Consider the following 144,179-nt stretch of genomic DNA (forward strand, 5'->3'; position numbering starts at 1 on the left):
AAGGAGAAATGCATCAGGGGCTTGAAGCTCCTGAAAAACTACTGTATTTCTCTAGCTGAGTGTTGAATGTAAAACTCAAAAGCTGTGTGGGTGTGTTTTGATCACATTTCTGACCACAGATCAAAAAAAGAACTGCCATCTGATTTGAAGCAACTCATGTTCTTTGTTCCTTTTTCCAAGAGAGCAACTTGTGACTAATAAGAAGAGCAAATAGAAAACTGCGAGTAGGGCCATCACTCAATATTATAAACTGAGAGAGTAAAATACTGTAGATTGTTAGGACTTATAGGCAGACAGTCACAGTTTATATACTCACATAATGATTATTTTAGCGTATGCTGATGCATGAAACCCTAAACAACCATTTCCTAGCTCAGCAAAATATTAAACTACATCAGAATTAAAAGGAATTATTCATTATTGTAGAAGACAATGCCTGGGCCGTCAAGATACACTACAGTAATTTGTAGACCAACAAAAGGTTCATTGTGACTGACCACATTTTCAGTTGCATGCAGTTAGTCATCTACTTGATAATAGGAAAACACTTCCTCATAAATATCTTGTTTAAAAAATGAGTTTACTCTAGCCCACTAGGCTACAACCCCCCCAAAAAACCCCCGGTACACCCTCATCTACATAAATCACAATACCTGCACCGCTCTACCACTGCAGTGTGTTTAGTGATCAAAAACATCACAGCACAAAAAATACACTAGGCCAACAGAAATTGTCATTGCTTTGTCTGCTTTACACCCGTGACCGAGAGACAGCTGTGTTGCATGTTTTCTCCAGCTGACTGGATGTGGCCTTTAAACCATATGCAACGGCTCCTCCAAGCTAATGACTGTAGAAGGAATGATGACCCTCAGAGCGCTTGCCTCTTGGTACCTCAGTTGACGAGTGCTTCATGAAGGCATGACGGACACTGAAGCTAGACTGTATGTATAATGCATGGTATAGTTTGGTAATATTGTGCCCTTCCTCATACATCACCATAATGGAAGACAAGACGGGGCCAAGGTGCACAGATTTCAGTTGTCAGGAAGAGGGGTGATGATAATCCACACTCACCTATCCCCAATCAGGAGATAAGAATTTGTAATGACAGGCCCCAATCAACTTGAACCTTGGTAGCTGGGGGGCTAATAGCATTTCATGTCCAATTAGCTTAGCTGACGCTGGTGCATCTCCCTGACAACCTCTTCTCATAATAGGCAGACCCAGACGGAGGGAGGGTAGAGGGATACCTATGACTGGCTTGACAGACTGGGTCAAAATCAGCTCTCCAGTGGGTTAAGTAATTCTGACACTGTGTCTGCCTTCCTTTGTAACTGAGCTGAGCCACAATATACAGTGCATGGATTCATAAAAAATTGAAAATGATATTTCGCTTTTGAAACAAAATAGTCGAGGCATCTCTTTCACCACTGGAGTCCATCTTAAAGCTTAAATGCCGAGGTGCATTTCAGACCAGGCTGAGAGTAGTCAGTAGGGGTGATGCCTCTGAAAATGCTTTGATAAAATGGGAGACTTGACCGGTGAGGCGTGTGATGCAAATTAAATTCCTCTAACAGAGAATCTGATTGAAGTCAGAGAGGAACTGACCAAGCTGAACACAGACCTCACAAGCTCATCATCCCAGCCTCCGGCTCCTTGGCTTGCAGCAAGATCTACCCCCCGTAGCAGAGAAAACACAGATGTGGCAGCCTCATTTAAATACCTTGCTCAGGGGGCTGAAATCTCGTCCATGTTTCCCCTGGCTCGCAACCATAATCTCCTGTGGAAGGCAAATTTCGGTCTTTAGAGAAATTGCCTATTGTTTCCAGTCACCGATTCAGATGGTTTCAAGTGTACATAAATATACTTGAATGAAAGCAAAGACGATGTTGATTTGTTTTTAGAGGTCTGGTTGAGGGAAGCGGTGTGCATGCAGGCTCAGCACAGACACCGCTTTGTTCGCAGGAGACCCCCTGTGATCCCCGACCTACATGGTATGGCTGCCCAATTCTCTGTCAAACAAACCTGAGTAAAAACAGTAAGGTATTAAAAATAAAGATCAGTCTGCCTCTGCCAGATGGAGCCCTGTTTGGTAGATAATGTCCATCGCCAAGCCCCTGAGGTACATTAGCAATGCTTATTTAAACAGCTGGGCTGAATATTGCCCTTTTAAATGGAATGAAATAGTCCCATTAGCAGGCCCTGCACTCTACTCCCTCCACTTATTGTTTCCCACTGCTATAAAACTCCCTCAACATTGAAGGGAAGTTGATTAACAGCAAGTGAGGGTAAATGGGTGGTGACGTGGCAGCAACAAAACAATATTGTTGGAAACTGGATCAAAAACAAAACAAAACAAAGTATACTGAAGGCATCTGTGTAACACATTACCTTGATTTTGTTAATATCACTCAGAGGCTCATGTTAGCCTTGTTGACTTGTATCATTCTACTGCACAACATGTCAGATACTGTACTACTCACATCTACTCACAAACATATGTTTTATTCAAAACGTATAGAGTGCAAGGATAATCTTTGTTTCATGGCTTCTGTGACACATTGTCATTTCTCTATGGCTTTTTTATTCTAAGAAACTGATTGACCACAGCAGTTGCTATTAAAATCTAAAGAATTCATTATTTGAGGTAAAGGGTCACACATTGTGTAATCTATTTCTTGATTATCGAGCAGGTCTGAGTGCTGTACTGTGAAAGTATCAAAGGGTCCAGTCCACACGGAAATAGACTATGCCTTAAAACAACCTGTTAAGACTTCTGTAACTTCATGATGTCACAAAATATAGCACCATCATCACCATCAGCTATGACCAAGCCCAGCCCACATGAGCCCAGCCATAGCCTCAAAAGATTACATTGAGTCCATATTGTTCATTGTAATTGACCACTGCTGTAACACCTTTATCCAGACCTAACCACTCCTAACCAGTTATTTCAACACAGGTGACTTGACTACACACCCTTGAAAAGCAAAGGAATGAAATTAGCAGATCTGCTAATTTCATTCATTCATATACATGTAGCCTATACGTTGTTCTATTTCCCAAAGGGAGGATAAAGAGTGTGGATCACTATGTTTAGGAGGGCACCACCTTGACATAACTTTACCCTAATATGGAATAGCACCAGTAAATAGATATACCTAGATAGAGTTTTTTTTTTTTTAAATAAAAGTGTTATGCAGTGCTTCGAGTGTGAAGCAGTGATGACCGGAATGCAGCACCTTTCCTCGACAGAGGCTGTCAGTCTGTCAAGTGAACTATGCTTTTTCCGGGTCTGATTAGGTGGACAGCTCTCTCTGTACCGAATGGACATTTCCAGGAACACCTGGCAGCATGGCTCCCTGCAGTGAACACTTTCATACATTCCCTGGTATTACTTTAAATTAATGGAGTGGTACTTGACAGGAAATTTAGCTACGGGCATTATGTGGAACATACGTACGTTGAGTTGGAGCCAGTATTTCTTCCCTACAATTAGATGTCAGGTTTGATAAAATTAAAAATGATCACAACTATGATTTGTGTATGTGTTATGTGCATGCTGCACTACAGATCGTGTGTGTGTGTGTGTGTGTGTGTGTGTGTGTGTGTGTGTGTGTGTGTGTGTGTGAGTGTGTGTGTGTGTGTGTGTGTGTGTGTGTGTGTGTGTGTGTGTGTGTGTGTGTGTGTGTGTGAGAGAGAGAGAGAGAGAGAGAGACATGGAAGAAGAGAGGGATGGAGGTTGGAGGAGGGAAACAGTGAGATAGATGGAGAGAGACAGCTGCATATTTTTTATTATTATGTTTAGCTCCATTTTTGAACAGTATTTCAACTCTTAAGTGTTAACAAAGCAGACTGATTTTGCTTTTTTCTCTGAGCTGTCTGAACCACACGAGAAGGAACAAAAGACCAGGGGACGGCTAAGTTCTGCTCAATTAAACACACTATTTCTATGCAGATTGATACATTTGACAGACATGCAGATGCACAGATAGATAGATAGATAGATAGATAGATAGATAGATAGATAGATAGATAGATAGATAGATAGATAGATAGATAGATAGATAGATAGATAGGTAGGTAGATAGATAGATAGATAGATAGATAGATAGATAGATAGATAGATAGATAGACAGACAGACAGACATAGGGAAGTGACGGACGAGTGAGAACTGCGAGCCATAAACAGCTGTTTCTACACACCTCCCCCTGCTGATTTTGAGTGATTGCTCTGAATGCTCTAATTATTAAATGCAAATCAAAGTGCTTTGTTTGTGATGGCAGTTTGGCTCAGTTTTAAAGGGATATTCCGGCGTAAGTTTAACCCATGGTCCAACCGACACCGAGTTAGACCCCCCCTCGAGAGATGAAGTCTGCTAACCGCTAGCTTCTCTAGCTGTAGCAACTTTAGCAAAGACCGCACCATAACAAACAGCGCAGTCTATCCACGCCACGCGCAACCGATCAAAAAGCCACTTATAATGCTCAGAACAGTGTGATACACCTTGAAAATCTACTTTCATATTCAAAAAAAAGTGTAACATTACTTTATTAAGGTCAGTAATAGCCAGCCAGCTGTTGAATAATATTTTCATATTTTATTGTGTATTAAAATGTCTTGTACGAGTAAAAAGGAAAGGCGGAACTAAAGTGCAGCCACCGTTGCACCGCGGTGTCTAGAGGTGCGGGACCCCTCCCTCTTCCCTCAGACAGAAATCTGGGAAAGAAATGGTGGTTCGCTCCTTCATCTACTCACCTACGTAATTCTGTTTTGCAGGTTGGTACACGGTAAAAGTTGCACAAGCAGATTACCCCTTGGGTGCACGGTGATGTATTATACGTAAAAGAAGTCCGTTGATGAGTTTTGATGTGTGTATCCGTGGTAACGAGCCGCGTTGGTGATCGCGGAAATACGAGTGTTGTAAACAATGGCGCTAGCGGCCATTTAGCATGTTAGCACAGTGATTGTGTATGTGGGATTCTGTGTGCTGGTGCTGTCGCTCCCTGATACATTTCATTTCGGCTCCTGGGGCATCCTGACATGTTAGTAAAATATATTTACGGTTAAATGAAAGCAAATGTACGGTTTTGAAGTTATTATAGTGTCCGGTCTGTGTTTAATGAGACCATAGGTTGAATGATTTTCCCTGTGTATGTGTGTTGTTTCATGTTTTGACTGTAAAGTCACTTGAATATTAATTTAAAAGCCACAAAGGTTTAAGGTTTACATTATTACATTAATATGAGGATGCATTTATTGAGTTAAAAACAAATATACGCTCATATAGATTAAAACATAATTTACATTTCTGATACAATTGCACTTATAAGGAAGTGATTTATTTTTGTAAAGACAGATTATTTTTGTGAATGTGTGTGAATGAGATGTTTGCGGAAATGTAAAGGGCAGATACAACATAATTAACGTGTTTAAAACTGAAACATAACTAATTACTCAGGGGAAAGTGTATTGTTTTATATTGTGCTTTGTGTAATAAATCAGACAGAAATCTGGGAAAGAAATGGTGGTTCGCTCCTTCATCTACTCACCTACGTAATTCTGTTTTTGCAGGATCCAGGTCCAGAGGGAAGGGCAGTGAACCCCAGTCAAATCATTTTGTTACCTCGGTTACATTATCTTTTTTGAAACCCGTAACAAACTGTGGGGGCTCGTCCGGGATCTCTCCTCATCACAACCATCGGAGGAGCAGGTCCAGAGATACTAGAACCAAGACGACAAGACGCTGCTGCCGGCCAGGAGTCAACCCGTGGGTGTCCAAGGAGGGAGACCAAGGAGACAAGGGATCCTCACCTCGCTTAGGAGCCGCACTGCTGATCCTGAGGCCAACGCACGCTAGTCACCGGTGAGCCACGTCTGACCCTGAGACCAGCGCACGCTACTTACCAGAGGGCTACGACGCTGATCCTGTGGTCATCGCACACCAGAGCCAGGGGATCTCACCTGTGATCGGGAGGTCAACACGCACACACACACACATCCTTTACCAAGTCACCACCCTACTGATTTACTGAACTAATAAACTTAAAGGTGACATCAGGACCACACACCATGTCAACGGTTCGCAAAGAATTAGTATGGAACATCAAAAAAAAACTATTCAGACTCTCAAGCAACGAAATCTATCAGGTTGCAAAAGACATTGCAACCGATAGTGAACACGAAAAAGAGCTGAGTCCAGAGAATGAAGAAGGCTGCATGGAGTACATCGTCTCCTACATGCACTCTGACACCCTACTAGGACTCGAGGATGAAGGTTTGAGTCAGTTGTTGGTTTTAAATGATCTGATATGTAAAGTGATGAATGTTGATGTTTCTATTAACTTTCCAGTTGGTGCATTGAGTGATGGTGACACACAGGTTACACCTAGCCACAGTCCATCCGCTACGATCCCAAACTCTGCATCACAACCTCATTCTCACACTAACAGCACAGTCATGCAACCACAACCTCATCCTCACACTCATACAACAATACAGTCAGTAGAAGAACTGAGACAAGTGTATGAAGAGCTGGGTGAGAAACTGCGACGATGTGAACCTACAGCGACCCCACCAACCACAACTTACCCCCTCCAAGGTGAGTCAGAGTCACACCGTATGCCACAGATGATCTCAGAGAGACCAGTAGTGTTGAAGGACCTCTCCTACCTGCAGCGCAGAGACTTCAAAGTACATGGTGGTCAGGTTGGAGATCAGAGCTCTGACTTAAATTACAACAACATCAGTAAACAAATCGACGAGGGAATGAAAGAGGGCTTCGCAGAGGCAGAGGTGGTCAGAGGGGTGTTGAGGATCATCAAACCAGGGGCCTTTAAGGATATGCTGGTAAATAAAGACTCAATTACAGTTACTGAGCTTAAAGGTTTCCTCAGGTCCCACCTCGGTGAGAAAGCAACGACTGAGATGTTCCAGGAATTAATGTGCGCCAGACAGTCAGACCAAGAATCACCTCAGCAGTTTCTGTACCGCATGATTGGGCTCAAGCAAAAACTCCTTTTTCAGTCCCGACAGACTAGTACAGACATTTCTTATGATCCTAAGACCATCCAAGAAGTCTTCCTCCACACTGTCTATCAGGGATTGGGAACAAAACATGCTGACCTCCGGCAGAGACTGAGACCTTTAGTTTCAAACAGCCTAGTCACAGATGAGGAAATACTCAGCCAGGTCATGAAAATAATAAGCGATGAGAATGAGCATCAGCGCAGACTTGGCCAATCCTCCAGACAAAAGACAACACAAGCGCACAGTGCTAAGGTTGAGACAGGAGACTGTAACAATAACGACAAGTCATGGGATAAAGCAACAGACAATAAAAATATCCAGACAATACAGCAGCTCAGTGCTCAGGTGGAAACCCTAACACACATGGTGGCTTCTTTGATGGATCATTGTACAACAAATGCTCAAGTGTCTTATCCTCTGTCCAGGCCAGCTCACATCCAGTCACACCCTCCTTCTCAGCCACCCCCCAGCAGACCTGCCCAACAACAGCTGAGACAACCTGCAGCCCAGGTGAGAGGGAGAACAGCTCGTTGTCCAAAATGCATTGAGCAGAACCTACAGGAGTGTAACCACTGCTTCGTGTGTGGAGAAGCAGGACACAGAGCAGTGGGATGTTTGAACCGCGTCAAGGTGCAGGGAAACGGACCTCGGTCTCTGTGGAGGGACACTCAGAGACCAGTGAACAGCTTCAGTCCCAAACAGTAAGCCCCTCCCCCAATCAAACAACGAGACACCTCAAGCAAAACAAACAACAAAAACCACACACACTTACCTGCCAGAGTAACCTCACCTACAAAGCGCCCCTAGTTGGAAAGAAAAGTCTGCTGAAATGTTTGATTGGCGGTTACCCAGCAACAGTCCTGTTTGATTCAGGTTCACAAGTGAGCATAATCGACCAACACTGGACTGATACTCACATCCCTAATTACACAGTGAGACCTCTCTCTGAGCTCTTAGAGGAAGAACTGGGCGTCTATGCAGTCACTGGCCACGTCGTCCCGTACAGTGGATGGGTTGAGCTCACTGTAAATCTGGCAGGGAATGATGACCCTAATCTCACCATACAGGCCCCGTTCCTAGTCAGCCAGCTGCCACTGCCCCAGCCACTCGTAGGAGCCAATGTACTGGAGGAGATCATCAGGAGGAAGGAGTCTTCTGGTGATGCAGTTGCAACAGTTATCAGCCTTCTCCGCAGTGCATTTGGAATAGAGGAAGAACAGGTGGAGGCCATAGTGAACTTCATCCAGGTGCCCCCTAGGACATACTGTGATCCAGTCACTATAAGAGTGGGCAAAGACCACGCCCTCATTCCTCCTGGTCGAACAGTTCATGTGTGGTGCAGGCTACCCCCAAACTTTGATGTATCTGACCCCCTTGTTTTATACGAACCAGCTGAGGAAAGCGCAGCCTTAGGACAGTTGAGTGTAGGAGGAGGCCTCTTGGAAGTCAATAACACCCGACGGCCTTATGTTAAGGTGCCCATCTCCAATCACTCAAAACATGAGGTAACCCTGCCAAAGAGAACCGCCCTGGGAACCATCCAACATGTCGTCAAGGTCCTCGAGACCGATGCACCAGAGTCACATCAGGCTAATTCTACATCAAGAAAGGTGACAACAGTTGAGGTTAATGGCATCACTTCTCCCAGCACTTCTCCACCTGAGTCCTGGCTTCCTCCTGTTGATGTCAGTCACCTGAGCCCTGAAGAGCAGCAGGCGGTGAAGGAAGTGCTCTACGAGGAATGTGGAGCATTCTCCCGCAATGGCGATGACATAGGATGCATCCCCTCCCTACAGATGGAGATCAGGACTAAGGATGATATCCCAGTTCAGAGGGCCTACGCGTCCATCCCAAAACCACTCTACAGGGAAGTTAAGGAGTACATCCAGGAGCTGTTGGTTAAAGGTTGGATCGTGAAGTCCCAGTCACCGTATTCAGCTCCTGTCATCTGTGTGAGAAAGAAAGATGGATCCTTACGTCTGTGTGTTGACTACCGGCTCCTCAACAACAAAACTGTGCCGGACCGCCACCCTCTCCCTAGGATCCAGGATCTCACCGACTCCCTGGGAGGATATACCTGGTTTTCGATCCTCGATCAGGGAAAAGCTTACCACCAAGGCTTTATCGCCGAAGGATCAAGGCACCTGACTGCATTCATAACGCCATGGGGGCTCTACGAGTGGGTACGAATACCCTTTGGGTTGTCGAACGCGCCAGCTGCTTTTCAAAGGAGCATGGAAGGGATGCTCGATACGCTGAGAGATGAGTGCTGCATCCCCTACCTCGACGACGTGCTGTGCTTCTCCAGGTCTTTTGATGAGCATGTGCAGGTGCTACGCCGAGTCCTCCAAGCCTTGCAACGCCACGGGGTAAAGCTGAAGCCGGAGAAATGCGAGCTCTTCCGCAAAGAGGTTCGATATGTCGGCCGGTTGGTATCAGCAGAAGGGGTAAAAATGGATCCCAAAGATCTTGAAGCAGTGCGGGCGCTGAAACACAAGACACCACAGACAGTTGGGGACGTCAGGCAGTTGCTTGGGTTTCTGAGCTATTATAGAACATACGTGCAGGACTTCTCACGAATAGCCAAGCCCCTGTACGACCTGCTCCAGTCGAAGCCTGACGCCTCTCAGCCCAAGCCGCCACGGGGAAAAATGAAAGGCCACCAGCCGTCCTCCCGAGCCCCGGTAGAGTGGACTGTACAACACCAACAGATCCTTGAACAGCTTGTGGACCGGCTGACCAAGCCCCCAGTGCTGGCATATCCCGATTTCAACATCCCCTTCACACTCCACACAGATGCCTCTCAAAAAGGTCTCGGTGCAGTTCTTTATCAGAACCAGGATGGGAAGATGAGGGTGGTTGGATACGGATCCCGCACACTAACACCAGCGGAACAGAATTATCACCTACACAGCGGAAAGCTGGAATTCCTCGCATTGAAGTGGGCGGTATGTGATAAGTTCCGGGACTACCTCTTCTACGCGCCACACTTCACAGTCTTTACGGACAATAATCCCCTCACATATATCCTGAGTACTGCCAAGCTCAACGCTGTGGGTCACCGGTGGGTGGGGCAGCTGGCCGATTTCCACTTTGACATCAAGTATCGGCCAGGCAAAGCCAACATCGATGCCGACACCTTGTCGCGCTTGCCCCTGGACATTAACACCTTAATGGCTGAGTGTTCTGAGGAGTTGTCGGAGGAGGCAGTATGTGCTGTATGGGAAGGGAGCCGGAGAGCACAACAAGGGGATGTGGCCTGGGTGGCAGCCCTCAACTTAACATCCCAAAGCCAACCTCACGTCGAGCCCCTGCAGGAAATCAGTCATGATGAGCTGGTGAGGGAACAAAGGGAAGACCCTGCTATTGGGAAAGTTATGGAGCTGAAGGAAAATGACACACCACTAACAGAGGATGATCGAGGGAGAGTTGACACACACACAAGGAGACTGTTAAGAGAGTGGAGCCGGTTACACATAGAGGATGACCTTCTCTTCAGGAAGAGTGCAGGTCGACAGCAGCTGGTCCTACCCGCCGCCTACAAACAAACAGTACTCAACCAGCTACATAACAACATGAGTCACGTCGGTGTTGAGAAAGTTCTGAGCCTAGCGAGGGAGCGATTCTACTGGCCTTTCATGAAAAGTGAGATAGAAGAATACGTGACCAGAAAGTGTTCCTGCATTAAACAGAAGAAGCCAGCCACACATGAAAGAGCACCAATGGGAAGTATTACATCAAATTCGCCCCTCGAGCTGGTGTGCATCGATTTCCTTCACCTGGAGACCTGTAGAGGTGGGTACGAGTATATCCTGGTAGTGGTTGACCACTTCACCAGATTCGCGCAAGCCTACCCCACCAGGAACAAGGCTGGTAAGACGGCTGCTGATCGGCTTTTCAACGATTTCATCCCCAGATTTGGATACCCGGCCAAACTCCACCATGACCAGGGTCGAGAGTTTGAGAATGAACTCTTCAGAGCTCTCAGACAGTTAGCTGGTGTTGCCCACTCGAGAACCTCGCCCTACCACCCCCAGGGTAATCCTGCAGAAAGACTCAATCGTACCCTACTGCAGATGCTCCGGACTCTGGGAGAGAAAGAGAAGGAGAATTGGAAGGATCACCTGCCCCATGTCCTCCATGCATACAATTGTACGAAGCACGAGGGCACAGGTTTCTCCCCGTACTATTTGTTGTATGGCCGACATCCTCGCCTCCCCGTTGACATCCTCTTCGGCCTCACCACGGAGGAGAGAACTGAAACCAATGGAGCAAGAGGATATGCTGAGAAATGGGCTGGAAAAATGATCGAGGCATATCGAATAGCAAACGCAAACAGCCGACAGTCCAGCTCAAAAGGAAAGACACACTACGATAAAAAGAGCAGAGGTGTGGTTCTCCAGCCTGGGGACAGAGTTCTCGTACGCAATCTCAGTGAACGAGGGGGCCCTGGAAAGCTTAGACCGTACTGGGAGCATCTTATCTACATCGTGAGAGAACAGGTTGGAGATAACCCGGTCTACAAAGTGAGTCCAGAGGCAGGAGGCCGACCGGTTCGTACTCTGCACAGGAACCTCCTGTTACAAGTCAACGACCTACCTGTAGAGCCACTCCAGAGCCCGACCACCACCACCACAACTGGGTCACAAAAGAGAACTAAGAGAACCCCACACACCCCAAAACCCACACATGTGACACAGACCCCAGATATAAGCGACTCTGAGGAAGAGGAAGGCGTGCCTCGTTACTGGTTGCGAATACCTGTGGAGAAACCTAGAGCAGAGAGTCACTTACCTGATCCACATGTTGCTTCTAACCATCAAAACAGATCTGAACAGGATGAGACCTACCTGGCGGAAACAGCTCGCGCAGAACCTGAACAGGAAACAGAGAGTGTCAGAGGTGAGGAGCAGGGGGCCTCCAGTGAGGATGAACACGACATGGAGCCGCCTCCACCTACAACTGTTCAAGAGGAGCTGCACACAGTCCAGCAGGAGGACAATGTTCCCATGCCACAACCTGAACATCAGATCCCTCTGAGACAGTCCACAAGAGAAAGACGGCCAGGCTATGTCTTCACTTACCCATCCTTGGGCCGACCAGCCTATCAGCCACGTCCCACTGTGAGTGCCCTAGGGATCCAGCCAGTACAGTGCTCTCACCAGTGTCTCTGTCCCCCATACTTCCATCCCTTCCAACCCCCATCCATCGCCCCATACCCATACCTACCTGTCATGTACCCAGCCCACTGTGGATGAAAGGCCATGAAAGACATTCCATGCCCACCTGAAGAGACTTTGAACACTACACACACCATACATTTCATACTTACCTGAATCATACACTCCATACTTACCTGTTGGGACACACATTGCATACTCACCTGATAAGGTCTGAAACACGCACACTATACACTTCACACTTTATGGGACTTAAAGGATACACTCACTGAGAGTTTGAATGTGTTTTGTTATGAAAAAAAAGGAAAAAAATGTGTATAAATATGTTCAGAGAAGAATCGTTTCAAGTATTTTGTGTCAGGAGCCACTTTTATTTGTTGGGGAGTGTGTGATACACCTTGAAAATCTACTTTCATATTCAAAAAAAAGTGTAACATTACTTTATTAAGGTCAGTAATAGCCAGCCAGCTGTTGAATAATATTTTCATATTTTATTGTGTATTAAAATGTCTTGTACGAGTAAAAAGGAAAGGCGGAACTAAAGTGCAGCCACCGTTGCACCGCGGTGTCTAGAGGTGCGGGACCCCTCCCTCTTCCCTCAGACAGAAATCTGGGAAAGAAATGGTGGTTCGCTCCTTCATCTACTCACCTACGTAATTCTGTTTTGCAGGTTGGTACACGGTAAAAGTTGCACAAGCAGATTACCCCTTGGGTGCACGGTGATGTATTATACGTAAAAGAAGTCCGTTGATGAGTTTTGATGTGTGTATCCGTGGTAACGAGCCGCGTTGGTGATCGCGGAAATACGAGTGTTGTAAACAATGGCGCTAGCGGCCATTTAGCATGTTAGCACAGTGATTGTGTATGTGGGATTCTGTGTGCTGGTGCTGTCGCTCCCTGATACATTTCATTTCGGCTCCTGGGGCATCCTGACATGTTAGTAAAATATATTTACGGTTAAATGAAAGCAAATGTACGGTTTTGAAGTTATTATAGTGTCCGGTCTGTGTTTAATGAGACCATAGGTTGAATGATTTTCCCTGTGTATGTGTGTTGTTTCATGTTTTGACTGTAAAGTCACTTGAATATTAATTTAAAAGCCACAAAGGTTTAAGGTTTACATTATTACATTAATATGAGGATGCATTTATTGAGTTAAAAACAAATATACGCTCATATAGATTAAAACATAATTTACATTTCTGATACAATTGCACTTATAAGGAAGTGATTTATTTTTGTAAAGACAGATTATTTTTGTGAATGTGTGTGAATGAGATGTTTGCGGAAATGTAAAGGGCAGATACAACATAATTAACGTGTTTAAAACTGAAACATAACTAATTACTCAGGGGAAAGTGTATTGTTTTATATTGTGCTTTGTGTAATAAATCAGACAGAAATCTGGGAAAGAAATGGTGGTTCGCTCCTTCATCTACTCACCTACGTAATTCTGTTTTTGCAGGATCCAGGTCCAGAGGGAAGGGCAGTGAACCCCAGTCAAATCATTTTGTTACCTCGGTTACATTATCTTTTTGAAACCCGTAACAACAGCACCAAATGTCATCAACAGTACAAACAGGGTCCCAGCACATAATACAAGGCATCAAACATCTGTTAACTTTGCCTGGTTTATTTTTAAAAGAGACCGAAACAACTCACCCACTCTCCTCCAGTTATTCGCTATGCAGCAACTTTCCACGTCCAGCAGAGTGTCCAGGCACTGACAACACACGTTGGGCTGTCCGACTTGCAGCACAAACATCTGGTTTCAGCGCCACTGGCAGGCAGTGACCACCAGACTGACCACTTGATTCCCCAGGTCCAGCACATAGACTCCACCGGGCAGCTGTCCCTCTTTCTTCTCCTTCATTTCCTTCAGCTTGTCTTCGGTGAACTCGGTCTCAAACTGATAGGGTCACCCATCGAAATGAAACCAGTCATTGTTGTTCTCAAACTCCATAAACTCAGCCGTGTTGTCCCTTCTGTTACAGGCAGTCTCTTCCGGCAACGCAACACACGTCGTCCTGATCTTGCGTGTGATGTTGCGTCTAATCTCGCGCTTGTTTACGTGATTCTCTCCCGCAAATATATAGGGGCTGTGTCCACCAGACGCATTTTCAGTGCTCTGGGCGTCTACTTTCCATTCAAACCCTATTGAGTTGGGCACTCACAGCGCTCAGCGCCCTCTGCGGAAAAAAACGCCCTCGGCGCTTGCTTCTCTTTGTCGCGGCGCTCAGAGCGCTTCGAGTTGAAATCTGTTCAACTTTTAGAACAGCGCCGCCCTCATCAATGTCACTTTTCCCCGCACTGACCAATCAGAATCAAGAAGGGGCGGGACATACGTTACCGACAGCAACACAACCGGAGACGTGGCTCGGTTTATATCATGACCCACACTTGTCTTGAAGGTAGGCCGACCTCAGGGTCCATGTCAAAAGCTGCCGCTAATGCTGTTGTATTTCTGACACTCGTTGTAGTGTTTACATTAAACAAGGCCGGAACACGGAAGTGTCAGAGGACTCGTTTTGTAACCTAGCAACAGCGGCATTCTGACGAGGGAGAGAGAGAGCGCTAAGCGCTGGGAAAGCAGCGCTGAGAGCGCTGTCAGCGCTGAAAGCGCGTCCGGTGGACACGGCCCCATAAAGTTAGAAATGCCCAATTCCGTTCATGTCCCTGTGAAAACTTGATAATAACTTTTATAAACTGATAGGCAAGATACCTCCTCGCATGAATCATTGACCTCTTAGATAAAAAATACCAGGCCCATTTGACCCCCTCCCAAACAATCCCGCCTTAATAGATGGATAGGAATTGAGGAAATTTTCTTATTTGGCCCCATTTGTGGAGGATGGCTATTTCCATGAATGACAGGGAAGTGGATGTGTCAGTGAAAAATTGAGTTCTCCCCACTCAAATATAAAACTTGGCTATTACATCAATAGCGATCTGCACTGATTGTGCACATTTGTCATTCCTTTTGACAGATCTTAAATAACATATAACCAGCTTTCAGACAGATTTTACTCAAAACCAAAACAGCCTGCACTTTTGTTGATATCGTTTTTTATATGTCAATATATGGGTTGATTGATTGAGGCAATAAACAACCCCAATCCTCCAAGGTTAACCACTCTACATCGATGCAAAGTTTCCTAAACTGCACTACTCTCTGTGTGATTTCAGCTACATCCCTCAGAGCTCTGTCAGTTTGTGTCTGGAGGTTTGGCAGAGAAAAAGCTGTCTCCAGACGGACAGGGGTGATATAGTCACTTCTCCTAGGCCCCCAGTACTCTAATCGGCTTTGAGAAGAGAGACGGATAGAGGACATCATTGTCTGTTGCTTGGTGTTTCAGCCCTCAAGGCCTCAGCTCCTGTGTACCAAGGCCAAGCATCTCTCTGGCCTCACGCAATCCAGCTTGTGTGAGGCGCGATCTGATTTGTGCCCCAGGGAGCTAGCCACTGCTGGAGCTCACCAAAGTTTGTGAAGTCATCCCAGACTCGCTTCTTTCATGTCTAGATGTGTCAGCGTCTCTGCAAGATCCCAGTATAGCCATCTGTGGAGGGGAACCCTTCTCAAGGCTGTAGTCTTTGTTCATCACAAAGGTTAGCATTTATTGTCCCTCTCATTTCCACTTGTCTCTGAGAAATGAAGCCATTGTATCAATGCACAGCTCTCCTACAGTAAAGTCTGTGCCTTTTATTGAATCTTCTAGACTGCCCACATGGCTCAAATTAAGTATCTCATAAAGCCTCCACTTACATTGTCCTCTAAAGCGTATATACAAAGGTATTGTAGATTCTGCCATTAAAATCTGTACCAACAATTCCCCTGGCTTTTAAAATTTGCAATGGCTTTTAGAAATGCCCAATCCCACTATAATGAGGAAGCAAATATTATAAAGTCGAGTACCACCACAAACAAAAGTCTCCATCCATTATTAATTTGTGATTTTACTGCATTTTGCCCACATATTGTCTAATATGTCACCTTGTATTTAGCATCACTAGCTACTAAATTGGACCAATGTAAGCTTTTCACTCATCCTCAGATGCTTAAATCTAATCTCTGCTATTTTTTTGTAAATAATGCATCTCCAAGCACCAGGCCTCAATGTAAGGAAGGTTCATACCCTAGATTAACTGCCAGTGAAGGACTTATAGCACTGTCTCATTATGAGTAAGATGTAGTTTCATTAGTTTCACTTTTACACCTGGGAAACTCACCTCATGTTTTGCCTTAAAGTAATGGGAGGGATGTTTTTGATCAATAATGCATCAACAAGATAAATGCAGCACTCCTATTGTTTTTTCAGTACAAACGCTTGCACTTTTAAGGGCACTTCGATTGCCATATTATGTTTAACAAAATTAAGACTGCATATCCCAACACATTTCACCAATGGAGTCAGGCGTTCTTAGGGATATAGAAAAGACGGATAGCCCTTATTAGGAACACTAAAATAAAATAAATGGACACATTATCCCTGAAATACACAGATGCTTGGTGTTAAGTTCAACATTTCAGAGGTAAAATGAGGACCGACCATCCAGTGAAAATCACTACTCATTGTAATTGTCAAGTCCTCATTATCCTTTGTGACTGAGAGTGTCCCCACTTGTGAGTGGTTGACCCAGCAGTGTCAGTGTTTGCAGTTGTGAACTTAATAAAGTGGCTATTCCTATGTGTTCTCGGCCACCAAACGTGGGCTCGTGCCAGCAACCGGTCATTTGAAAAGGGGTTCGACAAGAGGTCATCATGTGACCTCTGAACAGTTCAACGCCTTCAGAGCAGATTAGAGGCTTCAGTGGGTCGCTGTAGGCCGGCCGGGCCTTGCTGGTTAGCATGCCCATTAGTCAGTAGTGGAAAATAGATGATGGAAGCAAGTTAATGTTAATGTTGGAGTTTGTTTTCACCAGAGTGGACAGCTCTTGGCAAGAAAAGGAATGAAGTTTGATGCTGTTGTGAGATACAAAAAGCTCTTAAAAAGAAACCATTTTTTGTGTGTCCTCAATTAGTGTTAGGCAGCAGAGTAATGTAATTACTGTTAATGAGTAACATACAATGAGTAAACAACACTTTTCAAATTACTTACCAAACACTGTCTTTAAAGAATAAATTTAACATTACAAACAGACACTTTAAGTGAAAATGCAGATGCAGTTCTTGCTGATACAATCATTTACAAAAGAAATTAACACTGACATCAAATTTACAACATGAGATGCCTGTGCAAGTGTTTCTGTGTGTAGATTGACATGTACTGTACAGTATGCATGTCTGTCTGTGGAAAATTTATGTCTGGCTGTTTTTAGAGCATGTGCATGTGTGTGTGTGTGTGTGTGAGCGTGGGGGCTTCTACTTTGCATGGTGACTCAATTCGCGGGCTGTGGCTGAGCACAGGGCTGTCTTTGGCTGTCACTTCTCATCATTTGCCGGTCAGCGAAACAGCTGAGCAGAGAGCAGCGTATGAGCAGCGAGGAGACAGAGGGAGCCCTAGTGTTGAGTGACAGACCCTGGCGTTCAGCGCCTGCGCGCTGTTACGACCCTTCTTGTCTTTATGGCGAGCCTGGAGCTCAAGTGGTATACAGGCACGCGGGAAGATGTTTTAAGTAGGGGGGGCTGCCAACTGAATGAATGAATGAGTGACGTCATCGTATTTTTTCTGCTACTGTACCCTAGCGCATCGCACACTAGGCCTACTAGGCTGCTTACTGGCTCCCAAAAGCTACACGCAAATAAAACATACATAAATTCTTAGATGAAATGCAAATTTTATTAAATGTTTGTCTATATGCAAAGTACAGTAATCAACTCATGACATGACAGACACAAAATTAGTTTTAACGCAGTGACACTGCGACTGTCCGTGGTGCTGAACCGAACCTCACAAAAGGCCTCAACAAAATTAGATACATTGAAACGCTATAAGCGCTGTCCTTGGTGCTCAGGCTGAGCATGAAAAAACAATGGCCCTAAAATAACATCAGCAGAAAAAGGAAGCGGCCAGCAGAAAAAACATTAAAAAAAAAAAAAAAAAAAAAAACAGCCAGCGGCAAGTGGTAACCAGAAAAACAGCGGCGATCACCATGGCCAAGCAACTTCGCATATCTGAAATTAAGAAATAAAAACAAGACAGCTGTTAGCAACTAACGTTGTTGCTGCTGCAGCTATTACTGTTATCCAAACTAAATTAATTAGCAAATATTGTTTAACCTATGATTACGCATTATGTTGCCTTCTTTCCACAGCAAATACATAATTTCCCCTAATCATGATTATTTCATGATCATTTTAGTTATGAAACTTTAGTAACCTCACATGATTTTCAAGGTGTGCGTACACACAAGCAGGATTTCACACATATAAAATGTGACTGGAATTAATAAACAAGCCGTAAATGCACAGTGAGAGTGTTATGAATAAAATCAGGTCTTACCTTGATTTACATGGCACCAAACGTGGCCTTGCGTTCTGGTGTGTTCCTGATGAAGCTCCTAACGAGAGAGGGCACATCCACTCTGTCCAGGATGTGGCTGTGTATGTGCATCACAGCCAGATGTGTCAACCTCTTTTGGCTCATGGTACTTCGCATCCAGGTCTTCAGTCGTCTGAGGGAGGAGAACGATCTCTCAGATGGAGCAGCTGACACAGGCAGACACAGGCAAAGTTCAATAAAGGCCTCGACCTCGTTAAACAGCCCCCTGGTCTGTGGATGCAGCGCTGAAATAAATTCAGCAACATCTGGGACAGATCTGAAAATGTTGTCCTTGCTCATGTCACTCAGTAAGGTCAGCTGCATCTGTAAGCTTGATCTGTTGAATGTTTTGGGGAGGTGAACTTCTTCCAGTCCAGCCAGGTTTTGGTTTAAAGCATTAATGAGAGTGGTTTCTCTATGGGCAGCCACCTTCATTCCAGCTTGGTCAAATCGTCGACTAAGCTCTGCTTCAACTATGTCCACGGCTTCAATGAACTGACGCCTCCACTGCGCTTCTCCGGAGTCAGGCACCACGGCTTCAGGCTGTATGGTGCTGCGGATGCGAGCCGGGGTTTTGCTCGTCCTGGAGGGAGGGGGCATCTCAAGATTATTGTGGTCTGCACAAGTCTTTACGTTGTCAACGAGCTGCTTTAAAAAATTGTCCTCCCGAAGTGTCTCCCTCATGTGCTGCTGAAGAACGCTGACGCACTCCAGCGCTGCGCGAGCAGTGAGGGTTTTGCTCTGCAGACTTCGTGCCACTGCCTCAGAGGGCCTGAAAAGCGCCTCGCTGCACACCAAGCCAAAATATGTCTTCGCTTTTTTTGCTTGCTTGTACAAGCCGGAGATCTTGGCCCGCGTCTCACCCCTCATTGTCTTGTCTTGCTCCAATGTTTTAAGTGTCTCCAGGAGTGTAGTGTATACAGCCATAACTCGGGAGATGGCTGTGGTGCGGATGCACCATCGAGTCGGACATAGCCCCAGGACGTTGCAGACCACATCTTCAGAGCCGAAAAGAGACTGGAACAATTGTTTGCGTTTGGAGGACTCCCTGAGAACAACGGAAACTCCCTGAACAAAGTTCAGCGTGTCTGCAATGAGTCTCACGTCCCTCGCTACCTCCTGCAGAACGAGGTCTAGTGCGTGGTTACTGCAGTGGACGTAGAGGGAGTCTGGACACTGCGCTTTAAGTTTCGCCTGAACACCATTTACGCGCCCGGACATATTAGAGGCACCATCAAAACAGTATCCATGCAGGCGTTCCAGGGGGAAGTTCAAACGGAGAAAAATGTCCTTGATGCATGTAAACAGTGTTTCTGCTGAAGAGTCGGGTGCACTGTAGAATCCAAGAAACACGTTCTGTGCTTTTAAATCTGTATCCACAAACTGCAAGCAGCAGGAGAATTGTTCACATGCACTGATGTCTGTAGTTCCATCCGCTGTGAGTCCAAAGAAGGAACAGTGGCGAGTCTCAGAGATGATTTCTCGCTGTATGGCGTGAGCAAACATCTCAATTATTTCGTTTTGGATGGTATCCGACATCCAGTTGTCTCTGCGTAAAAGCCATTCTCTGGCTCTTGGTAGTGAGTGCGTCCTCTCCAGCATAAGCTGCCATAGGACGCCGTCGCGATGACTATGCCCTCTGAGCGGCATCCCCTCCCGGCCCAGGAATTTAATGGATCTGAATAAAAGTTCCAACACGGTCCTGGCCGTCTTTTGATCCCGAGCTGCTAAATCAGAAAGCATAGCACTGATAGGAGTTGCTTTCAGTGTAGCTAGTGCCCGCAATGAATCAGAATGCAGGTCTGACAGCTCGTGTTGGGCAAACTTTTCTCTCGCCTTTTTCCAGTTGCAAAAGCCGCCCCTAGCAAATGAGCTGTCACTACGTGAGTGCAGCAGTAATCCCTTCGCCACTGCTTGATTGCAGGTAAAGCACAACACACTGTCTGTTTCTGAGACATAATGCAACCATCGCCATTTTTCAAACCATCTTCGTTGGAATGATCTCTCAAAACTTTCAGAGCCGAATCTCCTTCCTGGAAAGTTGAGATTTGGTTGAAACGGCGCCTCGCCCCCGGCACCGGGGGCCCTGGTCATACCGGAACGTGCAGAGTTGGAGCCGGGCTGTTGTTTCTCGCAGCCCCCGCTGCCGCCGTCTCCTGGCGGGAGCTGCGGGGCTGGTGCTGAGCTGCTAATGCTAGCTGGGATCTCTTCTGTAGTAGGAGGATGCATGTTGCTGTTTTCATCTTCTTTGTCGTCCTCCTCCTCGGTGATAGTCGTTTTTGTTTTTTTTGAAATAGGCACAGTAACATTACTTGTGAAAAAATCCAATATTCCTTTCTGTTTTACTCCACGTCCACGGTTGTCACACGCCATTGTTGTTCAACTATTCGTTTGAATATGCTGAAGCGGCTTCCTGGTGAGAGAGTCTCCTCCACAATTTTTTTTTTTAATTTATTTTCCCACACATTCCCACAACTCTATTTACACCCCATATAATTTACAGATATTATATATATATATATACTTAAAAATAAATATATATATATATATAGTTATTCATTTATTTCAAACATTTAGGTTTACAGTGATGTTACACCCTGCACCACCAGGGGGGGCTGCAGCCCCGGCAGCACCCCCCTTCCCGCGCTACTGGTGGTATATTAACCATGAGGAATAATGCAGCGCATCTCCAGTTCATATCCACATGCGACCCACACTTCCACAGACACATGCTGATGGACATAGCAGCAGATGCAGAGGTATTAGAATACATACATGTAAATTGGTTTGCATTCATGCAGTGACTTACACAACCGTGCAAGCAGGCAGAGACGGAAATGAATGCACCGTATTCACTATGCAATCAACCCTGCAAAGCTACACACATACCTCCACACACGCTGACAAACAATCACTCTGTTGTCTCCCTGCTATTGATATTCCTCACAGCTGTGGCCTTCAAGCACTTACAAGTCATCATAGGCTGCCTTCTTTCCGCTTTTTTCTCTCTCAGGAAACAATGCGAATGCATTCAGTGCTTAATTTAGAATGCATACATGCACCTGTGAATTCAGTGATATGGCATCATATGTTCAATAATGCAACACACAGAAACACACATCAAAAAACATGTGCATTTAGCATCTCAGCAACAACATAAACTGCTTTTAAACTGCAAATACCTTGAGACAGAGGTCTGCGATTAATGCAAAGCACATACTGTACCGTATGAAATTCAGACAGCACGATAATAAATGGTTCCTACATTTATTAGACACAAGAAAAACTGGATTCACCCTGTGTGTCAGCAAGGTTTCCTTATAGCCTAATCTCCCTCTACAGAAAAACCATCGGCATCATCATTGAGCACGCTGTAAGACACAGAGGAACAGTGAACAGGAAAGGCAGCGGTGCCTGTCAGAGATTCAGCTGTTAGTTTAGAAAACTGACAGCAACAGTGAGAACGTTCAAGCCTTCACGATCATGCTGTGATCTGGTTTCAGATAATCCTCTAGCACCGCTCTTAAAATTTAATGATGGCAGATAGGTAGGCAGTTCTGTGAGAGAGAAGTTCAGTGAGACAATTCCTGATGTGGGAAAAACAGGTCAGTGGATATTGTAAAAAGGGATATTCACATACTGCTCCTGGTTTTGCAGGAATCTCTAAAAAATGGAAAAAAGTTCAGTGCAACCTAGATGGTGCCCTCAGGAAGGCAGGGTAAAACTGCAAGGCCTTCGTGTAGTAAAGTATTAGGCCAGTGCAAGATTTAATTGTTCTTCTCCCTCTCTATAAAAATACACCAGTACACATCAGTACGAAAAGTAACTCAAAGCTGTGACAATGTTGGGTGAAACCATCTTAATAAGTCATTTAATTTTGTATTCTGCCTTGAAATTTTATTAAGCGCAGTGGCAGTGGTTTGAAGTAATGTCACCTTTTCCAATGCCACCTTAGTTGCCTTGAGAGCTTTCATGAAAATCTGCCTTTGAAAATAAACACAGTCTACGAGATTAATTTTAAGCAGAACGCTGATAAGAGGAGTTTCATGAGTGTTTTATTCTGCTGTCATTGTGCAAGTGGTGCTAAAGTTTTTTTTTGTGTGTGTGGCTGAAATATTTCTCCACTTCCTATATTTCTCTAACCCCTATCCCTAGATCTTCCCTGACAATCTCGACTGTGGGCAGAAATTAATTGCCATGTATTTTACTCAGGCAAAGAGAACTTACTTAAGTAATTACCTTCGCTCAGGATATGGCAGTAAAGCACCAGCCTTGAAAGTTACTTGATTTGAAAAACTCTGTTTTACCAATATATCGGAATAATACTCTTCCGAACAGGAAACCCAGAAATCTCCTGCTCCGACATGGTCATTGCAAGAGACTTGATAACAGCCATGGCCTTGGCAGTGGTTCCATGTTAGCTTATTATCAATTGAGGTACACTTCTCTGTGAAATTTGGGAGATAAAACCCAAAGTGGTTGCTTTGACTGCAAATTCAGAAGCTAGTTAAAAACTCATTACTCACATGTCTAGAATAAGGAAAATGACACCCATTTATCAACAGTACGGCTCAGCAGCCTCACTGCAGCCAACCCCCTCCTTGTCCTTTGCTCCTTATCACCGTCAATGTTATTCACGCTCTCATTAGCACCGTGGATGGAGGCATTAATGTCTGCTCCATGCATTTAGGTATTATACATCTCAAATCTCAAAAGACAACACGCAGTGGGTACTAATCATTTTGTCACTTTTCACTCTGGTTCCCCACTGAGACGCTGTGTGTGAGCTTTGTATGTGTGACAGGGAGACAGAGAATGTGTATGAGAGAAACTGGGTAGCATATAGCGTGAGAGCACTTTGTTTTCCAAAACTGACAGCTGTGAGTTTGCTACTGTAAGTGTGCCCTGAGCAAAGATGCAGTTGAGATGATTAAGCTTATGCTGAGTTCGGTAAAATTTCAGGTGTGAGTTACGGCCTCATTGCGCCTTTAACAAACTTTGTAATAAAGTTAATAAACCAAGATGTTTGAGAGAAAAGAAACCAGACCTGTACTAGTTCACCACACTGCGATGTGGACTTTTGGTATTGTACATCAATAATTCTTGGGTCATACTGTTGCCCTGTGGTTAAGTTGTTTGAAGACATTTTTGTTCTTCAGCCCTTCAGCCCTTTTGTTTACAGTCATAACCCTGGTCTCCTTTGTAAAGCAACCTTTTAAATTTTCTCACCTGTTTTTCTTTTTTTTTTGTTGCTTTTTTTCTGCTTTTGTGTGGAGAAAACTTTGCAGTCACAGCCACAAGTCTGAGAGAGTCTTGTGTCAACAACGGTATATAATATTAAAAGACTTTCAAACAACTCCTAACTTGGCCAGGTTGAGAGGAGATTCAGGTGGATTCAGATGTTTAAAGAATAAAAAAAAGAATACAACATATTGTTTGTTTAGATAAATGAAAATATTCTGTACATGTAGTATACGTCCTTAAACAGGTTTGTCTGTGGCCACAGTCATCCATCTGTTCTCCTTCGAGCTTGTGTGTGTTTGTTCTTCTATATTAAAGAAGCCCAACATCATGTCAGCATGTGGCTTAGGATGACAAATCTCCTCTCACTATCTACAGCCATGCAGCTCTCCACTGCGTGGCCGGGGCCATGTTTCCCAGCCTTTCTGACACTCAGGCAGAAGCGGCCTGCCTGCTAGACTACCCTTGCTCCGCAAATGGAGTTCTCATTTTCAAGGGGAACGGCTGCATGGCATAATGCACTTTGTCTTCGGAATTACTTTTTCTCTGCCTGTGTGGTTCTCTGGGATGGACATGGCTGGCTGGCTCTAGGGGAGACAGATGGAGGCTGCTGGCTAGCCTGACACATGTTGAGAGGCTGTGATGAGTCAGTGACGAGGGGTGGGCGGGATAGGGGGCACAGCACTCTGTCTATGTGATGTGTTGATGAGAGCGCAGAGAATCTGAGGGCGGAGGCCCCGCTTGGCCTGAAATCTGCCGTATTGAGACTGGAGACTCGCTGCTGCACTAACCTGTACAGTGAATGTGATCTGGATAGGAATAAGCACTAGTTTCATTACTACTGAGGAGTTCAACAGGCACTGAGGCCCAGCAGTGCTTTGAGCTGAATGTTAACATCTTGGTTAAGCATTATAACACATTAACATTTTCTACTTAGTACTCAGAGCACTACAGCTAAGGCTGAGGGAAATGTCATGAGTTTGATAGATTATTTGGTGATAAACCACAGTATTGTACAATTGAAATTTAGATCCAATGACGACGATAAAGTTGAATAAAAGTCATTCAAATTCATCCAGTTGGGAACACAGGTGCCAAATGTTAAAGCTCTATGCCTAATACTTTAGTTATATGAATCTAATAGAGGAACAACAGGAAGAGTCAAAGATGTCTAAAGTAATTAAGATCATCATCTAGGGGCAATGAATGTCTTTGATGTCAATCAATGAAATAGTAGCTGGTGAGATATTCCAGACCAATGTGGGCAGAGCAACTGATGGACCAACCGGCAACATTGTCATACGTATGCTAGCTGATTAAAATTATGGTTTGACTATCAGCATTAATTGATCAATATTAGCTTTACACTTAAATTAACATTATCCAGAGATATTTTGGTGAGTTCAAGCTCCTTTTGAATGTTTCTAATTAAATCAAAGGAGGGTAAACTGAGAGATCTGGCTTTATGTGCACACATGCACACATAGACACACACACACACACACACACACACAAAGAAAACAAAACATGCAGACATGCAACTTTAGAGATTAGTTGAGATCAAAATGACAGAAGTAATTACCAATGGTACTAAAGTACTACTAACTACACTAACTACAACTACTAATGAGTAAGAACATCAACATGGTGATGGGTGTGATGGCTGCTGTTTTCCTACTGCATAATGGTCTAGTTTTTAATCCTAAATAAGGCTGCATCTTCTTCTGACTAAGTTTCTTTAAGGTCCTGTTTTCTTAAATCAAAACTTGTCATTTAACTGCATGCAACGGGATGTATGCAGCATTTAATTTGCTGTAGCCATGAAACTACATACATTTCCACAGATGGTGAGTGGGATATGTTTGTATTGCAGACCAGTGATTAATTATTCAGGAGTTGATCATCTTCACTTGTTTCAAAAACAAGCCATGAATTTGAATATCTTATCAACGCCCTTTACAAAAACAGATCTTACCATGTACAACAGCTAAGCAGGCCGTTTACTTTGATGAGGTGTTGGAGATCATAACACATCGCTCCATTGGTTACTTTAATTTGTTGCTGCCCGCATCCTCACACCAGATCTTGACTGCTACTGTACAAATGCTAAGGATAGCAGTCTTCCTCGGGTGTCTCCTGCTAGATTCCAGACCAAGGCATTGAGAGAGGAAGCTTGGGCTGCCTTAGGCAAAGAAACAAGAGTGGCAGTAGGCATCAGGGCCAAGCTGAATAATTCAGCCCCTGGATCACAGTACATTTTCATATTCATATTTTCACTTGCACATTTATCTGAGCAATCCTCCCATCCTCTGCCTGAACGCATCTTCTTCTTCAGACCCCATAAATATCTGAATAAACTAATGATTCCTCTTGAGGAATTAAAAAGGCATCATTAGCCAGCACCTGAAGGTTGGGCCTGATGTACTGTGAGGACTTTGTTGATGCTGATTAGGAAAACAGTCTCAAGGGTTGATCTGTATCACAGCAAAGTCGTATGTAATGAGAATACCAGGCGTCCATTTAATGTACAGCATTTCTCTTTTCAACTCTTGACACACCAACTTCAGATTAATTATATCTTTCTTATAAGGAAGCGGTGGAAATGTATGTTGGCATAAAATTCAATAGTTGACGCAAGCAGTGTGGTGTCAGGACAAACAAGGGGAGCAGCATCAGTCTGAATGACCCTAAGTGTAAGTGAAGACATGTTTGTAAGTGCATTTGTAAAACTACTACCCATGGTCTCTGGATGCCAGCTTGACTAGCTTCCAAAGACCTTTGTGTCTATTGTTTAGATCAGTGGTTCCCAACCTTTTTTCCTTGAAGGGTGATTGTGTCCATAGACCCAGGTTGGGAAAGCATTGATTTACATGATTGCATGTTGCTTGTCAAGCAGAGGCATTTTTTGGGATGTTTGCTGGCCACTTAGATGACTTGCCCCAATGAAATTGCACAAATTATTATACACATGCACAGATGCCTTTGCAAACTGTGCCTGTTTGACTGTTACTCAAACAGTCTTTCATTAAGAGGCAGAAATAGCAACTAAACAAGCCAATTACACTGTGGTTTATTATCACACATGAGTACAAGTTTCAGATATATTTGTTAAACTTACATGTTTACAATTAACCCTATGTTGTGCTCTGGCACAACTATAAGATCAGTTATTAAAGGGATAGTTTACCCTAGAATGATATTTCGCTCATTATCTACTCACCCTCATGTTGACTAAGGGCTGGAAGAATTTTCAGAGTCCACCGTCCCTTCTCTGAGTTACAGGGGGTCTTGGCGTAGCAGTGCATTTCAATGCAACGGTTGCAAAGGGACACCAGAGCTGTTCGTAAAAAAACACACACAAAAAAACATCCAAATACCTCCATGATGCTCGTATGTAATGTCCGTCTTGTGCTGAAGCCCCAAATTGCGTAATTGTCCCGAAAAAAACTTAAATAAGTCCACATTCCAAGCATGTTTGTAGCATTAGCTCCTAGTGTCTGTCCGGTCTTCCGCTGCCAGCGCGCATGCGCAAGGTTCGCACTGAGACCGACTCGAGTCTCAGTCGGTCTCAGTATCAGTGCGAACCTTGCAAATGCACTGCTACGCCAAGACCCCCTGTAACTCAGAGAAGGGACGGTGGACTCTGAAAATTCTTCCAGCCCTTAGTCAACATGAGGGTGAGTAGATAATGAGCGAAATATCATTCTAGGGTGAACTATCCCTTTAAGATTTATTAGATGCCTCACAACGGAAGCACCATTTATGTTGTGCTCTGGCACAAATATAAGAAAAGTGTTAAGAATTATTATGATGCCTCACAACGGAAGCACCATTTATGTTGGGGTTATCCCAACTATAAGTAAAGTTATTATTAAGAGGGTTATTGGCTATCAAATTAGTAAAATATTAATACCAAAATATCAATAATTACTATAAAATGTATGAATGGGATTTAATTTTATTAAATCCACCTCGGGGCACCAGACAGCCAATGTACCAAAGTCAGTCTCATAAGGGTGTGCTAACTATTAATATAGAACCTTGTTTAATGATTAAGTTAATAATTCTAAACAAAATAACATTATCAATAGCTGCAAAGTTGAAGGATTTAGAAGTTCTACTGCGTAGAGGTTGGCATGGCATACTCACTATTGTACAACATTAACAGACGAGTAAAGTTTCAAGGAAGTTTATTGGACACATCTAGAAAATGGATAACAAAACATGAAACTAAGACAAGCTACATACACTATGTACACGTGTGTGTGTGTGTGTGTGTGTGTGTGTGTGTGTGTGTGTGTGTGTGTGTGTGTGTGTGTGTGTGTGTGTGTGTGTGTGTGTGTGTGTGTGTGTGTGTGTGTGTGTTGGTGAGAGTGTATGGCTATGTGTCGGTAACCATGTGTCTGTGAGGTGTGAAGTGTGACCTCAGACAATGGAAAAGATGGAGGGTGGCCTTTTGTCCTGAGACAAAGCGAGTTACAACCAAATGGCCTCCAAGATGGCCTCTAAGGCCCCGTCCAGACGAATACACGGCTTCACCGAATCCGATCTTTTTCTTAATCGTTTTGAAAAAAATCTCCGTAAACACGGCATCGTTTTCAGAAATATCTGCGTCCACACGCATCACCTGAAAACGACCCAAAACGCTGTAGTAGCCTACCTACATACTGCAGGCGTGTGTGTGGAGCGTGTGTGGCGCTGCAGCGCTGCTTGCCACACATAAACACTTAAGACAGCTGAAGAAGACGGGAAGTCCCCGCTGTAATTCAATAGAAGAAGTTCTCCGCTGTATTCAAACTCAAACATGGGATTAAATGTTGACAGGGAGTCGTGTCAGAGTAAATATTACGATCAGTGATGATTAAACAGACGCGATTCAGCAGCAGCATCTGAGCGACCTGACGGTAGTCGGCCGCTGTTATTGTTACGTTAAGTCCATAGACTGTCAGTGTGCAGCTGCTGCTGCAGCGGTGTGTGTGTGTGTGTCTCAGGTTACAGGTAGAGCGGTGGGGGGCATGACATCATCGTTTCAGAAAAAATTCGTATTGGCCGTCTAGACAAAAACGCTGGGGCTGCGTTTTCAAATTTTCCCACTCTGGGACCCGTTTTCAAAAAATACCGTTTTCACCCCCCGAAAACGCCGGATTTGTGTGGACGCGAGGCCAATCCGATAAAGTATTTATCCGGATTCGAAAAAAACGGATTCGTCTGGACGGGGCCTAAGGCCATCCACATGTGATGTGGGGGAGGTGAGCAAAGGTGTCCCTTTGTTCAACGCTCAGGTCACAAACTAAACATGCAGCTTAAGTGAAGATCAGGCTCTAACTGACAACAACAACAACAACAACAAAGCTCAAGTATTTAAACTGATTTCAATCAATACATTGGTAAGGTTGAGGTATTCTATGCTTAGTCAAGGTGCAAGGTAATCCTAACTAGGCCCAGTTACGTTACCAAGTCCATGAAGGCGAGAAAAATCCCGGTGCTGGTGAGGATCCTGCGGTTGCAGGGTTGCCGGCCCTGTTGCGGTTTTTCAAGTCCAGTGATTGTGTCTTTGTCCAGTGAACTACAGCCGTCCTGGCTGTGTAGTTTGAGTTCCGTTGAGGAGAGTCCTTCTCCTTGCAGAGTTGGTTGGTTGTTCTGCTTGGCGTTGTGGCTCCGTTCCTTGTTGACTCAACTAGCAGACCTTGTGTCGTGCTAGTTGGTTCTGTTCTTTAATCCGTTGGTAGGCACTCGCGTCTCGGCCAAGGGATGCTCCAGTGTAGGCGTCTGCCTTGTGCAGGCCTCACAGAGGTTGGAGAGCTATAGCAGTAGCTCCAGGTGAGGAGCTGAGAGGAGCGGCAGCTCCTTCTGAAGAGCGGGCAAGAGAAGAGGGCGAAGAGAGAGGGAACTCAGAGGAGCGGCAGCTCCTTCTGAGAACCACTGAGAAGAGAGAGAGAGAAGAAGCGAACTTCTCCTTTTTATATGGCCTGTGACCTCACAGGTCCTGGGGCCATACCTGACCAATGGGGGGTCAGTAGTGGAGGTTTCACACCTAGGTGCGAAGAGGTGAAGGATTGAGTTCAATGGTTTTCCTTTGTCTGAGAGACAAAGAAGCCAATGCGGCCTTGTCCTCCATTTTGACTGGGCTGAGTCCCAACAGTTAGCCAAAACCTTTCAATTCGGTTCTCCTTATTAGGTTGGAGGATTAACATAGAGGTGAAAAGACAAGAATTAAAAAAATTAAGAGGGATTTGCTATGGTCATGATAATGTTTGTTTTTTAGTATGCATGGTCTGTTTTTGTATCTGTGAAGTAGTCAAATCAGCTTATCTGTAAAGGTTACTGCTCTATAGAAGATATAACATTTATAGATGTCTATGCCATTCTATAGCCAGCAAAGAACATATATATTTTAATGTCTTTTTATTGAGTGACAGCTTTCACACTGACCCACTTACAGAAGTCCATCAGCTGGCTTGTGACTAACATTTATATTACAGACTCTATACAGCAGCTTTTAAAGTATGAATAACCAGACTTCATCTTAAAGTCCATTATGCAAATGGCACATAAGACTTCTCAATAATTTACATGACATACAGAAGAGGTGTGTTTCTTTTTTTTCTCCATGTCACTTCATTTCTGCTTTCATGATGTTGTCATCATTGAGATAACAGGTTTGTCACAACAGCAGTGATCTGTTGCTGTATAACGCAAACGTCTAAACCCTCAGAGGAAACAGAAGATTTGGTGTGTTGCACAACACATCAAAGCAATTTGGCACAAGAAAAATGGCAGTGATTCTCAAAAGCTTTCGTTTAAATATTTCTCCTCCAAAATCTTCTTCTTTGGTGTGCCCTATTTAATTAAGATCTTGCCTGTACAGGTGACAAATCCATTAGTGACAAATTTACTCTCCCTGCGAGTGAGGTAGACTTGAAGTAGGAGACAAAATGTATCTACCACAATTGAGAGAAATAATGTTTGTCAAACAGGTGCAAAAAAAGTATGCTGAGGGAGGGAAAGGGGGGAGAAGGAGGGGAAACAAGGAAGATGCAGAGGCAGCAGAGATGACCCACATTGGTGCAACTTGTTATGAATTCACAATGATGCTGCTGGGCTTGTTAGCACACGGCTGGGGAGCCAGGGGTGATGGGAGATGCTCAATCGGCTATCTCGACTAACCCCTCAGCAATTCTATTACACTTGTTTATAGCTCTTGGCAAACAGCACACTAAAGATACTTTAGCTTCTGAGAGAAGGGCAGGGTTAAAGGGGGATGACTACTTAGCATTTCACAAGGAAACAGAGAGGGCATCCTGAGAAAAGTGAACATGCAGGGGAAGAGAGGAAAGAACTGAACTGAACTGAAAGATATAGATAGAAGTAAGGCAACTGTTCAAGTTGAGCTGATGCATGGTAATAGGACTGGACAGCGCTAAAACACTATGGGATTAAATGTTGTTATGGATTATGTTTTTGTTTTTTTCCCCTAATCTTTCTGTGAATTTTAACCTTTATGTCCTATCCCTTGCACCATTTGAAAGGATTTGATGAAAGAAAAAAAAAATCTCCCTGGTCTGCATGAATATTGAGAATATTTTTTGACTGACATTCACTCATCCAGTTTGAGAGATTCCAACTGTCACGGCTAATGTAAAAGCAGAGCTGTTATTCCACTTTTTGTTCAGCAGAGTGGGGATGAGTTGCACCTGCAAATTAGCAACTCTTGTCACACTCACACTCACACTCATACACAAAACCATAGGGAAAAATGTTTATATGTATATGTGTGTGTTTGAGAGATAGACAGATGATGTAACCCGAGTTTCTCTCAGCACTCTAACATGATTGGTTTGACTGCTTAAAAATGACAGGACCAATTCCTCTCCTTTTTTCCTCATTGTCAATGACCCACAGGTGAAACAGGTTTTACTTATTGTATAAATGATGGCACTTCATTTCATTTAAACTGTTAATTCGGAAAAACCATAAATGCAGGAAAGTGGAAAAACACACAGTTTAACTCAAAAATGGTGCTTACGTTAAATCAACAACAAAGCTTGCACAATATAATTTAACATTCAGCTGCTGAAAAATGTAGACACATATACCGGTAGGTTGAATAATCTTATATCGAAAAAATGTTGTTTGACCTGCAGCTCTGAATTCATCTGCTATCCTCTCGCCTTTTTTTTCACTGATCAAAGGCTGGGTTTTGCTTTGACATGTTGTACATCTGATGATGCACATTTTTCAACCACCTTTTACCACTGTGGACGATAAAGCCTTTTTCTACTCCTGCCATGAATTCCACATTTCTTAGCAGCTCATGCAGAACTGTAATCAGGCCAAATGAGCTATCAAACCTAATCCCCTAACCCCCTATGGGTAATGGTTTCTATTGTGGTGAGGGAAGGTATCTGTTTACTAAACCGGAGTTTTTACTTGACTGACAAAAGCCAGCACAAAATACATGTGCACAGTCTGCATAACTGATACATCATGATACACAATAAATACTTTAAAAAAAAAGCAATACATCAACCAGTGGCAGCTATTGATGGAATATTATTGATGGAATAATGCAGTCTGTTTTTTCTCTGCATGTGGTTATCCATCCCCCAGGCAGGGAAAGCATATATAAATGGAAGCTACAGCATGTCTCGACACACTCGGCTCATTTCTATTTCCACACTGATAACCACACTGACCCACAATAAACAGAGCGGACCGTGGCCGTCCCCATCATTGGCAGAGCTGTGTTGACGTCACAGTTAACAGGTTGGCTCAACATGTGTGTTTAAGCAGTTAGGATGGCATGGATGGAAGCTGATGGCAACTGACAGAGCAGCTAAGATAAAGAGTTGCTTTTTACAATTTGGCAGCGTGGTTTCAATTTCCCGGACATGTGACCACAAATGTATCAGACAAAGATTAACCTGTCATTCACTTGTAGCAGTAGCTGTATTAGTTTTCACTCTCTCTCTCGTGCGCGCACACACACACACACACACACACACACACACACACACACACACACACACACACACACACACACACACACACACACACACACACACACACACACACACACACACACACACACACACACACACACACACACACACACACACACACACACACACACACACTCTCTCTCTCTCTCTCTGCTCTCCAATCATGTCACACTCTAAATTACTGAGGTCCGCATTGATCCATAATAAGCAGACAGAGGACTGTTGAGTAATTTCAGCTCAAAAGCATGTCCTGAATATGATACAGGGCCACTTTTCAAAATGAGACCACAGGCCCCTCAAAGCAGGGGCCTCGGTGTAGCTGCATACACAGTCCATATTCCCACCACTGGTGAGGAAAGTAAATGAGAAATCAATCAAACACTTGAGATTCATTTCATTGTGTAAGAGCACTGATCCATCACAGGGTGTTATGGTCTGAGACAGCCTTTGCTCTTCTGCATGCTGCATAACTGCCAGTAAAAAAAAAAGAAGAAAGAAACACACACACACACACACACACACACACACACACACACACACACACACACACACACACACACACACACACTGAAATATCAAAAGGTCAGTAGACAGGCAAGGAGAGAGACTGGTGTCGTTGTACGACAGGCTGGGCCTCTGAGCTCTCTGTCCCTTTGTGTTTGTCTGTGTGAAATCAAGGGCACAACTGGAAATTGTAAACAGGGCATGATGTCTATGTTTGGCCATGCATGTTGTAGATGCCAGCTGTGCCTTCCAATTCTTTTGGTCCATAAATCATCCCACAGTCTCTCAGTCATAATAAAGCCCAAAATGCAACCAGAGAATTATGATGGCAGAGATTATGTGGAAAACTACTCCGTGTATTTTATCAGTGGGACTGATTTGACTATACATACTCTTAAATAAATGATATGCGACATGAACCGACAGCCAAGAATCTTTTAATTTATTGATGGATTATGTGTTGAATGTGCATTAAAAAGGGCCATTAAGCCCCCTCCCCACTTGACTCTGCACCATGTTATCATGTGAGTTCTTCACACCGAAGCCGTGTAATGTCACAGTAAATAATTCATCGCCTAAGTTGAACACCAAGAACATGCAACTTTTCCCTGTCTGTCCATCCACCATTTTAGTCCTCAGTCAGAGAGAGCTGAGGAAAAAGCAACACGTCACAACTAAGCCACAGTGCCACACAATGGCCAGGAAAGGAAAAACATAATGGATGCTGATTAATTAAAGGGATAATACCACAAACGGAGGCTCATCTGTTAACAGAGTAGGACGAGGTTTGTGTTTTGTCCCTCTTATTAAGGAATCCGATGATCAGAGGTGGGATATCTAGAATTATGTTCAAATGCTGGTGGGAAAGTCCAACATAGAGATTTTGGGAGCTAAACAATATCACACTGACTGAAATCCAGAAAACAAAGCACTGACATGCATTCGTTATTATGGTGGCGGCATATTTGAAAGTAAAAAAAGAAAATTGGAATATTTCATTTCAGTCAGAGAGTTAGTCAACTGTGCTATGCTGGGAGTGGGCAGTTACAGGTCAAAGAAGGACAGATTTATCAATTATGCACATGCTGGGGATGTGGGTCAGGCACATATGCAAATTAATTCTACCTAGGAGTTCAAAGATGAGTGCGGGAGCAATGCTAGGGAAGAGTATAACGGCAGTATTGAAGATTTACATGGTGGATGCAGGAGGCACTTGAGAACATGAGTCTGCTCAGAAACATGGTTTTGTTTAAAGCACATAAAAAAACGAAATCCTATATAGAAGACAAGGGGTTGTATACCCACACATATTAAGTGCAAATGCACCTGTTATACTGGTTTTATGCTAAGATAGGATAACCAGCTGTTGTAGATTTATAATGTTAGTTTATTTACCATCCAACTTTTGGCGAGAGAGTGAGTAACCGCATTTCTCAATATGTCAAACTTTACCTGAAAACATTTTTGAACTATTTTGAGCATTGAAACATTAACCTGAAAAATTCAATATAATGTTTAATGGATTAATTGATTTTTACTTCTATTGATTGCACCTCCGATCATGTAACATAAAGAACTTTGATGACTTCCTATAAGCTCTGTAAACACCTATATAGCTAATAATTTCAGGTGATTTTCTCTTGGATGAAACATGAATTTTTCTATTATATATTCAATTGACGCACGAGTGCACCTACAGTACTCATAAATAACCCGAAATGTTCCATGCTCCCTGTCCATGTGACCACACATGTGAATGCTGTATGGACACAGGGAGGATATAGAGTATCTGTATTGATCCCTGTTGCTTTCCTCTCGCTCCATTTTATTATAAAAAATAAATCCTGTGCACATCCTTCATCAGTGGCTATGAACCCAGAGACTGTGAGGAGGGTAGCCAAAAAAAGAATGGCAATAAAAAAAGACATCTGATCCTGGCTATATCAAATGAGTAGGAGTATGATAGCTTATTGGGAGGTAAACAATGCAAGTCAAATAAAATCTCTCCCTGGCTTTATTCTTACGGTACCAAATTACCAGTATAGTTTCCTCTGGATCGAAATGCACTGCTGGTGTTTATGTGTGTGTACTCAATGTGTCTTTCTGTGGGTCTGTGCCTGTGCGTGCCTTAGTGTATTAGTCTGTTTATGCATCTTTGTGCTTGTTTGTGAGGCTGTGCCCAACTAGAGAAAAAATTACGTTCTATAAAATGTCTCCATAAACAGCATGGCACAATAAATCCAAGGCAGAAATATTAAGTGGAACCAATATTTTGCTGGACCCTCTCCAGGTGCCTAGTAAAACTCACGAGTCGAGATGACCTTAGCATTAAAAAAATATATTTTACAGGGGGAAATAATCCAATTCCCTTCCAATGAAGGCATCAGTGACATGAAGCTATCTGTGCTGTGCACCTGGGCCTTTCCACTGAGAGGTCATTTAGTACATATTCTCTCTTTTAGGGACAGTTCCATTAAATACACCATGAATATCCAAGCAAAAAAGGTATTTTGCAGTGCCGAGAGGGGGGAAAAAAATGATGGGAGGAGAAAAAAGTACCACAAACTGTTGCTGTGTTGTCAGGAGGGAGCCTCCCATATGTGCAGAGAGACTACAGTGAAGCTACAAAGGGAACATGCTCAAGGACACCTGTTTCTTGCAGGGAGCAGTTTGTGAGAAGCATCTTGTCTGTGCAACGCTGCACCAGCCATGTGGAAATGCAGGGGAAAGACACAGGATCCCAATGCGGGCGTCAAAATCCTTAGAGAGCAATGCACATGTGACATATCAAACATGCGATGAAGTTCTGGGATAACGCAGCGAGACTGTGTACTTGATAACATCGAACGAGGCATTTCTTTATTATGTTTTTTAAAAGCCAAACTCAATCACTTATTAATCAAAGACAACATGCGAAAGATAATTTATTATACTGCGGAATATTCCCCCAATTAGCCTTACAGCATCAGCATAACGTCTGTGATCCTGGTAGTAGAAACCACAGAGGACCCCAGAACAAATTCATCTGCATGGAAAATCTACCTAACCTGAATCTACTCTGCATTTCTCTTTACAATTATGCTAAGAAATGCATTGAGCCGTTGGCTGTTCACTAGAGTTATCTGCCAAAACCCTCTGGTAACTGCCGTGCATTCCTCAAGAAGTTGTCCTCAAGAATTTGCTTTACGGTTACATTATCTCCTTTAGAAAACTAATTTCATATTAGGGTAATTGCCTCTGGCGGGGTTATGCAGGGCTGTGCGTTGTGGTGAAAAAAAAAACCTGATGAAGAGGACAAAGGAGAGGAAAAGTCATGCTGGTGCTCCCTCCCTATTTCTGTCTCTCTCAGTCAGATGAGGTCATCAAACACCAACCTGCTTTGTATATTAATGATGTAATAGCCCAGGATTTTTGGACACCTCGTCCCCAGAGACTGCTTGGCTGGTAGCAGAGGAAGACTTCATCTTGATTTAAAAGAGATATAACACCTTCGATAGAACTGTGACAAAGGCTAGATAGGCAGTGTGAGAGGAGATAGTGAGGCAGTGTAGACGCCAGCAGAGAGGAGAAGACAGGAGAGGAGCGAGGCAGAGGAGGGACTGTGCGATACTCTGTGCCTTTAAAGCACCAAGCCCCTCCTCCACAGAGCCGAGCAGAACAGTCGAGTGGTGCTGGCAGGAACCTGAGCCCCACGATAAACTCTGGCATCAGCTTCCTTTCATCCAGCAGTCAGCGAGGACACAGTGAGGGCGCAGGGGCAGAGAGACAGGGACGGAGAAGGAGAAAGAGTGACAGAGAGGGGGGAGAGAGAGAGAGAGAGAGAGACAGAAAGAGAGAGAGAGAGGGAGAGAGAGAGAGAAACACAGGCACATAGACAGAGAGGGAGAGGCTGTCATTGGAATCACACAGCTCCTTTTTCACAGCAGCAACTCAGCCGCTCTGTCTGCTGCCTCCCGATGCAGGCGAACGCTGACAGGGATGACGGGTGGCGTGTTTTTGGCAGCGCAGTTATCTGAGTGATGGTAGCGGCCGCGGCGGCATCACAATCCAAAGCAGGAGCTCTCCTCACCGCTCTGGCTCTTAGTCATCCTCAGCCTCCTCTCTCCCTTCTCAGAGTGCTATCAGGGCCATTCATCGTTCTCACCTCATGCCTCCTGCCTCCTACTCCTCCTCCTCCTCCACAGCTTCATCCTCCACTTCTACTCCTCCTCTGATGAGCCACAGCCTCAGAGTGAAATAACCCCGCTGATAGAAGCTTCTCCCTCTGTCAAGACAGTAAGTAGGGAAGGGAGGGACAGAACTGTGTGTGTGTGTGTGTCTGTGTGTGTGCGCGCACAAGAGAGAGAAAAAGAGAGGACAGCAAGGCGATGAGAGGAGAAGATGTTAGAGTGTGCGACAGAGGGACTGCTAAAGAAACAGCAGCTTGTGTGTAGATTGAATGATCCTGCTGTGCGTGGACAGTGAGCTCTGGGCGTAGCAACAGCAAAGTGATGCACAGGAAAGGTGAGTAGGTGTGTGTTCTGGCGTGTGTGAGTGTGAGTGTGTGGAGGTGAGACAAGTGCTGCTGCAGGAGCAAGAGATGCATTTTAACAGCAGCTAAAAATCGTCAACGCAGTTCATTCCAGTCCATCTCCGAGTCTCCCTCCACTCTATTGTTATTGCTTTTCATGCTACTATGAAATAGATAAGGAGGGGGATGGGGGGGGCGGGGGGTAGAAAGGAGAAGAGGATGAGACATGAGAGAATAAGTGATTGTTTTCCTTCCCGTCTGTCCAGGTGCCATGTGTGATTGGCCGGCGCTCCCCGTGGCAGTGGCATCGCCCTGGATTTGGCGAGAAGCTCTCCCCCCTGCTTGTTCTCTGGGGCTCCTTTGGGAAGCTTTCATGGGATTTATCTCGTCCTGCTGGATGGCACAGAGCTCTCTGCCTCTCTGAAAAGAGTCCAGAGAGAAAACATACACTACACGGATAAGAAGTAAAATAATTATCCAATCACAGCACAAGGAGGCAGACCGGGTTCCCTTAGCAACAACTGAGGGAGAGAAGAGAATCCTTTTCTCTCTCTGCTCCCTTGGTTTTTGGGCACACCCCTGTGGACTGCTGTGGGTCAGTGTTTTGTGAGAGGACTTGGAGAGTGCTGTTGCATAAGACAAGCTGCCACCCAAATTCCAGAGGAAGATGCTTGTCCACCCTCCAGCCCCCTTGTAACTGTGTCTCATCGACACCATGATTTTTTGTTATCCCTCCACAAATTCTCATCACGAGTCACGTTCCGCTGGCTTAGAAATCAATTCATTCTGATCCAACGCCACCTGGAATAAGCCCTGCTTTGGGAAGGGAGGAGGGGGGGAGAGATACTGGACGCTCTGTGCAAAAACCCACATCTACCTTTTGCTCGCTTTCATGGACGAGAAATGAAGGACAACATGATTAAGTCATCATCTGCAAAGAAAATGGATGTGAAGCAAAGTTTATTTTGATGATGCTTTTTTTTGTTTGGTTTTTTTTTTTTTAATGATTTGAATTTCTACTGAGAATCTTTTTATTTTTCCTGGGGGAGGAAACACCACACCGCACAGAGGAATATCCCCTTTTTTCCAACCAGGATCTGTCCTTTCTCTCTGTAAAGACAGCAGCCCTCACTGAGGGACTATATTTAGACGGCAAATCTCGTCCCCACTGGCCGCCAATGTAGAACGCGATAATTTTGAAAATTGAGCCACTGCTGGGAGTTCTATTTTTCTATCTCTGTTGGATAGCTTGTTCTGTAAAGGGGTTAATATGAATTCCTTTTCTGCTTTTACTTTTGTATGATAGCCTGCCAATATGTCACTGTGTTTCACAAGTAAAAAAGATTGTACAGGACATGTGGAAAAGGGAAGAAGAAGTCACAACCCTGTATAGACAGGCATTTTAAATAGCATCTCTTTGGGAACAATTTCAAACGTACACAATGACACATGAGATGAGTTGGCTCAATATGATTATGTAACAGTTTTCATACCAGCTTTAGCCCATGTATTTTGCCTCTTCCTTTTCCATGGATTTACTGCATTTGACTTTCCCCGTGCTCCTTTTCTCGTCATTTTTCGAAGCGTCTACCAGAAGACATGGATGTCAGAGTGTGACCCTGTGCCAAGTGTGCGGGCGAGGCAAGGTGTTTTGGCTGCCCAGGTGCTTTTAAGATGTTGAGGTCTCCCTGCGTGGCCGGGGCCCCTGTTCGGATCAGTAGCACTGAGGCTCCTTGTAGCCAAAGACATGGACCCCGACTCGGCTCCCCCACGCCCTCAGCCTGTTGGCCACTGGCCCCACGTCACCCTGTAAAGGATGTCCCTCAGCAGAGCTCCGGCCCGGGACACCTCTGAGACCCCCAGCCCGAGAGAACGTATCCGCAGCCACATGAAGATGGTGATCGACCAGCTGGAAGGCATTCTCAAAGAGCTCAAGGATGTGGCCAAGGAACTCCGGGAGGTGAGGTTCAAAATCCGCTTACATGTATCAGGCTTTTCGGGGGGGGGGGGGAGATGGGGGGGAGGAAGAGATGGAGGCAGGAGGAGAATGTGGGTGCCAGGTGGGTGTGCTTCCGAAGTAGGCTGCATTTAACTAAGTGTGAAATTCTTTCCCCAGCATGGAGATTTTGATTAAGATTTGAAAGTGATGAGATCTCACTTTTTTTTGGGGGGGGGGGGGGGGGGTTTGTAACAGGAGGATATTGTTGATTACGACCACAGCGAGGCTGTCCTCCTTTTCCGATCACACAATTGCTGATCGGCAATTACGAATGTCCTTCATGTGTTCAGTGGAGTATTGTCAGAGGTACAGTAGATATGAAAAGCAGCAAAGCCAGGCTGAAAGGAAACACAGAGGCATGCTTAGATAAGATACAAGACTTAACGCCGCAATAGTTATATAACCGTTTTTGTTAAGGATCAGCTGGATTCCTACTGTATTTTTGCAACTGCCATGGTAACACAGAGAGATTTGAGTGTGTGTGCGTACATCTACAGTACACAGTTTAAACACGGATCAACAAAGACAGATACTGAAGGTGTGATGTGCTCTGACATGCATCTTCAAGTACATAGACTACAAAATACCAGTGTGATGGCTGATAGAGAACGCTCTGTTCATGTATGTGACAGTACAAAATGGCCCTCATCATCTCTTTGGGATCTTCCCCCTGCAGTGCCTTCAAAGCTTTGAGCTCTTCTCGCAAAGCTCCTCCAGAAAACCTAATAAAGGCTTCCTTGCCTCCAATCAGAGATGCAGAGGAAGTGTGTGTGCGTGTGTGTTGCTAGATGCATAGAAAAGAAGAGAAACAGCAGATAGTAGTGCATGTAATGACCTGAAGGAGGAGGAAGTTTTTCCAACAGCCATGATGAAGCTGCCATAACTCACTCCATCACCACACAGGAACCTCTACCCTCCCCTCTCCCTGACTCCCAGCTCTGTCCCACGCTCTACTTTATGTACTTGCACAGTAGGAGGTGCAAGGCCACAGCTCACGGTGCACCTTCTCTCTGGTGAGCAGGAGAAGCCGGCCTGCGTGCGGGAGTGATTGATGATTATGGGACAACTGCAAGTGGAATAATGCTGGCCGGAGCTATTTATAAACAAAAACACGGCCTGTGCCTCTGCCAGCTCCAACGCATATTACCATTCTTATCCCAGACCCCATTAGAGAGGGCTCTGCACAGTGGCTCAAATGTCATTTTTTATTGGGAGAGCACAATCCCACATATTGAAATGGCTAAGAAATCATATTAGCTGCAGTGGCAGTCATAATGTTGGTATCAATATCCTGCAATTAACTGACCTGTAAGATTGCCGACTGTATCATTGGGAGATGAAGAAACAGGATCAGTGTGTGGCGCCATCAGATGTATGAAAGCCTAATGTTCCATAAAATCTCTCATTCTTGGCCACATGAAAGGCACAACATAATAGATAACAACTGTCACATAAATAAATGATGAATTGCCATGTGAACGTGGTGAAATAAATAACTGAGCGAAGGAGCAGTAATGACTGATTATCACCCACAAGGTCTATGGGGAACTGCAGTGCACTGAGGAGTTAAAAGCTGCCACTCCAGAGCCAAGAAATTAAGAAGTTACTGGTGTGTTACTATTCTTACTTCACAGAGCCGCTTTCATAGCTCCAGATCACAGACCTACAGTGTCATTACTCGGTGCACAGAGCCAGTCGAGTCAAAAGCTGGGAATCAAAAAAGAGAATAAAACGCCACATTTCAACCACTGCAATAAAATTTGCCTATCATTTTCAGATTCTCCACTACTGTGCGTACATCTTCTTTTAGACTATTCAGTCCAGGCCGCTGCGTGAATTGAAGTGAGAAGTTTTGTGACGTTTTGCAATTAAGTTTTACCTGTTTGGTTATCATGGCCTTATGCAGCAGCCATTAAAATGCATTTTCTACCCATTACAGTGTAAGCAATCATATGTCTATTACTAGTAGAGATGTGCTTCCTCTGCATTTTTGTATGAGGGTTAGCAAGGTTTTTTCTTTAACAATTTTTAATTCAGTCAAAGTTAAACAAAATTAAAAAATGACCTAGAGGAATCAGACGTTTGTAGTATCCTGAATAGTGCTCGATAATTGTTTGTTATTAACCTAATGATTAAACATTGGACACAACCAATATGATTGCAGAAAATAAGACAATTTAAAACTGTTCAAAAATGTCCTTCTACAAAGACCTTCACCTCCCCTGATTCTACCCCATAGTGACTTGCTATCCTCATAAAGGCAGTGTAGTCTTAAAAAAGGGGTCACCCATGGGTCTTACTTTCTTGCCTGCCAGAATTCATCATCCTCATTGCTAAACATCTCTTCCCCGGAGGACTGGCCCCAACTCACATCTTAAATGATGACAAAAAAAGGGTTCATGGTTTTTACCAGAGAGTTTGAATCACTGCAAGCAACACTTGGCGCGGTCTAATCGAACCCTGCGGTGAACCTAGCATTAAATTTTAATCACTGCCATGTAAATGGGAATTGTTTCCTGTGTGGCCTGTACACGGTATTAAGAAATATGGAGTAGTAAAAACATTGATGATAGCGGTGCAAAGTGAAGTGTATTTCTACAGATTTTTTTGTTCTTTTTTACCAAATGCTCATTATACAGTCAGCCATTTTGAGAGGACCTGAGAAATGAGCAGTAATTAACGTTAAATTAAAAAGCAATAGCAAGGAAAATGTCACTTAAGGATGTGAGGCCTCAGCTTTTTCAGTTGAATATTTACAAGGTGTTTTTTTTTTTTATCCATCCTAGTTTTTTTGTTCCTGAATATATTGTTACTTTTGGATTTCACCTTGTACAAAGGCAACTGCAATCAAATTCAGCCAATTACAGGATGTGTTATTCCATGATTGATTCTCAGTTGTTTGAAAGCCATTTTCATAATGTATTTGCTTATTGTTTGGTTGGTTGAAGGTGTGTTCCTCACTAAAGTCGGTTGTTTTTGTTGGCAGTTTAACAACACACATCAAGTGGTTACCTGCTTCCAAACTGACAGATAAAAAATATCTTTAAATTATAATCTTTCATGAAACAGGATTTTTGTAGAAGAAGCTTGTCAAGTAATACTGTTTTCCAGGCTGCAGCACAGTCTCAAGCAGTAAATCTCCTTTGTACACAAAGAAAAATGCAACATAGCGCACGCATAGTTTTTCAAAATTGCTCCCTTCAAAATCCTATTACAGTCAAATGCAGCCTGTCTTACTTGTGAATCCATTACAGGCTTCATGACAGGTAAAATGAGAAGGATCTAAAGGAAGGACATCGAAAGGTAATATACTGATAAACTACTCCATTTGCAATAATAACACTGACAGGAGTGCAACTCTAGAGGAAATAATTCATTTAGGTAACATGTCAACCTTGGACTTAGTAGTCTGAGGAAAAACAAGAGAAAACACATCAGCAAACAGATTGAAGAGACCAAGTGAAATGTTCCAACGTTGAATAGTTACTTTCGTTGAAACTACATTACACAAATGTAAGAGTGCACTCATGTTGGTTATTAGAGACATCCAGACTGGTAATTTGCAAGAATTTACGGAAGTGCTAAAGGAAAAAAGAAAAGGCAGGATCATGGACTGAAGGGGGGAAGGGTTGTCGGTGAGCTACATCTTAATACGGAAGCAAGCCGCAGTAATAGGCTCGATGTAGTTATTATGCAGAAGCATACAATGGCCAGACGATGACGTTTGCCTGTGTTGGTATCAAGACAACGCAGCCAGGCCTCTTAGAATTAAACCTCTAAATGAGACGAGTGAATATAAGATGGACAAAGAGCAATTATCAGTAGCAGAGTACAGCATGTGCAGGACACAGTCCTCTATCAGTTGGCCTTGTGGTAGTTGTCTGTACATCCTCATGCTCGGTGCCGGGGACTCGGCTTACTGCTTCTACTCAGTTACCAGCAGCCTGAAGACAGGGGAGAGGAGGCAGCAAGAAAACACTGGTGTCAGGTGAAAAAAACCCACGTCCTCCACATGTCAGCTTTTTAGGAATGAAGTACTGAGTAACAGCTCTATTAATGACACTGGCCATCCATGCAGTTTTAGAGTTATATAAAGGGGCTTTTGAAAGTGTGTCATGAATGCTTTTGATGCACAGAAAATCCCAGTCATCATGTTTTCACCTGTGAGCAGCAGCAAAACTATCATCCTTCCCTTTCAGGTTCTGCTTGTTTTTTGGAAGAGACAAGTTTGTGCTCGGCAAGCTTAGTCAGACACATGTGGCATGAATGTGGTGGTCTGTTCAGTCAGTTCCTATTCATCACCCGATACCAGACGAGTTATCCCATTGGCCCAGCCGTCAACTACTGTAAAGACATTTTTGTGCTAAAATGGAGTCAGGCAAAAAAAAAAAAAGAAGATATGTAGATGATCTGATCAGCAAGGCTATTGCACGTGGCTCTCTGTTATATCTGGGCCGTGCTTAAATGCTGCATTGTTCAAGCCCGGTGTGGACAGCGAGTTGTCCAAAATACTGGCCTCAGATCTGTCAGCCGAACCAAAATCCAGCCAGCCAGTGGTGGGGAGACCAAAACAAATTCAAAAGGCTATTTTTCTTCTGCAGGGCCCATATCCTCTCTTCACTCTGTGCCCCCCCCCCCCCCCCTTAACCCCCCTGCTGATGCTGCTGCTGAGCGGGGCAGGGAACAGAAAACTGCCAAGGTAGAACACTTCAAGATTTAACCATGAGTGGTGGGGAGTGGGGCGTATGGTGGAGAGGTGTAATCATAATCACCAGCACTTTCACTCAGGAAGCAGAACAATATAATGGACACTGGTCAACACACTCTCATTCCTTGAAACAGTTGATCCTGTTACTGAGGAATATTTAGGGGAACGTTGAAATGCATGGCAGTGATAATAGGAAAATGTGATGATTCCCGGAGAAAATGGGTCATTGCAATACAATGTTTGCAGTGTATTTACAAACTCCAGATTTTACCTATTTATAAAATGGGTCAGAATGAATTTTCACTACAAATTTAGACCTTGGAGATAGGGTTGGGCGGTAAAACGGTAATAAGGTATACCGCAGTATCTTAAAATAGCGGAATAACGGTATCAGTTTTATTACCGTCATTAGAAAAAAAAATACTTTACTGTATATTACCTACTAAATAATAGGGTTGGGAGAAAAAATAGATTCATGTAAGAATCGCAATTCTTATTCTTATCATAATTTTCAGATATTGATTTTTTTATTAACATTTCCTCCGTCTCTCTGCATGCCCTCACAGGCTTCCGTACACAGCGTTGCAGTAAGCCAAGAAACTAAGACGCTTATTAACCTTAAACTGATAAGATTAAAATGCTCTATTGAATCTCTGTGACTAGGCTCGTGCCCATCAGCAACGCGATCCTCTGTCGAAGATTGAGAGGATGATCGATGTTTTTTTCAAACGTTATAAAACACACACGCTGATCGTTGCTCAGATGAAGGTTAGATCTTCATATTTTGATATACAAAGTGCAGCCAAACACCAAGTTAAACAGAAAAGTGACAGCAGACCGTCTGTGGAGCTACAGGCAGTGGCGTAAATATCGACGGTGCAACCGGTGCGGCTGCACCGGGGCCCAGACGGAAGAGAGAAAAAAAAAAAAACAGCTGTCCAGAATTGCCACAGGCCCCTGTTTTGTGAATGGAATAGCTTGGGGCGGGTCGGTAAGGTAACACTGAGCGGCTAGTATGGGAGGAGGAAATGATAATTTGTCCAATCACCTTGATACCTGTCAGTCATGAGTTGCGGTTTGAGCTCAGATCAGGGCAGACTGTTAGATAAGTGTTGATAGGGAGCTGCTGTCCGTGGTGCTTAAACGCTGGTTTACAGGGTGAGAGAACTGATACCTAGTCAGTACCAAGTCGATCCTGACCTTTATACAGTCTATGATCCTGACACGTAAAAAATACGTCGGTATTATAAATACTGTCGGGACTGACACGGAAAGAATACTCACGCGAGTCTGAGCAGCGCGTGGTCTCCGTGCGACTGCAGTCGAGCTCGCGGCCGGACCTCGAGCCTCCAACTGCTCAGTGTGCGCCACAACATGACGACGTGCCGTGGGTCTTTCTCCCCTCGGTTGTCATGATGGAAACATGACGCTCTGACAGTGCTGCGTGTGGACCATAATAAATCCACAGTATGAACCAGAGAAAATACAAACGTATGTAAACGTAGGCGAAAACTATGAGCTGAAAAATGAAACAATGTGTCATTTTTGCACCAGTTTGTGTGTGTGTGTGTGTGTGTGTGTGTGTGTGTGTGTGTGTGCGTGCGTGCGTGCGTGCGTGCGTGCGTGCGTGCGTGCTTCTGTTTAGGGCGGCGGGTAGGGGCACAAAAAAAATATTTGCACCGGGGCCTATCACCATGATGTTACGCCTGTGGCTACAGGAACTGGCTGGAGGAGTGGAGTGCGTCTTTTTTTCTTTTTTTTCCAGCAGCGCCATTAGAGCAATTTACAGTTATTAACATGTGCATATGAGAATTAGAATCGAATCGAATCGAGGGACACCTAAAGATTCCCACCCCTACTAAATAATGAGTGTATGTTCAGCACCTACATGTGTGTGGTTGAGTTTTTAATTTGACTCCAATAGCATAATGTTTTTCATTCGGGAGATGTTTGATAAAGTTGATGGGAGAGCTCAGAGAAGAGAGAGAGAGGAAAAGCATATAGTGAGTTGGTCCTCAAGAAAAACACAACTTCTGCAAAAACCTTGGCTAGTATGTTGCCATAGTTATCATGTGTGTCTTGTAGGCTTGTGCTGATGTTTTTTTTTTTTCTTGCCGATGTTATAAAAACACACATAGACGCTGCTACAGCTGAGCAACGCCACATCCGTTGTGATCTGGCTCAGCTGATCGCACTCCGATGACGGTTAGATCTTCTAATGTTGAACTCATTTTAAAAATACAAAATGCTAAAGAGAGAGGAACAGCAGAGCTCCTCTGGCAGCGCCATCCATCCACATTTTGTTATAAGATATTTGTTGTTAATAAAAGTTGTTAATATTGGTAATGTACATATTTTGTTATTGTTATGTGGTGTTTGGTGGGCTATTCCCTTTCTGGACGACATTTTGGTGACTCCGTCTGAGCTGTACAACATGATTTTTAATTGGCCACGGTAATACCATATACCACGGTAAAATACGGAGGAGGTTTAACGGTATCAACATTTGGATAGCGCCAAGAGAAATACGGGTGGGGGGGCATTAGTATCATCAACTGTGTATGTGCAGACACACAAGTAATTACACATAAATAAAAATCTAACTATTAAAGCAGAAGTGAGTGATCCGGTCGTTTTCGCTAATGCTGCGTTCCAGGCAGGCTTTTGAAATCGTAAATTACAGCTTCAAGTCACAACTTACGACTTTGTAGCGTTCCAGGCAACCCACTCGTGTTTTTCCGACCTGTTTTACCGGTGAAAGTCACTATAACGGCCACTCGTAACTTCCGACCGGTGAACTCGTACCAGATCGAACTGGTACCACTTCACGGTCGGAAAAATACGAGTTTCCTTGAACGCACCATAACAGTCCTCGTCGCTACGTCACCACATTCACGGCGTTCCTTGGCTGCACACACAGCCCTGCATGCCGTTCTCTCTCCTCATCGGATAAAAACTGTAGGATACGATAAATGTTTTCTCTTCGGCTCAGAGCAGAGCAGAGGGACTGAGAGACCCGTGTTTCAGTCCAAACACTCTATGTAAGTGATTGCTGTCGGAAGATATAACTATTTAAGACTTATATTAACACAAATATATCACTCACTTCTGCTTTAACAGTGACTTCATACGGCTAGAAGGTGGATTGTGGTACTCTATTTTTGCCCAAATCAGAAATTACAAGCAGTCAGTCACAAAGCCTGGTCCTGGGGGATCCTTTCCCACAAAGCAACCATTTTGGCCACCACTGATGTGCATTTACTGCCCAGTTGACCACAGCCCAGTGATCTCAACTGGAGAATCCATTTACTTCAGATTAAGGCAGGGTTTTTGCTCAGTCTCCAGCCTGTGAACACGCACACCAGCTGTCCTTGCAGGCCAACAACCCTCAGTGGGCAACACTGAAAGCTTAAACACTCACAGAGGAAAGTACCCTTCAACAAGACATACCTGGGCCAAAGGGTTTCTTCTCATTAAAAGCCATTTGGATGAAATGACAAGTACTCACCTACTGTGTCTGTCAATTTGTTCCTCCTTGCCTGACCTCTTTTGTGTGTGGAAATTAAATTCCTAAATTAAACTTGGTGACATGCCTCTAGCGGAGTTCTCTTTGCTCAGGAAAACAACAAGAACAAGGCACCTCAAGCCTTATCTATTCTTCACTGAATACAAAACACCCTGCCATCTCCACACCTGTGTTGCTGCTTTGAGCCGAGCTCCACATATATTTGTCTGGACTTGGAATGAATCAGAGGCTCAATTATTCTCAGGACTGATGAAACACTGCTTCGGGATTTGAAGTAGAATGTCAGATCAACTTCTGGTCGAACTGAATTTAAATGGATTCCGACGTGGTCACAGCTTCGCTCATGTTTGCAATACAAATCCATCATGGTGACCCCACTGACTAATCTGATACAAATACAGCCCATCTCTGCTTTAATGAAAGGAGATAATATTAAACATCTTGCATGTTTAGCTGATGCTTTTACTGAGAGTAGCTCACAGTGGCGGTAAAATCTGAATAATCTTTAATTCCTCGATCCCGTACATGAAAAAGTAAGCAGTATTGAGAACTGAAAAGATGGCACCATCAAAGAAGGGAGAGAATGGTAGTAAACAACGGGTTAAGACTTTAGCGGTATCTAACCTTGAGAGCTGCGGAGAGAATAAAACTGCACCATGCAAAGCGTTCCCCTGAGCCTCTTTTACCTAGCTCTGCTGTGGAGCTCCAGCTTCTTTAGGATGCAGGCCTAGCATATTGACGAGCCCATCATGCCTGTAAGACCCACTGGATTAGCTGGCCCTTTGAGCTCTGCCTCCCCCTGCGAACCCTGCACTCAGCATAGACTGTAATGAGGGCTTTAGGTTAGACCTCTTCCGAGGTAAACACTCCAAAAATTGCCCTCGTCATTCTCATTGATTTTTATCAACTGACGCCTACTGCGGGTTAGTTACGAATGAAGCGGTGAAAAAATGTTCTTCATGCATGTTTCTGCTTTGTGATTCAGCCGCGAACCCTTTAGCTTGTCCCTCGGCAAGGATCGAGCTGAATAGGATAGGTTTTAAAGGCAGACCAAAGAAAGACAGAGAATGTGTGTAAGTGAGAATGAGATGGAGAGGGAGACATGAAGGGTGGATGGAGATAATAGTTTCTCCTGGTGCACAGAATTGCGACAGACTGGGTGGAACAGCTTAGATCAATTGTTGCAATTGTGCTCATTCGTGGGCGTGTTTAGGATTGTTTTGGCCTACTCTGTGATGTGAATAAAACCAGTAGGCTGTAGTTAATGGTGTGAAAAATGGCATCCATCGAAGTGCACAAGCAGCCTCCAAGAATAGCTACATCATTTCATTGTGTCAAAGCATACTGTACGCAGGGGGACGGCTTGTCCTCCATCAGCTCATCAGACGGACCATTCTTTTTTTGTGTGTGTGTTTGTGGATATTTATTTTCTAAATCACAAGGACAGATGCATGTATGGCACACCCTGATGTACAAACAGTGATCTGGTTTTGAAGAGATGCTATATTCTTACAGCCGGTGAAAGTGCTCAGAGTAGCGTGGGCCAACACACTCACCAGTGTAGCAGCTTAATCCAGCTACAATCTTTGGAACTGTGTTATACTGAGGGATCATCAGGAGGCTTTTTTTGCCCTTCCTTTTATTTTTAGCCGTAGTCTGTGATGCATCATAAATCAACCCAGTTTCGAACAAGATTGTTCAGTCTTAACCAGCAGAAACAAATGAACTGAGATGGCACACTCTAAGCAGCTGTATCATCCAGCCCTGAAAAAAGCAACATTTCTAAGATCTTTAAATGTCTTCATACGTCCGGTAGCATGTCCACAATGATGTGTAAAGAAAGTGCTCCAAGATAACCAAATAAATTATGTATATAAGAGTGATATACAGTATAAGAGTATTGCTTAAATGTGATGCATAACAATGCATCTGCCTAATAAGTGATCAACATTTTAGTTTCCTGTTATACCAAAGATCAGTTTGTAAAATTTTAGAGCATGTACCATTGGTCTAATGAATGTAATGAATGGATATAATAAAGTCCAAAATATGTCAGTAAAAGACATGATTAAGAAAGAAAGAAAGAACCCATTATGGGAGAAAGGCTCTAATGCTTGTAGTTTGACAACTTCAATCAACAGGTGTTTCTGACACATTAAAAGTCCGTCATTCATTACAATGTCTTTGAAGGAGGGACATTCAATGAACCATTTTACTTTTGTTGATGTGTTTTAGAAAACATGCCACAGGATTGTGAAGAATGATGTCCCCTGTTTACCTTGTTACAAAGTGCTTTTGTACTGAGTTCTGATCTTATTATCTCAAAACACAAAAGTCGAATGATTCTATAAGGAGGGTGTCAGAGTTATACATTAGAGTAGACTTTGGTCATTTATTACTAAGCACATTTCTCCAGGCATAATTTCTTTGCATAGTGGCAAAACAACACATGCAGACAGAGGACAAAATAAGGACAGACACACATTTTTTTAGGGTCCATAAATTTTGGCACAACATCTGCTGTCTTCATTTAGATGTGTTATATTAATTGTGTTAGAGTTCACATGCCAAACAGCTAATTAAAAATACATGGTACTTTTTTTAATGATCCCACCTGCACGCTCCTAAAGTGATGTAATCACATGTGTCAACAAGCTGTCTTTGGAGATTCTGGGTCCACTGATTAATTCAATTAAATTGACTAGATTTGGATAATTACATTTTCACATTTTTCACATTTTCTTTTCTTTTACTACACTTTCCTGGTAATAAAGAAGTTTGACTTTCACAAAATGACTTATATAGCACTACAACAATCCAGCACAAATAAAGAAAGCTGCCTGACTTGTTTTGTATCATGCATTTGGCCCTTGAAATCCATTCCAAGTCAACAATACTGTGCTGTTCTTGGAGGATAATTTTGCTCCATATTGAGCCAGTGCTTATTCTCAGCCTGCATAGTGTTTCCAACGAACCTCATGAATAAAATTGTGAATTTTAGGTTTTTGATTGTCTAACGTTAGAAATAGTTTGCCTAAATTCAAACTAGCACAGATTGGGAATAAGCACTGCCTTAGAACATGACCCAAATGTATTAAAGTATTTGCATGTAAGTCGGCCTGTTGAGATTAAAATTTAACTTTATTAGGCTCAGGCTCATGACAACATTCATAAAATTGCCTTGAGTTCTTATTGGGTTTTTTTTTCCATGATTTGTCCTCAATTTGGAAATATGTTCTGGCAAATAATGCAGGGATTGGGTGAATTTGCATGAATATCTCTCATTGCAGACTCCGGGGGGAAGTAATGGGCTAATATGGAGGTAACACACCTTGCCATGTGAGCAGCAGAACACTAGAAATGCCAAAACGTTAGATTGTCTTACTAGGATTTGTTTCTAATCCACCTAATTAATGCCAACTAGACAGAGATCCATTTAACATTTAAATGTCATTAATTACTTTTGCGAGGAGCCTGTCTGTCTGAATATCTAAGCAGGGTGTCTGAGCTTGGCCCAGGGTGTCATAACTAATCTGCATCATGAACCTGAGTGGGACCTGTCTTACTGAATGATTCTGTTATTTTGTTTTCACTAATTACACAAGTGAACATTTGAAAATCCCAGCAGTGGGAACTGTTAGACTACAGTGAATCTGCCAACAGTGTGCAGTTTTTTGGGTATGCTGCAGTAATATGGCCAACTGCGTATTGCAGAGCTAGTGTTACATGGGGGCTGTGGGGACAGTGAATCACAGACAGCTGTACTAAACCTATGAATCACAAAATTCAAATATTCACATGGAAAAAACGAAGCCAAGTAAAACAGAGTGACACACAGAGCTGCGTCAATGTGAGACACCTGTTCAGGAAGCTCTGGAAGAATACTTGCATGCTGGGAGGTGGGTGTCGAAACAGCGAACAAAAGATTGTGGCCAATTACTGTATGGGTTCCTACATGTCTATAGCTTTCTTTGCTTCGGAACCGTTTTGTTCAAGCAGACTATTTCTTGTTAAAACCACTTTGGTTCAGTGGCTGATTGTCAGGTTGTGGTGATGTTAGATTTAATTGTAAATGCCATTTATCCAGCATGGGTATTAAGGTGTGTGCCAGTGGCTGTTTGTGGAACATGCTGCAGGTGAAGAAGTTGGCAATATTCATGATTTGTACTTCAAGTCTGGATTCAGCTCATTTTATTATTTTATTTTTGCTCAACTGTTAAAAAGTGGCCTTTGTCATTATGATGCGTTTGTACATGTTTCACTGTTATTGTGATTATCTGCAAAGGACAGCATCTAAGCAGTCTTAGATGTAGTAAATAAAATAAAAATAAAATATATAAATATAAATAACACCCCTCCACCACTCTCCCTCTCCGTCTTGCACTGACAGCTCACACTCGGCCAGTGGCACACCATGGATGGCTGCCACCACTGTCACTGTCAATAGCATGACAACACGCCATCTAATGCAGGGCAAGGCAAGATGAAGAAGGCACAGCAGAGAGGACAGGCTAATTATTCAGACACACTGCTAAGAGCAGAAGGGGACAGGACATGTCAACAAACTGTTTGGGGTGATTAATATTTTTTGTCATCTGTGCGGTCACCTGTGCAGTTGGCAGTTTATGACCAAGATGATGAAGCCGGAGATTTCTGACTTTTATGCAAAGTAGATGATACAGCAAGGTCTACGAGGGTGAAAAATATAATTAGACTTTTTGGTGTGCTGTTATTCTCAAGGATATTAACTGGGGATGGGACTGCAGGTTGATGTGAACTGCCAAGGAGCGTGTGCTGCAGGTTCTGATTAGTGAGAAAAATCCTAATTATGATTATGCAAAAAGGTGATTGGAAAAAAATGAATTCACTGATGAATTTACTGATGAACATGCATTAGCAAATTCCCAAGGTTAATAACCTTCTGGCTCATTTTCTGTTTCTAACATTGTGCCGTGCCAATCATTTGCTTATACATTTTTCTGTTACACTGTCCTCCGTCATCATATGCAGCATCTAAATGATAATAGTTCATTTCAGTGCGAAATATTCAATATTTTCTGTGGGCTATTGTTTTGCAGCGTCACATGGACATACTGACACGTGGCTGCTTACCAGTGAAGGTCTTCACAGGGAGGAGGCCTGTGGGAAGATGTCAAATGGATGCATGATCATAAAGAGAATGACCTGATCAAGGGTCTCAAAATGTTAACGGCCCAGGAAGTACCATCAACGTCTTTGGCTAGTTTAATATCACCTCCTTTATGACAGAAACATAAATATATGCCAACATAACATAACACCAGTATTATGTGATCAGATATACTATGTAAACACAACATAAGATCACAGAAAGATGTGCTCGTGACAAGGACAAAAGTGGTGTTGTAAAGCAGGGAAGTGAAGACCTGACAAGATCATCTGCATTTATGGGTCTTTAATTTGGAGAAATGATGGCATATTATATGGCCACTTAATATGAACTGGGGGTATTAAAGAGCATAAAACGTAAGGCTGTTTTTAGCAGAGGAATTCATCAAGAGAAGCAGGAACTTTATAATATAATTTAGTATCTTAATTCAATACAGTGAGTAGCAGCAATTGTTCAATTTATAAATAAGTCAATCAACAGAAAATTATCTGTGACTATTTTAAGATCCAATCAATTGTTTAAATTATTTAGAGATAAAGTTTGCTTCAATCACCTCTAGACATTGTAATGAATAGAAGATGAATCTAGATGAATCAATAATACAAAATAAGTGTTGACTGCAACCTGAGATATAATTCAGCATTTTGTTTAGTTTGAGGCCCTCTAAGGAAAAAACAGTCCACAAGGATTTCCAGGTTGCATTAGGGCAAACAAAGCGTAATCCTGACAGCAATAATTCAACCTCTAATTGCAACAATACTACGAGGTCAATTGCATGATTAATTTCATTAATCTAAAGACAAACGTCAACACCACAAGCCGTTTCAGTGACATATCCAATTGATCTTAGTGGTGGACACCTTGACCCTGTCCAATAAAGCTTGTGACTGTGTGGTCATGCATTTCAAGACTGACTGAAATGAATAGTTTGATTGACTGACTTAATGTAACTAGTGCTTCCATTATTTTCATTGGCTTGCATCACACTAATAATATATTGAAAACACTCTGTCTAGTTAATCACCATAACCAAAGTCATTTCTACAGAATCCATTACACAAGACTTCCTCATGTCCATCCACACTGACTCATATGCACAGCTGCACGTAATACACTCGCATACAGTATATTCACTTCAGCACAGCAAAATCCATATTTGCATGCGTGTGTGGTTAGGAGAGTACGAAACAGCTGAAGAGTCTGACAACTAAAGCCTCTCCACTGTCCTCAATTCAACTATGACTCACAGTTTTGTGGCTCCCAGTGAGTGAGCACAGATTATTCAGTGGAAATTAGATGGTTGATAGAGATACTCAATATGACTTTTTGGACGGGATGAGATACAGACTGACTTTTTCAAATAAGTTTATCATGCACTTTGTAGCCATGCTGACAAATGAAGATGAACATGCCACGTCCTGAATAAATCCATTTTGTGCTTTTATCTATTATGTAAAATAATACATTTATGGTTTCAGTGTTAAATGAATTTTGTGTGATGATCAATACAATGTGTGGTCCAGTGTGACGAAACAAGTGCTGTGTGTGACCAAGGACTTAAGGTTAATCATGACTGCAGTGATCCCCACCTTGCTAAATTTTCTGGCACAACCACATAAATCATAGAGCCCAGGTCTGCAGCTTGAGGTTTATTACCAATTCTGTGTGCATCTGTGACTTGCCAAAAGGCAAACTACGTGACTAATTGACCTAATGTTTAGAGCCTGTCCTTGTTTGGCTTTTGAGCCACTGACATGGATTAGAAGCAGGAGGGAAGGAAAGACAAAGTGTAGTGAGGCTGCAATGGTGACCTCCACGCTGCCTTTCAAGGTCATAGCTGAAATTATAACTCCCAGAATCAGCTGTTCATGTTGGCGAAGAGGGCAGCGTGATGGAGTGGTTTGCCCACAGTCAGGACTTTCAGTCAGGTGAGGGTGAAGACACACAGGTCATCCATTGTTGGGTTTGAGTAGGGAGGCTTTTGTCAGCACAAAACAAATAGGACAAGGGTGTAGCACAGGAGGGCATCCGATGTCCATAGCAGTCTGTGTACGGAAGGTGTGTGTGTGTGGTGGGGTTAGAGACTGAGAATCAAGGAAAGATGAGGAGGAAGAATTGGAGGAAGTGTAAAAAAAGATGAGGAGAAAGGAGGAACCAGGGAGAGACAGAGAAGAAAAAAGAAAAGAGCGGCAGACAGAGGGGAGGCTTATCTCTTGGCCTGCAGACAACAGTTCTTTTTCAGAGCGGGAGCCGGATGCCCAGGGCTGGGAGGGGGAGTGTATTCCTCTTCGGGGGAGCATGAGCCAGAGGGTCAGCAGTTCATCCTATAATTCTATGGCTGGAAGTCAGTTGCAGACTCACGACCATAATAAAATAAATAAATTAAAAAAACTGGGTCTGGCTATTTAACACCTGTCATTCCTTCATCTGCACTGGGAGATGACTAGAAAGGCTGTTAGCCAAAGCGAATTTGCAAAGGTTCACAAAGAAGCATGAAAGGATTTGTCTTTATCCAAGTCTTTGCTTCTTTTTTTTTCAGAACTCACTTATTTTTAACTGATGCTGATATTTCACAAGTCCTTTGCCCTAAAGAAGAGTCACATCCATCTGTCTTGCATCACTATTGCTATGCAGAGTCATTTGTAAAAACCAAAATAGCTCTGGTCTACATTTAGTCAATGACATCTGCTGTGACATAAATGGAGGGAATATTAAATGGGCTGTAATTAGCTTAATTTGTTGTGGCACCCACTCTTAAAAAGGGATGTGTGTTTTCAGTACAGCTTTAGGTTTGAAGAAAAGGGAAAAAAAGGGTCATGCTGACAACAAAACACTAACAGACTAACAACAGCACCTCTTGCTCTCTTAAGTTGATGTCCTGTACTTTCAGTTTATACAGAATATTAAGGCAGGGCATTGTGTGGGGCTGCATCATTCCGAAATGTAATCTAATGTAATATCAGTTAGGAGGAGAAAGACGATTTTTATGCGATGGAGGTGCAGCACACAATGAAGACACAATTTTCCAGAGAGCACAAGAACTAAATTAGTATCCAAATTGGATTTTGATTTAAGACCAAAAGAACATTTTTAAAAGAACACTTTTAGAGGGCATTTATTTCAATGTAAATGTTTTTACATGGAAAATTAGCTTACAAAATGGAAAAACAATTTCTCATCTTGCTGTGACTTTAAGGCATTTTCCAAGGCACTGCAAGAAGTGCTGAATTAAGTGCATCCACTCAGATTTGGGTTAAAATCAGTGAAAGCAAACACACAGGTCCTGTTTTATTTTGATAGTCTTGCATGTCAATAGATGTTTATGTGTCTTTAAAAATGGCTCCACAAATGTGTATAGTATTTCCTACCCTTCAATAGGAATATGAGACAAAATTTGATCAGATAGGCAATTGGCAAGGTAAGGCAATTTTATTTGTATCACCCATTTTTACAGTCAGACTATTGTCGGCTAAGGTGGCAATTTCTTTTAAAGCCTCTGGAAACCCAAATCCACCAAAGCCTCCTAACCATGTATTTTAGGGTCTTATGTACATATTATTAAACATGTAAAAATAATTAGAAAAAAATTTCCATCCAAATTGAAAATATTTGTCTTTTAAGGTTTTGTACAGTAGGTTTGAATTGGGCGGAGTTATCTCTGGGATTTATCACGCAATAAATCCTACCACTCATAAATCGCCACGTCAGCTCTCTCACCCAGCCCCCCAGTGGCAGCGAACAAAACCGTTCTGCTAACGGTCGCTCCACCACTCCTCTCAAGTCCTCACAACCAGAGCCATGTCAACCGGGGATGTGTGTGTGTGGCGATTAGCTTTTAGCATTTATTAGCTTTCCAGCGCGACCTGCCCTGTCTGTCTGTCTGTCTGTCTGTCTGTCTGTCAGTGCCCACAACTCCTCTCTACATGCAGCCGATACAGCCGTTTCTTTTGTGGGGGGGAGGAGGGGGGGGCGGGCGGTTTAAATCCGCGATCAGCATCTAGCATTTATTAGCTTTCCAGCGCGACCTACCTTGTCTGTGTTTCAGTCTGTCTGTCTGTCTGTGTGTGTGTGTGCCCACAACTCCTCTCTACATGCAGCCGATACAGCCGGTTTTTGGGGGGGGTGAGGGGAGGGAGGGAGGGTGTGTGTAAATTGGCGATTAGCTTTTAGCATTTATTAGCTTTCCAGTGCGACCTGCCTTGTCTCTGTGTGTGTGTCAGTCAGCCCCTCCTGGCGCTCACACAGACCTGAGTGACGGTTAAAAGCTTCTTTTTTTTCTGTGAGACTACGACCAAAGACGGTTATGACGCTCCAAAACGAAGCTGGTAGACTAGTTAGCTGCTAAATAGCATCAATCAATCGATGCACGTCCTCCGGTGAGGACTTTTTTTTTTTTTTTAACGGTCGCCATTGACGTGTTGCTATGACAATGGAGCTGTCAATCATAGCGTTATCTGCCACGCCCACACTGTCCTGACCAGTGGCCTCAATAGTGCCTCAATAGCAAAATGAGCTGTTTTTAAACAAGGTTTTCTAATAGTTATGAATAGTTATTGTCACTCAGACTTTTGTGGATGCTTAATGAGGCACTTGACTTTGATATAATATAAGCATTTTTACTATATATAGTCAGGTTTCCAAAGGCTTTAACAACTATTAAGACGTAATGATTAGGGGTGTAATGGTACACACAAGTCACGGTTCGGTCACACCTCGGTTTGGGGGTCACGGTTCGGTGCAAACGGACACTAATTGAATGTGAAACTAAAAACCACCTTCTGTTATAAAAGTAAAATTGGAGATGTTTTTCGTCCTGTCTGTGTTCATGTCAAGAGGCTTAAAAGCAGTGGGGATAAATTGTTGCACACAACTTATTTTCCTTGCACCAGTGATTGACATATCGGGGTGATGCCGTCTTATATGCGTTAACGCGTTTCTAGTGACGCACCATGCATTTGTGAAATATCGCCCACGGCCTTTTTCCGGTCGACCAGTCGCAAGCCGTTGCTGTTGTGTTTCACTGAGTAGCCACGCGGTGACATAAATGAGGCAGGCGGCTCCTCTACTTCACACTCTCATCACTTCTCTTCTTCATCTATTATGACAGTTGCTGGCAGCTTTTAGGCTCATTACCGCCACCTAGATTGGAGTGAGGACTCGACTTTTTTATATATACTATATATATATTTTTAGGGGCTTTTTCGCCTTTAATTGACAGGATAGTTCAGAGAGACACAGGAAATGGGAGGCAAAGAGGGGGGGAATGACATGCAGGATAGGGCCGCTCGGCTTGGGATTCGAACCGGAGTCACCTGCAGTGAGGACTATAGCCGGGTGCTCTACCAACTGAGCTAAACTCAGTGGCACGAGACTCCCAAAGCCTGTCTGCAAACAGTGCTGTATGAATGTGTGTGTGAAAGGGTAAATGCGACAAGAACAGTGTAAGGCGCTTTGAGTGGTCCGAGTGACTAGAAAAGCGCCAGTGCAAGCCCATTTACCAAGTCCATTTAATACTGTACTGTAATTTAAAAAAAAAAAGTATGATACATAAAAAAATCCATGTATTCAATAAAACTATTTCCCTATAGAGAGAGAACAATGATCTGAAGCTGCTTTCAGTGAAAAGCTGAAATAGTTTTTAAATGTTAGTAGACAAAAACAACTACATCTAAATAGCAAATTTAAAATATTACTGAGTTGAGTGTTCTTGTTTTCGTGGATTAAGACTGTAAAGGTGGAGTCTGTAGTATTTTCCTAAAAAACAAAATATAGACTTGTACAAAAGTAGTCCTCCCCAATCATCACATATGGGCTTCTACTTGTGTGGTAGTGACTGTGTTTGCAGGGACCCTCTGCCTATGTTTTGATTTTTTGGTGTATTCGGGATGTTTCTGGGAGCGCAGTTTACCGTACAGAGCTGTGGGCTAGTATAAAAACTACCTCCAACTACCAACCCTTTTCCACTTTGGCTTTCAAAATTCTCAATTGAATACGGTATTTGAGTATTTTTTTTAAGTATATATTATTTGGGGCTTTTTCGCCTTTAATGGACAGGAGAGTTGAGAGAGAGATAGGAAATGGGAGGCAGTGGGGGAATATTTGAGATAGTTACAGTGAGATAGTGGCTGGATCCAGTCAAGCCGGGAGAAATAGCGCTGGAGCGTCAGGCCAATACCCAGCTGTCACACGTAACAGGAGCCTCGAGGGCTATGCCGCGATGAGTAGGAGGGCGGTGGTGGGCTGTCCTTGACCAAAGATTTTCTTGGTCGACCAATAGTCGTCATTTGGGGTCATTTAGTCGACTAACCTTTTCCACCCAAACCAGCGATCCTGACCATCACCCGCCACAGCCAACAACATCATCCACTCTGTCCCTGAAAGCTCCAAGCAATACACACCCATTACAAGCCCCAGATTTCTCCAAAACGGGGTTCCAGTCATGCGTTTATGATGTTTGTGGCGCCCCCTATGGGCCAAGCTCAAAATGTTTTGGTAAAAATAGGGACCTGCCGGTGTCATGTAAAAAAAAAAAAAATGACAGTGAGTGAGTGTCACGACTTCCTGTATTTAGCCTTTCAAATTAAAAGCCCTATAGCCTTTCATATACAGTTCAGTCATAATGATTTTGACTTAATTTTGACAAGACATGGCTCCAAATGTTTGTTTTTTTTCCTGCGACCAATTGACCAATGAAATTTTGGTCGACTAATGACTTCTTGGCCAACTAATGCTTGGTCGAATATTTGGGGGCAGCCCTAGTGGCCCACTGTGCTTCCATGCTTACCGTGGCAGCCCTCCTACTCAGCCCAGTTTGAATGTTGTGTTTACAAACAAACAAACTACAACAAAGAAACCTACAGACTCTACCTTTAAGAATGAAAACACAATTTATAGGAAAAAAAAGTATGCACTGAGACAATGGCATTCCTAAAAAAAAAAGTTAAGGGAACAGTTGGAAGTGAGTGATAGCCATATCTCTTCACATTGCGTATGTAAATGAAAACCTAATTTTCCTACTCATTACTCTAATTTGCTCAGATCAGTGTACCCTCTCTTTCTGCAAGAAACTCCCATAATGCTTTTTAAACCACTGCTAAGTTGCCATTATGATGCTCCACTTTTTTGAAAAGGGATCTTATCCTGCAGACCTTAATTTCTTAGTTAATTATCTTACTGATTGGTTAAGAACTTGAAACTAAGTGTTGAATGGAAACTGAATAAGTCCTACAATAAACCTCTTTTGAAACCTGGCACTACTCGTTTGTCATTCAAGTCCAGGTAAAAAGCGTGCTCATCAGGGGAGTTGTTTGCCTCTAGAGGAATAAAATAAAACAGTGAGAGACATGCAAGGAGTGCAAGTTTCCAAACTTTTTCTTCACACTCCAGTTTGACACAAGCAGGACACACTATGATGACCTTTGCACATAACATAGCTGTGAATGTAAATCTCACACAAAGCTCTCCCACTCCACTAATTGGTGCCTGCAGCAAAAATGACAAAAAAAAAAGTCTCTTTGACGGTCACATATATGAAAACCTAGTGGCACTCCTTGGGTGAGTGCACCTCTGAGAATTTGCACTCTGTCAACGCCCTCTCCTCTGCTTGCCCATCCGGACACCTGGAGGAGAGTGACCCCATTACCTCTCCCTTGGTCTAATTACATGGACATAACATTAGCAGTTGGGGAAGCTGCTCTGAAGCCAAATTCTGTAGGAGAGGTAGCAGGGGCTTGATGCTCTGAAACTCAGTCTGACAGTACGTGGCTGATTGACAGATTGATAAAGGTTGACTGTGGTCTCTATTCGCCACAGGTGTATCGGCTGTTTGCCCTGCCTCCACAGGGCCCCGGGGAGGTTGGCTTTGGGGTTGGGAAGTGGAACAGCTCAGGAAACATTTAGTGCTGAATTTGAATCTGCCTATAACTGTTGGTGGTCAGGCAATTAGATAAACACAGTGCAAAACACAGCCTCATGCTGTTCTCAACCCACTCCTGCCCGTCTGCCTCAGCACTATACATATGTATGAGCGTAACCTCGGGAAGAAGGAAAGAGCAGGAAAACTATCCATAAGCTATAACAATTTGATTTCTACATACTGGCTGTCTTAGCTGGTTGTTAAGTACAGCTAGTGTTTCCTGACACCGGCATGCTTTGACTGATGGCTAAACCCATATCTGTCATATTGATAGATATTAAAGTCTTACAAGCTCAACCCTCTGCTCTCCTTTCCATTTGTTTGTGCATACAAACTTAAAGCCCCAAACTCACCTGACCTACCATGCTAATGTTGCTAAAGTAATGGATTTAAACCAGCTTTTATGTTCTTTAACATAGAAATGGGGTTAACAAAGATCAATAAATGCTACTTCACAAATATGTTGTTGTTGTTTTGTTTTTTTTAATCAGTGAGCCTAGTGGAGGCAGAGGATACATTATTGATCTCTGACTCTGGGACACAAGTGAATATCCTTGAGGAATAACAAACTTAGTTGCAAAGCCAGAAGTTAGAGAACTTAACTTTGGCGAACATCTTGCGTATTGAAAACACTGTTGTATCTGGGGCTTTTATGCACCAATGGTGCAACCCAGTCTTACATTCTGCAGCAAACAAATAAATAATGTTTGAACACTTCAATGTCAGTACTTTAGCAATGAGGTGTGCATGAATGTCTGCAGGCCAGCATATTGTCTTAGAATAACTGGCCTCAAATACACTGCATACTAAAACATCTGATCTAAGATGCTTCGGTTGGCTTTTATTTTCTGCTCAAACACATACACATGTACTCTCAGTATACATGTCCTTTATCTTGGATTTACAAATAAAATAGGAAAGAGATCATTTCAGACTGATCATCTTTGAAGAAAAAATAAGGAAAAGAAAGAAAGAGAAAACAAACAATTGGAGGTTGCCTCGGGTATCATCTCTTTGAGGGGCATTGAGCCATTAAAGGCAAAAACAAGCTTCAAGGAAGAAAAGGAAAAAAGAGCGCTGGCACCGCTAACAACATCGTCACTCAGCCCACCCACCCACTTCTTATCCTCCTTTCACACCACATTGTCAAAATAACTGTCAGAAGTGTCTCATGCCTCTGAACTGCTGCAGAGAATGTTGGACTTTGTGGGAGGTGCTGGGCGCTCACAGTATTGAGGACAATAAAGAAAGCATAGCAGTTCAATTCAGAAATATAATTTATTTGATGAAAGGTGCACCATGGCAAGCCGAAGCAACTCTTAACAGTGAGACTTCATTTTGGAGCAGGGGAGAATTTTACCGACGACAAACACGATGTAAACTTTTGTGACAGCCAGTGGCTGTATTTTCCATCAGTTTTATACTTTATTGGATTTCTTTCCTTTTTTCTGCTATTGCTGTATTTAGTGTTGATGATTTCCAATGAGAGAGGGAAAATAGGCCATCGGATTCTCTTAATTCACCGCACACACTCTGCCCCTGTCATTTAATTGATAGATGCGCTCTCTGTCTTTTTTCACTCTCTCCCGGTCCCCACAAAGCTGTCCATTTATTGCCACTTTCATTACTAGGAGCAGAACGGTGAGTTTTTGACATCAGTGCTGGGTATCTGGAGGCTAATGAATTGGGTGGACTGCACTGATTGCAGGAGCATCTGCCTTCACTATCTGAGGACACTTAGTGGCATGTTCAGAGTGACAATGCAGAGATGAGGGACTAAAAGCCGCTGCTACATTGACATACGTATCTGCCACATTAATCTTTTTTTTCTTTCCCATTTATTCCTTCATTACTGGTCAGCTGTTAATTGCAAAGCTACAGATGGAGCCATCTTAATACATTATCAACTCTGCATACGAGAGCTCTTCAGATACATGTTTGTTTCCATGTTTATTGATACCAGTGATTAAAGTGCCTCCATAATGCCCTGCAACTTGGAGAGACTAAGCATTCATTGATGTTTCATCCCTGAGCTGGATCCCGGCAATACAGTAGCAGTGCTGGTGTAAGTGTGGGCCTAAAGCACCCTGCCAGCAGCACTGAGGCATGTCATTAGAAGCACCCAATCATGGTCAGACACAGGACTGTTGCTCAAGTGCCAGAATTGTGGCCAGAGGCGAAAGAAAACAACAACACATATACATACACACACACACACACACACACACGCACGCACACACACGCAGGTTCTGCAGAGCATTTGAGGTCTGCTCAGCCCTCTTCTCACCAAGTTGGAAGGGTGAGTCCAATTCCTTATTTTTTATTTGTTAAATTTAGACCAGTGTCCTCCACTGCAGACAGACTACTAATCAGGCCAATGCGAAGCCAAAGACAGAACTGCGAGAAACTCCACTCCTGTATTCCTCCTCCTGTTTCTACTGCATTACAGCTTTCAGGCTGTAAGGACACCGTACTACTCAAGTATCCCCAACCATAAGTTTAACTGTAGCCCAGAGATATATTGACTACTTCTCATACAATTATGAGCCGCATTTGAAACACCCAAAGCATTTTAGGGACACATTAAAGTCTTTTAATGGGGGCGCTTATTTTCACCACTGGACTATCCAAATAAAGTGTGACCCATTAAATAAATATTTCATTATGCATTTTGATCCACCAGAGTCTATGCAAACATTACCTATTATGTACTGCTCTGCTCACATCCTTTGATTTCTCTCCATTTCCCTCTGATTTCCTCCATTAGAGGCAGAGCAAATACTTTTCTGGCCAAATCAGTCATTTGTTTGACTCTATAAATTATTGAGTAGGTACAGTATATTCACATACATAATTTAAAAGTTTGCATTGCAGATGGAAAATCAGCATTTTATGTTTCTCAGTCAATCATATTTCAGAATATAGGTTGTGCTACTCCAGTATTTATCAACATTGCTGATGCAGACAAACCTAAAAAAAAACAAAAACAAAAAAACAGACTTTACTTGTGATCTAATGGCGGCACCTTCATTGATTAACTATAGTCAATAAAACATAATGTGTTTTAATCTCAGATTTTTAATAACACGCAGTGCACATGCATAATGCATAACACCTTAAGTGCTTGCACTGGCTTTCCTGGCTACTTAAAAAGGCAATATATCCTACTGCTCGTTTCTGACCAACATTTCTGTTCAACATCAGTAACACGACTCTAGTCCAGAAAAAGCCAGAGTAACATTTGTGGCTGATGAGCAACCAACCACCATCTTGTTCTTTCTTCTCTTTTTTTTCTCTCAGGAAATGAGAGCAGATGCCAAATGAAACCACTAAGCAGAGCAGTACTGTAATAAGAAATAGCTGTAACCGGGACACACCGGGTGAATATTTAGAGCAATGTACATATTTTAGCATACCATTTCACGTCATTCCAGGTCAAAGCAGATCCTTGCTGCCCCTGTGCTGATTTTCCTCTACGTTTGAGGGCACATCGATGTGAAAGTACAGTAGGGGAATGCCAAGTAAGCACTGGTAACGGGTGTGTTTTGTTTTTTCAGAGACAGGGTGTGGGTTATCAAAGGGCATGGGCCCTGTCTCCTGCCGTCTCTTTCTCCCCATCTCTGTCTTTCTTTTTTTACCATGCTCTCTTAGTCCTTGAACTCCCTTGAGTCAATAAAGACACTCCACTCTGGGGTATAAAGTCAGGGGGCCAGGGAAATGGTACCCACATTGTCAGCACTACAACTTGCTTCGGCCTTGGAAAGAGAAAGAAGGGTTGTGAAGGTTAGAATTAGGGCGAGACAAGGGAGCTAAAGACGGAGAAGGAGGGAGATTCAGGGTACTTCATCATGTCCAGTGACAACTGCACACAGAGGGAAGCAAAGTACATGTCCACTTACAATCTGCGACCTTATCCAGCAGGCTGCCAGCTCGCGGTCACCTCGTAGACGTCTGGCCAAGCCCATCTATTAACCCAGAACAGCTGGCCACTTTCCAGCCCCAACGACTGTGCTTTTAATTGTGCTTGTGTTGTGAAGGTGGGGGACTGTGAGGGGGGGTTGCTACGATCACATTTACATTTTGATCATTACCAAAGAGTCTCGCCTCACAGGATCACTGCTCAAAAGACACAGCATGACAACTAGCCTCGCACAGAAATCCTGCAGACATTAAAATGTCATCCTTTTTTTGGTGGGAAAACTAAACACGCCGGTTTTAAAAACAACCTACAAACACGGATATTTACTTTTGGCCTTATTTTTTTTTTCAATTTTAATAACTGTGACCTACCACAGCATGCATATATACACACCTCAACTGCTGAATCCTGTCGATGCTGCAGAATGCACGGGCATCTACATAATAATACAACAAAACTAATTTACCTGTCTCCCGCTGTTCTTGAGTTCCGAGTATGAAAATATTCATTGCTGTTGTCCTGAGCACAGCATAATCATCTAGGATTTATGCTTCAAGCTTGTATCAAATTAATTGTGCATGGAGTGAGAAGGGTCGAGAGAATATCTTGGAGAATTGGATTTCACCATGTCATTACACAATTGCATAAAGTAAAACTACGTCCCCTTGCTACGTCCCTATACGTCCACACAGCTGCTGCCTCCACTAGAATACAGAATGCAGTGCAGAGATATGGTGTGGCATTACATACTGGCTAATTTCCAGTCTTGTCAGCATGGTGTGGGATGCTAGTCCATGTGCAGCATTTGCATTGAAATGGTTATGTGAGCCGCCACATGATGAGACTGCTGCTTCTGGATTATCCCTATAGGCTTTGATGTTTTCTGTTGGTGCAGTGGTTAGTTGTGGTTAAACACTTAAGTCACAAGGTGAAACTTGTCAGGAATTATCAATGGAGGCCTAACCCTTTTCAATGGAAAGTGAAAAGTCCACATTCTCGCTAACAGAATCACAGTTAAAGCCTTCGGTGAAACTTGGACATGGGCATCTGTGATGTTACTCACATTACTCATCATGAGGCACTTCCACAGTGGAGTCAACACTCTGCTATGATGCTGACTGATCGAGCACATTCTCTGAAACACACTCCACTCTCCTCACTCTTTGTGAGTTATTACTATCACTATATTTTGATGAATTGCGTCATTCATTTAGTTACACTCATTTATAGCTATATAATTAGAGCCCCGTGTCTTGAATGAAAGACTTAGGCTTGGTGTGATGGAGACCATAGTGATTTAGTGCATCTCTGAAGCACTTACGGCACTGAAGCTCACAATGAACTATGTTTTAAAGCAGTTCAAGAGCACAATGACAATAAGTTATTGCTTCTTTAAAAAAAAAAAAGTTTTTAAGGGAGAGACGGAGAGAGAGAGAGAGAGAGAGAGAGAGAGAGATGCAGCGAAGGGCCACAGCTCGAACCTGGGCTCTAGTGGCAAACTGTACCTTTCTGGTACGTATTGGCTGTACCAGATGAGCCGATGGGACGCCCCAGATAAGTTATTACTTTGACATAATAACAGCTTGTAACCTGAGCTGGAAAATATGTTATGTTGTCAAAAGCATGCATGACATTTACATCCAAGTCCTTCAAACTGAATCATAAAGTCACTGTCCTCCACAGTAACATAAATCAGCAATTTCTGCTGCCAACAGGATGACATCATTTGTCCAGTTACAATAATAACCATGATGTGGTTACCAAGGTTATGGCTGATCATGGTTAACAGAAATCCATGTTGACTTGTGGTAAAAGGCAGGAAACAAGCAGCGGTCTCCTGTGCTAGGGTCGAGTTTTGTTGATTCATCCATCCACTGACCTGAAAGCATCCCTCTGATGTTGACGTTCTAAAACAATGCAGCCCGATCCTCCTCCTTTGCCCCGTCATAATTACAACAGTCGCTAGTGGGCTTTATTTTCACTTGAACATAACAAGTGAACTGAACTAGACAGGAAGTCCTGTGTAGTCTCATACTACAGTATCTCCTCAGTCTTTCTCTGTGGGCTGTACAGTGTTGAGGACAGACTGTACTGTACTGTATTGACAGGTCAGGACATATCACCACATCACTTGTGAAAGCCATTCTTAAACAAAGTTAAACTAGTGCCACAACAGCGGTCTCCCATGATGAGAGGAGAGGCCAACTCATCATAAAGGGATGGAGATTGTGGAAATAAAAGAGTAGAAATAGAAGACTGTGCCACATTTATAAGCCCAGAAAAGGGGAGGGGTTGACAGTAAACCCTGTAAATCCATTTGGTTTTTCAGACATGGAAGGAGAACGGAACTGACAATAGCTTGAGGGGCCAGTGCTCCATGGAGTGAATACCAGAGCAGAGGAGAGGAAAAATAAATAAAGAATGTGTCACCTAGTGGGAGGAGGCACCGAGGCAGGATCTGTCAGAACTCTGCTGCTGTCTGCAGATTAGATCTGAGGCTATTTAAAGAGGGAGAGCACGCCAAAGCCCCCAACGCCAATGTCCACACTGCACCCGCCGCCACTCTGACATCATTGGCAGCCATCACCTTGTGACAAAAAAACATGAAGCATAAATGATGGCTACAAATGGGAATGGGGAGAGGGGCAGTTTTTCCTCTGGCGTGACTGACTTGATCACGCTGCATGTTCTCTGCATCTGTGTAGATTCACCACATAAAAAGCCAAGGTCACACAGGAAGAGAATTTGCCTGATGATGTCAGACAAGCGGTACCCATTTTGAAGGGTTATTGTTGGCCTATAAAAAAAACTCAGTAACCTCTGGGTTAGACGTACAAGCTGCCATCAGAATAATCATTGTTTCCCATCAGTATCAAAGTAGCATGAGCCAACCTGGCAGTCAGACTGATTTGGCGTGTGCCATATATATGTATCCGTTCTGTGTGAGTGTGTGACAGTGTGCTTTTATTTGAGAGTGAAAAAAAGAGCTGGTGATTGATGCATGTGTTTGCGTGGGTGTATGAGTATCTGCCAGAAGATATGAGATTGGCTGTGTTTATGGGAGTGTGTGCGCACATACTGTAGTTTTGCGGGTGCCAATTGTTAGTGTGCTCTTGCGTGAGTGCGTGATGTTTGTGTGCGTTTTCTGTCCTCCCACAGCAGATTGATTAGATAGAATGCTGTTGGCACGGCCCCGCTGTGTGTTTGGTCACATCACTCTGACTGTCAGTGGTGTTTCTCTTCTCAAATAAAGCAACATTAGCCCAGTCATGTTTGCCTCCCAAACATGAGCCAAGGATGATGAAGCTATGTGCACTACAAAACCGCAAGGCCTCATTTACCCCGTGATATCTTCTCCCTTCCCTGCTCGCCCCCCCCCCCCCTTGCTCTTGCACTCCTGTCTCGCTCTCTCTTCCTCCAGGCTGCAGCAGACTGACTCTCTGCTACAGACTGAGTCATTCTCAGCCAGTCAGTTATCTCTCCATCCAGCCCTCAGATTTCACCACTGCTTTTGTTGTCATCAATCAAAGCTCTGCTGCCAGAGAGAGAGGGAGAAACCCTGAAAGGTGTCAAAACAGTGGCCAAGTAAGGACTTTGCACTTGTAGGCCGGCGCCGCATTTACGCACGGACACAGAATCCATGGATTATTAATGCAGCCCCTTTTCAAATGTTTCCAGGAACCTTGTGTGTGAAAAGTGAGGAGCTTGCATCAGAAGATGCCTGGGCGGACAACGGTTATTGCATCATGCAGACTTGCGAACAGGCACTACAGTAGGTTTGGAGGAGGCAATTCGCTGGCAGGCTAAAAATATAGAGGAGAGGGTCACTGAGAAGCACAGATGAAGACAAAGAAGCGAGGGAAGCTCTGTCGCCGAGACTCTCACAAATGTTCCCCACAGATGGCTCGGCGAAGCGTCCGTACTATACCTCTACCTGCTAATTACATGCTGCGCCTGACTTCACACTTTCTCTTCCCTACCAGTGCCAACATTATTGAAAAGATGAATATGCCTTACATGGAACAATACATCTCCATTCTTCACACCTTCCAATTTGTGTCAACAGCGCAGTACAATGGGCCCACTGTTTATGGACTGGCATTTTAAAGCATGAAAGCAAAGAGATGAAGTGAGAGGAGAAAAGGATGGAAAATTGCCTCTCCTGTCCTTCACCTTCACTGTACATTGCTTATTTGTCTCTGATAATTGGCCCTTTTAATGTTCCCAGAGAATGCAGGTAGAGAACCCCACTGTGTTATGGGATTTTTTTCCCCCTGATGAGATAGCAGAGTGGAGTCTGGCAGTATGGGAGGAAATCTGATGGATGATTGATGCTTATTACAATGGACTATATTCCTGGTTTGACTACTGTGTGAGCCTCACAGTCCGACTCCATCCATTCTGACTTTGTTTTATTTTCTTATCAATGGGCAAGAGATTCAAAATGCAAATGACCCAATGCTGATTGAGGAAGGAATCAGTTATCTGGTGGAAAAATCACAAATCACTTCCCAACAGTGGGGAGAGTCAAAAATAAGTCCAGTAAAGATAGAAAAATATATATTTTTAGTGATGTAGAATACTTCCCTGGTTAAACAATTTTTTTCCTCACTTTTTGGCGAGATTTGTTTACCAGGCTCCTCTTGCCGGAAGGGCTTGAGTGAGTGAGGTAGCGCTTCTCCACACACCACCATGTTTCCCTGCCAACTCTGCAACCTATAATTATCAACACACACACAGACACACACAAACGCATTAAAAACCCAAATCAAGAGAATTGTTTGGGAGGAAAATATGCTGTGGTATAGTTCTGAGGGGAACATATATGTATTCTCTGCAGATCCCTGGCAAGTAATCAATATGTTTTTGAGTTTATGAGTAATATTTCAATATGTAATTAAAAGAGTTGATCCATGCACATTGACTAATTGTTCCCACAATGAGATGGCTGATGAAATCGAGAGAGAGGGAGAGAGAGAGAGAGCAAGAAAGAAAGAGGCTGTTGCAGTGTCCTAATGGGGAGCTGTGCTAGCACATCTGGACTCAATGACTAATCTCTTATTCAGACGCTGTATTTTACATGGGAGTTCATTCTTGCTCTGAGAGGATAAAAACTTGGATTAAGCATAAATGGATAGAGGATATGTTAAAATGCACAAATAAATACAGGAGAATCATTTGGTTGCAGACAGAACATCTATTGCTGCGGCACTGTTTTGCTGCCCTTGCTTAAGTTTGATTAAATGTCGCATTACAGCATTGCTATCAAAGTAGCAGACTGCTATGAGGCGTCTTATAACACTCAAAATACAGTCACTGTGGACCTTATTGAAATGCAGCAAATGTCCGACTAGCTTGCAAGTGCATGCCTGTGTTCTGCGTTAGGGTTCTCAATATCAATCCCTCGCCGTTGAATGCTTGTTCAATAGCTTAATACCAATAATCAGAATTCAGTTTAATCCCTTCAGGGATGAGACACTAATTGCTTTATTGATAACTCCAATAGCCAGGCCGTGTCTGACAGCTGACATCGCACATCATCACAAACTCTGCTCTGCCCAACCTGGAATACACAAAGATTAGATCACACCCAGCGCCCTCTCACCATGTTCCCCCACCTAGTTGTCACCTCGCACTGAGCTGTTTCTTGCTATTTCATAGCTCATCTCACTATTTACTCTCTCACAGCCGAGCTAAAAATAGGAGAAGAGTTCAGATAATGACAAAGAAGGTCGTTGCCAGCCTCGCCATCTCCGCAAGGTCTGGCAAGGAGCCGGCTGATTGTTCATTTCTATTGTTAGCAACAGCAAACTGTTAGGAAGATGTTATCCACACATTACGTGGAGATGTGTTGACATCTGTCACCCTGGTGATTGATTGCCTGAAGGAGATTCTTCAGTTTGCTAGATTTTGGTTGCTGTTTTACTAGATGCAATGTGCAGGTGGGTGGACAGGAGAGTCTATAAATAGACAAGCTTGTGATGGTGAGGGAGTGATGGAGGTATGTGTGGCAGCCAGATGGTGCCTTGTGGGGAATGTCTCCCAGTGATTTTGTTTGCAAATAGGTCTCTGTAAAGTCGCCGGCTCCTCTCCTCGAACTTGCCTGCTGTTATAGGCAGAGCTTTAGGAACTGCCATATCTGATAAAGGTGCTGCAGACTCAAAGATGTCCTGCCGCTTGCCAGAGAGAGAGTGAAAGTGACGCACTGTGACAGGTTTTGTCACTCTCTGAGGTGACTGCCCTACAGATTGTCACAGATAGAAACGGCAGAACCCTGGAAGCAATGACAAATTGTTTTGAGAGAAAGAAGTAGGAGAGCGAATCATGCCAATATCTGTGGCCTACTTCGGTGCGGTGGTGGGGAGGGAGCAAAAAGAGCCATCACTCAAGATCTTTGTTTTCACTTCCCATGGCCATATATGCGGGAGCCATGACCCTTCTGCAAATGGGGCTCTCCCCGGAGATAGAAATGACATGAAGATTGGTAAAATGCTTGTAATATATAAAAGAGGTGGCAATTAAACTAAATTATATTCCGAACGAGCACCCAGCACAATTAAATAGGTTGTTTGATTTCCTATAAATGATGAAATGTTCTGTCCCCAATGCACACATCAAACAAATAATCTTCCCTCTCTATGATTCTTTAATGATGGTTACAGCACATATGAAATGTGTGCATGAACAATTCTATTATCACAGAAAAAAAAGAGAAAAAGTCAAGACTCGTTATGTCATCAAGAGAATAATCCTTGATCTGCTCCACTGAGTGAGCGCAAGAACGACACTGTGAACACAGTAACAGAAGCCAGGGTGATTTCACGGAGATATGGGCACATTTTCTGGTTCGTAACTGCTAGCACCACACCAAATAAAGCTCATTTGGGTGTAAAAGCTCAAACTAACATTTTATGAGTACACACATTTAATCTCCAATTATTTTTTTAATAGAGCAACTACAGTTTTTTGTTGTTTTTTTTATTTCTTGAAGTCTCCACTACTACTAAGTACTCTTGTTCTATTATTGGCAACATAGGAGACATTAAACACTGTCCTAGATCACAGGATTAGTGATTTTTTTTTTTCACCTTCTTCTTCTTGTTTTTTTTTAAATTTGATGGATCACAAATTAAAGCAGATATCAGCTTCACGGCCGTTTCGGCTAATGCTGCGTTCAAGGCAGGCTTTTGAAACCGTAAGTTACAGCTTCAAGTCACAACTACGACTTGGTAGCGTTCCAGGTAACCCGTAGCTCGTGTTTTTACCATCCTGTTGTCTGTGAAAGTTCCCTATAACGGCCACTCGTAACTTCCGACCCGTGAACTCGTACCAGATCGAACTGGTATGACTTCACAGGAAGGAAAAACACAAAGTACGAGTTTCTTTGAACGCACCATGAGTTAGCAGCCCCCGCCCTTGTCAGGCATCAATTGGTCCTCGTGCTACGTCACCACATTCACGCGCATCCCTTGGCTGCACACACAGCCCTTCATGCCGTTCTCTCTCCTCATTGGATAACACTTGTATCCCACAAGGAAAATTTTCTCCTCGGGTTACAGCAGAGCAGAGTGACGGAGAGACTCGTGTTTAGGCTGAAATACTTCATGTAAGTGATTGCTGACGGAAAATAGGACTATTTAGGACTTATATTAACAAAAACATTCCACTGATATCTGCTTTAACTAAATTAAGTCATCAGTCCATTAGTGCTTCTAGTTTTGCAGCTTAAAAAAAGTCAATAACACCTTTAGATAATGCGTCACTGTAAGTTGGATCCTATCATAGTACGTATGTGTTACCACAGCAAGGTAAAATAGACAGTTTATTTTAAACAGCGCACACCTCCAGACAGTGAGTCACAGTCACAGGAGGCTGAGGGTGAAAATGCTTTGTTGATGAGAGGTCAGAGAGGAGATCTGTTCAAGCTAACGGAGTGACCACAAATAAGTGCTTAGTGCAACAACATCAGTGTGAGAAGAGGCATATAAGAATAAACGTATCATAGCACCTTGGAAGTGTTACGGCAGCAATAAATCACACCAGCTTCAACTTGTGTAACCTCACTGCAAGATCAGGCCTCTCCTAACTCAAAATCCTCTAATCGTTAAACAGCTAAACAACAGGAATCTCACGGTTTGTTGTCACATGGAGATAGAAGGTTGGCGTCAGGAAATATATGACATTTTTCTTGGCACACACTGAAGCTGCCTTAATAGCAGCTGAGAATTCTTTTTCAAAACCACAACGTATTATGCAACCTTGCTGCTGACCAGATGCATTGCTTCATTATCACAGTGGCTTTCAGCAGAATAATGCATGTGTTCGAGGGTGTATCATTTCAAGATTATTCCGGGGGAGCAGCAAGGGGGAAGATCTCTCTCCACACAAATCTGTCCCTGCTCATATGTCAAGCCCTTCACAGCACATCGTCCTGCTCTTTTATATTGTGGCTCATGAGGAATAATGCCCCTACAAACACTGGCTGGCTGATAATCACCACAAAGAACTATTTGTCTGAAAGTACAAAGCAAAGACAAAGAAGATGGTGCAGGAATCAAATATCTATAAATGAATTCCTGACGTTTACAGCCAGTGCCATAAAACCCCAGGGAGAAGGTTAAAATAAAAATAAATTGCATAAATGTTTTTGCTTTTCTCTGAGCCTCAGTGTTTTGACTTCGGCATTGGTAGATCCAGCTATATTTGGTGGGTAATGATATATGGGTTCACACAATAAAAGAAAATGGGAGCACACTCCCATTAAGATAACCGCTCCAGGCCAAGGAAACCTAGAAATGCCAGTGGCATATTGATTGCATGCCCTGTATTAATAGTGGGGTTAGCTGCTGCTCTCTCAGCCTGGACATTTCTTCCAAAGCTGTGGCCCAACGACAATGAGCAGCAATGAAAACTAACCCCAAGTTTAACCAAAGTGACAAATGGTACAAGTGCTCTGAAGCTGAATAGACTGTTGTAGTGCATTGAAATGCACAGGACAGCAGAGTCAGTAGCTCAATGTTTGTTCAAAGCACCAACGGTGTAAACTGGTCTTCTAACACCTGTTAAATTTCTTAGCAATGCTATGTAGCCATTGCTGGTCATGGTTTGCTGCCATGTATGAGAAGTGCATCAGATAAAAGGAAAAAAGTAATAACTATTGTTTCTGCACTGAAAAGACTCTAACAATACATTTTCAAGGACTTGGTACAAACTTGTAGGTGAACGTGACGGTGTTCTTTTTTAACATGAAAAATTGTATAAAATTAATCATTTGTGGCAGTTGTGATGATTACTAACATTGATTACTGATCAATAATCACATATATTTTCTGTGGTGCCAGCTAATTAGCATCATTAAATATATAGTACACATGCTAGAACAGGAAGAGCCCTTGAGCCCAGAGCATGCTGGTTAGCTTTCCTTCCTTCTTTAGGTGAATTCAGTTAATTATTTATTTATTTTTGTTCTACACGGGCAGTTCATTTACATTTTAGTGCAGCATTTATTTTTTCTGTCGTTGGCATGTTGTTGATGGATATGTCTGACTTCATCAGGATATGTGACTCCTGTGCGTGAACAAGTACTGATGCTGCTCACAGCAAGCTATGGCTGTTGCAAAAAACAAAGTTACAGCTACAGGTATAGGCACAGCAGATTCATGGCTGACATTTGAATGAAAGGAAGGGACATGTTCACATAATTCAAAACACTGTACATGTAATGCATCATGGCATATAGAGCAGGGCTGCAGATTGCATGGTGAAAAGACCAGGGGTCTCATTTATAACCGTTGCGTACGCACAAAACGGGGCTGAAAGTGGCGTACGTGACTTTCCTAACCAAGGTTGTGATCTATAAAAAACAAACTTGATGGGAGACTGTGCGCAGCCCTAAGCAAACTCTGACCCATGCGTACGCATGGTTTGGAGGAAAAGAAGAATTGGCGACACAGACGGTGTGGTGGTGAAGTCAGACTCAGGAAATGTAGTGAGAAGAACGATTATGTTTTTATTATCGCCCAACAGCGACCTTATTTTGCATCGGACTAGTGTTTCAGAAACATCTTCTTAGAATCTAACTTAAAATTCAAAATCAAAATTCCTTCTCTATATTTAATCACCACCATCTCTCCGTCATATTGTCCACTCCCAGAGCGCAGGAGGAGGAGAAGACGCCGTGGCTGCATGGGATAAATACATGGTGTAAATAACTAAATGTTCCTATGATAGGCCTACTGTGTGAACATATGACCGAGAGTCAATTAAATCTCAAACCCTGGAAAAAAAATCCAGTAATCGTTCGCACAATTGTTACATTCTGTTTTCTTGTTATCAAGAGAAGTGTCATGTTTGATCATTCCTCAGAATGTAGCCTAACTGATTCCGCTAATTATTCAAAGTTTTATCGATCAGTCTAATTACTGTAGCCTAAATAATACAGCGGTGAGCCCCGTGCGTATGTAATTCTGCACCACGGCACCGCTGGAGGAGAAAGGAGGGAGAGGGAGACCATGATGAATGGTTAATAACTCGTTTCAGATTAGAACTGTTGTCATTGTTGTAACTATGTGCCGAACCGGGTCCAGCATTTGAGAGGGCTGCGCACCAAAACAACACCGCGTGCGCTCTGAGCCGCTGACGCCGTTAACAGCTGCAGCAACACGTCACGTCGCCACTTTCACACCTGCAGCTAATTCACAACACAGACAGAACAAGAGCACGTCAGGCTCATTGACATGCAGATTGCATTCATGTGGTGGTTTACATTGACCATCTACGGTTAAAACAGGGCGTGAACAGGGCGGAATGTGAAGCGGATTCAGCTGTGCACACTTGTAGGAACTCTCTGATTTTTATATAGATATTATATATATATGAGTTTTATAAGTCTGAATATTTACTGGCGCACACAAAACTTGGCTTTTGGGCGTACGTACATTTTTAGTAACGATCCCACGCACAGTTTTATAAATGAGACCCAAGAGCACGTCAACTGGAATATTTTTGCTCCATTGCAAATACTTGTATTTAGATTACTGTATGTGTACATTCTACATGTTTAGAATATTTGCCCCACACAACATCACACAGACCGTCCTCACCAGGAAACCAACAGTGCTGGTTAACGCTTACACCTCAGTCCGTGCTTTCCTTTTAGTAACCTTTTGAGGCTGTGCGGGTAATGACTGTCCTCTCTCAATAGAAAAGGCAGAAGCAGTTTGAAGTTGTTACACCACAGTAAAAGGTGCTTTGGAAGGAGTTTAGGGGTGACAATTGACAAAGTGCATGAATCTGAGCTCACATTTTACATTTAATCTCAGTCCTTACAGCGTTCCCTCCTTATGTAGCCAAAGGGCAATAGCACATGAAGCATGAGACTTTTCTTTCAAGAATAGCCATGTTTGTTGTTTGAGATGGCACTGACAAATGACCTATTTTGTTGTTTTTGAAAAATGGGCTTGTTACGCAAAATTCAGTTCTGTTGAGGCTTTTGAGAGGCAAAATTCTCAAAAGATGAATTAACTCTAATTTTTACTGACTTGAGGGTTTTTCCACTGACCTCATAACAATCGCAACAGTTTTCTATCAGCTAACATCATGCAGCTCTAGGCACTGTGCCTCGAGGCATTTCTTGCGCTATATAGTCAAGTTTGCTGATTTCTCAAGAAAAATTAAAACAGCATGGACAGCTGAGAGTGTAAAGCTGACGTTCAATATGTGACACGAGTTCCATCAATACAGAAACCATCTGTAATATCAGAAACACACAGCAACAAAACATCTACACCCTCACTTGCTTTGAACCAGTGTGTCTGAGTGTTAGCAGGGACTGCGACTTGTTGACATGAGTGTACAATTGTGTCAACAACTGAAGACACTCTGGCAGCTGTCATGGATGATACTCAGAGTTATTAACAGAGCTGCCCCGTTGATCCTCCACAGACAGACTGTATATTCACCTCCCCTTATTTTTCCTCACCACCAACTGAGCAGAGAGATCTGACGGCAGAATCTTGTCAAGAAAACAGTAAAAACACATTCTAAAACGTTCGCCTTGGGGTAGTTTTTTTTTGGCAACTTGGCGTGTTATTCTAGATTTTGAGGGGTGTGTAAATCCATTTACACCCCTGGAATTGTGAAATAACACCCAGTACTGCTGCATGAAAACTGTCATTAGGCAATATCATCTATCCCCAGCCCAGGAAGACAAGCCATGGTAGGAGCAAACACAAATCTGGAAAGGAGGGTTTTTAATTAGAAAAATAGAGCAGGTGATATCTTCTGCATGCTAACTCTAATAGAATTTGTTGATTGAAGCGACCAATAACCACTGCAAAATATTTTGCCGAGTGGGTTGTTTGCAGTTTGCAGATTTCAAAAAAATGTGATATGAGTGATATTGTGGCTGTGCCTGAGTTTTTTAGTGTCTTTATCACAGATATGAGTATGTTTCTCATAAGCCGCTTTCCCACTAAAATTAGCGGGTCGACGCAGGTTTTTTAAACGCGGGTCGACCCGCTAACAATCGGCATTTGACTCCTTTCCCATTGACCAAAATGCTGGGGGGGTCAGACAGAGCATAAACCAGTCGCCTCGCTTTCATCCGCGGTGCGAGAAACACTGTCGCATGCCACAGCCATCCATCGCGGAGGGTGATGTCCGTCGGCACAACACGTCAGTTAAACAGACTGTCGCTTCTTTTTTGGTCAGTGTTGTTTGATCTTTTGATCAAATCCCAGTCTCGAATGCGAGCAGAGCGCTTTATTTTGGTACGTGATGTGAGACGCGACTGGCTCGATGTTATGACGTGGCGTCACGTAACGCTCAACGTCATCACGTAAATTAGCGGGTTGACCGATCAGAGCCGAGCTGATTGAAGGTGATTTTAACCTGTGTCGCTTGCCGAGTCGTTTGATGCGGGTCAGTGCGCCTTTTAGCCTGACAAGCCTGACTATGTCATTAACATGTATAGTCTGGAAATGACCGGTAGACCTCGGCTCAATCCAGGGGGTGGGATGAAGGCTGTCTTTCAAACTGCCTCTGCACGCAATAGGGTAGCGCTACGACTAATCAGAGCAAAGAGCAGGATGACGTTAGCCTGACAAGCCAATTAAAATGTATGTCGCTTTGCATTAAGCCCGCCCAACGACTCTCTAAACAGAGCGCTGTGATTGGTGAACACAATCGGTGTTCGGAGCAAATATTTTTGCTGCCGCTAGGGTGCGTCTAGATTTCTAGGCTATGCGCCTTTCCCACTGCCACCAAAAGCCAATTGTTAGCGGGTTTAAGCGGGTTTTTTGGCCAGTGGGAAAGGGGTAGCCTAACAGACAGAACTTGTGACTAGGGCTGCCCCCGACCAAAGATTTTGTTGGTCGACCAGTAGTCGTCACTTATGGCGATTAGTCGACTAATCGAACAAATCAGTATGTAGCTATTACTTTAACTATTTGCATAATGTCACTATAATGTTACTTTTACAAAAAACCTACATGATTAAAATGATCCGTGATTTTAAGTATGCTGCATCATAACTGCATAGACGTACATAAAAAATCAAACCGTTTTGAAATCGGACAAAAACTGAGCAAGTTATGGTCATTATAGCAGAACATGCACCATAGGCTTAATGCTCTGAGGGAGAGAGTTGCCCGTCCCACGATGGCCGCCGTACTGGCTACGCCGTGTCATTGGGCAGCAGCGGTGGGTGAGTCATCTAGTCTTCTTATATATATCTATGGGTGATACGAGAGAGATTGCCGTGCAGTGTAAAAAAAAAAAAAAAAAAAAAAAGTGTCACGTCACGACTTCCTGTATCTGGCCCTTCAAAATAAAAGCCCCATAATCTTTCATATACAGTTCAGTCATTGATGTTGGCTTAATTTTGACAAGACACGGCTCCAAATGTTTTTTGTTTTTTTTCCTGCGACCAATCCACCAATTAAATTTTGGTCGGCTAATGATTTTTTGGTCGACCAAGCACTGGTCGACTATTTGGGGGCAGCCCTACTTGTGACCAAGGGTGAAAGCCTTTGTTAATGTGTGTGCCTTTCTATGGCTGCATGAGTTGCATCAGTATTTGCACCCCTGAGTCTAGTGTTTCAATTGGTCCTTAATGTAAACTTTCACTTGGTGTGTTTCTAAATAAGATTTTGTCAAAACTGTCCTCTCAGACAAAGATTTTAACAATATTCTTTTGATAATGAGGAAATCCTTTCAATTGAATTCAACTGAACTATTCACACCACTACAAACTACAATATAATGATGAAAGAATCAAAGAAGGCTCCTAAAGGGATGACTCAAAAACAGTGACTCTTGTTGGTTAGTACAGTAGTATACTTAATTTTAAATCAACCTCAACCTTTCACTTTGCATCGCTACACATAACAGTAGCTGTAAAGAGGGTTTGACACCACAGGAAATATACTGTCACCATATTATGCTGTGATATTTTTAAGTACTAAACAGTAAGTAGTGCCGATTTATTGTTATATTAAAGAATTATGAGACATTTATAGTGAGAAATCTACTTTAACTACAGTAACATCCTTCAAAGATTTTACGCACATTCAGACCTCACAGAACTCGTTGAGGTGTAGACTTACTGCTTATCTGTTTACTGGTTTGGTCTGTGGATAAAGTGGCGGTGTGAAATAGCAGTGTGAGGGATTTACTGCCAGATTGGGCTGACCTGGTTCCTGTAGAGTTGTGTTCTCCCCTGCCAGAGAGATTCCCAGTACAGTTCACCTGCACTCACCCCTGCCCCCCAACCCACCATACACACACAGACTCGCACACATATTTGTTGCGCTCCGACAATCTACAATCACTTTAGATCTTTACTGGCCTTCTACAGCAAGACAACATGTTGTTAATGAAAACTCGACTGAGTCATTAAAACAGGTCAGTGTGGCCTTGTTGTGCTCACATACACACCTTTTTCCCTTGTATGTGAACAGCGTGACCTGACAGTACTCAGGCCTAATCCGAGTGCTATCTCAGTAAAGCAGACAGACTGAGGGGCCCTGTAGCGTGGCGCTACCATCTTTTTCTGCTCATTACCGGCTCTAGGCTTCTCAACACAGATAGAAGCAATGAAGGAGAACCTCAATAAATGATCAGTGTGCTCTGCCAGCACCACGCATGCTGCATCTGCTGCCTCCCTGTTGCTGTTCCCATGCTCCCTCACTGATTGTACAACCCATAACCTCTCCAGGATAATAGTATAAACCTTCCAAATTTGCCATACAGCAGGTGGATGAGTCTGCTCAGTCTAATGACCCAAATTTGGCTAAGGAAGTGGTTGATTTCCCAAGCCTCCAGGACTGCAGAAGCCCACCTCCTCTAAAGCCCCAAAGGGATAAATGAGGCACATTTTCCAGTGATGTTTGTAATGATGCTTTTGATTAGTGAGTTGTCAGGAGGTATTGGCCCTACACTCATCACAGCGTTGTTTAGCACTTTAAGCCCTCCATAAAGATGAGCTTTTTTTTTTTTTTTTGAGAAAAGATGAAAAAGCAGGAGGCATGTGCCTAATGAAGTCTCAGGCTTATAGCCCCTCTCATGACAGGATAATTACACCAAATGCTTCCAGCGAACACTTCAAAGGACACTTTATCCCTGTGCCAACACCATGCAACACATCTCACCAATCAAGATGGCTTGACCTAAATCAGGTCCCCTTTGCTTGTCAGTAATGTCTCCCACCCACAGACTCGCTGGACCACTGCAGAGTCAACTGCATTTACAAACACTCAATACACCAGTAGAATAAGCATACAGGAATTAGTCTCGCTGTCTTTGCTGCAGAAACATATCGACAAGTTAGTCCCATAGTGCGTTAACAGTGTGTCACATGCAGCGTAGCGAGCAAAACATACAGTAGAGCAGAGTGTTCTCTGCAAATATTGAAACACGCAAACACATGAATACTTAACCTAGCTCATTATGGCACTGTATCGTTAGTGCAACAAGGCACGCCAAGTTGCCAAAACTGATGATAGAGGATGATCAGCAGCATCTCTGTGATGCAGGGAGCGGATTTACAAAGGCACATTCGACTCTTTACTGATCACACTCCACACACTTTCTTGCAATTCTGATGCTGTGTCAGTCTGCAGATGTTATCACTTTAACATGCACACAAGATGATACGGGGTGTTTACCTTTCCACAAAGGCCATTAGAAACATATGCACGTATACACATTTACCTCACCTCAGGGACATTCAATCAATCACACTTGCACAGCATAGAAATTTGCTGCTACATTGTTGAGCAAAATCTTTCATTTTACATTGACATTGAGTGTGTGTGTAACACTAATTTCCTTAAAGGTTAAAATGTGGCTGTATGTTTGTGTGCCGTGTGACGTGAAGACCAGAGGCTAATATAATCACTTGTATTACAATTCCAGTGAAATTTTCAAAGCAGAGAGAAAGTGTAAAAATGTGATTTCACACTCATATTTTTGGACAAAATGTGTCTAAATGCTCTGCTACTGTCTCAGTCTTCATATAAGACCCTGTCAAGACCGCAAGCAGACGTGTGCATTATTTTGTGCAGCTCAGTCAGAGCGCCAGCCTTCTGCTCCACAATCTGCCCTGAACTTTCAAAGTCATGTGGCCAACAGTGTTGTGCTGATATGGAACATTCTGCATGTTGTTCACGCATGCAACTGGGTCATGTTATGTACGTAACATGAAATACAAAGGGCTCCCAAAATGCTGTTTTATTCAACAGTGTTTGAGATGCCTGGCAGAGATAGCATAGGTTTACGAGTCACTGGCCAATTTTTTCTAGTGAATCCAGTAATTATGTTCTTACAGAGTAACTCGGGAGTAATGCATTAGCTTCTGGAGGATAAGATAAACCATATCACCGCAATGTGAGAGGCTCCAAAGCTCCCCTCCTCACATCTTGGAGGGGAATTAAACAGAGGGGAAATAAGCATGGGGTACAGAGTGCAGAGTAACTGCAAAACTGCAGGAGCTAACTGCATTAAAACAATATTTGCAAACGTTTTACTTACGAAGACAGCGTGCAAGGCCATTTTGATAATTGCTGAGACTTCCTAACTGGCACAAACTGCTTCCAGCACCGGAAGTGCTGCACAGGGGCAGGCTGGAAATCTATTGTGACATGTTGAGAAAGAAATAACACTTAGATGTGTTTGAATGGCTCCACTGAACACATTTCAGATTTTTCCCATGAAAAAAGCAAAGCCATGCTAGATGCTGGATGCTGCATAATTAACAAACAAGCACTGCAAACATCTCTCCGTGTACTCTGAAAATGACTCCTGGAAGAACCGGTGGCACAGGAACAGATGGAGAGAGGCCACTTGAACACAGTGTAATGAAGCGGCCCACAGAAAAATTCACTCATACAGCGTGCATTTCAAATGAACCCAGTGAAGATGTTATGTCTCATTTATTTTGGTAACTCACACTTGATGTATATTTTACATATGCGCAAACTGCATTGCCACAGTATGTTTCAAAGCTGTCCGTTGCTTATGAATACTAGGAATTACTAATAAAGTGCGGACTTGGTAAATATGAGCGCTTTCTCCACTGAGATCATTATACAGATACAGATACAGAAGACTTTATTGAACCTCGAAGGGCTCACACGTAGCAAGGGGTAGCATGATGGGACATAGGAATGTACAAATAATACTCATGTGTATAAATAAAAACACGAAGGCAATTGTCAATGAAGTGCAATAAAAAATAATGCAGTGAGTAGAATAGATAACAATGGTAAGAATAAAGAGACAAAAAAAATTTCTCTGAAAAGATAAAAAGATTTTTAAAAAGATTCACGTGGTCAGCTCTGCATTTAACAGCATGACCGCTATGACTGGCATACCTGTTGGTCTTTCTAGGAGGCAGCGCGTAGCGCCGACCTGACGGCATAAGTGCAAATTCATTGTTGAGAGCATGATCATGATTCATTATACTTTTGGCTCTTTGGAGGACACATTATAAAGAAGTATTTTCACATCAGGAATGTAAAAGAGACTTATAAAGGAAAGCAATCTGCATCTGTTCACTTTCCAGTTAACAAAATATCTTTTCATACACAGAGCCATCAGTGCACATCAAAACAAGCTATTCAAGTTAAACATCTGTTTAAAGATCAACGGTGTGATTACAGCCCCCTCGCCAATTTTACACCCAAAATTTCCACATTTGCTGATTCTGACCTCAATCTGTATTTTCCAACAACACATTAAACATTCGTAGTTGAATAACTTATTCATCCACTAATGTTCCAGTACATTTCCAATTAGCAGTAACAGAGGACAGGCGCTCGCTTTGGGGTGGGGGTGGGGGTGGGGGGCAGGTACCAATTCACAATAAATAAATCATGATAGCAGGTGGAGCTGAATATTAGAGGGAAGGACTCTTGTAATGATAGCGGACAGTACTGAATCTATTTCCCAAATCATCCTTCTCCCCGACAAGTGGCTCTTAGGAGAGTTTTTACATTGCTGACCATCACTCTGTCTTAGATTATCCTTGCCTGTCTTTTCCATCACTGTAGCTTTCTGCCACAGACAAGGCTTTCAAGTGCCCTCTTTCACTCTGACCCTCAATTACCCGGCCCAATCATCTCAGACAGGTGTTGAGGTACAGTAATAAACCCTCGCCTGACTCTGCCGAGGATGCAGCGTCTCTTTAAAAACACCGACGACAACACTGAAACGACTGAACCCCGTGTCAGGTGCTGTGACCAGAGTTGACTCTTGGCTGCAGGCTGATGGTGTGCAGTGAGAAAGAGAGAGAGGAAAAAATACTCCAGTTACTGCTCTGTGTATAAACAAGATCAGTTCTGCTTAGTGCTGGTTTTACAATCCTGCCTCTACAACGGATAGACCATATTCCATATTATTACTGAAAAAGAAACTAATTATGTGTTTATGGCTATAATTTCTGTGCTAATCATTCACACCCAGAGAATCATTGATATTGTTATAGCCATTGACATAGTTTTTAGTAGCTTCCACCAGACACCATTTACAGTCAGGGAAGTAAGCGAAGTTGTCAGCAGAGGCACAGAGAGAAAATTAAAGACTTAAGTTAAACTCAAATCCCCCACACTTGTACTATACATTACTGCTAACTGTGTTGCAAATGGAGTTTTCTAAGTCACAAGGATGTGCAATCACTGCATGATAAACTTTGTGGAGTGATAGCACCATAAAGTCCATGGGGGATACACAGCCTGACTCCAGAGGTCCATCACAGCTTCAAGTTGCATATCCAGAGTTGAACTTGAATTTCAGGGTAGTGAAACTAAAATATTTAAGCTCATAAGAGTATCTAACCTTTATGTCTACATTTCATACATGTGACTCTGTGCATTGCCCACCCACACAAGTGTTTTCAATTATTCTATCTGATAAGATATGTGTGTATTGGATTATTAAGTGTTAGTACAGAAAACGCAGAGGGAAAGAGCACTGGATTAATTCTGTTTGCTTTCACCGTGTTTGTTTATTTTTTACACAGCTACCTGTTATTACGTACAGTAGGGGCACTAGCACTGAAAATATTTTAAAGCAGTGTGCTGACGTGCAGATATGATAGGATTCTCATAGAAAAGGCCTGATTGTAGAGTCTCATAATTACTTCTGCCCTCCATTTTAGACTCATGTAGATTTTCACTATGCGTTTTCTATTTCAAACACTTTGTGCGTATTGTTAATGACTGGTTCCTGATGTGTTCATTCATCCTTTGTGCTAAAGCAATCTGCTCCTTCCAGTTCACTCCGGAGCTCATCACACGTTCTTGGACTGGAAGAAAAAGCAGGGACTAGTGTTCATTGTTGCTTCATTGAGCCTGTGCTGCATTGTGACCTAGAAAGAATCAGCAGACCCTTAGAGCTGAGACAGTCATCAAACTAAATTAGCTTAGATACTTTAGAGGTTGCACAGCTGACCTTTAACACCCTGTGCATAATAAAATTGGATAATAAGCAGTCCTGATCCATTGTAGAGAAACAGCCACATATGGGTGATGATCAACTATAAACTTTACAACTGCAATTCTCTTTACCTTTTCTTCAGCATATTGTAGCATAATGTCTGAGTTTTTTTTTGTTTGTTATTTAAAGCAGAAGTGAGTGATATATTTGTGTTAATATAAGTCTTAAATAGTTATATCTTCCGACAGCAATCACTTACATAGAGTGTTTGGACTGAAACACGGGTCTCTCAGTCTCTCTGCTCTGCTCTGAGCCGAAGAGAAAACATTTATCGTATCCTACAGTTTTTATCCAATGAGGAGAGAGAACGGCATGCAGGGCTGTGTGTGCAGCCAAGGAACGCCGTGAATGTGGTGACGTAGCGACGAGGACTGTTATGGTGCGTTCAAGGAAACTCATATTTTTCCGACCGTGAAGTGGTACCAGTTCGATCTGGTACGAGTTCACCGGTCGGAAGTTACGAGTGGCCGTTATAGTGACTTTCAACGGTAAAACAGGTCGGAAAAACACGAGTGGGTTGCCTGGAACGCTACAAAGTCGTAAGTTGTGACTTGAAGCTGTAATTTACGATTTCAAAAGCCTGCCTGGAACGCAGCATTAGCGAAAACGACCGGATCACTCACTTCTGCTTTAAATAAGACTTTTTCAGTATGACTGGCTGCTCATTGCAATAGCTGTTATTCAATCAGTACCCTGCACTGGCGTCATGGCAGACATCTGAAATGCATTTGACAGATAACTTTTTAACTCATTGACTGAATTAAGTCCCTCGTTCAAGTTGTGTAATCAAGTAAACAAAGCTATTCATACTCCTCCAGGTCTGAGGAATGTCATACATTAACAACTCTGCGACTAAAAAGTCTGCAAATCACACGGCAAACAGGTTGAGTAATTCAAGGATTAGAGGATTCATACAGCCCAATTCCCTCCGGGCAGTCAGCCAATAGTGAAGCACGGTCCAGGTACTCGAGAGGTGTACAACGCCACAACTGGCAGATCTGCAGAGAAGTTCACTTACTGATGAGCTGGTGCCATGCATGCAGGCTCATGTAGCAAGATTTAAATGCAGGTGGTTCAGTTAACAGCACAGAATATCACCGTAACAGCAAAGGATTGAGGTGTTGCATATATAAAATGTGAGCAAAAGCCCTCTCGTTCTTTTTTTAAAGGTTTACTCTATCTTCAATTTGTAGCTCTTATTTTTTAAGGATTCATCGGGAAAACGTATGTTATTTGATTTTTCAGATTCAATTGCAGAAGATCATTGAGCTCATGTTTGCCTTTGGATCACCTGAGCGAGCTGAGCAGCACTCCTCCTTTATCGTTATGTTTGCATTTTCAGTCAGACTCGTACTTTCTCTTTTCAAAAGCTGGACGAAGAATGAATAAAGAATTTTTAATCCTACATGCAGGGACGGGACTTTGTGTTGTTGATACAACCATACTCATTTGTAGTCATAAGAACCAGGCAGAAGCAGACACTGCAAATAATTATAGGGGCAGACAAAAAGAAAAAAATCTCATGGTTAAACCACACGGCCTCTGCTATTCAGCTGAACTTTTTGGAGTTAAAACCACTGGGTTTAATTGCCAAATGGTTTGGGAAAATGTATCATTTACAAGCTACAGCACATGCATGCTGAGTGTTTTCATGTTACAATAGATTGCTGTTGAGAGCAGAACATGCTGATTGAAGGTGCTAAAATCTCAAGTATGGAGGGCAAGTGTTGTCAGCACACCAGTGTGATTTCAGCTGAAGTGCTTTCTATTCAGAAAACACTCAACACTGTGGCTGCTGATGACAGGAGCACTGAGGTTAAATTTGAGGCAACAATAAATGAAATGCTTTTATGCGATAGATTTCCATGCAGCAGGTGAACATGTGAGTTCATGTTGAAATGCACATTACAAATGACACTTAAATTAACATACATCATTGTGTGCACACTACAGCAAAGGCACTGTGTTCATGCCATAAAGCTACACGTCTGTCTTTGTAGGTTCATCTCATTCATCCTGGTAGATATACAGTACAGCATTAAGACAAAACGTAAACATCTCTGAACTACGTCTGTGCAGCTTTCACCACTCATCTCAGAGGCCACTTCAGTTTCTTCTCTCCCACCGTCCTCCTCCTGTGTCTCAGAGCTGAAGAAGCCTCCTTGATGAGTCAGGGCACATCCTCAATGCTACAACCCCATTCCAGTGGATATTTAATTCTGTCTTCATGTATTAAGCTAATTTACAACACCTGTCCACAGGAGGCCTTGGCGGCAATAAAAACAATTTTAAAAACCATGAACAAACAATTAAGGATTTATGGATGAAAAGTAGTCTAATGGCAAGCTGTAAAGGCAAACACAGATCTATTAGCAGCTGTGAATAAATCTTAGCTTTTGTTAAACCTGCCTGTGGGGGGTAAATCAGTGGGATATAAAGCATCTGGAAATTTCATGGCGTACGGGTAAACTGTCACAGAGATTTATATAAAAGAAGTTTCACAATTAATACTTCTTGTTAACTTTCTTTCACACTTTTGTCAACTTTTGTGCTCAGTGAGTGTATTCACATTATACAACTGTAAAAAGGAGAATCAGTTTTTGCATGTTCCGTTTTATATTTTATATGTAATGTTTTATGATGCGTGCCTGCACTGTTATGTCAAATGTGGACACAAAAATTGGACTGGGAGTTTACAGCTACGCCGTAAGCTCTGTAAGGCTGGCACATTGGCGCTTTGAGCTAAAAGCTAAGTAAATTGCAGGTATTACGTTGACTATGCTCATCATCCATCTAGCATTAGTGCCAGTACATCCAGTGGTTGTTCAGATATTTCAGTGAGAACAGACTGTTCATCTACCATCTAAAGAGACATGCTGCTGTAAAACAAAACATATTCAGAAATGTCTGGATTTGAATTATCTCTTTTTCCACTTTATGTAAGTCTGCTTCTCTCACAAGCTTTTTCCTGTCGCACTCTTTCTATTGCAGGTGGTGGGTCAGATCGATAAACTAACGTCCGACTTTGACTTTGACCTGGAGCCAGATGACTGGACGGTGGCCACAGCCAGCAGCACGTCCAGCAGCGAGCGGGGTTTGGGAGAGGCCTTCAGGCTGGACTTCCTCAACGCGGATGTGCTTTCTGATAGCTGGGAGTTTTGCAGCTACCTGGAGGCTGCTGGCGCTGCCGCCCGCAGACCTGGTGAGCAACCGGGAGATCTACGACCGGAGCTGGGCCGCGGAACCATCCCCACCCAGACGCAGACCCCCACCCCGCCCCCCACCACTGCCTCGGTCTACTCCCAGATGAATGGCGGGCTGCCCATCCCCAACGGGCCCCGCATTATTACTCCAGATTCATCAAGCGAGGAGGCCAGCAGCTCCACACACAGCCACAAGACTTCCCGGACCTCCGGCACAAGAGAACGGGTGCGTTTCAGTGACAAAATTCTGTATCACGCTTTGTGCTGTGATGATGACGAGGAGGAGGAGCAAGACGAGTTACAGGAGGACAAGAGTGGTTGTGCTACGCCAGAGAGCGATACTGAGCCCAGTCTCCTGGCCAGCTCGGTCGCCCCCAAACGTTCTTCCTCTGAGCACTCGCTCCTCCATAACTGTCTGGACCCTTCGTATGTCTCCTCGCCAATGAAAGGGATGACGGAAGCTCACACACTACCCAGGAAAGGTCTCTTAAACCCCGGCTGCCGCAAAAAACTGTTACGAAACAGCAGCACACAAACTGTCTCTGACAAGAGCACCCAAACTGTACTGCCCTATATTCCAACCAAACAGAAAACAAAGGACCACTGAGAAAGCCCTAAGTTTATCATAAATCTCATGAAGAGGACTGTGCATTATTTAATATTAAATACATAGCTCATAGATTAATACACAAATAAATTAATTACTAAATAAATAAATGATATATGGGAAATCACTCGACTACCTAAAGTCATTCTGAGGCTCAGGGAAAACACAATGAAATGAAGCAAAGCAGATCATAAAGATGAAAGTTAGTGGTGGACCAAAAGGTTAGTGCCTGCTCTACTGTTTAAAGATACACTGCATCGATTCCCTATGTGTAATCATTGAAACAATGACAGAGATTACAAAAGCAATCATTTTTAAAGAACATTTGAAGTGTTCAAAATTGGAAGTGAAGTATGAAGAGTATGAAGAGGTCCTTTCCCTCCTCGTACAATAGTATAAGTCACAATGAAAAAAGAAAAAAAAAAGCTTGTTCCTATAATGTGGATACAAAACGCTGCACATTCTGTACTCTGAATCTGTATAAACATTGTCTTTTTTCATGTTCAGGTTATTTTAAATGTCAAGGGTATTGCTGCTTTCAGCAGGGGAAATGTATCCAGATGCACAAGCCTCTTCCTCTTTTTGATGTCAAGAAGCAACACTGAGTGAAGAACCAGAAAACAACACTATTAACCTGCCCCTGATTTTTATAAATCATCTTGATGCGATGGCTTATTGGTCTGCTGCAGAGGCTGGGACGTAAGCGTGGCAGGCAGAAAGACAGATAAAGTAATTTGAACATGTGCGGTCCAACAAATGTGACATTTCCTATTTTCTGTCTTCCTGTGTCTGCTGGTGACGACATCAGGCTTAGGATCCCAGATAAACAAGAGTCCACAAAAAAAAAAAATGTCAAAGGTTTTGTCTCACCATGCAGGCACCCAGCAGGAAGTGAACTCAGCAGAGCAGAATTTTATTCACAGGCTAACGCCAATAGCCACTCCTGATCAATATGTTAGAGGGTGGTTCCAGTGAGAGGTCTTTCTCTGCTGAGTATGCATGCCACTCTCCTGGGAACTGTGAACAAAAACTCACAGTCAGACCTATTCACTTACACTGAGTGGAACAAAAAATTAGAACTGTGGCCCTACAGAACTGACATTTCAAAAAGTGTATGTCCAGGAGTGAGGGCTGATGGTGGAAAGAGAAGAGTTTCTGTTCAAAGATTTTTCTTTTTTTTTCTTTTTTCCAAACAATAATGTACCCTGGGGAACGGCTTTGTGAGCTTCCTCTGCCAGTATGCTCACTCTTACTTTTCCTAATGTTGTGTTTCCAGTTTGAAAAGTAAAATGCCGTAGTCTCAAAGAGGAAAATCCTTGCTGACTCCTGTGAAGCTCACCTCTGTGCCTCTGATCACCTAATGTGGACTTAACCTTGCGCAGCAGGGAGAAATGGTCAAAGCATATACATTCATACAGAAAGACGCTCCCTCTCCAACTCAATGCTTCCAGGTTTTGTAAGGGAGTTGGTGAATTAGGTTTCAGCGTGATGTAGATAGTTAAAACCACTGTGAAATATTATCTTTATATGCAGTCACAAGCTTCTTCAATGTACATCCGAAGACATTTGTTGCTTTCAGTGGTACCAATAATTCAATTCATCATTAAAATATTTGACTAAATTTATGTAGATAAGAAAGTTTCCATCAGAAGAATTACTCTCAAAGCATCAACAACTAGTCAAAGGAAAATACATTTGAAACGGATCATACCAGCTGCAACGATTTTGACAACCTCACAAAAGCAATTACTGTTTAAAAAAATGTGACTAGAAACAAGCTTAATTACCATTCAAAAAATGAACCAACCATAGTGGGGCTGCTGAGAACTTTACTAAGTGATTTGCCCATGCCAGCACTGGTAGCCTGGATACACCGTTCGGTCATGGCTTATAGGATCTATAACAGGCCACGGCAACACTGAGGATGATCAGGTGTTCTGGATTAAGCAGACCCATTAACAGCCCAGCTCTTTGCCTTCGTTTGTGTGTTCATGTACACCAGTTGTTTAGTGCACTGCTTCGGGGAATTACAGCTGTGCTATTTAGGCAGCATCAAGCCTCAAGAGGCCTATATAAGGGAAGCAGAGTGAGCACTTTTACACTGCAGCTTGGTAGAAGCCACACAAGCATCACTTAGCCTGGAGCTGATGCGCTATACAGTATGCATATACCAGAAGTAATATGGTGATTTTTATTTCCTCTTTTTTTTTTTTTTGGGGGGGGGGGGTGGTTTTGTAATGGTTTCTTTTGTCTTGCTCTGGCTCAGTTAATCCCAAGTACCTGTGAAGAAAGAGGCACTGAAGAGAGATCAATGGCTCACTCCCCAAAGCATTGGCTGCCATTTCCCTGCTAGATTGGGGACCAACAGGTCATCACAGCCATTAGCATAAACAAACAAAGCTATGCCGCCACACAGGCAGAGCATCAATTACAGGAAAACAAACTAAGCCCTTATTGTGATGCCTATACACCCGCCAGACGTTTCAATGTGAGAAGGGTTTTTTTTTTCTCCTTTTCCAGTCTAAAGATTTTATAAGTCATATCGGGGATGAAATCACCTCTTCAAATACAGAGCTGTTTGGCACTGGTGCAGAATACATTATCATTGGAGACAGATTTGAGATATTTGGACAAAACATTAGCAAAATGTCTCTTTTGCCAACAGGCTCATTATTCATCTCTAATAGGGCAGAGCTTTGTCCTCAGTTCTCTGTAGGACAAGGATGGGAGGCATCCAAAGGTTATGAAAACGTGAGCACGCTGATGGCAACTCATTGCCTACCAGGAGGATCGTTCTGTGATGCCACTGCATAGCAGATGTTGCGTGTCGGTACGTGTATGTGCATATATGTGTTTGCATTTTGTCTATATGTTTGCGGCCGCACCGAGCGAGGAGATAAGTGATATTTTATGCATTACACATGCCTGATGCTGAATTTCATACTTCACTGTCACAGCAATTAATGGAGATCAATACAAACAGACACCGCACATCCCCCCCCTGTAAGTCATTTGACCAGACTTGTAAGACAAGATTAAACAAAATCTCTTTTAGAGGGCTGCAAAGTGAGTCATGCCATCTGTGTTTTGACATCAGCGGTGGGCATGTATTAGTTCACATCCCTGATCAATCCTCTAATTACTGCCGGCGGGGCACTGTGTTGAGTGACTGACAAATAGTGTGGAGCAACACCACTTTAAAAAGGTGATTATGACACTAAAAACACGGCAACATACGCCCCCAGCCTCTTCCTCAACCTACCCTTCATACATAATTACCACACTTCACTCTCACTGCCCCTTGCCTTCATCAGTGGGCAGAGGAAAGGAGATGACAGATCTGTTTTCTCTGCTGATTGGTAAGGGTCCATGAAGCGGAGAGTTCAATGCAGTCTCACTGATTACTATGGATTGGCTAAAGGCCGTGGCTACCTAAGGTTGATTTGTTTCATCTTTGTGCCATTTATATCCTGCCGCTACAAGAACAAACTATTTCTACTCCACCACCCTCCTCCTTCTTCTACCTGCAAATATTTAGTTTTCAAGCGTTCACACCCCTTTTCCATTCATGGTGTTGCTCTACAGTCGTAGCACATCTTCAACTCAGCTCACAGAGAGATGGGAGAGTGATTTAGCGTCTCAGGTTTGATCAAACACGTGGAAAAGTTTTGAATCATTGAGCAGAAATGTATAGTACCCATTAGGGCTGCCCCCAAATAGTCGACCAAGCACTGGTCGACCAAAAAATCATTAGCCGACCAAAATTTCATTGGTCGACTGGTCGCAGGAAAAAAAAAAAAAAACATTTGGAGCCGTGTCTTGTCAAAATTAAGCCAACATCAATGACTGTACTGTATAGAAAAGGTTATGGGGCTTTTATTTTTGAAGGGCCAGATACAGGAAGCCCTTATAGGCTGGGCGCCTTAATTGGTGCACGACACGTTAATAAATATAAATTCATTCATTCATTCATTCATACAGGAAGTCGTGACGTGACCCTTTTTTTTTTTTCTTTTTTAACACCGGCCCGGCAGTCTCTCTCGTATCACCGGTGTCACCATGAGCCCCGGTCCCGTCCCACAGCGCTCACCGGCGGTCAGTCTCAGTGTCACGGAGCGGAGACATGATAGTCCCCGCTGCAGTCAGAGACCCGCCCATATATGTCTATGCCCGCACCGCTTCACGCCGCGGACCCCCCCCCCCACCCCACCCCCTTCACACAGCCTGAGCTCAGTAACTTTTTACCCTCCTCATCTACTGTGTTTATTGGTGATAAACGGGCACTCTGCCGGTAATAACGGTGAAACCCGACCGGCTTGTTGTTGAATCTCGGACCCAACACGGCCGGAGTCACGAGCATTAATTAATTAATTCTCAACCTGACCGCGGGCAAAAAAAAAAAAAAAAAAAAAAAAAAAATTCCCCTCAAGGTGGGGGGTCGATTAGTCGACTAATCGCCATAAGTGACGACTACTGGTCGACCAACAAAATCTTTGGTCGGGGGCAGCCCTAGTACCCATGCACATCCAACAAACCACAGTGAGGTTTAGAGCTCACAACTCCTGATGACACAAAGTCAGAGGGAGCAGAACAGTGTGTAGAACTTCAGGTGCACAGGACAGTTGGCACACGGTTTCCTGACACACTTTGTGGCCCGTGTAGAACATATTGTCTTGTTTGTACACACACACAGACACCGGTGACATTGGGCCACGCAGGATCTATACTGCAGGTCTTGCCCTGGCCAACCAAAGAGTGGCTACCAGCACCTGAGGTATTGCCAGACAAGGCCACGTCAACCATCAGTCACCATTTGATTGGACAGTGGGAGTGATTAATGAAGAGCCATGCAACAGCCGCAGATAAGATTAGACCTTCCCAGGTGATGAAGGACAGGGCCTGTGGCTGAGAGTGGGGGGAGGGAGGGCTGGGCGGTTCCTGGGAAAGCATACTACCATCAGATGACTTGGCACACAGTAATTAAAGTTAATGAGAACCCTGTCACTTTCACATAGACCGTGGCATTGTGATTGAACAGTGTGTCAAGCAAAACAAAGAAAGGTAATAGGAGGCAATAATTATTCTATAGGTCAAAGAGAAGGCAACCATAAGGCCTTGATCAAATAAAGCCACCAAATCATTTTTAGTGTTTGTACTAGACCTTGCGTGGGGGAATACTGTAGAAGTGCAGGTCAGGTAAAGAGCATGCAATGGCACACAAACACTCTTCAGGACAATGACCATTCAGCAGACATCATAAAACTGCGACATCCGATAAAAAAGGCATGAAGCAAAAGATGCTTACAGTTCCATGATGCAGTGAACTTGGGAGGAATTGATCAGCACAGCCCAGCTTTAAAGGAGACATATTATGCCCCTTTTGCACAAATCAAAATAGTTCTCAGGTGTCTTAAAGATAGCCCTGTTCAGAACGGCTGGTTACAGCATGCTTGTCCCTTTAAAAGCAAATGAACCACTGTTTGCCCCGCCCAACGCCTTCTACCGGTACAGGTAGGGGTGGTATTATGTAAATTTAAAAAGGGAGCCAGCAAATTACAGATTTTTTTGTCAATTCTCACATTTTGGGGGCCGGAAGACAAGCCAAACTCCCAATTAAAGAGCCTTCAAAAAGTGATATTTCCATAATATGTCCTCTTTAAAGGGATATTCCGGTGTAAGTTTAACTTATGGTCCAACGCACTGTGACACCGAGTTAGACCCCCCCTCGAGAGATTATAACTGTAGGAGAGTGGGTGAGTTGTTTTCGTCTCTTTTCAATAGAAACCAGGCAAAGCTAACAGATGTTTGATGCCTCGTATTATGGGATGGAACCCTGTTTGTACTGTTGATGCAGTTTGGTGCTGTTAGACTTGCTAAAGTTGCTACAACTAGAGAAGCTAGCGGTCAGCAGACTTCATCTCTCGAGGGGGGGGGGGGTCTAACTCAGTGTCACGGTGCGTTGGACCATAGGTTAAACTTACGCCGGAAAATCCCTTAAGAGGCACAAAGTTAGAGACAAGTTTTCATCACATTACCTGACTGATAATTGGAATATCTCCCAATGTGAACTTAAAAACGTGGCATGACCGAGCAAAGACAGAGGACTGTGGAATCATTGCTCAGGCAATTTTCAGAGAGCAGGTGAAGAGAGACAGAGAGAAAAATAGCTGCAGCCGAAATGCTCAGAGTCCTCAAAATGAACTACCACAGAAATATAACCTTATTGCATACCGCATTAAATTGCACACAAATGATGTGTGTAATGACATGCTCAGCTGAGCGAGGAATACATCAAGAGACAATTGAATCGATCCAGAAAAATACACAATTACAGGAAACATCATTGACACCGACTGCAAGAGCGGGTAGAGCATGTTTCAGAGAACAGCATGATCAGGAAATATGAATCACTAAGTTACGACCGAGTTGTGAAAGGGAAGTGTTAATTAGAGGACGTTGCTCTTAAGTGACTTGAAAAGGTGGACGGCGGAATATAAATGGAGCTGAGTGCAGCTTTGTGTGTGTTTGTGTGTGCGTGCGCACATCTAATTTTGACAATACATGGAAGAATTCAAAGAAAAGGCAGCCGCAGTCTTTTCCAGACAGCTCCAGTTTGGCAGCCTGCAGCATTTCCATGGCATTTTACAGGTAAAGGCCAAGAAGGCAGGGAACTGCTGACAGTTTAGTAAGACCAACAAATAAGAGTTAAATGGTGATAAGACAGGTGCAATGTACAAGGCGATAGGGATGTATATCGTTAGGATTTTATCGATACCGATACCCATACCGATACTCCTTATCGGTACCGATGCTTATCGATACTACAACATGTAATTTAGTGTAAAAAATAAAGATGTTAAAAGATTCAGCCGTTTTTTTTTTGTTTTTTGTTTTTTTAAATTGGGGGGTAACACCAGCAACATAATAAAAAAAATTGACAGCAGAGAAGAACACCTCCTCCTCTAAACCCTGAGCAAGTCAACAGTTAACCTGCAGGAGCTGCAGTTAATCTGTCATCATGATAAAATAGGATCTCCATCTATGGTTCTTGATGAATATTTAGCTTTTTTACTTATTGCTCTGACTCACAGTTCACGTCAGCTCAGGTGATCTGCAGGTTGTTGTTTCACGTCAATGCTACGACGCTGCGCCCCGTGTGTGTATGTGTACAGCTCACACACACACACACACACACACCGTAACGCTGTATCTACAGCAGCCAGTCCATGTTCTTCACGCCGTAGACCAGTCATTATGCGTGTTACCGCAGAATAAACGACACAAGCAGCTCAGTGTTTCCACAGTCGGAGTTTTGTCCTCCACTTTCTTACCGGAGTATCATCACGTTGCTCTGACTGCACTCTGCTCCTCAGCAGCAGACATGAAGCTGCTGGAGCCTCTGTCTCCTCACTGACCTGCTGCTCCACTGGACACTCAACCCTCTGCCTCCGACATGAATTAAAGTACTTTGCTGGGTCTCGGTGCGAGGCTTCAAACACATGACGACCCGACACAGGCGAACGGACCGGGCCGGACTCGTCTCGCTCCACGCACACCGTCAGGCCGTGTGTCGGATTTGATAGCGCAGCGCGGAGAGACGCTGCTGAGACTTGCCGCGGCTCGCCCGGTCCAAGTGCTTATTAGAGCGGCAGGGATCAGCTGCGGTGACCGCCGTGTAGCGGTTCCGTGGTGCTGACGAACCTGGTGGAAATTGGGGGGTGACAAGCTGCTGTGGCGGCGGTGTCATTATTACGTGACGCTTAGGGAGACGTTCAAAAAGTACAGATAAGAGTACCGTTAGTCCAGAATCTTAACGGTACTCTGGTACCGACGCAATTATGGACCGGTACCAAAAAGTACCGGTCCACGGTATACATCCCTACAAGGCGAGTCCCCAAGTGCCCCTTATTTCACCTTACAAGGGGCTTTCCCCATAGCTCATATTTACTACTCTCTCCATCCTCTCTTTCTGTCTGTCTCTCTTGCTTTCACACTCACACAAACACATACTCATACACACACACCTTTTCATTCATCCCTATGCACTTGTCTCCTCTGGCTGTAATGAGTCCCCCCAGCCCAGGAGGCTATGACTGAGGTCTTCAAAAACAGCAATTCGCACAGTGCCAAGGACAGGTAAGAGTCATTCTTCTATGGCTACACTATGAAACAGAAGGGAGTGGAAAATGTTGGCAGCTCTGGATGATTGATTGTGCCTGGGACTGGTTCCTTGTCTTCAGCATCTCTTGAAAAAAAAAAAGAATCAGACTGCACCTCGGACAAAAGAACAACAAAAGGGCATTAATTACTGTTGTACTTAACTCACTGCAAAGTTGTTGTTTTTTGCGATTCAACAGCGTCCTCCTATCTCTGACAGTAAAGGGGGTCACCAGACGGAGAGGCGCCTGAATGTTCTGTTATGCTGCTGTGCATTTCCAATACATTATAGCAGTGATCATTCTCAAATGACTGCAATTAGTCAAATGTCAAGCTTGGTTTGTGCTCTCACGGTGGCTTGCTGACAAAGTAGCTCAGAGGTATGTCAAAAGATTAATAGCGGTGGGATTTCATTAAGTCAGGTGCTTTAACAGCAGGAGGAATAAACACAAATTAATTAAAACTTCAGTGATTTCCTTTAAGTTTAGTCCACAATTAGGCAGTGGACAAAAAAAATGTCCATAAACAGTTTCAGACGCTGTTCATGGCATGGTTGTGCTTCATAGTCTTCACTACTCTTATAACATCATTTAATCACTGGTATATTCAAATATAATGTTGAGTAGATGCAAAGATGAATGATGGGAAACAAATCCCATCTGAATAATATCCACCTGAGCTCTAAAACCTTTCAACTTCAACTTTGCTGGATGTTTAAAAAATGCTGAAAACCTTAAATCCATCAGCCTGCCAGTGCTGTCATTTTTCAGGAAAGTGATGAAGGAAGGTCTTGATATACTATATAGTAGGTCCAGATAATGATTGAAGTCATCCAAGAAGGAGCAATTATTAATTCTTTGCTGTGAGTGTTTTTCAGCTTCTGGCAATATAATAGTGGAGGTCTTCAAACGGACAAGTTTTTGGAGTAGTGGAAAAGACATGAATGAACCTGATGGGGATACATTAATTATCCAAAAATAAATAAATTAAAGAGGCACCACCACTGCCAAACCCAATTTAAATGCACCAGAGGCTAAAATGCTAATTCACGAAAAAAAGAAAAAAGAAGAAGAAAACCAAAACTCCTCTTTACCACATTTTGCACAAACAAAGCATTGTGGGCAGCTTGGTTACACAGACAGGAGATAAATATGTGACTCACTCCAACATATAGGCCACTAATTTCCAAATACATTTTCTCCTGCTGTAATTACGGGGAATCGCATGATCAGATACTGAGTCCACTCACACCCTTTATTAGAGTTGCACGATATCCACGGTAGCCACGGTACCCCGCGGTGCCAAAACATAACAGTTCCTACTATACTAGAAATTCTACACGACGGTACTACCGTGGATTACTACTACGGTGCCAGTTTCTGCTACATAGCGGCCGCCCCTCCTCTCCTCCCGGCTTCTCACTGCACGCACTCCCTTGTAAACAAAACCCACATGCACCCACTGCAACCTAACTACACAGCTGCTGAATGATTGGCTGTTTGCCTGTTACTGGTGATGTCCGGGGATATGATAGGCTGTTTCCACACGCTAGGTCCGCCCGTCTGTTATCTGATTGGCTGTTCGTGTGTTCATGCCGGCAAAAACGGACTCCATGAAGACAGCTGAGACAGCTCCGCTTCGATAGAAATTAGCTTCAAAACAAACAACGAGCTAAAGTTCCGTCTCGCCCAGACGCACGCACGGCTTCACAAACACGAGACAACACACTGACCACGGCAGAAGCACCGGACCGGGCCCGAGCGGCGAGTCTGCTGCGGCATCGTCGTCAGTGGCACTTAATTAATTTAGCTCTGTTTATTTTCTCATTGGTTATATCAGGCTATATGTTCCGTGTACAGGCTGAGGAATAAAGAGTTAAAGGATGTCCAAGTATAAAGCACCTAGAAAATGCATAAAAATATAGTTTTCACAGGGAATCAGTTCCTGTTCATTGTATTTTGTCCTCTATGGTTTATTATGTTGGAGAAGAAGCATTATTGTCAAATAGATTTTTTTTAAAGACAGTAGATTTGTTTTTATCCTAAGTTGATTATATGTTAAACATAAATGAATGTGCAAGAGACTGAATGGTTATTTATTTTCAACCATATAAATTCTAACTTCATTTATTTGTTTTTTATTTAAAAATATTTGTTTCAGTCTAATTCCTACTTCACCAGTATTATGTTTATCACGCATCAAACAACATTATACGTAATTAATAAGTATTTATAACTTGTACAAATACATTGCAGTTCATAAAAATAATAATAATAAAAAAAGGTTGCAGTATCGTGATATTACCCGGAACCGTGATACTTTGTCTGGTATAGTACCGTGGTTACTTATTTTGGTATCGTGACAACTCTACCCTTTATAGATGTCTTGTTCCTACTTATTCCAAGTATTATTCATTCCTCAGATAGAGATATTAAGTGGGGTTCAGTATGGGATAGCATGCTTGGTGGGATGCCAATTTGCGTCACAAACAAACATGACTGCTTTTCAATTAAAATGGATCCTACGGCTGCAAAAGGCCTGTAATGTAGCTGATTTAAGTTATGGTCTTGTCCAAGTGGTCAATCAATGCTCTCTTTTGCTTGTGTCTTCAGTACATCAGCATGGGCTATAAAGCCTAGAAAGCAGAGCCATTAAATGGCTGTGTGGGCCTTTTTCTGGCCTAGTGTCTGGCAATCTGGCAGGGGTTTCTGGCACCCTCGGTGTCGGACCAGGACTTTAAGAGCATGTAAAGTGTAAATCTCCCAGCTGACAGGCTGCTGCCTTCAGACCAGATTTACCACCTTGCACGGAGCAATAAGAGGCCAACTGTTGCAACATGCGAATACCAAGAAGAACAGTGACAACTTAGACGAAAATATTCCACAACAATGTAAAAACAAATGTCTGAAATAACTGTACAATTCACCTGCACTGGGTTGGTGTTATATTGACTGGTGATGTAGTAAAACATGAGATGTGCCAGGAGGTGAGTTAATTTGCCAACTGACAATAACTGCTGCATATCTTTCGTTATGATCAATCCTAAACCGTACTATGAAAAGGCCATGGAGAGGACAAGTTGAAAGGAGCCGATGTGACTGGTTATCACTATCACAACGATGCGGCCCTTGACACACACACCAACTGATGAACAAATGCTCTTCATCTCACCCAGGAAAAAGTAAGTGTAAAAGAATTCAAGTGCAGAGTGCGTTTTGCAGTGTAGCGACCACTAAGGACTTCATGTTTTTGTGGTTCAATATTGCAGCTTAGTGAATCGCACAGGGTACAATAGACACTGTGTCCCTTTTGGTGTAAGTGTATTAGCAGTGAAAAACAAGTTGAGTGCATTATTACTGGGTGTGTCAGAGGCTGGCAGTCAGCTCGTCTCTCGTTTAAAAGCTGTAAGGTATAGCATAGTGACAGGAGTTGAAAGTCTATCAGCTTCCTCCCCAAGACGTAGATCTTGTCTTGATCATCAGCGTGCGTACTGTAAAGGACATTATACTTTATAAATAAATGATAAATGCAGGTGTAACTACTGTAGCAACATTAATCAAAGTTGCATTTAAGTGTACCAGTAGCCAGAGTCTTGGTATTGTACATACCGGCTTTTTGGCATGACTTCCTCCAAGATTTAAATGAAGTGGAGCCACAATTAGTGTTATTACTGTAGTTACACACCTGCTTTTCCTGCATTGACAAGTTAAGATGTCTGCTGTGAAAAAGGTCACATTCGGCCACAGTACATCTAAATGCACACAAAAGTGTCACCAATGACAATACTGCAGGAAAATCACCAGTGTGACCCTAGCCCACATAAAACACCCAAACCCGCATTCAACGTGCCCACATTCCAGTAGAGACCATTAGTCCAGTCATTTTATGAGAAAAGGTTAAACAAATTGCAACAGAAGCAAACTCAACTGATTTTGTATCCTCAACATGTCCTGATTGAGGGAAAAAAAGCCCCGAAGAATCCCATTAGGGGAAAGTTTTGAAAAACACCCAAACATATCCCATTTATACGCATATAAAAAAAATTTTTCACATGAATAGGGTAAAATTTTTAACCTTTAGATATCTCCATGAAAATTACTGAGTTGATTACTTACATTAAGACAAACAAAAAATGTATTACAAGTTTTTTGAAATTCTTTGTTAACATGGGCAAATTTGCAGAAATCTGCATAAATTTGCATAAATCGCACCATTTTAACGGCACATGTATATATGAAGTTGCTGTGGTGGTACCGGCATGAAAATTGGAGTGAGTTGACTCCATCGGTCAACCGACAAGTTGACCACTTTAAATTTCAAGATGACTGCAAAATCCCCTGATTCGCACAAACTGAAATACGCTGCTATGGCCGGGTTTTGGTTGATTTTTCAAGACAGCCACATCCTTAGTAGAGCAGGTATGACATGAGCCAACAGTGCATAATCCAATTACATATGGATAATTTGCATACATACAGCACCTGATCTAAACATTGGGTAGAGCAGGTGAAAATGTCTTGTTCAATCTTGTTAATATTATAGTTAAAAAGCTTAAAGGCCCCATGCTGTGCACTTTTCTCTGGGTTTATTTACCTGCTGATATCCCTAACAAGATGTATCATTGGTTTTGAGTACCTGTGATCTGCTTAATATCGTTTATACTGCCCCTTTCTGTTGCCTCTTTCTGGAGCTCTAGCAGGCACAGGTCATTTGGCCAATCAGAAGAGAGAATGAGAACCTCTCCTCTGATTGGCTTACTGTTTTTGAGTGGTGTGTGGTCGGGCCAATCACAGGCAAGTAACTGAAACCTAAGCTGCATTCATAAAAATTGAAAAAAAAACAACTGGTCACGGTGGGCGGAGTTACCTTGTGTGTGACATCACAGAAAGGAGGAAGTGCTATCTGCTCGTCTTAAATAGAATGTTCCTACAAATGGGCGGTGTGTGTTTCTCCGTTTATGACCAGTTTGATGCATGGGGCAGTATATACGTGGCCCAGAGACCTCCCCAAGCACGAAAAAATAACCAAAATCACATTTTTCATGCCATGGGGAATGGAACCAATTTAGGCCCATGAGCATTAATAGAGACGGAGCATGTCATACCTGCTCTACTAAGGATATGGCTGTCTTGAAAAATTGCAGTCATCTTGAAATTTAAAGTGGTTTCGTGTTGGTTGACCGATGGAGTCAACTCATTCCAATTTTCATGCCGGTACCACCACAGCACCTTCATATATACATGTGCCGTCAAAACGGTGGAATTTATGCAAATGTATGCAGATTTCTGCAAATTTGCTCATGTTAACAAAGAATTTCAAAAAACTTGTAATACATTTTTTGTTTGTCTTAATGTAAGTAATCAACTCAGTAATTTTCATGGAGATATCTAAAGGTTAAAAATGTTACCCTATTCATGTGAAAAAAATTTTTTATATGCGTATAAATGGGATATGTTTGGGTGTTTTTCAAAACTTTCCCCTAATGGGATTCTTCGGGGCTTTTTTTCCCTCACTCAGGACATGTTGAGGATACAAAATCAGTTGAGTTTGCTTCTGTTGCAATTTGTTTAACGTTGACCCCTTTTTTGGCCTAAAATTACTGGACTACATGGAGATGAGTGCATAAAGGACTGTACAGCAACATTATGGAAATGTGTAAAGCATGAGCATTTTTAATTTTAAAACAACTCTATAATTACTGAATTTCCTGAATTTATATGGCAAGTGATTAATTGTGGTAATACTGCTGCACTACATGATGTTTGCCACACAGTCGTAGGGGCTGTTTGCGTGGCAATTAAAGATAAAATGCTCCAGGAACTGCTGAGGAACGACTCTGGTCGCTGCACAGGTTTAACTCAATTTCAATGAAGGCCAGAGAAATAACTCACAGTGTGATAAATGCACAACATTTTTCGTTTTGATCGTGTTTCACACATATAATGCCATGCTTCAGTGTTGCCACAGCTGCCTAATGGATATCTCACATGAGATAATACCTTCAGTCAGTATCTTTGATGGATCTCTCATAGGGTGAGGGGAGGGTGTGAGCACAACATGGATCTATAAGGTTTATATGATCTCACTAAAGTTTTGACACAATGGTGGATGAGCAACAGGTGACAGAGGGTCAGGTGAGATCAGAACATAAAGTAGAGACTGATGGGTAGCAGAGGCCCTGTGTGCGCCGATGGTTAAAGAACTGGCTGAAACATATTTGTTTACATTCTTTTACAGCTGAAATTCACACTTCACAGATGTAAGGTGCTTGGAAAAAAAGCCAAAGAAGCTGCACTCCACCTGGATGTCATCCCACACCACTATTTAATAAAATAAATAGGGTTCTGTAATTCACTCTGCAATAAGAGTGATGGAGTATTTGTGTTTGTGGGCTTGTTTTACCTTTCCACTGTTGGTATGCAGCGTAAATGTCACTGACTGATGGAAGTGTTTACTGAAGTGATGAAGTTAGACAGCATTTGTATTGTCAACCGGAAAGGTGTAACCCGACAAACAAAAATCAACATTTCTCAGCAGTAGAATACAGAGTAGACCATTTCCAACCATGGAATGTGTGCTATTTTTAGTGGTTCACTACTCTTTATCATATGAATACCTATTAATAATGGTATATTTATTAAAAACCATTATGGATTTCACCTTTAAAGGTTGTGCTTTTCCAACGAACAGTTGTGTAGCCATAAATCTTCCGTCTACCGAATTCCATTTTTCCCTCTGCCTTCCATTTTATAGAGGCAGCTGCTCATGTACTTATACTTTCATTCATCCACCCAAAAAGAAGTATTGAGTCGAGAAAAGCAGATCCCTTTCTCAGGCCATTACCAACTATCTCCCCGAGGTACAAACCCTATCACACAGTGTTTTTAGAGACTGTGAGAAAGAGACTTGGCAGAGAAGAAGAATACATTTCTGCTTAATTAATCCCATTCCTTACTTTAGGTATTAAAAGGCAATGGTCTGTTTAACAACTTTCGGCGACACTAAACGGGTAATTAGTCACAGCCTAATCATTTTTCATACATTTTATGGGTATGTCCAGGGTCCGGCGTGCTCCCCGGAGGGTCATCCTAACTAGCCACCTTACTTATTCCACGCCCTTTTCACAGTTCCCTACTTCCACACAGGATAACATAATTTCCTTTCCAGTGAGCCAGTTTGTCATTCAACACAGGATGTACTGTGATCATATACCCACACCTTAGTACCTCAAATGTTCAACTACCTGTATGTGATGGCTTTGGAACCTGCATTTCCTCAATGAAGGGCAGGTAAAGACAGTGTGGTGTGGTGTAATGTAGAAACCATTTGCTCAAATATGAAGAGAATAAAATGAATGGAATGAGAGTGGGTGCCTGGGCACAATGTACAGTGGCACACCGACTAGCAGCATGTGCCAGCTGTTGCAGGCAGCCAATCCTGAAGCTGAATACAGCATTTGTGACATGTATTCAAATGGTTGTAAATTAGAATAATTTAAGTGGTGAGAGCCGCCCACTGCCCAGGTGTAAATATGATTTCAATAATACTCTCTGTTCTCTAAATAAGCTCAGCTGTTCAGACACACGGCCAGGATTCTGCATGCAAAACATGATGGAGGGCATGCCATTCTTTTCTCTAAAGGAATAGACTAAAATAGCTGAACACGCCAGTGATAGCTAGCTTTTATCTTGCGATGTTAATAAACTTCAACCGCCCACAGAAGCAGAGGCTAGAGATACAATCAATTAAACAGAAGTGCACATCTTCACAGCCAGCTCCAACATACATTCGAGAATTCAAATTAGCTCTTTATTCATCCAAAACAGCATTAATGTGCCTCCACAGTATTTTTTTGTCACACAAAGCAAATCGATTTGAGCATTGTCATCAGCCGCAGGTTATGAAACAGTCCACTGGTCAGCTCGGGTGTTTCTTAATCCACCTTTGGCTTCTTCAGGGTTAGCAATCAGTGCTAGCTTTGTTAAATTTTCATTAGCTTTTTACTGTCAGTAACCAAACCACTGAAAATCATTTCCACTAAGCCATTTCATTATGCTAACAAATGTAAAATCAATCTTAACATATCAATCAGCTCTTACCAGGCCAAAGCTTGAGCCTATAGTTGCTGGGCTATTAACCCCATCAAATGCTTAGGTCATCTCTGAGCTGATCATACAACTCAGGCCCATGCATCAAGCAGGGTAAACGCTCCGAGCACATGTCACTGGTGCTAATGCCACATTGCTATGTGCCATCTGACTGCAGCAGTTGCACTAATATTGTTCCATTCCTCACAGCGCTGTCTATTTCACACTATCTGTAATTTTCCAGCAGCTAGCATTTCAATTTGTCCGCAGCTCTCCATGACATTTGTCTACAAATCAATGACCATGACCAGTAGTGTGTAGCAGTAAAAGCCACAGGTGGTGACTACCCTCATCATTAACCTTTAAAACATCCAGCAGACCTTTTCTCATGGCAGATATTTTAACCTGCAGGAAAAGCACAGGTGTAACTAATAACATTAATGTTGGTACATTAAGAGCTGTAAGTAAGCCATGCCAATGAGACAGGACTCACAATGTCAAAATCCTGACAGTGAAACACCGGCATGGATACCACATATTACAGAAACACCCATTTTAAACACGATGGGACGGATAAATACCTGCCACAACTGCAAATAAGAATGTTTAAAATAGGAGCCGGGTGAGAGTAATCTCAGGTTTTTAAGGCAATTATGTGCAGTTTGGATAATGTAGGCACAAAGGCTTATTTCAACAGGCAGAGAGATAAGAAGCAGAATAAATCCGTTTAGTTGCATGATGTCATATCAAGACAGAGGGCTCCGTCTTGATATCCCGTTCTTGTGAAATTGTCCTGTACCCTCAGGTACAATAAAATATAGAAGTCTGTACTGCCGGGTCAAGAGTGGAATCATTTAAAGGACACAGCCCACAGAGGTTAGCTAAGTCAGGCTGAACCTGCACTGTCTAGTGCCATAAAGAAATAATGATGAGGTGAGACATGTCTCTGCAACTTGCTGTTGCTAGTGTTCCTGTCTTGTTTAATGTAAACACTACAGCGAGCGTAAGAAAACATTATATTATTAGCGGCAGCTTTCGACATGGACCCTGAGGTAGGCCTTCCGTCAAAACAAGTGTGGGTGCATGATATAAACTGAGCCATGTCTCAGATTGTGTTGTTGTTGGTAACCCATGTCCCGTCCCTTCTTGTATTTTGATTGGTCAAAGTGGGAAAAGTGATATTGGCGAGTGCTGCGCTGTTCTAAAAGTTGTACAGATTACAACTCAAAGCGCTCTGACTGTGGCAAGAAAAAAATGGTCACCGCCAAGAGCGTTTTCCAGTGAGGGTGCTCAGCGCTGTGAACATCAAACTTCATAGGATCTGTATTAGGGATGGAGTGATTTTCGATCGGATCGTCTATCAGCGATCGAAGGGACGATCGTGATTTTTTTTTCAAATGGCGATCTTTAAGGTGATCTTTAATTAATTTACTGCCATAAGATGTTAAAGAAATAATCTCTAGAACCTGCGCTCTACTGTGTAGGCTACTTGAAAAATGTTTCGTGGAGCAACATGTCTGCATACAGAGCCCTTGGATCTGTGCAACAGAGGAGTGAATATTAAACTCTTAATTACACACCCTGTTGCATCTTTTTTTTCCTTCTCACTTTTTTTCGGAGGTGCATGCCGCGGACGCAGGCTGCGCGGGGCGGGGCGGGTCATTAAAAACACTGATGATTAAGTCCAGAGTGTGTTATCAGGGGCGCACTGATGTTGACGGGAAAGCCGGCGGAGGTGTGAAGGAACCGGTGAGACGGCGGCTGGGCGCATCAGCAGAGCGGGGTTGGTTTCACAGAGAGCAGAGAGCAGACCGGGGAGAGCGAGAGGCGGCTGCTGCACTCGCTGCACTGTGACTCTCCCACTCCTCACGAGCTCCACACTGACAAGCTACCGGCAACACAGCGCCTCTGTCTGCCCTTTCAAAGTAAAAAGCCGCTGTCTGACGTTTAATAGCGGCGGGACGGGTTGTGAAAATAGATGCGGTGGTGCGGGGCGGGCTGGGGCGGGTCAAAATACTTCATAGATGGGGGACCCGCGGGTTGGAAAAAAACCCCGACCCACGCGTCATGCATGCGCGCTTGTCTGTGTGTGCGGACGAGAGAGTGAGCGCTATGCGGAGATGAATGAACGCAACTATATAGGAAGTTTTTTTTTTTGTTGTTTTTTTTTAAAGCTGACGTAATTGCGACCCCCCCCCCCCCCCCCCCCCCCCGCGATTGACAGTGTCCACGATCGAATGATCTGAATATAGGGCCGATTTCCCATCCCTATAGAAACTAGACGCTGTGAGCGCCAATAATATAACATTTGGTGGACAGTGTTTAAATGTTAGATTCTACCAGTGTAAAATGGGTGAATCCAGAGCGATTGATATACAGAGTGGCGGCACTTCCATAGGACTCCATTGTAAAAAAAATGGTGGACATAATTCTGACCAACTTCCGGGATATGGGGCCCTCAATAGTTACAAACATTCCCCTCGTGGCGGTGGACCACGTCCATTCTCTATGGCTGCACGGCAAGAAACTTTAAGTTAATGAAATACCAACCAATAAACAGTTGTAAATGTACCTTTGTACGGTTTATTTTAATATTTTACCATACCAAAAGCAAGCTCACTGCTGTCTGTCCCATAGAAGAACATGACAGTGGGAGCTTTGTTTGGAACTATTGGGAGTAAACCACGTGACCGCTCTGGCGGCGACATCAAAAGCTGTCGTAACTCTTCTATCTCTATGGCACTGGGTGAATCTGAATGGAATGGAGCCAAAATGGAAATGACCAAGACAGGCACAGCTGCAGGTTATGGTGTAAGGCTGATTAGCAGCCTCATTATTGGGCTGTAATCATTTCCTACAAAGAATAGGACCAGAGAAGTTTATTCTAAAACTGAATTTCTGAAAAGTCCACAACTGGATTTTCCACTACTGACAGTCAAGCACCCGATCATAGTTTCAGCTCAATGTTTACGTGGCTGAGAGGGAATAAATTACAGTAGTTGTGCTCATAGAAATGGAGAAATATGTCTGTTTTGTGTTTATGATAGTATTTGGATTATTCAGAGCCTGGAATTCAAATCGTAAGTGCCTCTCAAGTGAAATGAGAATGTAAAGTGTTTATTTTTTGTTGTTTTTTTTTTCTCATCCCATATGATTTGTTTGATCGCAGCAGGGACCAAATTCATTTATTATTAATGGTTTTGGAAAAATGTCAGAGCCCCTGTCTGTTTATTGCTTTACAAGGTTCCTGTGTTGTTGTTAATCCTCTTGCCTTTAATTAACATAACAAAATTATTAATGTCTCCTTTTTATCTTTATTATCGTGTCTTAAATCCTGTTAGCAGCTGAGAAGCATGCCTAATCGCAAGGAAATGGGTTGTGATATGTGTTATTTCAGCTTCTTTTCTTACTTGCTGCCGCAGTTGAATAAACTAAACCAGAGCTCATATTTATCCAGCAACTGAGAGGCAGAAATTAGCCCTAACTGGCCCAAAATTGTCACAGTGACGTATCTGTTATTACTTTTAGACATGAAAAAAAGAATTATGTTTACATCTTAAACCCCCGCCCCCTTTTTTTTAAATGTCTCCAATCTCCTCCAGGATTTAGAAGAGCTTCAGAGCTATTCTTAGGTATGACAAGCTTCACTTAAAATGTTACTGTAGCACATAATGCTACAGTGAACTGGAATTAGTAAGTTTTTAAGTCAATAGTAATCAAACTGGCTTAAATTGTGTAATTGTGTAAATGCATTTCGTCCAGTCACATTCAGTCACATACAGTCACATTGTGAGTCACAAAAAAAGGGTAGCAAAGAGCACAGTTCGCTTCGCTACCGACCGATTCTTGCCAAAGTACCGACTATCGATTCATGTGAAGTCAAACACGTCGGACGAACGCCTTCATTCATCTCTGCATCCTCTCACACACATACACACCACAGAGAAGCACGCATGCATAACAGCAGCGCGTGGTGAAAGCAAAACTTAATACGGCGCGCTGCCAGCCCCCCCTCCCCCAATTTTTAATTTCTTCATTTCGTTAATGACCAGGGAAGCAAATGAAGCCGCATATGTTTGCAAAAACCACCACAAAGAAACTGTGCAATAGTCACATTTCGGGAAGCGTGCATAGTTGAAGCTTACTTAGCTTTAAAAACACCTGGCTTCTCTCTAATAACTGTTATTTTGCCATTGCATCATGAATATCTGAGATGAGATATCTGAAATCCATCCTACAAGTTGACAGGATCGTTTCCATAGGTATGAAAACCTGTCTGTCTGTTTGTGTTATTGAGACTGTCTTTATTAAGCTATAGTTCCAAGGTGGAAATACTCAGCCAGGCAGTTTGCTAATGATATGTCTTGCATCCAGTGGCATGTCCTCCCGGAGGCCAAGTGAAAGTGCTTCTCCTGTTTTACAGACTGTAGTTGTAATTTTAATAAAAAACACTCAGACTCAGTAAATATTCTGTGCTGTAGCTGCTATGCCTCCTTCTCCCCATTATCATTTAGGCAAACAGTGCTTCTGTAAATAATGTGGGTATACAGTATGTAGTGAAACTACTGTGGCCAACAACAATAAACCCCTTCTGTATATCGTTTAGGAGGCCAGGTCACAGTTGGCATCTCTTGATGGAAAAAAAAGAGTGCATGACACCATGACATGGTGATCAGCCAGGACTTCTGTATGCAACGGAAGCCAGCAAGACCCAGCAAGGGAAGCCAGATAGAGAGATACTGAAAGAGTGTGTGTAGGAAAACCCAAGTTATGGTTAGTATACTGTAGCAGTCACAAGGGAGTGGTGCTTCTGTGTGATACAATTTGGTGTAAAATAAGAAGAATAAGAATTACTTTATTAATCCCCAAAGCGATATTAATTTGTCTGTCAGCTTGTCTATCATTTGCAGAAGAACACTGAAATGATAACCGCTCCAATAATAGCCCAACCTCTCTTTCTCTTACATAGAGTCTTGGCTTCTTTAAAGGTTTGTCCTGTTTGTCGCGCCTCCTTCTACGAGTTTCCATGAGTTGCCGCACGAGTTTACCAGAGTAAGGAAGGCGAATTTGATCATCATTGATTATCGAGCGTGCGGGATATTCAATGTTTGGGGCGAGACCGAGCTCGTGTGTGTGTGTGTGTCTCAGACATTTGATTGACGGATGACGGATCCAATATCAGTGGCTGATGAATCGTGAGTAACGTAACGCTTAATTAATGTGCTTGCATTATCCAATGTGGGAAAAAAACTACCCCACTTTCCCCTGCCACACCACTGTATCATACAAAATAAAATAAAATAAAAAAAACATCATACAAACATGTTAACAAGATTAAAAACCTTGAATGGCGTATTAAACATTCACAATCCAAATCTGAGTTTGAACAAGGAGGATCCTGTGCAGTCAACATTCATCTGAAGTCCAGCACCCTGCCAACGCTGTTAAATACTAATACACTATATAAGACATCTGGAAAGTAAAGTTTTATCAATGTTCCAGAAATACTTCTTCATGTGTAAGCAGTCTTCATACAGCTTTGTAACCTGCATATATCACACGGTTACAACCCAACTATAACTTTGCATTGGGTCTATTCATCAGGAGCTGTGATGCATAGTGTGATTTTCTGTGTCAGCACAATGTGTACAGAACAGTAAATCAGATGGACTTTGTGTGTGTGTGTGCATGCGTGTGTCTGAGGAGTATGTTTGTACTGAGCACAGACAGGAGCCACCGCTGACATTAAGTTGAAAGAGACAATGCAATTACAATTGATTAAACTGAGCTTGTTGTTTCCCTTTGTGGTGCATGTTGATGGTATTTGGTTAGACAGATGGTTTACTTCATAAACCATTTTGAAGGAAACAAATCAATTGGTAACATGAATTACAGTAAGGCGGTGTGTGTGTGTGTGTGTGTGTGTGTGTGTGTGTGTGTGTGTGTGTGTGTGTGTGTGTGTGTGTGTGTGTGTGTGTGTGTGTGTGTGTGTGTGTGTGTGTGTGTGTGTGTGTGTTATGACTATAACAGAGTTTAAAACTGTCATGGCAAAACACTTTGGAGTAAGTTTTATTTCAATGAGCCTATATAATAGGATACATCATTGTGTCTAACTTTATGTTAAAAAATCAAACTAACTTTAACGAAAATGTTATTCTAGCAAAAAAAGAGTGTTTGTTTACTTTGTAAGTAGAATAGTAACAAGCAGCTCTTGTCTAGTCTGGCCTGATGGAGTGCGTTGCTGCGATTAGCCTCTGATTGGTCAGAACGAGCCACCCGGCGGAAGTCCCGCCTCCGTGCTGCAGCTTTCACAGTCCGCCCAGCAAAGGGAAACATCAACAAACAACAACAGGAACCGAACCATGGATCTATTATACATCCGTGTCTTGAACTGAACAGAAGAAGGAATATCCGTCAGCGGTTGCCAACCGCCGTTAAACCGAACAAAAGAATAAACATCTTTCAACGGTTGCCGACCGTGGTCCCAAATCCAGTTTCCAACCGGCAATATTTTGCAAGCGCACCATTGCTACGGCGCCGACCACAACGATTGTGACTGGTTGAAAGAGTTCCAAACGGCTGGAGCGTTTTTTTCTCTGATCGCAGAATCATAGGCGGACCAGCCAGACCCTTCTTCTCTGGAGGAGGGTCTGGTGAGCGAGACTAGCTCTTGTCTAGTGCTTCTCATTTGCAACATATCACTTTGCTGTTAAAACACACATGAAATATTACTGCCATCATTTTTTCTTAAATGATCAACTACATTATGGCCTTTTACTGATTTAGCAAGCTTCAAAATGATGACGATGTGCTTCAATGTGCTTTAAAGGACACAACCCTAATTGTGTTTCTGGGCATCTGAACCATACTGTGTTGATGGAAATTAGTGATTTATTCAAAAGGTAAGTCTCAGCAGTCCAGACACCAAGATGCTGACCTGTCAGTCCACACACTTCCCGACTGTGTCAGTCCTCCAAGTTACTGTAACCACAGAAACCTAGAGCCAAACATTTCACACTGGATGAATGTAATGTGAAAATACAGCAGAACTGCAAGATGCAGCATTGATTTATTTTTTTTATTTTTTGGGGGGGGGGGGGGGGGGGGGGCAGGATCATATATATGTATTTTAGTTGAATTGTGCTGTACTGCTGTGCAGTACAGTCAATTACAATACTCAGCAGCATCCTAGAAGACAGTCAGCTCCATGCACAGAACAGACATTAATGTGTGTCAACATACGGTGAGACACTGTGAGGGCAACAATATTCTCATATAGCAGGGTTGAGCAGCTTCATTTAACATTTACTCATGCACCATTGAGTGAAATTAGCCTACTTTAGGCCACAGTAATGGAGTCAATTCACAGTGAGAGCTGCTTCCCAAGAAGTCAATAGAATGTATTGTATTACATACTGGTAATGATGAGGGGAGCAGTCCAAAGGGATAACACAGACGGAAATGCTGCATACCTTAGAGGGTTGCACTGGAATCTACAGTATCATATGGGCAAGCAGGAAAATAACAGCCCAACTCTGTGGAGTGGAACCGGAGGATTCAGAGATCAAACAGATAAGCCACTTCAGACCTTTCCATTTCAGCGCATGATAGAGCTCACATCTTTAAATTCTTGCTTGGCACATCATCCCTTTTCTATTTGATCTCTGCTACTGATGCTTAGACTACAAGGCTCGACTGTGTTAGAGGATTGTGATCCAAACTGAAGCTTAATTAAATTCTTAATCATTCAATTGACCCAGCAGCTGGTGATCAGTGAAAACGAAGCATTAAGAGGTTGTTTTTATTAAAACCGGTAATCTTAAATTATATAAGCACTGTCACCTCGAATGTGCGTTAGTCAGCTTCTGCATTATGCTAATTTGAACAGGAACTAGGTACACATTTGATTAAAAATCACCGTTAGTGCTGACGTCTTGTTCTTCCACGGTAGGTAAACTCCAAGTGCTGATGTCACAAACTAAATAGATGTGCTAAAGACCAGTGATGAAATTACAGATGGGACCATTTCTGGCTGAGATCCAGGATAAAGTGAGAAAAATGATTTCATCAGCCTTACATGGGGATGCTCTCCCACACACTTCACCCTTTGTCGAGATCATTACTAACTGTTCAAGGCATGAGCAATGCCACCACTAGGTATGTGTCAAGCAAGGAGGAAACACTTACTGTACAGTTAAGTAGATTTTTACTTCTCTTCAAGGTCTTCTTCATCATGGCTCCTCCCAGTGTCTCAGTGTAATGGCTTGTCTTCTGTTTGTCAACACTCATTTTCAGAGTACACTGGGGAGCTGGAGAGAGGAAAAACCTGATTATAAAATCAAGTCATGCTTTTTACGTTAAAGAGACCATTTTGATTTTTTGCCTTATCGTTTCAGAGCAGAGAGCTAAAACACAGAGTGGCATCAGAGGCCAAGAGCATTCTTCTGCTGTCAAATGAAAACTTTTATCACTTAATTCTTCCAGGACTTAAACCCTTAGACTCTAAATACAGTCACAACAGTAACCCCACTGTAACCCGGGTGAAAAACCCTTATTAATTTATTCCCTTGTCCTTTTAAAACATAAAATATGCCGTGAGGCCGTACGTCATCACGTCACGCCGTCACGTGACAGAGCGCTTCCGTCACGTGACAGAGCGCTTCCGTCACGTGACAGAGCACATCCGGTAACACCGGTAGTATAGCCCAGTGTGGCTTGCCGCGGCGGTAGCGAGAGGAGCACGCTGGGGAAATGTTTGCTGCAGGTACGTCGTATTAACCATAGACTGTAAAAAGAATGGACGTAGCACCCGTGACGTCACCCATTGGTTTTGGGGAGTCGTTTTTGTGACTCAAATATGGTGGCCTGAACAGCGCCATGTTGGATTGGCCAGGCGAGAACCCGCCCACTGGCCTCGAAGCAGCTGTCCACGGAGCTGCTCGGACCTGTCACTCAACGTTTCCGCGCCCTAATTGGCCAGAGTTTTAACCTTATAACAGTAAAACTGTAGAGTGTGTGCGGGGGTAGAAACTATCGATTGAGACAAAAAAACGTTCTGACACCAGGCTTTTAACATGTTTATTGAGGATGTAAAATCGGCGATTTTAACATGGGGGTCTATGAGGAATGCTCCCTTCTGACATCAGCCCCCAGAGGAAGCCGAGGGGATTGCAGTTTTTTGAACGCGGAAGTGAGCTTCACTTCTCAGACCGACAACTGCCCCCTTGGTATTAACACTCGATTAATGTAACATTTAACACGCCGAAACTTATGCATCACTGTTGAAATATAGGAGCCGACTATCGGAGCCGCTGAGCGTCTGAAGGCCGAGCCGTGTGCCGATTTAAATCGCGGAAATGGTGAGTTGAGCTAATGCTATCCATGTAGCATACCTTTGCTGCTACCTGTCGAGCTAATGCTAATTAGCCTAGCCGCTACCTGTGTATTGTTTGGTGCGGTTTAATAGTGTTTATATGCCAAGTCCTTTGAATATGTCCTGCCACATGAAACGCTAACTACGAGCTATTCGCTCATGTAAACTGCGTTGCTTATGAGATGTTGTGTATACATTTTTCTGTTCACTTATTATATTATTATTTTATCTTATTTTTTTTATTTTTTTTACACTGTCGTTTACATGATCGAAATAAAGATATCAATCAATCAATCAATCAATCAATTCTTTTGTGGTTGATGCTTTTGCTTCCAGTGTATTTCCATGCAGTCCAGGTAGTCACTGGTACTGCTATGCACTTTTGTCCTGGATGCTTGTGGTTTGTTATACTGAGATTATTGTTGTGAATATTTTAATATGACAAATATTGTGTTATTTATTCACATTGAATCATGTGTTAAGATTTTGATTATACTGTACAGTACTGATATATATATTATATTGCTATTTATTTAATACAGTCTGTATTATCTGAGATATGATAATTGTGTGCACACTAGATGTCTAATTGGTCCTGTTTTTATATAGGCCAGGGTTGATGGGTGAGCTAGAGCCTAGCCTGGGCGCAAAGCCTGAAGACTGCGCCAGGAAGAAACCTACCGAACCTCTACTGCTCATTGTCGGGCTGGTAGGAGGCTCCTTTGTGCAGCCGCTCCTCTCTAACTCTTGCCCTTTTCACACACGCACGACCCACACACACATTACACACACTCACCCCCCAACACGGACTTTTCCCCCCTTCCCACTGGACATTCAAACATTGGGCCGTTGCACTGAGCGTGGGCCTCGCCAGTACAGGCGAAGTGAACTCTCCCTTTCCTGGCAATATTGTGGACTGTGAGCTGCAACATCATTCAAATGAGATTGATGAAATGGACTGTATACAGTATTTTTCTATGGCCATTTGTATTTCTATTTTATTTATCACTGCTAATATTATTGTCTATGGTTCACAATTATAAACAAATGGTGTGCTAAACCTAAAGCTGCCTTCAGTGTCTCCTTCTCCACTCCAAGAGTCGATCTGGGTCTTCTGAATTTAGCCCAACGATAATTGTGTGTCTTGCTAACTGTAGTACAGCAACTTAAATAGGGTAGCGTACCTGTTATACCACTCCCTGCTCAGTTTATTTCATAATTTCTCAGAACGGATTTACTGTATTTCTCACTTTTGTACTGAGCTTTTTGATGTTAGAGAGTCATCCACCTACTCACTTTTGTAAACAAAGCTGAAATGTTGAAATGTTGCTCTTCAAGTTTTTTTTTGTTTTTTTTTAAATACATGTTTACAAGCAAAAAAAAAAGATTTGGAGAGGACAGTAATTGCTGCAGTAACTCTCCTGCTTAGTGACACGAGGGTCTGCTAAGTGACAGGCTCACAGGGAACTGAGCTTTGATAAAGGCCAGATGTTGCCTCCAAATGCACATCAGCACAGCATGGGGAGGCTCCCTATGGAATCATGCTGCTCATTATCCTGCCTAATTGGACACCACTCCAATACAGAAGTCCAGTAAGTGGCACATTTTACTTGTATCGTAAAGTGTAATTACCTTCCCACCGACCTGGTGAGAGGAGACACAGATTGCGGGGATTGTGTCCACACCCACCCATAGGTAAGTTTACACAGCAAATCTATGCCCTCTATTGGTATTTTGAACTTCAGCTACTTGATGTGTTTTCAATGAAACACTTGTAATTATCTTGTTTGTGAAGTATTACAGGTTTTTATTGTGAAACAGCCATTTGATCACCCTAAATCTTTGATACAGTAGGTCCTGTGGACCACTAATAACATATAATAATGACACAAAGAAGAGGAAATTTCCAAAGCATTGATTGCAGCATCATCCTGAAAATTGCCTTTGGAAATGTATATCATTAAATTAATATTTAAAGTCATAAGCTTTTGTCTAACTCTTCATTTAAAGAGCCTGCAGGGTATTTAAGCTTACTACTTCTATAAAAAGCCTAGTCAGTGAGCTGCTTTTATTGTTAAATTCCCTTCATTTTTCCCTCTAATAACTGAAAGACACAACCAACATTTCACAAAAGGTCACCAGCCTGCATGCTTCCATAACCTCGGGGGTCCAGTAATATCTTCAGCCCCTTGTTGAGTGGGAGCAGATGGAACCGAATCAAACTGGGGGGAAATGAAGGAAATACATTTGAGTCGTATGGGCTGACAGGGCTGGGCTGGAGCCAGACAAGCTACAATGTAGCGGGAGCTGTGTTCAACATATGTGCTGCTATTTCAGTGTGTTCCAGAAGGCTGCATTTGTCATGACCCCACATGGTCCAATATCCTGACAGCAGACTGGGATTGACAAGAGACCTGAGAGTGACGCGAGTTGTACCGATTCCCGGGCTTCCTGACAAAGAAAAAAAAAGAAAAAATCACAGGAAAACACAAATTTATGCGACCCGTCTGAGACATTCTATATTCATCTGTTATTGTATTTGTGCTTGATTACCTTGCCATGCAAATGTTATGTGCCAAACACAAGGCACCCTGAATCAAACAGAAGGTGATTGTAATCAAACAAAAGCTATAGCCAATAATTGGTGTTTACTAAGCTGCCTCATATTACTTGGAAATGTCTGCAGTGTCAGGTGAATGAGTATCAGTTATGTGTTTGTACTGGTATTGATTGAATCATGCTAAGTACACAGATATCTGGCTTATTTATGTATTTAATTATTTTTTCAGAGATAAATGTCTAATATTTGATGCTTAGAGCCTCTCAAATGTCACTGCTTCTAAAAATAACAATTCACAGATTAAATCAATGGAGAAAATAATTATTAGATTCATTCATAATGAAGTGAATAATTAGTGCATGTTTGCCTATATTTCTATTAGTTAGCAGGACTATAATCACAGACACTGTCCCTATCATGATTGTGTATTGAATTAGTATTTTGGAGTGAGAAAACCAGGCTGATTATAGTTTTGCCTTTCATAGTAGCAGTGAGTGAGGAGAATGCCAAAGATGAAAATCTGGGCACATTCCTGAGCTGTGTCACCATTTGGGCTTGGGAACCTAAAGGACATCTCTTACAGGCTTTTAGCTTGGTTAAGTAGGTAGGGCTGTGAGGCAAATGGTTGTAGGTAAGTGGGGGGATAGGTACCAGTAAAAGAAAGCAAAAAAATAAATAAAATAATAAAAAGCTGTAAATTCAGTGACCTCTGTGTCTCTTTTTCTCTCAAACAGATGATTTGAGGGGGTATGATCTGAGATTTCCCTTAGAGCCATGCCTTGGTCTCAGAGTGACACATTTATTGCCTTCTATCTCAGAAAGGAGGCCGAAGGAGAAAAAAAAGGTTTGTGTGTTCATACACACACACACACACACTCATACTCGCACTCGCAATCACACTCACAAAACCATAAACCCCAGATCATAAATGTCGTATAGAGGCCATATCAAATGCAAAAATGTATTCTACTGGTATGCTGATGATAGCTAATTTTAGGGCTGCAACCAACGATTATTATCGATTAATCTGTTGCTTATTTAAACGATTAGTTGTTTGGTCAATAAAATGTTAGAAAATGTTGAAAAATGTCAATCAGTGTTTCCCAAACCACAAGATGACATCCTCAAATCTCTCTTTCTTTATTGTCATAAAGGAACAAAGAATTCAGAAATATTCACATTAAAGAAAATGAAATCAGAGGATTTTGACTTTTTTTCATTAAAAAAAACAACCCAAACCGATTATTCGATTATAAAAATAGTTGATGATTAATTTAATAATCAATTATTGTTCGATTAATTGTTGCAGCTCTACCTAATTTTGATAATTCTTTGGCTTATTCTGACAAAAAAAACATACATTTAATCATCACAACACCGAAATTTAAACCTGAAGTGTAATGCAGCTAGCATTAAATAATGAACATGGCTCCAGACTGCCCCTAAATGGGGGCATTTTGCCCCTAAATTTTGGGACAGTGCAAGTAAATTTTTCATCTATTTGTGCACGTGCAACCAGTGAATTTGTCTGTCTTTTGTTTTGAAACGCTGGTGAAACATGAAAGGGGAGACTCAAAAAATCTGATGTTTGTCATTACAGGTGGCAGGTCAATGTGTGTGAGTATCGTGAATACTTGCTTTACAAGTCGATTTGCAAGTGTGTGCCCTTTAATATTCTGCTTGCTCTCCTAAAATTTTAAGTTAGGGGCCACTGTGCTCCTTGTGATAAATGTTAGTCTGGAGCCCTGCTGTTAAAGCAAAGCAAAGTTACTGGTAGGCTACTGGTACTCGGGTTGAGAAGGGCATTGTCTGCTACTTGTGTCATCCCCAGAAAAGCAGAGTAGCATGTGAATTTGTTGCCGTTGCCCAGTCAGCCAGTCTTCCTGCTCCTCTCACCCACACACAGCGCCCTGTGCTGGGCTGCACGGCCGGCCAGCCTCCCCACCAGAGCTCGCCGGAGCTCTGGAGAAAGTTCTAAAGCTCCCAGAAAGGGCAACGGCAACAGCAGGGTACGAACGGCAGCAACAGTAACGTTACCGGCAATTATGACGACGGGGGCAATAGCCCTGTGGGCACCGTTGCCGTCATCATTGCCGCTACAGGTGCCGTTGCAGCTACCGGTGCCGTTGCCGTCACCTTTCCCGGTGCTAAAGCTCATTGGAGCTAGGAGCTCTGTTTACTTCCTGTCTCTTCTTCTATGAACACTTCCAGCACGTTAACAACAACACTGGTGACAGACTACACCTAGTGGTCAGAGTCATACATGCAACATACATCACAGTGGGAAAATAATAGAAATTTCAAAAATTAAAAATTTGAGCATGGGCAGCGGGCCGAAAATAATCGCGGTGACCCAAATTGGGCAGCCCTGGACTAGACAAATAAATAAGTGCATTAGACCTTCATCAATTATCAGCGGATTCCCATAGCAAAGCCCAGGTGCAAGCAGCGTCTCATTAATAAAACAACTCATTAAATTTGATCATATGTCTTTGGCTCTCAACACAAAGTGTGCATTAAAGTACATCCCTTGTGGTCCTATATTATAAATATAATCAACTCTTCACTCAGGAGCTCTGATGTTAAAATATTAAGCCTTACCACAAGGAATGCTTGAGTTAAAATTATGATCGGGCTCTATCTGATCTTTGCAATATGGGTGTGTGTATGTATGTTTGGGCAGGCACATGTGCACACAGGCATTAGCTTGAGGGAGTTATGGTTCTACTCTGAAAAGAGGCAGCATAATAATGGCATGAGAGTAGTATTTATCACATGAAATAACTATTCCCCCCTGACACTGGAGCAGACCTTATCCCTCCAAGCCATCTGCACAAGAGGGAGCACCATGCACTGAGAGACCATAAAATCCAATGTTTATCTGAGCATGTAATATAATACCATTGTAAAGATAACCCACGTTGGCCAGCTTAAATGTGCACATGCATGCACAGTAGCCTGCATGTGCACATTTACCACTGCTCTTCAAAAAGGGAGCTCGGCAAATATTATATATACACACACTTCATCAAGCCAATATCCTTGACCACACAGAAAGGTGTGTAGACCCATGTTTCATATTAAAGGGGAAATCGATAAATTCCCACAAGAAAGCTACAGGCTCTAATGGTGGTCAAATGGTTTACATCTAAGCTTTCTTACAGCAGGGACCAGGGTCTAACATTTTTGTGACAGTACTAAAAAGGCGGCATGGTGTGGCCTGCACCTACAGACCACAAATACTTGAAGCTCTTTAACTCTTTCACTGCCAAAGACGAGTTATCTCGTCTTAGCGAATCCAAGCGTAGTCTGCCAAAGACGAGATAACTCGTCTTAGCGTTTTTTTAATGGCAACGCCATGCTGAATGTCTTGCCCTACTCCTCTGTGAAGATGACTTGTATCATCAAAATAAAGTGCAGAAAAACACATTTGGATTGACATATATAAAAAAATATATAGCGTATTTCTCCCCCCTCACGGAGCGGTGCGGGTGTCTGACTGCAGCGGGGGCCGCTCCGTGACACTCTGGCCGCCGGTGAGAGCTGAGGGGGCGGCGGCGGGGCTCATGGCGGCTCGGCAGCTCGTCGAAGCTCCGTGCAGCTCCGTGATACAAACCACAAACATTAGTAACAATAACCCTGTTGATCGCTCGTCGTTAGTCGTCAAGAGCATTTGGAAAGTCGCCAGATTTTGCGAGAAATCACTCAGATAGCAGCAATCCCGCGATCTAGTGTGGATGAGGAGCGGACGTCGCCGGCGAACGTGACGAGAGCTAAAGATGGTGGGAGTGTCTTGTGAGCGTACATGGACTGTCTGTGGTTGGGAGTTAGGGGGCACGTCAGCCAGAGCTGTAGGCTGTGTTTGTTGATGTGTGTGTGTAGATATGTGTGTGAGACAGAGAGAGTGAGTGAGACCGCTGCCTGCTGACCAGAGGAAGCTGGATCTGATCTAAAGCGCCGTGTTTCGGCTACAAAAACCTGTCGAACTGATCCGCGCACGCACGCACACGTATACGCACACGCACACGTCATGTACGCACACACACTAAAAAAAAGAAAGAAAAAGTTGTAATTCAAAGAAAAGAAAGAAAAGAGGCTGGAGTAGTGTGTGTCAGTAGCTAAATGTTTTGTCTTTTGTCATCAAAAGTCATTTGTCAGTGTTGATTTAGTTGTTGTTTACAAGAGAACAACTGTACAGATGTTGAGGCATCACTAAAGCAAAATATAATGGAGCCAATTGTACTGTTACACCTGAAAATGACAGCCGACACAAAAACCTCTTTTTCTCAAGATTTTGGTGCCAAAATGGCATTTTGGGCTAAACTAACCTATATTCAACTGCCAATTTCACAAGACTGGAACAAGATAGAAACAAACAGGTTTTTTTGCTGGAAAGTAGAGACCCTCATCTTTCCTTTGATGGGTTGAATGTGTATGTAGTAACAGTACATAATATATGGTGGGTCTACGGAAATCAGTCAAAAAGCTGGAACATGCCTGGCAAGCTGGAGGAAGCTGCTGTGAGATTGGCTGGCAGTCAAAGAGTTAATGTCAGCACACTATCTGCCACACACTCATGGCAGATTTCTTTTCGTTACACAAATTATAGTTAGTTATTTTATTGACACAACAAATTTAAATAATATTCAGGGTCCAAACAATATACAACACATAGTATATATAATATAAACTTAATATTTAAAAGAAAAGAAAAAAAAAAAAGATCACAGGAGTGGATCGAAAAGCTAAAGCTCATTCAGAAGATTACCTGCTTGGCTGATCATCCCGGATGTTTCTGGAAGTTTGTGTGGGTGTGTATTCACTTTAACTCACTGAAAGTGCTGTGATTTCCTTTACCTACCAGTGGCTCCCTTTCATGCAGAACCAATGTGTGCAGATTGCTGAGCTATCTTCTGTTTTCATAGTTAGGCCCTTAGCAAATGGTTGTCATGGAAATGCCTTTCCAGACTACGAACTGTACTGACTAACTGTATATTGACCTTCAGAATTGAAATGACAGTCACATGGTGGATGAACAACAGCACACACACACACACACACACACACACACACACACAAAGAAAAAAATTCCAGTCAGTAAACTTCCTGGGAAAGCCTCAGAAACTGATGGCTATGTGTGAGGTTCTCACATACCAGTTTGTCATCGTGAAAATGGCTGTGAAGTATGAAAGAAATAAAGGATGACAAGGTTAACAGAGGCTTTTTCACACCACCATGAAGTTGCAGCACATCATTTTTTGGACAGAGAGACCATAATGTCTGCTGTTGCAAAATCAAAGACAAAAAGCACAAAACTGCCTCAGGGAGTTTTGTTATGAGCTCCCTGAGAAATTTATTTGATACTTTATGATGCTCTTTTATGGCAACCTCATTGTTGGACAGCATATATAAATATGGCATACTTGCTACAACAGTGGGCATATGAAGTAAAATTCATAAATTAGTACAAGTGAATTATTACTATACTCATTTACAAAAAACCTGCTTGTGAAAAGGTGCAGAAACTTCAAATTCATAAGTGATTAAATGCTCAGGACAATGACCATTATCCAATCAGGACAGTGCATTATAAGTTTTACATGCTACATTATTGTACACATCTGACATGTTGGGACTGGGAAAACATCCCCTTGTGCATAGGAATTAATGAATTTTGCATTACATATTGAAGAAACACACTCCTTGCAACATGTTTGTTCTAAAGTTGCAAGGAGTGTGGGTGTCATCCGAAGAGTTAAGTATATACTAAATCATAAGTCTTTACTTTCACTATATTATGCTTGTGTTTTTCCTTATCTGAACTACTGTGTGGAGGTCTGGGGCAATACATACAACACTAATTTGCACCCATTGATTATTCTACAGAAAAGAGCTATTCGTAATGTTTGTAATGTAAAGTACAATGATCATACAAATGACTTGTTCTTGAGGGCAGCAGTATTAGGGATGGGACGATATAAAATTTCATGTGACGATTATTGTGGCCAAAATAATCGCGATTAACGATATTATCACGATAATAAAGAGGTCGGGTTGTCAACATCTTGTTTGTCTTTCCAGTCATCAGACTTAACCCTTTTAGAAGCGGGGTAACAGTTACAGCGGAGCCTCTGCCATTCACGGCCATGACTGAACTAAAAGCTTTAGGGCTTTTAATTTGAAGGTCTAGAAACAGGAAGTCGTGACACTCCCTCACTGTCGCTAGCTTTCTTTCTTTCTTTTTTTCAGCACGTATCAATGTTGTTTCAATGAGCGGTGCTCCCTTGAGCCCCGCCAGCAGTACCCCCCCCCCCCCCCCCCCCCCCCATAATGAGGTAAAAAAAAAAAAAAAAACACACATTAAAAATTCGAATATTATTCGAATATTTAACATAAGATGGGTTAGAAATTCAAACCTGGTTTGGGGGGAAGATTGACAGCCCTAGAGGGTACACAACTAAATCCTCATATACACGACAAAACATCAGAAGAAAGAGCAATGATAATTGTGCTAGCCAGTGCTCTCTGTTCAGTGTGTGTGAGAAAGCAAAGAAGTAAAGTGCTAGAGCATTTGCATTCAGCAATGAGGAGCTATTGGGGCAGCCATCTCTGCCTGCTCTCTTAATTTGTCTCACTGTCATTTCGTTTCTCAATTACTGAGATGCCACAGACATTACAGGCAGGCCATGGACCCTGCTGGGAGTGCAAACAGTGATGGGTATCAGTATTGACACTGGTCTAAAAGGATCAGTTAGCCTTCTCTTTACCCCGCAGGCCTCAAAATTCCTTGTTCATACACAAACAGCCAGTAACTGGGCCTCTCCCCTGGTGCTCTTACTCTCTGGTGATCTCTAAGGAAATTCAAGGAGCACTACTGCCTAATGCCCCATAAAATTCTGACATCACCTTTCCACAGGAGAGGAGGACACACTCGATTTGATGGACTAATTGTGTGTGGCATAATTAATCAATGTCTCCTGAACGACAAATTCCCACATGCACACTCCCAATGTCGCGTGAATGCCGTCAAAAGCATTGGGGGTAATTAAATTTACATTTATTTATTCTCTGCTTATCAATTGATTTAGTCATTACTGTATATCTGTCACATTTCCTCATGGGGAGATGGACACTATGACAACCGTGAGGCTAAGAATAACTTTACCAGCAGGGTGCAAAATACAAAACTAAATAATAATGTGACATAATAGCAAAAAAAAAAGTCTCAAGCTTAACATGTGATATCAACATGTGGTGATATACAGTATACATCTTCAGTGTACATTGTGGATGGATGCCCTTAAAACTAAATAATAAATAAAGTTTTACTGTTGTCTGCATTCTTAATGAACTGCATTACAAAATAAATAAATGACGTCTATATACAACTATGGTCTTGGGTAGGTCATGTGAAATCATAGTGGTGCAACAGATCCTCATTGATCCGTTCTCCATAATGTTCTCTAGAATGGGAACATGAGGAACAAAAACATTTACATAAAAAAGAAAAAGGTGCAGGCACTCAGGTTGGTTTGAAAAAATTAAAAACCCTTTATTTTAGGGGGTACAGTTTAAAAAACACCAACGTGTGTCGGCTTGTGCCTTCCTCACGCGTTGGTGTTTTTTAAACTGTACCCCCTAAAATAAAGGGTTTTTAATTTTTTCAAACCAACCTGAGTGCCTGCACTTTTTTCTTTTTGATCCGTTTCCCTTTGCAAGAGCACCGGTGGTTTCAGGGACACCAGCAGCGCTCCTCCAGTGATCCTATTGTTTAAAAACATTTACATGTTTTTTCCTTCAAGGATCTATCACCTGGTATTTTGATCTGTTTCGGATGTTGAAGGGGTCTTAAACGCACATTTTTTAGAAATAATATGCAACATTCACATCTATTCAGCCCTATTTGAGTACCCAATTTTGCTTTTGCAAGAAAAATAGACGATCTTGAGTCCTCCAGAAGCTTGATGGAACTGCAAAAACAAACTAACGGTCCAAAAACGTGTCACGACGTTGCTATGGAGATGTTCACAGGGTTTTTCTGCATTATAAATTTTGAGGCGGCTGCTGAAATTGTCTGCCGCCGCGCTGGAATCTTGATTGAAACTTAATGTACGGTAGTTCTATGGAAGCTCAGTGGCGCTGTTTTCAACTCGGTTCAACTCGACCGCAGCAGAAGGGGTGCGTTTGATTTCAGCTCCGGGCCGCAAGATGACGTTGATGCGCGGCTTGTGTGCCCGCGGGGGGGCGGGGCTCATTGGGGCTCCGCTCCGTTCAGACACTGTGCTGTGCGTGAACGCACCCCACCGGTGCAAAGCGTGAAGAGAGAGAGAAGGAGACGGAGGGGCTGTACTGTAGGGCTGTCCCGATTAATCGACCTAATCGATTACGTCGATGACGTAAATACGTCGACACGTGCAACATACCGTCCGGTTGTGAACCATAGACTGTAACACGTGCAGCAGAAAAACACATGCTGTAGGCTACCACAGCAGCACCACGGCGATGGAGCACCTGAAGCTGCAATATCGTTCCGTTCATTCATCTCCGCATAGCGCTCTTTCGCCGTTATTCATTCTCTCTCTCTCTCTCTCTCTCTCTCTCTCTCTCTCACAGAGAGTGAAGGGGGCATGCATGTGCGCGGTAAAAGCGAAACTCATACGGTCCGATCGCAGACCCCCCGCGCCCCCTCCCTCGTCAGGCAATCAGACCACCCGCCACAGACTCCTTGTAAACCTGTGTGAAAGACTGGTTCCACTGCTTTATGTAGGCTAGCCATACTGTAGATGTAAACACGTCCTTGTGTTGTCTTTTTTTTTTTTTTTTAATCCACTCCGCTGCTGCTCTCTGTGGACCCAGACGCAGCACAGCATGCAGATGGGTGATGTCCTGCACCCCCGGCTAAAAGAAAATCCTAGAGGAAACACTGGTCTGCTCCATGACTATACTAAATAGCTAAATATGCCTATTCAAAATCATTGTGCTAATATTTCAGTGTGCACTCTGCTTTATCTGTCTATTTTCCAGGTTAAAGCAAACTGATGTGGCACAGTTTTTCCCCTCCAAAAAAAAAAGATTATGAAGAGGAATGCACACCAGAAAGAGTATTTGAAGAATTTAAATAAGAGAAGTGTTCAGAAGTGTTTTTTTGTAAATGACTAATCGTCAACCAAAAAATAATCGTTAGAGTAGTAAAAAAAAATTAATCGTTAGACTAATCGACTAATCGAAGAAATAGTCGATAGATTAATCGGGAGAAAAATAATCGTTTGGGACAGCCCTACTGTACTGTGAAGCGAGTTTAGTGGGTTAGCGAGGTATGTTGAGTCTAAAGCAGGCTCTCCTGTACTACAAAGGTGGCTCTCTTTTAACTCGAATAGATCACCATGGTAATTTATGCTTAGGTGATGTTCAGAGTTTCAGCGCCGCTGTTTCACTAGCCTATTTAACTCATTTACAGCTGGCATGACCTTTACTTTGAAAGTCCAGTGGAGCTGGATCAGAACGGAGCGTTTGTACGGAGGGAGAGATCACACTGATCCACTGCTGTTGACTTTCTCTCTGAGCGTCTCCGCCTGCAGACGTTCAGCTGAGGGAATATGCTGCTCAGCTGTTGATCCGACTCGCGTCAGGAGCTCATTATATATTAGGCTATAGTAGGGGTGGGCGATATGGCAAAAATATCATATCACGATTTAAAAAAAAAAAAAAAAAAAACGATCTCGATTTTATCACGATCTTAAATCGAATATTGAAAAACAGACAATTTAGGTCAAAGAGCCTTTCTAAACAGATTTTTAAACTTTATTCCGTGTTTTACATAATTGGACAAACTGATTAATCCAGGTGTGTCTGAGTAGTCACAATGATCAGACACACCTGGATTAATCAGTTTGGGAGCTGCGTTTCAGAAATTCAGGAAGTAGTGGAGCTGTGCATAGAGGCCATTTAAATAGCTGCAGTTTTGCCAACATGTGCAAGTAAACATACCCTGATAAAATGCACTCTTGTAACATAAAAGGTACCTTAGGTTTTATTTAGGAGGGGGGTTGGGGGGGTCGTTAGTCGGACTATCCGGTGGGGGGGGGTCGTTCGCGGTAATTTGAACACTGTACAATTAGCGCGATATAGCGCATTTACCGTTTATTAGCGATACGGCAGGTGGAGGGGCTGACTGGCAGAGATGAGAGATGGTGAAACGCTGTTTAAAATAAAAAAAAAGTGACCAACTACTGCTTTGGCTTTCAGCCATGGCTCTCCATGCGGCTACCGCTACACACACAAACAAGGAGGCGGGTATGAAAGTGCGTCACTGCCCGTAATTCGCTATGATTGGTTGTTCAGGTTGACGACGTAACACGTATGTGCGTCGGTGCATCAGCATAGAACTGCAGTTTATAGAATGTGCCCCAGACGATCCTACGATCTCTGCAGATCGTCTACACACTCTAATCACTTCACGATCTAATCGTCATATCGCCCACCCCTAGGCTATAGCCTAGGCTATATATTTCACTTTTATATACAGTCACCGCTGAAAGAAGTTGTGCGCTCGAAGCAGGACAGATAATCAGATGGATAATCAGTAAAGTTAATAATTTCACTTAATGTGGCCATGAATAAATTCATTCCGAGTTACAATCGCCTGTTATATGTCAATGTTGCCCAAACACAAATCTTGAATAGGTCTCCGCTGTTTTCACATTTACAGCACCTAAAATGCACTGAAACCTATTTTCATACGCACACCAGCCTCGCTTTCAATAAAACACACACTCGCATTTCATAATTGCGATCAGTGAAATATATGAAAACAATAGCCTAAAATAAAATATAAAAATTTGAGTTGTTGCTGTAGTTTATTTAGTTTAAATGAATAAAGCTTCACATTTAAAAGTAGCGCAATGTAGAGCTGACAGAAATTAAAAGCAGCCTCATCTCGTCATATTTGCAGCAATACTGTTGCTTCAGGCTGCGATCAAGCTTTTTTGTATCGCTCATACTCTCTCTCCATCAAAACAACTTGCTGCTCTTGGCTGAAATCAGCCCGTTGTCGCTCCATTTAGTGAGGAAGTAGAATAATATGACGCCAAACGCCTTAATTGATGTGAACGCGCACAGAGCATGAAGCTGAGAGCCGGACTTAAAGTCCCTGGAAAGTGAAATTGGAGTTTTGTTTCAAAATATATTAAAAGTGTTCGAAATGTATTGATAAAAACATGCAAAAATACTCATTTCCGTGCAGTGCTTAATTTTAGAGGTTAGGGTTTCACAGTTTCACTCTGCTTCAGTGGTCTTTGTTTTTAAGGGCAGGCTTACAGAGGGGACGCCGTGACGCACTGGCGTCCCTACTTTCATAACTCCTCCCATGTGCACAGTAATATTATAAATACTTCAAGAATGCCAACGAGCGTCTGCTGCCACTACCCCTGGAGCTACTGCGCTGCAGGAGCTACCAGACCACTAGCTTGGTCTCTGTCTTAATAAAATGTAATGCAGACTTATCAGGTCATTGTAAAACATTTATTTATTGATGTAAATGTGGTGTTATTTGAACATAGTCTATACAGATCCCAGAAGCAGCGCTGCTCTTATGTGAAACATGAAGCTCCACTTTTAATTCAAACAAACTAATGAGACTGCCACGTGGGACCAGCCGGCGCTCGGCGGCAAAACTCTAAAAGCCAAAACAGCCACAGTCCAGGTGAACCTCTGCAGTGTCCGTCCCACAGCTCACCGACACAGCAACAGCTACACCGGCAACAAAACTGAGGGCCGCCGCCGTCAGCACACGAATCTCTGCTTGCCCTGATAGCGTTAGCTCGGCGGCTAGCGCTAGGCCCGTCGTCCTGTGCTGACGGCGGCGGCCCTCATTGTTGTTGCGGTGTAGCCTTCAAGGCTCCCGTTGCTGTGGCGGTGAGCCGTGGGTCCGATGCTGCAGTGGCTCGGGACCATGGAGGCTCGGGGTGAACGGGACGAACGGGGCTAGCCGCCGAGCTAACGGTTAGCGCCGGGCTAGTCGAGCTAACGCGTTAGCGCCGGGCTATTAGCCGCCGAGCTAACGCTATCAGGGTAGCGGAGATTCGTGTGCCCCCAGCATATTTCCCTCACTGCTCAGTGTGTATCCGAGACATTCAGATAAGAGCTGGACTCAGACTCAGGCTCAAGCCCGTAGCTGCCCGGGTACGATGTGACAGTTAGCAGTAGCAACAGCATGGTTGGCCGGCTGGTAGGCCATTTGATTGACAGTTGAAACTTGACGAAGCTCAGCAAGTGGGCGGGGCTTCTGTGCCTGCAGCAGACATCCAGAGCTGCGAGAACTGCCTCATTTAGTCATGATTTTAAAACCTAATTTCACCTACTAAACGAATTTTTCTAGCATCCAAAATTGGCAGGATGGTTAATAGGACATATGTCTGGGATGTGATTAACTCAGAAAACGAATCCAGTGTCACTTTTCAGGGACTTTAACAAACCAAGTTGATAACCAGCTTCGTAGTACCGTGTTAACTCGGACCGGGACTTAGGCCCCGTCCAGACGAATTCGTTTTTTTCGAATCCGGATAAATACTTTATCGGATTGGCCTCGCGTCCACACGGATCCGGCGTTTTCAGGGGGTGAAAACGGTATTTTTTGAAAACGGGTCCCAGAGTGGGAAAATTTGAAAACGCCGCCCCAGCGTATCCGTCTGGGCGGCCAATACGGATTTTTTCAGAAACGATGATGTCATGCCCCCCGCCGCTCTACCTGTAACCTGAGACACACACACAGACACACACAGACACACACACCGCTGCAGCTGCTGCACACTGACTAACGACCTGACTAACGTCAGGTCGCTCAGACGCTGCGGCTGAATCGCGCATGTTTAATCATTCATCACTGATCGTCATATTTACTCTGACACGACTCCCTGTCAACATTTAATCCCTTGTCTGAGTTTGAATACAGCGGGGAACTTCTTCTATTGAATTACAGCGGGGACTTCCCGTCTTCTTCAGCTGTCTTAATGTGTGGCAGGCAGCGCTGCAGCTCCACACACACGCCTGCAGTATGTAGGTACTACAGCGTTTTGGGTCGTTTTCAGGTGATCGTGTGGACGCAGATATTTTTGAAAACGATGCCGTGTTTACGGAGATTTTTTTCAAAACGATTAAGAAAAAGATCGGATTCGGTGAAGCCGCGTTTTCGTGTGGATGGGGCCTTAGTTGAGCTGCAGCATGAACACAAAGCCTGGATCTGTTGAGTCTCCTTCGCAGTACAGGAGCTCAGGAGTCGGATTTTTTTTCCCTCGGCCTTCATTTTGAAAGGACAGCTAGAGAGAGATGGGTATGCAGAGATAAAGTGTGTGTGTGGGGGGGGGGGGGGGGGGGGGGGGGGGGGCGCCTCAGCCCAAATTTTGGCCAGAAAAAACCCTGTGTTCACATACTCCTACATCACATCCGGCTGAGGATTCCGTCGCGTCAGACGGCAAAAGTTAAAATATTTTAACTCTGGACGGCATTGCCATTCATGACTAGCAAAACTGTCACAACCAGAGAAGAATGAAAGCCACTCAGGTATTAAATTATCAAGTCCTACCCTCAAGGAATTGTCATCGATCAAAACAATAACTACTCAAAAATGAAGTTACAAGCATAGAACAAGAACAAGAAAAGGACTGCGGTACAGCTAATGAAATTAACATGCATTCATAGAAGGAATACGAGCTAAAAATGACACATTAAAAGCCTGTGGTAAATGTTTAGGTTCAGCTATCATCACATTAAAGAAGTCCGCCAATTGAATCCTGCAGCAGATTGGATTTAATAATAATAATAATAATAATAATAATAATGATAATGGATTACATTTATATAGCGCTTTTCTATTGTTACCCAATACCCAAAGCGCGTACAGCAACCATTATTCATTCATACCACATTCACACCGGTGGTGGTAAACTACGTGTGTAGCCACAGCTGCCCTGGGGCAGACTGACGGAAGCGTGGCTGCCATTTCGCGCCAAACGGCCCCTCCGACCACCACCATGATCATTCATTCGCATTCACACGAGGCAAGTTGGGTAAGGTGTCTTGCCCAAGGACACTACGACAGAGACTGGGAGAGAGCGGGATTCAAACTGCCAACCCTCTGATTATTGGACGACCCGCTCTACCGCCTGAGCCACTGCCGCCCCAATTTCCATTTCCATTGCTCAGCAAGCAGATCAATTTTAAATGTCTCTTCACTTAGTCGTCTGGTCCATTATGGAAAAAACAAGCAATCACTGTCTATAGTTCATACTACCACTACCAGCAGTCTATAGCCAATATCTTGAGAAAGCTGCAAAACAACATTTGAATAAATCTTAGGAACAGAGGACGGGTCGATGATTGTCGTGGGTGTAGTGGGACCATATTGTTGATGTTCAACTTCACGGTGGTAGACGACAAATTACTGTATGTTGGTTGGGCTGATGAGCAGCCTTTTTTGTCATTAAAATCTCATTGATTGGCAGAAACGGCTCCAAGTCACCTAAATGAAGAGTGACAGAAGGAATGCAACGCAGCAAAGGAAGATTGATTCCATGCTCTCTTTTCAAGATCCTCCCAAAACCTCAACTTATTAACAAGTCGTGTTTTGCTGCAGACTCAAGAACAAATCACAAAAATCACACTCAAAGTATTTGAAGCAATGTCACTTACAGTGCTACAACTGGAATTATTGTTCCAACTCTAAATGGTTGTAAGAGAAATTAAAAACTTGCTGGTTTGCACGTCCGGAGAGAGCTTTAAATGTTTTTACCACTTCGACATGACAAAAATAACTGAGATTATAGCTGCAGGGACCATAGGGCTCCAGTCCAGCAATTTAGTCATGGGGGAGGAAAAGGTGATTTAAAAGTTGCAACATTTATGCCGACAGTGCAATTCAGTATTGGAAGAGGCGGCACCATTCTGCAAGGTTTGGGGTATTTTTATTCATGGGAAGGCACAAGACATGATTACTCGAAGATAAATGAGCAGGGTTCATGCACCAAAGGTAATGTGAAGTAATTAACTGTACAAAAGGGATTAGCTACTGTGGATGGACTGCAGTCATAGATTAAATTTGCTGATATATTTAGAGTTGTTTCCTAAAACATGTGAAACTGGGTGGAACAAGCACTATGGTTTGGTACAAAACACTGAAATGAAATTCATTATGTCATACTCCTATGCAAGTCTTAAAAAATATATTTTGGACCCCAAATTGTTCACAAATGTTTACTACCTTGCAGTTGCAGCTGCATGCTGAGTAAGCAAACATACATGAGCAAATCCATTTTCAGAAAATATATAATGTTTGATTCATTGTCATATAAGTGAAGAGAAAACACAATCGCTCTGATATCGTTTTATTCGTGCTATAGCCATTAGTGCATGTTATTCATGCACTGATAGCTACAGGCAATGCCTTGCTTTTACATGTGTTATTGTCCTAGCCTTGTGCTAGCAGCTGATCTGATCTAGGAAGCAACAATCTTGCAGTGTGTTGTGTAGTGATTACTGACCAGTGAAAAAGAAATGAAGATGCTGTTTGGCATTCTCTCAAAGCATATGAAATGCAGCACCGCATGTAGCTGGGTGTCTGACTTTGGGAGGATCTCTTTGATGGCTGCAAAGATCAAAGGCAGGAGATTTGCTACTATCTGCAGTAATTTCAGCACCCCATACGCCCCCCCCCCCCCCCCCCCCCCCCCAGCCCCACACACAACCTCCATTAATCTATTTCTCTTAAACCAAAACAGTTCATGTTCATCATTAAAATCGCATCAGTAGATTTAACATCAATGACTGAAAAGCTCCTGTTTCTCATTGATGATGAAGATGTTTATGGCAAATGTCATCATAATGACTCTATTGATATTAATTCAGATCATGCAAACTAGCCCGTTTCTATGGACTAGACGAGATGAAGTCAAAAGGGGACAACAGACATCTTTTCATCCTGTCGTGACTCCTCTGAAAGAACTGGCAATAGGCGAGGTAGGCACGGAATCGCCAGATGTCATTGCACTATCATGCACTGCTATAAAGCATTTATGAGCCATTAGACTGCCATGCCAGTGGATGCTGCTACTGCTTATGAGGTCCTGAGAGGTGTGGAGCGGGTTGGGGTGGTGGGTGGGTGGGTGGGGTCATACCAGGTGAATTTGGCCACACAATCAATTGCTCTCTTGCATCAGGGTATCAGGGAATATTTGCAGACCTACGTACGTCTACATGTGAATTAACCAGTGGATCCAGTTGGGAAAAAAAAAAAAATCTGACATTAAGTCACTCAACACCCTAAGAGATGAAATATTTCCTCTCATCCGCAAGACCGTACCATGAGGGGATATCACAGAGCCCTCTTCACTGCATCATGTCAGCTGAGAGGCCAGCGTAGATATGGAAGCTAAAGCCCTTTTTCTGAGGGATTTATCTGTAAGAAGGTGATTTTGTTCTCTTGGTGTCTGTTATATTACTTTCAGCATTTCTGCAGCTAAGACGAGATCTCATTTCAGCATCGTGCCTGAGAGAAGAGGCTTAAGAGAGATGACAGGCCTCTGTCAGAGCCTCCGTGCCAGGAAAATTAGGGTTACACAATTACACACAGTTCCACAAGCGTCACCAAAAAGCCCTCTTCGTAATTGGATCCATTTTAGGGGGTTTAAAGCCCGCTTCTTTGAGACAGATGTACAGTTAGAAGAACCCGAGGTACAAAATTCACCCTTCTCTCTCTGCCTACATCTCTTTTGCATTTAGAGTGGCCTGAGGAAAAACAAAACGGTAGTGAAGTTAGTCCTGTCGCTTTCAGTTGTTGTGAGCAAAAGCAGCATGTCAATCTGAATAATTATGTCATCTTATAATTTATCTATCTTTGATAATTAAGAAAGACCGCCCCTATTGTGAGCAGACCTACAGAATGTTGACTGACATGGAAATGTAATACAAAGTACTGAATTTGGTTTTCAGTTCCAAGCAGTAATTGCTTCTCCAGAGTGCTAAGTGATTCACAAAGAAAGCTTGGATGGACAAAAAAATTATAACGTACAATTTAAGTTAAGTTGGTGTCAAGTGGAAGTCAAACTAACTATTGCATGACACATCCCAATAATGAATTAAACGTAAAGTGCACTTAACTGCTTTCGATTTGTGTTTACCCCTCTATGCAAAATGTAAATGAAAAATAGGTAGTTAAGTATTATGTATTTTATACTGATGAATGCCAGCTGTTGGAGCCAATTTACCATGTTGGCTCCACAACCAGGCAGGCATGGTTGAACAAGCCTTTCTTCCTATCAGCAGAAAGTTGAACCTTACACCTCAGCCTGGGCTGTTACTGCCTTGATGTTCTACATGGTCAAGAACTTACAGCTATCCAAACCCTAATAACTCCTCAGGATCTTATTAGTGGTGTCTTATTCCAAGCAGCAAACTGTTTGTATTATCACCTGATGCAAACTACAACAATGTAGCGGTGCACATTAAAGGGGACCTATTATGCTCCTTTTTGCACAAACTAAAATAGTTCTGGGTGTCTTAAAGACATGTCTGTGTCGTGCTTCGGTCAAAATACCCCAAAGATCAAACATCACAGCACTCTCAAAAACAGGTCTGTGCAAAATGGTCTGTTTCAGTGGCCCCTCCCTTTAAATGCAAATGAACCACTCCCTCAGCATTGCGTTACCATGACGATGTCTACTACTAGTAGTACCTATACTGATTTGGCCAAAATGCAGTATGCAAACAAAAGCTAAATCTGCAGTAGGCAGTATCTCCAGTATGCATCTGACCAGTCTACATTGTGTAGGGGTGTAACGGTACATGTATTTGTATTGAACCGATTCGGTACGGGGCGTTCGGTTCGGCACAGCACTGAGAACGGGTGAGTTTCGGTACAGAAGTTGTGTGTGTTTACAGTCCGCCTGCAGCTACACGTGCAGCCTGTTTACGTCGTGCTATCGCTAATGCTACCGCTAGCGGAAAAACAGAGGCTTGAAGACCCTCCTGCTTGTAGGAGGAGTGGAGGCGGGGGCTGTGGCTCCTATCTCCTCTCTGTCTGTCTGTCTGTCTGCCCCCCTCTCTCTCTCTCTCTCTCTCTGTCTGTGTTGCGCACGAGCTCCAGCACCTGTGGATCTGCTGCAGATGCGCCAAGAGCAGAGGCGCACGTCGCTGCTGTGTCGACACTACGCACTGTGCCGTCGTGATCCGCGTTATTCATTCATTTATTTATTTATTTGTGGCCGAATGGTTGCATCATTAGGCAGCCGTTGTGGCATTTGCCCACATTGCCCTATGGTCAGTCCGTCACTGGCTCGAACTGTTAGTGCTGCACTTAACATGTAAAAAAAAAAAAAATTTTAAGTAATTGGCTGTATGTTTTGTTATTTTGAGAATAATTTATTGAACTTATTAGGCAGCACTTTACAACAGTAGCCTATTATATTTTTTTCATATTTTGTATAACGGCTTAGTTTAGTTTAATAAGTTTATTTGTATCAGGGACAATGTACCTACAACATAACATTAGTAGGTGAGTAAAATAATTACATTTGACTAAAACATGTAAATTTGGTTTAGAAAAATTCCTAATAAACAACAAGCAAATTTAGGCTATGTTTTGCATTTTGTTCTCTTACTGTACCAAAAATGAACCGAACCGAGACCTCAAAACCGAGGTACGTACCGAACCGTGATTTATGTGTATCGTTACACCCCTAGTAATGAAATGCACCCATGACCTAGTCTCACCCTAACCAAAGATGGTATAGAGTAGTCTTTGCCATGTAGGCTACTGTAACCATGTAACATGTAATATAACTTAATAAAATAAATTAAAAATATATGCAGACTGGTCAGTTCATTGTAAAACAGTTATTTATTTATGTAAATGTGGTGATTTGTGCACATAGACTACAGAGCTCCGCAGCACTGCGCCTCTCCTCTCCTCCTCCTTCTCACAGCTTCACTTTTCATTCAAACTAATCCAACTGCCACAGTTGTAAGATTTTATCAATGAGACCAACATTTATCTCCTAAAAAGAATAACCACACGGCGGTAAACGTCTAAAAAACCTGCGGGTATGTTAGCGATAGTTTTCTCCACCGCGATGAGCACGGCCGTCTGCCCGGCCAAGGAGGCCTGCAGACGGGCTCTGCCTGTGTGAGGAGCCGCTGCAGCTCCGGTGCTCCGTCGGTCCGGCGAACAACGTCACCCCGGCGGTACGTCGCTGCTCACACAGGTACAGCTTCACTTACATGAAACGTCGGCGTAAGCTTCTAAATAAAACTTAGTTAAGTGACGCTACAGCGCTACAACAGGCAGGGAAAAAGCAGGAAGTAGTCCGCTCCGCTGTGACCGCAGCCACAACAGAGCAGCATGGGAGGAGGCGGGGCCGGCTGGAGCAGAGACCTCGGCATGACCATGTAGGGGACTCCGGCACGCTATGACGTCAACGCGACCTCATGTAAAAAAAAAAAAAGTCAACCGAGTGTAACACGGTGTGCAGAGAAATCCCAATCATCTAGCAGGGTTTACCTCCAAATGCATTAACCTCATGATATGGCACTTCCACGGCCTCTAGAACCATTATCAAACATTTTAAACATATATAAAAGTCTGAAAAGCCGGAAAAGCATAATAGGTCCCCTTTAAGAAGAATGAGCTATGTTTATATCTTATACTTATTTTAAAGGGGACATGCAACAGCCAGTCAACTAAACATAATTCATTAAATGCATTCCCAGTATACTTAAAAATGGTCTAACCAACACATGAAATGTAAACATATAAAAGAAAAGAGAAGTTTAATTTTGCATTTTTTAGCTATGGGCGCGGCCATCTTGTCGGTCGACAGTCTGTGACGTCACTAGATTGGTTGAAGGAGGATGCACACTGGTAAATGCTCCCAAAAGATTTAATAAAGGTCAACGCTACGATCTTAAACAGATGTTACTCAGGAAGGTCACTGGATTGGTTGCCTCCGCTGGCAGACAGTAAAAGTGAAGGACAGCTACAGACAGAGATGGTAAAATATAGGGATGCACGATAATTATGGGCCCGATATCAGGAAATTATGAAGTCAGTTTTCCCCTACCGTTCTATTGGCGGGGCGGCCCGCCCCGCCTGCACGGGCCCCCGCCCCCCCTGAAAAACGGGACATCTAGGAGCCAATCGCGGTCAAAGTGGACCTGTTGGTCTGATCAAACTGTAGAGCGCTCCACCTGAAGCACCCAAGCTGCCCAAGCAACCAAACAGCGCTATTCTCCCTCTGCCATCTGATTTTTAAATACCAGCGCTCACGCCGGGTACACACCGGGCGAGGAAGCGCCGCGAATCAGATTCACCGCGGCGTGCACCTCCGCGGCCAGCTCGCGCCCTGCAGCAGTCGTTTTGACGTCTGGTCTATTTTGTTTAATCATAAAACTGGCGATAAAAGCACCGCTGTTTCACTATTTAACTCATTATCAGCTGCGTCAGCTTTACTTTGAAAGTCCAGTGGATCAGAACGGAGCGTTTGTACGGAGGGAGAGATCAGCTGATCCGCTGTTGTTCTCCTCACCCGTTGAGCTGAGCGTCAGGAGCTCATTATATACAGTGGAAACCGCTTATAGTGATCACGGATACAGTAATCAACCGCTTATAGATCAAAAGGTTCGGGACGGAATCATTTCTATACAAATGCTGTTTAAATAATTCGTTTATAGTAATCAAGAAATCCGCTTATAGTGCTCATTTTTGGTCATTTTATGGATGAAAACATGCGCAAAACAATTTAAAAACTACGTGTAGCCTATTTATTTTATTTTCGGCGGTGTCCCTTTAACGTGCACTGCTGCAGCAGCCTGCACATGTCGCTGCGCTGTGTGTTGTTGTGCTGTGTGCGTCACCTGGCTGGCTGAGCCACATGGCTGTGGGTGCAGCGCGGCTGTTTGTGTTGTCTGTTAAAACATGGATGAATGAAACCTATCGACTTTATATCGACCGCAGACGTCAGGAATAGATTTTGGGCTTTTGGCTCGTTCCTCATCTCCGCATAGCGCTCGTTGTCCGTTATTGGCGGAGAGAGAGAGAGCGAGAGAGGAGCGCGCACTGCATGACAGCAGCGCGCGGTAGAGTGAAACTCTGACAGTGACATGTTGCCTGTTCATTCACGAAAGCCATCCTGAAACACTCTCAGTCAAGCAAGGTGGGGAATGTGAAACTGCGGCGCTACTGTAGCCTGGAGTAGTTCGTTAATTTTAAAAACACACCGGCAGCGCCCGCGGATCTGTACTGAGACGTGTCACGTGAGTTACTGTAAATGATGCTGTGTGGAAAACCAGCTGTGGTCTGTGATTGAGGTGCAGACGGGTGAGTTTGGAGCTGACGAAATGATCGCGCTGCTGACAGCCGTTTCGTTACATTTTTCTCATTGAAAAACTATACAAATGGCATTTAGATGATGTTCTGCATAAAAAAAAAAGTGAAATAATAAAAATTCGGTTTTAGTAATCAACCGCTTATAGTGATCAAATTGACTCTGGACCAACGTGATCACTATAAGCGGATTCCACTGTATTAGACTATAGCCTATATCTTATTTTTTATAGTCAGTCATGCCTGTTATATTTCAGTGTTGCCCAAATGCCATGCCCCCCCCCCCCTCATCGACTCGACTCATCGACCCCCACCCCCCCCAAGACAATACGGCTAGGGGAAACACTGGAAGTCATTCCGAAAAGTCCTATATTATTAACTTATCGGCCCGGTAACATTAAGTTGTTGTTTTTTTTGTCAGCCCTGCAGCGTGGGTCGTTTTTTTAATCAAGCGCTCTCACTCAGAGCGCTCTGCTCTCACTACATGAGACCTGAACTGCCTGCAGTTGCCGCGGTACAAACTCGATCCTCCATCCTGACGTTTTTTTTTTTTTGCCATTATAAAACCTACAGTCTATGTATAAAACACACATTACATCAGTAGGTAATAAACTGTTGTAGTACGCTGACAACATCGCTAGGTAACACTGCTTTGACTACACTAGTTCCATGGAGGTAACCATGACAATCGGTTCTTTCTGTAGTCAGGTTGTGCACGCATCTTGACTTGTTGGTAAACAAATAATCCCTCTATATGGATCCGAGTAGTGAAATGGCACTTGGATGCCACCCACTACTTATCAAGCAAAAATATGCCAAATGGATACTTTCTGTTCTGTTCAAAGCCAGTACTGCTGCCAGTCCCTTGTCCTCATCCTAGGGCTGGGCGATATGGCCTAAAATCAATATCACGATATATTGAGCAGTTCGCCTCGATAACGATAAATGGACGATAACTAGCCACCACCACCCCCCCGCCACCCCCCTCCACCAGAAAAAATAGCATGACTCCCCTGGACCTACAGTATTTATTGCTTTTTTTTCTATTTATAGTCACGTGATCGGGACGTGACAGGGAAAATGTAAAACGGGAGTGAACTGGAGCGGGAGTCAAAATTAACAGATCTTTTTTACTTTCTTTTTTCTATCTTTAATCAAACAAAAATGCGTGTTTTTAATGATAAATAAACTTTTCTAATCGAAAAATGTACGTTCTTTGATGCAGCAGCCAACTACGACCCAATCGCTGACCAGTCTGTCTTTGTTTACGGCAGCCAATCACTGACCCAGCTCCGCCTCCTCCCCGACAAGCACAAGCAAGCCAGGAAGGAGAAGGCGGCAAGTTACTGAGCAAAATGGAGTCAGCGGAGAAAAGCGAACTCAAACAAAAAATTCTAAGAAAAGACGAGAGCGTGACATTGACGGAGCTTCTGGGGAGGTCAGAGGTGTTAAAAAAGTTCCTTCGCGTCAAATGAAATGGAAAAAACACACCATATGCCATCTGCAGATCCTGCAAGGCGATGCTGAAATATGAGTCTGACTCTGGAACTAGCGGCCTCCAGAGGCATACCTGCGTCCCGGTTCCACTTCCAGCCAACAAAGAATCTCCACCTTTGGAAAGAGGACCATACCCGCTGCAACAAAGACAAAGTTAACATCAAAAATAGCACAGATGTGTGCGATAGACCTGCGGCCGTTTTCTTTTGTCGAGGGCGAGGGCTTCAAGGCTGTAGCCCAAGAGCTAATAAACATTGGGGCCACATTCGGATCAAATGCCATAGAGGAGCTACTACCATGCACTCACTCGGTGTCGAGGCATATTCGGGGAGTATGAAAAGACAAAGGTGGACGTTGTGAACAAACTCCAACAGGTGAGCTTGTGTGTGTGTGTGTGTGTGTGTGTGTGTGTGTGCGTGTGTGTGTGTGTGTGTGTGTGTGTGTGTGTGTGTGACGTGTGCTTGTGATTGTTATGCTAGCTGCATGCTAACAACAACGCTAGCCAGCTAGTTAACGTTAGCTAGCATGTTACGTTACAGGGCATTTATCTCTGGGGTCACAGTAGGGCTAACGTTAGCTTGAAGCTAGTAGTGCACTACATCATGTACACGATGTGAACGTGTTTGCGTCAGCACATGCGCCAGGTGTTGCTGTGACGTAAGCAGACGCGTCGAAAATCATGTAAACAAACCGGACACTAAATAAAATAAGAAAAACCGGACACTTGCGGGAACATTTGAGGATGTGATTCAGTTGTGAGGATGTGATTCAGTTCTGTGTGTGTGCATGTACTGCTACTAGCTAACTGTTACAGCACAGCAGCTAATGTTAGCACTAATTTTACTGTGTTTGTAAATTCCTTTCAGTGCCAGCATCGCTGTTCCGTGACCACGGACCTTTGGACGGAAGAACGAACAAATACCCACTTCATATCAGTAACAGCCCACTACATCCTGGAGTGGCAGCTTAATGATTGACCTGGTCTGTTCCCTATACCTCCATATTTATTTCCTCCCTCCTTCCTTCCCTGAACAAATCTGTTCCATCCCTCCATCTTTCTTTACTTCATTTTCCCTTCCTTCTTTCCACAATCCCTTTTCCCTTCCTTCCCTTTGTCCTTCCTTCTTCCTTCCTTTTTGACCCAATCTGTTCCCTCCCTCCTTCTATCTTTCCGTTCCTTTTCCCTTCCCTCCCATCTTTCCCTTTGTCCTTCCTTCCTTTCTCCCTTCCTTCTTTCCACAATCCTTTCTCCCTTCCTTCCTTCCCTTCATCCTTACTACTTCTTCCTTCCTCTTTTGATCCAATTGACCTGATCTGTTCCCTATACCTCCATATTTATTTCCTCCCTCCTTCCTTCCCTGAACAAATCTGTTCCATCCCTCCATCTTTCTTTACTTCATTTTCCCTTCCTTCTTTGCACAATCCCTTTTCCCTTCCTTCCCTTCATCCTTCCTTCTTCCTTCCTTTTTCCCTTCCCTCCCATCTTTCCCTTTGTCCTTCCTTTCTTCCTTCCTCCCTTCCACCTTTCCCTTCATCCTTCTTTCCTTCATTCCTGTCTTCCTTGACCCAGGAGGGTTAATGATAATGACAGTAGTATCACCCTGCCTGCATAGCACACTGTCTCCTCCTTGAATTTTAGATTACAGAAGGCCCTGGACAAGTCCCTTAAACAGGCTGTAGACACCAGATGGAACACCAAACTGCTCATGCTTCAGTCCATCAGGGATGCCTCGAGATCCGGAAAACTCCACGAAATCCTACTTCAGAGAAATGAGCTCCGCTACGTCAACAACATCAAACCAGACCTGTTGGATGATGTCATTCACCTCCTGGAACCATTCGATGAGGCCACCAGGTATGGATGAAATGAGTAGATTGTGCTGAAGTATCTTTTCCGTTTGTTTGTCAGTCAGTCAATCAGTCAGTCAGTCAGTCTGTGCATCTGTCAGTCTATCTGGTCAGTCAATTTTTCTACCAGGCATCTGTCCAGTGAGAAGACGCCTTCTCTCCACCTGGTCCTGCCGACCAAGGCAACGCTGCTGAATGGTCTGTTGCCCAAGGCTGGAGACAGCTCGATTGTGAAAGAGGTAAAACCTTAGTGGTTTTGTTAATTTTCATTGAAGTGGTCAACAGCAGTTTTGGCTCATCAAATAAATCATATTGCATGTCAACTGGTTTGCTTTTCCTCCTTTCTAGCTGAAAGGGAAGTTAGCTCAGGCTGTGGAACTTAAGTTCAAAGTCCACCTATACCACAAGCTTGCCACTGCACTCTGTCCTAGCCTGAGAGGGTTCTTGAAAAGAAAGACAACTGGAGATGAGTATGAGGAGGTGGTTAGCACACTGTCTTCAATGACAGAAAGATCAGGGAGAGAGGCGAACGTCCAGGATGAACAGGGTAAATCATCACACCAAGTACAGAGACAGCGCAGAGCACTTAATGTAGTTACAACTTTGGCATGAAAAATGTGATTTTGGTTATTTTTTCGTGCTTGGGGACTCGTCTCTGGGCCACGTATATACTGTCCCATGCATCAAACTGGTCATAAACGGAGAAACACACACCGCCCATTTGTAGGAACATTCTCTTTAAGACGAGCAGATAGCACTTCCTCCTTTCTGTGATGTCACACACAAGGTAACTCCGCCCACCGTGACCAGTTTTTTTTTTTTCAATTTTTATGAATGCAGCTTAGGTTTGAGTTACTTGCCTGTGATTGGCCCGACCACATGCCACTCAAAAACAGCGAGCCAATCAGAGGAGAGGTTTTCATTCTCTCTTCTGATTGGCCAAATGACCTGTGCCTGCTAGAGCTCCAGAAAGAGGCAACAGAAAGGGGCAGTAGAAACGATATTAAGCAGATCACAGGTACTCAGAACCAATGATACATCTTGTTAGGGATATCAGCAGGTAAATAAACCCAGAGAAAAGTGCACAGCATGGGGCCTTTAAGTCATCACACTCACAAGTCCAATCAGTGAGTGGGTGTTGGGTTTTTATTTGTACATATAGGTTTCAAATGTTTTTGTCAATGAATTATAATGAAAGTTTCTCTCAAAAGATCTACCTCCACCACCCTTAAGGGGTGTTCACACCAAACGCGATGCTGCGTTGTCGCGCGTCGAGATTACATGTAAAGTCAATGCACAGACGCGGAATCGCGCCGGGCGACGCGATACACGCGTCACACGCGACGCGATGGACGCGATGCCGCGAAAATCACGCCAACGCCAGAGTTGAAAATATTGAACTTTTGACGCCGTGACGCGACAGTAAGGCAAGGCAAGGCAAGGCATCTTTATTTATATAGCGCATTTCATACCAAGGCAACTCAATGTGCTTTACATAAAGATAAAACATTTAAAAAAAGAAGTAGCATAAGACAGAATAAAAACAAACAAAACAATAAAAACAGAGTTAAATGCAAGAGCAAATAAAAGTAAAATAAAAGAAACATAAAAAAAAGAAAATAAAAAAAAAAAAAAAAGAAAAAAGAAAAACATAAGACAGAATAAAAACACTAAAAACAGGGTTAAAAGCAAGAGCAAGTACAAGTAAAAGAAAAGAAAATAGATAAAGTTTTAAGTTCTCAGCTATAAGCACGTGAAAAGAGAAATGTTTTTAACCTGGATTTAAAAGTGCTTACAGTTGGGGCTGATTTCAGTTCTGCTGGTAGTTTGTTCCACTTGTGAGCAGCATAACAGCTAAATGCTGCTTCACCATGTCTGGTCTGAACTCTGAGCTCCACTATCTGACCTGAGTCAGTAGATCTCAGAGCTCTACTGGGTTTATATCCTACTAACATGTCATTCATGTATTCTGGACCTAAACCATTCAGTGATTTGTAAACCAGTAGCAGAACTTTAAAATCTATTCTGTATCTGACTGGGAGCCAATGTAAGGTCTTAAGAACCGGGGTGATGTGATCTGATCTCTTTGTTCTGGTTAAAACTCGAGCTGCAGCGTTCTGAATGAGCTGCAGCTGTTTGATACTTTTTTGGGGGAGACCAGTCAGAAGACCGTTACAGTAGTCTAGTCTACTGGAGATAAAAGCATGAATCAGCTTCTCCTGATCAGTTTGGGACATAAAACCCTTAATTCTGGATATGTTCTTCAGTTGATAAAAGGCTGATTTGGTGACTGATTTGATATGGCTGTTGAAGGTCAGATCTG

The 144,179-nt window shown here is 43.0% G+C and overlaps 2 protein-coding genes across 2 annotated transcripts; one reads left to right on the forward strand and one right to left on the reverse strand.

Annotated features, from left to right (window-relative positions):
- Positions 1–18,656: 18,656 nt before the first annotated feature.
- Positions 18,657–20,918, reverse strand: LOC311008126 (zinc finger MYM-type protein 1-like; the record flags this gene model as incomplete). The annotated part of the gene is made up of 2 exons (XM_084001562.1): positions 18,657–20,416; positions 20,786–20,918. The coding sequence occupies 2 exons, from the start codon at positions 20,916–20,918 to the stop codon at positions 18,657–18,659; spliced, it is 1,893 nt and encodes a 630-aa protein (XP_083857688.1).
- Positions 20,919–39,762: 18,844 nt separating this feature from the next.
- Positions 39,763–88,967, forward strand: insyn1 (inhibitory synaptic factor 1; the record flags this gene model as incomplete). The annotated part of the gene is made up of 2 exons (XM_083969306.1): positions 39,763–39,906; positions 88,149–88,967. 2 exons carry the CDS (start codon positions 39,763–39,765, stop codon positions 88,965–88,967), a joined length of 963 nt encoding a protein of 320 aa, XP_083825432.1.
- Between the last annotated feature and the right edge of the window lie 55,212 nt (positions 88,968–144,179).

This window comes from Trachurus trachurus (genome assembly GCF_905171665.1).
Source record: "Trachurus trachurus genome assembly, chromosome: 3".
In the NCBI taxonomy this organism is placed as follows: domain Eukaryota; kingdom Metazoa; phylum Chordata; class Actinopteri; order Carangiformes; family Carangidae; genus Trachurus; species Trachurus trachurus.